A 144179-nucleotide genomic window follows, 5' to 3' on the forward strand; every position below is an offset into this window, starting at 1 on the left:
TTATCTAGCACTCACATCTCAGAGTACAGCCCTAGAATCAAATTATAGATGGCAATTTTCTAAGTTCTGCTTCTCTGAAGTTTTCCTGTGTATCCCTCTTGTTAACAAATTAGTTTTTATCTGGTAGATGATTGAAAACTAAAGTATCTTGATGCAGGCTGTGATGTATTAACATGACTTTGAAAAGCATGGCTCTGCTAGCAGGTATAAAATTACCAGGAAGGAAGACTAAGGGTGTAATGAGTTTTCCTGGGTTGGTGAAAATAGACAGAATAAGTGGACATGGGAATACAATCTCCACCCCAGAATGAGCTCTCAAAAGGTTGCTGGTCTAGGGGAGAATTCTAAAAAAATAGCATAGGTAATAAATAAGCAAAGTTTATTTCCATATATAACTATCTATCTATTAGAAGGGACAGACATTCCATTGAATGCATATGGACACCTGAAGAGTCCATTCTATCCTTCCACCCTGTGGATTCTGTGGATCAAACACTCAGCGCAGCCAGCAATTTTAACAGTTGAGTCATCTTGCTGGCTGATAATATTACTAATTATTAAACTTTAAATTAGTATCTACACAGTAATTTAAAATTTTTAATTGACAAAATTTGGGTAAACCACTAGTACTATTAGCTGTACAACTGCGAAGTCAAGTGTCAGTTTTCACTCCATTTTTGTGATAGCTTTCTGGATTTCAGTCTAAACCAGATCTTTTAGAGTAGCTTTCATTTTTCGTATTTTGCATGATTTGGGGAAACCAATTCCTAAAGATCGAGTGAGTGCAACTTTCTTAGCATTTTCTGTATGTTAAAACTTTTAATGAATGTATTAAGTGTACAAGAGGTATGTCAGATGAGACACTATTGAGAAGCCAATTAAAGCATAATTCTGATTGCTTCACATAGTCAGGGAGAAGCCAAGACTATGAGTTTCATTAAATCTTACAGGCTCATTTTAGCCATTAGTATCAACTTCCTCCCACTATCCACTCTTCGGCCAGGGCAGCTTAATTAACTAATTTGATACATCCCCCTTTTCTCTCTCCAGGTGATAATGAGCAGCCACAGGTCTTCTGGGTAGCCTGCAGGGGGTGAGTGATGGATGATCAACCCCATGAAGAGTAGGCATCTTTCATTGGCTTCTGCATCATAGACTGATAAACTGCAGCAAGAGCATCCGGTGGCAAAGCACTAGCAATTAATTTAGCAAATGCAGGAAGGCAATGCCACCCCAGAAGTTTTCATTCTGGAAAGTTTCTTTACCCACACTTTAGTCTGCAAAGTCCCCTCTGCGCCCAGAAAATATCCATCTATCTGTGCAATCTTATCCAACCCTTACCTTTGTTTCATCTAGACATCTTCCTGCTTATGCTCATGTCTTTGCAGGAGTTTATATTGCAAAAGTGTTATTTGTACTTGGTTTTGTTACTCTTTGGGAACCTGCCACCCAGCTCTCAAATAAATATATGGAGGCTTATTCTTACATGTGAATGCCTAGCCTTAGCCTGGCTTGTTTCTAATCAGCTTTCTAACTTAAATTATCCCAATTTTGTTTAACTACATTTTGTCTCTGGACTTTTACCATTCTTCGTTCTATATACCTTTCCTCCTTTCCCCATGGATGGTTGTGTGACTGAATGGCTGACCCCTGCCACCCTGCTCTCCTCCATTTCTCCTCCCTTCCTCTTCAGCCTTTTCATAAACCTAGATTTCTCCTACTACTTATTCTCTCAGCTTGGCTACCCCACTTAACCCTCCCCTGCCAAGCTATTGGGCACTCAGCTTTTATGAAACCAATCAGGTGTTTTAAACAGGCAAAGTAACACAGCTTTACAGAGCTAAATAAATGCAACATAAAACAACGCAACACATCTTTGCATCATTAAACAGATATTCAGCAGTATAAACGAATGTAACACATTTTAAACTAATATTCCATGGCAGTTATTGATCTTTATCCACCCAGAAGGGATCAGTATTTGTCACATTATGACTTTAACCAATTTTTAGTACCATTCTTTACCCAAGTGCTACAGATGAGAACAATGAAAATTCGTGACATTATAGATTGATGGATTATCAAAAGGTAAATAAACTAGCATAATCAGCTGCTGTCTTGAAAAAAAGAACTCACCAACTTCCTGGGAACATCCCCCAGGTGTCTTTCTCTGACACACAAACAATCTTAGCATTTTTTTGGAAAAATTGCAAGTGTCAAGCTGGGTGGTGGTGGTGCATGCCTATAATCCCAGCACTCGGGAAGCAGAAGCAAGTGAATCTCTGTGAGTCTGAGATCAGCCTGGTCTACAAGAACTAGTTCCAGGACAGGCTCCAAAGCTACAGAGAAACCCTGTTTCGAAAACCAAGATACATACATGCATGCATACATACATACATATATACATTATAATTATCTTCTATTTCTGAAGTTTGCTTTGCATGAATTTTATCACTCACATTGAATTTTTAATTGCAATACATTTTCTATTTTTCCATTTTAGGATTTCATATTAATCCTTATTGTGATTCACTAAAGAAACTGCCATTTTTGCACTCAAAGTTCTACAGTAAGCTTTCTTTGTGTTGTATTGTGTAGGATCGTGTTACTTAGGAAAAAACAGTTCTTTCTCCATTCTCTGTAGTGAAACCCTCCTTAAATCTAATGTCCATTTGTCTAAGTTACGGTTTTTTATTGCTGTGAAGGATATCATGACCACAGCAACTCATATAAAGGATAACATTTAGTTGGGGCTGGCTTATAGTTTCAGAGGTTTATTCCATTGTCTTCATGGCAGCATAAAGGCAGCCATGGTACTGGAGAAGGATCAGAAAGTTCTACATCTTTATCTTCAGGCAGCAAGAAATAATTCTGCTCCACACTGGACACTGCTTGAGCATATGAGACCTAAAAGCCCACCTCCACAGTAACACACTTCCTCCAACACGGCCACACCTTCCAATAGTGCAGCATCATAGGACCAAGTAATCAAACACATGAGGCTGTGAGAGCCGTACCTATTCAAACAACCACAGCCCATCCCCCCATAGGCTTATAGCCATAAAATAATTCAAAATTATTTTAGTCCAACTTCAAAAATCCTGATAGTCTACAACAGTCTCAACCCTATTCAAAGTCTCTCTTGAGACTTGAGGCAATCTCTTAATTATAATCCCCTGTAAAGACAAAAATCCAAAAGAAGATTACTTACTTCCAATATATAATAGCACAGAATATTTATCACTGTTCCAAAATGGAGGAAAGTGAGGGCAGTGGGGAAAAAATGGGTCAAAACAAGACCAAAAACCACTTGGACAAATTCCAAACCCTACATCTCCATGGCTGATGTCAAACGGTCTCCAGATCTCCAACTGCTTTCAGCTTTGTTGACTTCCACAGGCTTCTTTCTCTTGGACTCATTCCACTTCCTGTCAGCAGCTCTCCTCGGCAGGATCCCATGGCTGGCCCCCCTCCGGCACCAGCACTTCCCCAGCAATCCAAACTTCATCTTCACAACTTCACACAATGGCCTCTCTGGGCCTCCATACAGGTACATGACATCCTTGCCACATGCCTGTTGGTGTGCATGAAGGCATATCTAGGGTCTCTGAGAAAATCGAGATACTGGCCAGATTCTGAGAAGACCAGCTATAACCTTTGTTGATATATATCACCTGTCAAGATTCAGGAGGTCTCCCATGGTCATAATTGATCCATATCAATCTTGAATGAGTTCACAGCCTCTTGTTTCCTGTAGAAACTAAAGCAAAACCTTATCTCCAAAGCAATGCATCTTTGAGTTCCATTTCAAAGTTAAGGCGTTCCTAAATATCTAGGCTGGCTTATTTCAGCAGTCCTTCTTTCAATCCCATGCCTCTTAGCAGCTGCTGTTAGCTTATCAATAATCAAAAACTCCAAAATCAACACACCACCATCTTGGATCACGAATGTTTGAGCTGTAGCAGACAATTTTACTTAACGTGCTGGTTGCTCAAGGACTTGCTGTGTGGTAGAAACCCTTAAAAGAGCTGCGTCATTCTTTTCTGCTGTTGCTTTGTTTTGACTTTGTGTTTGTTTGTTTGTTTTCAACTTTCTCAGGCCCCATGGAAATTTGGCCCCACGTTTGGTGTACTCTGTTTATTGGGGGTCTGCTGCCCATCTCTCAAATAAATATACATTTTATGTATTTCCTGCTCTAGCTAGCTTTTTTTAAACTAATTATGCTGACTACTTTTTGCTTTTGAATTTTACCTTTCTCTATTCTATATGTCTTTCTTTTCTTCTTACTCTGTGGTTGACTGTGTGGCTGGGTTACTGGCCCCCAGTTCCTGGCATCCTCTTCTCCTTCTTTTCTCATTCCTCCCTATTCTCTTTTCTCCTTTTATGCTCTCTGTGTGCCAGCCCTGCCAATCCTTTCTCCTGCTTTATAGAGTGAAACAAATGCAGCATAAAAGAATTCAACACATCTTTGCATCATTAAACAAATATTCTATAGCATAAATGAATGTAGCACATCTTCAACTAATATTCCACAATGGACCAGGCTTATTCCAGCAATACTTTATCTTATGTAGCAACTTCCGTCATGGCTACAGTTTTTATTGCTGTGAAGAGATATCAAAACCTCAGCAACTCTTGTGGCTGGTTTATATTTTCAGAGGTTTGGTCCGTTATTTTCATGGTGGTGTGAAGTAGCCATGATGCTGAAAAGGGAGCTGAAAGTTCTATATTTCAGTCTGCAGCCAACAGAAGCAATTATGTCCCACACTGTCCATAGATTGAGCATGTGAGACCTCAATGCCTTCCTCCAGAATGATACACTTCTTCCACAGCCACAGCACCTAAGAGTGATACTCCATAATGTGAATTTTTTTTGACACGTGGGGGCCCCTCTTATTCAAACCACCATACGACATATCTGGGTCTGTTACATAATTCCTTGCTTCTCTATTAATGGTGCATATAATCTTGCAGCACAGCCAGGTGTTCTGTTAATCTATACAAAGTTGATATTATGATATTTTAAAGTACTGATTTGGCTCTTTGTGTGGCTTTGTTTGTGTCTTTTCAAGTTTTCACAGAAATTAAAGAATCATCTTGATAATTTGTGGTGAACAGTAAAGCTAAAATGATGATGTCCTGAGATGAGGAGAACTTATATTCCTTGTCACTGAGCAGGAGGATTGCAATTAATGTTTTGCAGATATCTATCAGGTTAAAGATTACCATTTTTATTAATAATGTTCTATTGTGTAAATGGGTATTTATTTTGTAAAATGCTTCTACAAAGTCAGATGAGAAAAATCTAGGCCATGTCCTTTGTATTTTTGTATGGGAAAATTAATTTTAAACTATGCACAAAATTTGTATTACTAGAATAGATTGAAATTTACTGTGATACGTTTTCATTTTTGGAACTTTCAAGATTTAATTTACTAACATTGAATTTAAAATATTTGCTTAACAGTTCAAATGACAGAAATTCTTTTAGTTTTACACTTCTAAAGTTGTCCAAATGGCCACATAGATGATCGAGACTATGTGTTCACTGTTACTTTTCTTTTGTCACCACCAAGTGTTCCAGTGTTTGGTTACAAGCAAGATTAATTGATGCTTTCTGTAACGTGATTATTTTTAAATGATTCCCATAGCTCCTGTTAGGCGGATTCACAGAAGTTCCATTGTTATTCTGACTGTTCCAGTGGGCTAGTTCCAGTCTTAATAAAGTTTAACACACTGTGCTCTATTGTAACTTCTGGAATGTAATCCTTCAGAGGTAGCAACTGCACACCTCTATTGCTATTCACAGACTCTAGTTTACCTCAATATTGAACATCTGCATTGTGTTCTTGCAGGTGTTTTACCAAGTTACTGCATCTCTTATAGAGATTCACTCATAAATGCACCTATGCACTGTGGAGAAGTGAGGCTCAATGCTGAAGGTCACTTTTCTGTTGCTTTTCTCTTTTGAACATCACAGTGTCATTTCCATTGTTTTGATGAAATACACTGAAAGATAACCGCTTCAGGGAGAATGGGTTCGTCTTATCTCACCGTTTCAGGTTCAAATCCGTTATTGTAGGAAAGTCAAGGCTGCTGGAACTTTAAGGAACTAGTTAAGTCATCCATAATCAAGAGCAGAGGGAAATGAGTGCAGAAAGCTTGCTTGTGAGTTGGTGGTGTCCACTTTTAGAGTGTATCTTCCCATATCATGAAGGTTATTCAAATAATCATATATACAAATATACATTCAAATAATCATAGGCCAACATGATCTTAACAATCCCTCATTGCCTCATTGTGACTCTCTTCCCAAGGAATTCTAGTTTGTGTTTAGTAAGTGTTACAACAAACCACAACTTCCAGCTGCCCATTTCCAAAGTCCTTAGTATCTGTGTCCTCTGTCATCTCCTCCCATTCTCTCCCCTCACCTTCCCTCTGACCCCCACATCCACTCCTCCTCTGCTTCTGTTCAGAAAAGAGCAGGTCTCCCATGGGTCTCAACAAAGCATGGTTTATCAAGTTATGGTAGGACTAACCTCCTTCCTTGTATTAAGGCTGGGAGAGGCAACTCAGTATGAAGAATAGGTTTACAAAATCCTGCACAAGCCTTAGGGACAGGCCCTGATCCCAGTGCTAGCAGTCCACAGAGACCAAGATATTCAACTATCACATTCAATGACAAAGCTTTGAGAATTGTTCTTAGTCTTTCAGCATGAGGTTTTTCTTGCTCTTTCATTCTCTCATCTTGAATGTAAAAATGACAAATTGACATTTTTACATTGGAACTGTCAAATATCTTGAATATAAAAATAGCACAGATGGCTCACTCTAATGATCGCCTTTATTCTCTGGAACATTGTCAAGTCCTGGCGATTGCAGTCATTCTTCAATGTTTTTAAACAGATTCAGTTTCTTAATTCAGCTGATCAAGGTATTTTTGATGAGAGGATTGCTCTTCTAAAACCCAACCCACTATAATCAAATCAAAGTTAGTAATTTATGTTTTAAGGTTACTTTTGTAACTTAGTGGTCTCTTCTTTACCTCTACACTAGTGTTTTTTATATTTATAAGACTATACTAAGCTTTAAAAAATCAGACATTTCTCTTAATCCTGAATTTAAGCATTCAATGACTGGAAAGTTCTGCTATACTCTTGAAATAACAATCTGAGCCAACTCTTCCTTTTAATATCTTCAGTATAGAAGTCAGTTTTTCTTAAGAAAAGTTGAACCCAACTCAACTTTCTTCAGACAGAAGCAAGCTCAGTACCTTACACAGCCATGCACACAAAATGACAGACATTGACAATATTTAAATGTAAGCTTTCAACCTCTAAGATATGAAATTATCTCTACAGGGGCTTAGATTAATATGTGCTCTTTAACCATATATCAGTTATTAACCTTGACGAATTTCCAGTCAAATGAATTTGCTCGGAAAAGCATCTGTTCCAAGGCCATAATGGCTTAGTCATTTTGAATCACCTTAAATTGTTAACCTGTTTCCAGGAAAGTTTGATTGATTCAATGTACCAAAAATCACAATCTAGTCGAGAAGCATTAGCTTGCCAGTAATTGGGCTTCAGGATAAAGCCTGTCAACAGGATTCTTTACTCATAGACTCTTAATTAAGCTGTACAGCCAAGGATAACTCCCTGTAGCTATATTGTTTTGACGTGAATTGACAAAGACAAACAATTACAAGGACAAAATTAAGTAATTGACTTAAGAAAGAGGAAATAGAGACTCCCATGGGTAATCTACCCTTGACAAGTGGAAAAAAATTCTTTTCTGGTAATGTTCTGCGGATACGGCCTTTATCCCTTTAGTGTAGAAGGTTTTGACTACAGGAAAACTCATATTTTTGTAAGTGAAGAAGAATTAAGAGAAAAGCAAAATGGCCGTGGGTTGTAATTTAGAATAATGTGAAGGACACATGTAAAAGGAGCAGCAGGCCGCTTCCCGCAGCCCAGCTCCCAGCCGCCAGCCTAGCTAGCTTATACCCCGAAATAACAACACACATATTATATTCTTAAACACTGCCTGGCCCATTATCTCTAGCCTCTTACTGGCTAACTCTCACGTCTTGACTAACCCATTTTTAATAATCTGTATGTCACCACGAGGCCGTGGCTTACCAGCATGAGTCTAGCCAGCATCCATCTTGGGAAGGGGAATCATGGTGTCTGCCTGACTCTGCCTATTTTCTCTCGGCATTCTGTTTTGTCTACTCCACCCACCTAATTTTCTGCCCTATTAAAAATCCAAGGCAGTCTCTTTATTTAACCAATGAAAGCAACATATAGAAAGAAGACCCTCTTACATCAGACACACTGTATTTTTAGCTATCTCCCCCTCCCACCGTGTGTGTGTGTGAGTATGTGTGTGTGAGTGTGTGTGTGCATGCAATACATGAGTGTTGGTGCCACTGGAGGCCTGAAGCATCTGATCTCTTTGGAGCTGGAGTTACAGGTAGTTGTGAGCCACTTGGCATGGTTGTTAGAAACAAAATTGCAGTCTTAGACTCTCAACCACTAAAGCTATTACTTTAATTCCTAGAATCATATTTAACATCTTTCTGCTTTATATTTCTCTGTTTCCTACACAGCTTCAGACTACAAATTATCATTAGCTTTGAAGATGTCATTTAACATAATGGGCTCTGGAAACAGTATTATAGAAGCATAACTTGGCTAATTTCATTTTTAATATTAATTAAAAATAGATTAATGTTCATACTTTCTTATTTGATTTGTTTTAATATGTTTAGCTACATCAAATTATACATGGTTATGTGACCTAAGTTGAAGGACACTTTGTTTGTTCGGCAGATTTCATTTGTCTTGGTAGGTGAGTTCTAACCTCATGGTAGAAAATATAAAGACCTATAAATTAATAATCAGTCTTTATTCCTAGCAAGTGAGATTTGCAATTCTCCATTTCCATTAAACTTCATATCTCCTATAATGTAAAGAGGTAAAATAAGACTTTATTTTATTTAATAATTACACATATTAATAATTAAAACTGTGTTACTGGTTAACGTAATTTTTTTAAATAATTCTTTGGCTCAAATGATTGGTGTGCTAACAATGCCCACAGTGATGGATTGTCCTTGAACTTTAAGCCAAAGTAAACCCTTCCTTCCTGAAGCTGCCTTTGTTAGTGTGTTTTATCACAGCGGTGAAAGAGAAGCCAAGACAATACATTTTTGGTGATACTTGCATGAATCACATCATTGCATTGCTAACTGTATAAGAACACAGCACAAATAATTATGTATGATACACAGTGCATGATGATAACAAATGATGATGTTTTGGGTTTATGTGTTTATTGTACTATACTTTTGTCATTGTTTTGAAGGATCATTAAGTGCTGTCTATCAAACATAGGTTGTTATGGAACTATGCATCATGCTGTCAGTAGCTTCTTACATCTTGTCTTCTTCAAGTGTTCTGATTTCAACAGAAGATTCCTTCAAGTGAAGGATCTCAGCCATCTATCCAGTATTTTATTAGTACACTCATGATATTTATCCAACAATGAAATTGCTTACTCTACATTGCTCAAATCATGTTCTCTATGACTAAGTGGCAGATAACTATATAGTATTTTGCACCAGGCTGGCAAACAGTAAATTTTGTAACAGTTCATATAAGCAGCATAATTACAGTGATTATTGTGTCTTTCATTCTAACTGAAAGGTCAAAGACTAAAGTGCATTACAATTTTATTGAATGCAATCGACCACTTCGGGAGGAGAATTATCAAAGTGAAAATAATCATTTCAAATTATTTACATAAAATAATAAGAATAGAAAGAGCTTTGTATGTTACAGATGAAATACAAAGCTCTTTTCAGTCTTCAAATTTGCAAGTATGTACTGATAACTGACATTCATTTCTTTCATAGTGCACTCTTCTCACCTATATCACTATCAATCTGTCTGCTTGGCTGGTAGCAGTTAAAAAAAATCAATGAATTAATTCTTAGCAGTAGAACTACTAGACATAAAACTCTGAGTGTGTCTCAAATTAATCTTACAGAGCTCTGAAGTAAATTTACCTCTTATTTAACTAAACAAATGCATAAATTCATTTTATTGCATTCTTTGATTCTAAACTTTACATGTGTATGTGATGTGTATTTATGCATGTGCATGTATACATGTATGAGTGTGAACATAGTCAAGTGAATGCTAAAGAGTGCTTATGGCACCTTGGGTGTCAGTCCTTATCTCCCACCTTGTTTGAGACAATGACCTTTTGTTGAACACAATATAGCAAGTTATCCAGATATTCTTATCCCCATCTCCTATCTCACAGGTGGACGACCAGAATTACAGACTCACATTACAGGACTAGCTTTATGTGAACTCCAGAATTCCAACTCAGGTTCTTATCCTTGCATTGCAAGTGCTCTGCCGATTGAGTCATCTCCCCAAGTCAACCTTAAGTTCTCTTTAGACCTTCCCTCCTCCAACATATTGCAATTTACATGATTGGAAAGAATGATTTAGTGTTTTGAACATAAAATAGTACAAGACTAAAAAAATGTACTTATGTGTTATGTAGCCAACCCATAAAAAAGCCAACTGAAAAGATATTTTTAATGTGGTTAAAATTAACTGTCATCATTAAAGAAAGCTCCCTATAATTAAAAGGTACAGACATTGACTACTTAATTACAGGAAAGCAGATGATATTTCAGTAGACAGGAAGAAAAGAGAGGAACATAAGTGTCTTAACCATCACTGATACTTCATCGAAATTGTTTTCTACACACACACTTTTTTCACATGCCAACCTCAAAACTTTTTTTAGAACTAAGATGTCACTTGCATGTCTGATTATAGATATTTTCTTATTATTATTTCCTCAGAAGAACAACAAACTAATAAGATTTCCTCTTGTAAAAAAATATATTTGTGTAAATTTATAATAAAATGTATAAAAATGGAATATGGTAAATTTATAATATACTAAATTTAACACTAAAATTTTATATTACATAAAGTATAAATATATACCTGGAGGCTCAAAACTCTTAGAATTGAATAGCTATCAGTTTGGTGTTTATACTTAAGAGAATATTATCACTGAGCTTGACAATGTGTATTTTTTTTTAGAAAAACACTTTAAAAGCACTATTATGTTAGTGTCACTCAAAATTCTTACACAGCAACATTGTCTCTTTCTTCATTTGAGAGAATCTCAAGGAAAAATGTATAAAATCAAAATAGCCTACATGGAGTCATACATAAAATGTATGTTCATACTTAGAATATAGATATAGGATAATAGAATAAGCTTCTAGAGGTGTTGCTACATTCAATAATTTTTCATGTTAAATGTCACATAAAGTTACATATTGCATGGGGTTTTTAGATGTACCTTTTTTTAAACAACATGATAATGAGTGACTGTAAACAATAAATCAAGATTTGTCCAAAACTCATGTTTTGAGCACAATGGATTTTATGCTCTCTTTAATAAAATCATCATCACAAAGCTAACTCTGTTGGATCTAAACAGTCTCATTTTGAGTTACTGTCCAACTGTGATAACTTAGAAAGGCCATTTAACTTTAGTTAATTTTTCTCACCTTTTAAATGATAATTTTTCTATTTTGGGTTTGACATAAATGTGATAATTGGTTGAAGGAAGCATTTGGGGATGTATTTAGCATATAACAAGGTCTTCATAATTAAAGTTTATTAATGGTAGAGACAAGAATCTCATGTAGAATAAATTGTTCTTGACTAGGGTCAGCAGTGGATTCCAATAATGAGAATCTTGATTTTTCTGAGATCCTATAGCTACTTTATCATTCAATCCTGTAACAGATTTGAAAGGCAGTCTTCCCCTAAACAAATATCACCATTTCCATTCATATCAAAATGTGGGGGCTCCTCTACTCACAGTTTATCATCGATCAAGACAGAGATGTTAATTAGTAAGCACAGTCATTCTAGAGCATCTTAGGGTACACTCAGTTCACTCCTCTGGAAAATTGCAATGTGAAAAAGTATTTTCACTTTTTCCAGCGAAAAGGTCCCAGAAAAGACAATGCTTGCTCACAGGGCCACCTACAGCGGAAACAAAGCTTTCTGCTTCAGGATTCTCTTACATTCAACCACATGTCTCAAAAAGTCGAGGTGTTTTCTGATCCCATTCATCAGTCTTGCCATCTGTTCAGTTTCCTTAGCAATGTAGTCACATCTCTCTTTCATATGGCCACTTCATGCGTCTTAGGTGGTGAATATATTAAAGACAGTGAATCTTCCTGAAACTGAGATGTTTAGGTCCACAAAAAAAAAATGAGAAAGTAATGACTCCTTTTAGCTGCTTGAAACTTGAGCTGAAGATGAAGGAAAAGCTCCATTAGGCCAGCAAAGAGCATTCTAAATGTTTTCCTTAATTTTTAATATTATGTCATCAGTTTTTTATGATATTAACTTAAATTTTAAACATTTTAGAGTAGTTTTAATTTGGGTCATAGAGAAGAGAGTGTTGTGAAATATTATTTTAAGATGTGTTACATTAATTTATGTTGTGGAATGTTTGATTACAGATGTAAAGTTATGCTGCATTCTTTTATGTTGTACTTGTTTAACTCTGTAAAGCTGTGTTGGTTTGCCTGTCTAAAACACCCGGTTGTTCTAATAAAGAGCTGAGTGGTCAATAGCAAGGCAGGAGAAAAGATAGGCAGGGCTGGCAACAGAGAGAATAAGTAGGAGGAGAGATCTGGGAAGAGAAGATGAAGGAGTGAGGAAAGAAGGGGTCAGTCATCCAGCCACACAGTCAAACATGGAATAAGAAAAAAAGAAAAGACATGCAGAAATAAAGAAAGATAAGATAAAACTACAGAGGCAAAAAGTAGATGGGATAATTTAAGAAAAACTGGAAAGAAATAAACAAAGCTAAGACTGCGCGTTCATAAGCAAGAATGAGATTCTGTGTGTGATTTATTTGGGACCTGGGTGGCAGTCCCCCAAAGAGTAAAAAGCAGTCAACTACAAAAGATTTACCAGCACAAGGTTTTAATTTAACCAAGACCCTTATCAAGGCTTTCTTGTAAATTCTATGTGCTGACCCATTGACTTCATGGAAAAAAACTATGAAAGCTCCAGTCTAGGTTCTGTTGGAAATTCTCTTATTTTTCCTGAATCTGTGCTTTACTGGTTTTCCAGTGGTAGTTTCCCAGAGGGAAGGCATGCTCCTAGAGGATTAAAGATGGAAAATGTATACAAGGACATGCATGTGTGTGTGTTCAAATGGGTGTGGGCACAAATGTGCACATGTATGCTTATGTGCATAGAGATCCAAAGTTGTCTTGTCATCTTAGATTGTTCTTCACTTTATTTATTGGTACAGGGTCTCATACTGAACCCATACCTCACAGATTCAGGTCAGCCTCCTGGCCAACTTGCTAGGGCAATGCCTGTCTCTATATCTCTAGTGCTGGTGTTACAGGCAACTGCCAACTCAACGTAGCTATTTATTATATGGTTTTTAGAGACCCAAGCTCTGGTCCTCAACCTTGCATAGCCAATATTTTCTTCACTCAGCCACATATACAGCCTATTATCTAGTATTTTAAGATATCAAATTTTATTTTTCCAAGTCTCTTCAAATGTAAACAATGCTATAAAAATTGTCATGTGTCTCCTTTAAGTCATAAGCACACATGTATTCTATTACCCTTGCTCCACACCTTAGCCCTAACTCGCCAATTTGTACCTCCAGAGTGACACAAGCAGAGACTCCTATTGAGAAGGAAAACCACAAGACTTTGATGCTTGGTTTTATAAACAGAAGAACATTTCCCTGGTGATTACGTCCTCCACTTCATCAATGACTTTGAGTTGTAAAGGTCAGACCATAATCTCTTGATAAATTTGAGAGGACAATTTTCCCAGGGCATGAATAAAGACTGGAAATACAGTTTTTTTTCTTTCTTCTTTTCTTTCTTTCTTCCTTCCTTCTACTTCTTTCCTCCTCCTTCTCCTCCTTCTCCTCTTCCTCCCCCTGCTCCTCCTCCTTCTTTCTCTCTTTCTTTCTCTCTCGTTCTCTCTCTCTCTCTTTGAGACAGTTTCTCTGTATTGCCCTGGCTGTCCTGAAACTAGCTCTGTAGACTGAGTCAATCTTAAACTCACAGAGAACTATCTGCCTCTGCCTCCCAAATGCTAAGATTAATGGTATATGCCACCACCACTTAACACTCTATTTTCTAATGTGCTTATTGTCTTAGGCACAGTGATCGAGAATGGCCTGACCATCTTTTCATTTTTGTTTAAAGGTCTTAAACTCTTTCTTAGGAGACAAATGTTTTCCAGTCTGACACTAGCTAATGTATTCCAAAGTGACTGAAGCAGGTGACCATGTGTTACGTCAAATATTTCAGTTAAAAAAAATGAGAGGAATGTGTGTATACTGAAACTTTACCAATTAGTATCTATATGATTCTATTTATCTTATTTCTGCATGTATGTACATGTGATATGTATGTATCCATATGTTCACATATGTACATGCTCATGTGTGTGTACATGCCTGTGTATAAATGTGTACAGACCTCTAGAGACACAAAGTTAGTATTTAGCTTCTTTTCCCTTTACTTGTTGTGCAAGGTGTTTCTCTGAATTTGGAGTTCACTGAATGCTCCTACTCTAACTAGCTAGCTTGCCCAGGAGAATCCTGTCTTTACCTCTTAAGTGCTAAGACTATAGGCACCTTCATGTCTGCCTGGTTCCTTTCTGAAGGTTCTGGCAATCATTTCTCTGGCCCTCAAGTTTGAGCAGCAAGTCCTTCATCCACTCCTCCCATTCCAGTGTGTGATTTTAGACAAATATGCATTACATTCAAATTTCAATTTACCTTTTCATGAGTTTCATAAGGAAAAGATATATTCTCTTCAGAAGACGTGGTTAGGATGAAATGGTGCATTTGGAGTTTTCGAATAAGAATATCTTGCTATCATGTTGAATAAGGCAAAGAAGTATCTTACGCAAGGGACATTGCTGCAGTCACATAACTTTAGACAACAATATTTAAGAGAGTAAATACCTTTTGTAGAAAAAAACACACAAAAACTACTTGTAGCAGAGACTTTCACAAAGTTTGGAAGGTATGGGGAGGGCTCTGAGACCTGACTACTTCTTAGCACAATAAAATGGCGACTTCCTCTATTGTGCTCAATAAAGCTTATCTACTATTTGCATGTTTGTGTAAATTATCCTTATGTAAAGGCCTAGGGAAACTTGGAACCTTTTCCAGCCTCTCCTTAAATACTGGCAAGAGTCTAGAATGTGTTTTTATTGAACTGATTAATTAATAATTTAATTAATTAAAGCTTTCCTATGATTAACTCTGTGTCATTCTCTTCCCTCCCTCCCTTAGTGGCTTCCACTAGTGTTATCTGGGATACTCGTATCTCAGTTAGACCCTGGCACATCTACTTGTTCACTCTTCACCATTGGGAGGTGGAAGAGGAAGACTATCTCTTTCTCTAATAAATGAAAACGTCCTTCCTTGTCCATGAGTTGCTATAGCTAGCCCTTTGGTCATCTCAGCCATATCCGATGTTTCCAGGGAAACCACTGGTGTCAGGGTTCATTTGGTCTGTGATAGAGACTGAGGAAAAGGATATGGCTATAATAATCCTTGTGCCAGACAAGATTCCTATTCCTCAGGAAAGGAAAATAATTTTGATGTGATTTTAAATAGTATGATTTGAATCTTATTATTAGACTCTACTTAGATAGTATTATAGACAGGAAAATATAGTGTTAGTATTTTACTGTACCTAAGGAAATCTATGGTCAAAGCCATAACTTGTTAATAAAGGCTCTTAAACCATGAGGTGTGCCTTCTTTAAAAAATCATATTATTTCCCCATTCCTTTTCCTTCTACCACCAGCAATTTCTCCCTCTGATTTAAAGGTGTTTCCACTCCATAAAAGTCATAAAACAAACCCTTGTGGCATATTAACCTACTTTTGAGAGTTATTGCCCCATTCCGGAAGGTTCTGTATCAGTTCAAAGAAAGAGTGAAGCTTTTTTTTTTTCCCACTATGGTATGGCTTACTATTTCCCACTGTAAATATCACACCTCAACACAAGTCAATTGCAGGTGCAGAACACCGGAAACCCCAGTGACCTTAGCACCATCTTTTTTTTTTTTTTCCATTTGAGATCTATTCTGTTTCCCGTCTACGCAGTGACTAAATAACTGGAGTTGCTACTTCTTCTAAACACCTTGTGACTTTGAATGTCATAGAGAAAATGTCTATTTTCTCTAAAAGCACTAGAGAAAAGCATGCTGACTTCACTTTTAGTCATTTGAGTTTTATGATTTTGCACACAGTCCTTCTTTTGTGTCTCACTGAGAAAAAGCTGGTCTACTTGCAGAATTTATCAGATCCCTTTGTACATTAGTGAACTTGTCCTGGGAGACTGTGCTCTCATTTTATTCAGTCATTTGTTGATTGATTATTTCCTGTGTGTTTCTTTATCTCTTCTTACTTCTATCTCATGCACCCATGCTAAACTGCATTCCCAAGGACGACTGCATTTACCTTCTCTCTACACAATTCAGCAGATGGTGTGTTAACATTGTGTGAGCTTCCTACTGAGTGCTGTCCTTTTCTGATGCACTGTGTTCAGTCACATTTTGTCTCATCTTAGAGACAAGAAAATGCAATGCAAATAGTTAGAGGTCAAAGAGCCCTACGATCAGAATCTACTTAGTTAACTTTCCAGATGAAAGAAGCTCACAGCACTTGTTCAAAAATATTATACTGAGAACTAAGATTTTCTTCTTTTGTTTCCACCGCTTGATTCTCTCCTGTGTTAGTCAGAAATCATTAGATTAGATCATTGACTCCACATTATCTAAAACACACACACACACACACACACACACACACACACAGAGAGAGAGAGAGAGAGAGAGAGAGAGAGAGAGAGAGAGAGAGAGAGAGAATTTGTATGTTAATTGTGTCCCAAACTCTCCATGAGTTTAAGCGTGGACCTCTAGAGTCATGCTTTCAGAAGTCGGTTCAATAATCTGCACATCTCAGTTCCTCAGCTGTCCATGATTGACAAAGGTGATAGATTATAATCTCTTTTGGAGGAATATCACAGATCAACAAAAATTAATAATATCCCAAAGATTAATAACCCTTTAAATTCCCTAGCATGTTTCCCTAATCATAAATGCTGTGATTACCAGGTCCATCCATAGGGTGCATCCTCTGTCTCAGTGGCCTCTATCCCTCTCTTTGCTAACTAGTTTCAGGGTTGGAGGGAAGAACATGACACCTCTCTTCTTATCAAGGCAACAGAAGAATGGATACAATTGATCTCCAAGAAGGCACCACAATCATTCAATAGGTGGAAGTCTATTCTCTAGAGCTAGGACTAATAAATACTGATAAATAATACACTAGTGTTACTGAGTGTATATCAAACCATGATGTTAGGAGGTCATCATAAATTCAGCTATCTGCTGACTTTAATAGCATTAGTAATTCTCTATTGTTAGTGTTCTATTATAAGAATTATGATAGTATACGTGGATCAAAGACCTCAACATAAATCCAGCCACACTGAACCTCACAGAAGAAAAATTGGGAAGTAGCCTTGAACACATGAGCACAGGAGACCACTTACTAAATATAACACCAGTAGGACAGACAATGAGAGCAACAATTAATAAATGGGACCTCCTGAAACTGAGAAGTTTCTGTAAGGCAAAAGACATGGGCAGTAATACAAAATGACAGCCTACAGAATGGGAAGAGTTCTTCACCAACCCCACATGTGACAGAGGGTTGCTTTCCAAAATACACAGAGAACTCCAGAAACTAAACATCAAAATATCAAATAATCCAATTTATAAAGGGGATACAGTTCTAAACAGAGAATTCTCAACAGAGGAATCTCAAATGGCAAAAAGACACTTAAGCAAATGTTCAACCTCCTTAGTCATCAGGGAAATGCAAATGAAAAAACCCTAAGATACTATCTTGCACTTATCAGAATAACTAAGATCTAAAATACTGATGACATCTTAGGCTGGAGGAGATGTGGAGTAAGGGAAACACTCCTCCATTGCTAGTGAGGGTGAAAACTTGTACAGCAGCTTTGGAAATCAGTATGGCAGTTTCTCAGAAAATTAATCATCAATCTACCTCAAGCTCTAGCAATAGCACTCTTGGGGATATACCCAAAGGAGGGACACTCACACCATAATGGGAGTTTTAAAACTCCAGCCTTTAGGACTCCCTCTCAGAGTGCAATTGAAGAAACCACAATAAGCTAAAGAGTTCAAAATCTGAGGGTTAAAATCTGAGGGGCAAAGAAGTCTACTCACAGCAGGTTCCATCTGCCCATGTTTCTTTATTCTTCTTCTTTCAATTCCTCTTCATCCTTGTACTCTCTTGTTCTCTTTTGTTCTACCTGTTACGAATGTTCCCCGTAACATATACCCTTAAAACCAGCAAATCCCCAGCCCTAGCAGGTTCCAGGGAAGGAATTCTTTTGCCCTAGAAAAAAATCAGATAAGGGTTTACTTACACACACACACACACGGAGGGAGAAAGCTATTGGAGTGACTGGTGCACATCTAGTGAACTCTTTAATGAAGAAAGAAAAGAAAGGGATTAAATCATCAGGGAATTCTAAAGGCGGGAGGTTAGCGCACATTTTTAAGTGGTTAGTAAAGAGCTTATTTTCAGTGCACTGGTTTTTTTTTTCCTTTCCCAGCATGCATAGAATCATGTAACCAAGCAACCTACATGAACAGTCAGGGAGAAGCTATGACTTGTGATCAGATAGCACATACACCAGACGCTGCAGTTTCTACAGGCCTAGGTCTTAAGTTAGACTTACTGATCTAAACAAAAAAGAGACCCAAAATTACCAGTTCTGGGGTAGGTTGTTATCAGCTATTTTGATCGTGCGTGTTGTCAGGTAAAACCAGAGCAGCAGTTTGGGCAGGAAGTAATTCTATGTCCTTAGGCTTCTGTGAATATCTTAAATGGAATACTCTTTCCTGGACTCTAAGCGCTGACCAAACGCCTGCTACTAAAGGTAATTGCAGGAAAGCAGATCTCTTCATTTACCTAGGAGAGAGCAACAGAGGCCTGACAGTGAGAAACAGTTTTCACATGTAGCTAGGGGAAAACAGTTCTGAAATCTGGGAATTAATTTCCAAATATGTACCAGGAAGGGAGTTAACTATAGAGAAAATCTACAGCAAAGGACAGCAACTTATTCACAAAGCAATAACACCAAAATTTCCTTGAATCTTGGTTTAAGCTTTATAAAAGCCTTTGGTTCTGATAAGTCTCTTGTGAAAAGATAGCTGAGTAATTATAATGTTGCAGCTTGTAGCAATACCACAAGGACATCTGCTCAACTATGTTCAGGTAATAACCACAACCTGAAAACAACATAGATGCCCCTCAACCAAAGAATGATGAAGAAAATGTGATACATTTACGCAATGGCAATTTACTCAGTGGTAAATAAAACAATAACATCTTGAAATTATCTTAAAAGGCAAATGAATGGACCCAGAATAAAACATCCTGAGTTAGGTAACCCAGACCCAGAAAGACAAAGATGGTATATGTACTTGCTCATAAGTAGATATTAGACATAAAGCAAAGGATAACCAGGCTGCAATCCACAACCCCAGAGAAGCTAGATAACAAGGAGAACCCTAAAGGAGACAGACATGGATCCCATCAGGAAGGGAAAATAGCCAAGAACTCCTGAGTAAGTTGGGAGCATGAAGGAACGGGAGGGGTAGAGGAGAGGGAGAAGAGTAAAGGAGAGAACGGGATGGCCTTCCCCAGGAGGGAAAGAGAGGAAGAACAAGGAAAGAGATCTCTTGATAAAGGGATCCATTATGGGGTTAGGGAGAAACCTGTAACTATGGAATTTCCCTGGAATCCACAGGATAACCCCAGCTAAGACTCCAAGAAATAGTGGAGAGGGTGTCTGAACTAGCCTTCCCCTACAATTATATTAGTGAGTACCCTAATTGTCATCATAGAACGTTCCTTCAGTAACTGATGGAAGCAAATGCAGAGATCCACAGCTAAGCACTGTATGAAGCTCCTGGAGACCAATAGAAGTGAGGGAAGAGCAGTAATATGAACAAAGGGGTCAAGATCATGATGGGAAAACCTACAGAGACAGCTGACCTGAGCTAATGGGAACTCACTGACTCCAAACTGATAGCTGGGAAACCTCCATAGGACTGAAGTATGCCCTCTGAATACAGATGATAGTTGTGTGCCTTGGGAAGTCTGTGGGAGCCACTAACTGTGGGATCAGGATTTATCCCGAAGGCATGAACTGGCTTTGTGGAGTCCATTCCGTCTGGAGGGATACCTTGCTCAGGCTTGAGGGGCTTGTTTCTGCCTCAAGGAGATATGTCTTACTTTGTTGACTCCCCATAGGAGGCCTTGCCTCATCTGGGTAGGGCGAGGGGATGGGGAAAGGTAGGGAAGGGAAGGGGAACTGAAATTGTATACAAAATAAAAAAGATTGTTTTTAAATTAAAAAGTAATTTAAAATAAATAATAAAATAAAAAATAAAAATAGTTTTGTTTCCAATATTCACTATGTTGTACTCTGAACTACACAAATTTTGTTAGAAGATCCTATGCTATTTCCCACATATTAGTCTACTTATTTGCTTTCAATTTGTACTGTGTTTTCAAACAGATAAAAACAAAACATATGCATTTTTATCAGTTTATATTTCTAAGGTTATTTCTTGTATTTGAAGCAGTGTTTCTTTTTCAAATATATTTACATATATTATATATTACATTTATATTACATATTAGCCATGTAGCATGCTACTCTTAATAAAAAAAACTCTGAGAAATTCTGTTTATTAAATCTCTAAATTTGGCGGGGGGAGGCCTTTATAATTGTTTTCAGTTAGGACCCTGAAAACACAATTAATCAGAGGGATCTCCAGCTGGTCCATGGAACTGTCTTGGGGGAAGGGTTTCTTAATTATTCTATTCACTACTGTGTATTTGAGCAATATAAAGAAATCATAGAAGATTTGGGATGTAGCTCAGCTGGTAAACCACTTGCACTGAGGTTGTTGTTCCAGAACTCACACATTGGAATGGGATTTCATATTACCAACAGCATTACTTTCTGCTTAGGAAAATCCTATTCTTCTCATGTTGACATCCATGCTCATGGGATCTTTAAGTGGCAGGGCCATGAGATGTACATTTCCTGTTTCATTTGATCAGGGAGAAGTTGTATGGTGTGTGCCCATTAGAGAATGTGAGTACACACACTCTAACTAGTCTTTCTTCATCCTTAACTCTGTATCTGGTCCTCACAGAAATTTTAGGAACATCTGGTAAAGAACCAAGGATACGTTCTTCAGTACTGATTTGGAAAACAGATACAGATTTTCCATGGAAGCTATTCAGACATCTCCAATAGCTTTAGACATAAGCAGACTAGACTACAGGTGTATTATTAAAGCTGATGTTAACAAGTTCTAACAACTTTCTTCTTCACTATGTTCTTGTACACAGAACTGAAATGTTATGGTTTGGGACAGGTAGAACCGCTCTTCAGTGAGAAACACAGGATTAACAATCACGGTGTTTATTTGCATAGTTTCCTTATCCAAGGAGATCTAAATCTCTCCCAGGGCCATTAATTCTTATAAAAAGCATTCCATGGAGGCAGTGAGCAGGTTCGGCTTACCAAGGGTGGAAGAGGGAACTCAAGCATGGGTTGGGCTAATGTCCATTCATGTATGGAGATTTCTTGATGCAAGTTGATAACTGGGATCACTGGCTCTTAATATCTGTTTGAATATTAGCCAAGCAAACCAAAACCATTTCACGTGTTTATTCAACAATAGCACTGTGGGAAGTGTTAAAAATGGGGAGGTTTCTTTTTAAAATTTGTGTCTTTTGTTAACGACGGATAGTTTCCATATTGAAGGAGTGTACTCTCACACAACTATAGCCAAACTCAGGTTAACTTGAATTTAGAGACCCCAGCACTGTTCCTTTCTCTACTCTGTCTGGTTCTAGCAGGCATTTGTGTTTGGGACACTTTGTGAATATATAACCAACAGAGAATATATAACCAACAGAGTGTGTATTGAGTTATGTCCTTAGCAATGATTCTTCCCCTGAGATTTCTGAAGAGCCCTGGAGGCAGGCACTGTGTCTTCTTCATGACTCGGAACAGTGCCTATCTTGTGGTCATGAGGCAACCAAGTTTTGATAAGTTGATAAAAGAATAAACAGGAAAATGTCTTAAAATAGTATTTAATACACATTGTCCCTTACCAGGATTATTTATGATAATTAGCTCTCTAGTCAGAAAGTGAATTTGAGAGGTTTTGTTGTAGATTTTCCAGAAATGAACTCCTTGGTTGAATTTACATTTCCTTTACTGCCCAGTTTTTGGCCAAAACAAACAAACAACAAAAAACAGCAACAACAACAAGAAAATCACTGTAACTGTGATTTCAGCCCTAGAATTAAGAATGGTGACTTAGGGCTTCTGAAGATGTGATAAAACTCTATTACCAAAATCATCTTGAGGAGGAAAAGGCTGATTTCTCTCTATGATTCGCAGGTCACACTCTACCACTGAAGAAGTTCAGAGCAGGAACTGAAGGCAGATAGATACTTGGGGAAAGGAAATAAGGCAGAGACCATGGAAATACTGCTTACCGGCTTACTGTTCACCACTTACTCGCCCCACTTTCCTTCTTTATACAAAAGCCATTTAAGTAAACTTTCTTTGTATTTCTAATTATACAAGTGATTGTTCAATACAGTGGAGATTTGAAATAATTTGATTGACAGGTAAAGGAAACAGAGATATAAATAGTACCTATACAAATTTCTGTGTGTTTTCAAATAAAACCACCATTTCAAATTTAACCCCCCCCCTTTTTTTTTTTGCCTGTTCAGTGGAAGTGAAATAAGCCTTAGATAATAGCTGGCTGATGTACCTGTCACTCATCATTGGAGCAGAAATTTCCTGTTCTTTCTGAGTTCAGAGAAAATCACAACAAGGCAAATTGAGAAAGACAGGCTGATGTAGCCGAGACTCATATATCAGTAGTTTAATGTTCCTAAATGAAACTCCATTTCTGGCAACATCATAAAATAATAATAATTCCAGTTGAAAAGCAGTAAAAACTGACTGTCCAAGACATCAAGTGACTACCTCAGAGTGGTAGGGAGCAAACCTTCCTTCAATTAGACAATGTACAAAATACACATGCAAATTATTTCCAAAACTTGAAAATACAGAGCATAAAAACATTCTATTTAATAACTGATTATTCTGAAAATTATTTTCATTCTGATTAATTTAAAACAATCAATTAAACAAAATTAAAACAACTAATCAAAAGTTTGGCATTATATCAAAATTATTTGTTATTCAAACAATATATTGCCCAGACTCCACATTTACCAAATATTAATATAAAACATAGGAGTGAGTTTTATAATAGCAACACTAAGAAAAGTGGAGTTGGGTAGACAGAGAAGAGAAAGAGAAGTTAAATAAATGAGCAAAGAGAAACTGACATATAGAACATTCTTAGAAAATGTGAAGAATTTTGTGATATAATTCATGGATCACTAGGACATCATTGGTGCCTCTTTCAGAGGGAATCGCTAAGTGTGTAAAGATGTCGCTGAGAGCACCATAGCTCAGCATCATTGTGTGTTTCTATGCAATCACCAACAACAAGAGGGCTAGGAAATGGCATAATTTGCGTTTGAAGTAGATTCAAAAACTTCTGCATGCTAAGATTAGACTAGGCAATAACTTTGTAGTTGAGATAGTAGAAAATAAGGCAAGGTCGTCTGCACGGGGGAAACAACCCAACAATAAGGATAATGACAGGTCAGCAACAAGTAACCTGCAGTCCTTTCCTCAGCTACATTGTGCTAGTTAGCAAGAGGCTGTCCAGAATGGAGGCACATATAGCCCAGCACTGCCTTCACACTATTTAAAAAAAGAGAGGGGCTTCTACCTACCAAGCTCCATGAAAATACTTTGATTCAAGTCCCAACAGCACACACATGTCTCTTATTGCCTCCTAGAAATTTTGGGCCCCAAATCTCGAGAATGAAATAGGCACTAGAAGATTCCCTCAGGCCCATTTTGTGTCTCATATTTCACACAGATGTTATGTGAAAAGAAGCAATGCATACGCATTATCTGTTCCAAGCTTTTGACGTGGAGGCAGCCCCAGGGAAGCAGGACTAACCGGTCTGGTAACACAAGAATGAAATAAAATACGTTCGTCATTGTGAGAGAGCAGTAGCCCAGCTGAAAATGCAAGACATTTCCCAAAGCCAGACAGATAACTGCATACACGTTCACAAAGCAGGAACCCTTAGGAAGGATCAAGGATCACGCAAGGGAAAAGATAAGGGGCAGAAATACTTGTTTGGATGAACCAGAAAGTTGAATGTGTACCAGAAACAGCTTTTCTGCTGCCTGTGCTGTATGCAGGCTACAAGAGTGCTTTTTCTGGGGCATTCCCACTAAGTAGAAGTTAGAAACTCCTTGATGCAATTTTTTTATTTTGTTTTCCTTTTAATCTTTTATTGTATTTTAATGATCTATGGGTTGGTTGCTCTCACTTGTCTGTACGTGTAATAGTGTATTTTTATAGGTAAAGAAGTTATGTTAGCTCACAGATGCAAATATACATCTATCTTTGTTTTCCATACCAATCCCAGTTTCCACTCCCTTCCCTACTCTCATTCCCTCCACCTTTCCTCCACCCCACCCCCTGTAGATACATATTTTTAACCTGAACAAAAATAAAATTTACTGTTGAGATGAGCAACAAATTCATGTCCTAAATTTTTGCATGGCACAATAAACCAGTGTTTTCTGTTAGTGCTAGGATACACTGGGAAGGTATCCTAGGTCAAAGGCACCTTTTATCCCTGTAGACCAGAGCCAGAGGACCCTGATAACTCTTGGAAGGTAGAGAAACATGTCAAGAACTTCATCAGACAATCATTAGCAAAAGTTCTTCTAGTTTCCTGGAAACCTTTCTGGGGGACATATGCACAGCAGGCTGGAAGAGTGACAGACTCATCTCTTTTGCACGTGTATGGTCATGGGCTGATAGGATCCCTATTACTTTTAGTGCCTTGCTTGACTAGGATGGGGTTAGTTAGCCTTGATGCTTGCCCTGCTGTTGTACAGTGTGTTCTCAGTATGGGTTAAATTATAAAGGTCAGAGGGATTTCTGCTCCACAGATAATTTTTCAGTATTGAAAACAGAGCATACTTGTTGAATGATTAGAAGCAATTAGAAGATATTTTATGCGGTATTTTCTTGAAATTCTTTATAAGGGTAAAATGCCTGTAAATATTTGAAATAAGAGGTTGAACAACAACTTCTCATTTTCTCACATTCTTCTTGAAAATACATTAGTCCAACATGTTATAAGGTTTCCTATCTTTTTTTTTTAATAACTGAAAACCAAGAAAGCCATGCATGGCTTATTCCAATAATAATCTTACCCAGTGTGGTCTGAGTTTGATTTTAAGTAAGACACTTAATGTCTAACCCTATTAAAATTTGCAAACACTGGTTGCCTAAGGCAGACAGAATCTTAATTTGAATTTTAAGTGGAAAGTTAATTGTTTTGTAAATTAATCAGTAACTTGGCTTAGCTCTGTTTGCCCCGTTAATTACTTTTTGCTGTCCTGCTAACTCCAATGTTACAAGAGAAAGTCATTTCTTGGTTTCCCATATCCATTGTTGACCACTGGGATGTATGTGCAGGTGTGCACGAGTGTGTGCTTTCCAAAAACAGCCCTTTGTCTCGTAACGGTTTGCCCGGTGATTTTTCATATTGAACAACAAACATCCTTTGGTCCTGTAAAGGAGACAGCTGATTTCTGATCATCCTACTCAAAGTACTATAGAAACGGACAGCGGAGAGAGCATCACTCTCTCTAGTCTTTCTGCTCTACCAAAGCTGTATCTGCTGCACGAGGTGCATCGCTGCATTGTTACAAGGAACTGGTTTGCTTTAGTCCTGGGTATACAGTCAGGGAAGAGTTTGACAGATGTTGAGTTCTGCCAAGCCTGTTGGTTGTGAGGTTATAAGTCAGGCATTAAATACCCCAACCTTTGCTTTCTTTAGCTCTAGAACATAACACTGGTTGTATTTAATAATGTTTCTGGAATGTCAAAATCATATAAATAATGAATCTTAATATCATTCAATCACTCTCATTGTAAATACCAATGAACAGTATGAAGTAGTTTTGTATTACCATACTATTAGCTAATGTTTCTCTAAAATATAATATTTTATGCCCATGTAAGTATGCCGAAAATATTCTTACAAAATTTGCATAGTATTTTTTATTCTTTCTTTGCCTTACTAATAAGATTTAAAGTTCCTGTGAGTCACTCTAGATTGAGAATAGCATTTTAAGATATGTTTACTTGTTGGGATATTGTTCATTGCCTTATGCTTCTCCTTCTGACACTAATTAGTTTCTCTGCCTGGCCAGAAATCCTGCCACCAACAACTTTTTCTCTTCTTCTGAAGCTGTGCAGACTCCATTGCACTTCTGCAATAAAAGAGACGTGACAATTATTTGGCATTTTTTTCCAATCAAATTCAAAGTGGTATAGGATGCAGTTTTAAATGACATAATAATGGTTTTGCTTTTTTTCTTTGGTCAATGACAGAAAGAAAATTTCTAAATGAGTCACTAGAAACAAATCTTATTGGATATTAAAGTCCCAAGTGTTGTCACACTTGTGTTATGAAATTCCTGTAAAACATAAAGAATAACCTAGCGCTCTGGAAAGAGAGACAAGAGGATTATGAATTCCATGCCATATTGGATAATGTAACAAGAATTTTTCGAACAATCTAAAATACAATACAAACAAAAAGGGGAGCTTTTTCTTTCAAGTAGAGGGAATTGATACATAAAGCCATTCACTTCACTGTTAGGAATTTTTTTAAATGTATTTTAGTCAAATATACATTAAGTGGTGATCAGTTCACTGGGTATCATAACGTGGAGTATAGCAGAGGGCCTTTCCACCCTCTGGGAAGAAGAAAAGGAAAAGGCACTTGTGACACCAGTGTGCGGTCTATTGTGCTCTGTGATATTTCCCCAAGTTGAACATTTTCAATAGAAGATTTAAAGATTTAAAACTTTTATAAACTAGATCTTTTTTAAAAAAATGAGAAGTCTGTTTCTTCGTTAAATTTGACCATGTACACAAGTACTTTTTAAAACTTGATTATGTGAGACTATTTTGTTTACTCAGAAAATGATAAAAACCCATTAGTATACGAATCAAATCACTTTTTGTGAGTAAATGCACCTCAATACAAATGTAAACACAAAGACTGATTCAGAGTCATAATTAAGTATGGACACTGATATTTATAATCTTCTATATAGTTTTACTTTAACTTTACTAAAGTTAAAATTTATTTTAATGCTTTTTTTTAAAGTTTTAAAGTTTAAAGTCAGTCTTAAATTTACTAAAGAATATGTTCTACTTTTAGGTGAACAATTGTTGAATTATATTACTATTTAAATAATTTGGGTGGTACATCTTAGGAGAATAGGAACTAAGAAGAATTTAAAAATGGGTTTTAGAGGAGTAGAAATGTTGAAAATAGAGTACATATACAAAGATCCTCAAAATAGTATTTAAATAAAAAACAAAATACTTCAGACTTGAGGGAAATATGCAAATAGTTTCCCAACGGCTTGCTGTTCCTGTGAATTTTCAAACTGCCATCTTTCCAGTGGACCTTGACATGGGAGGTTCACACGTTTAAAGCTTGGTTAACCTACAATACAGAAATAGAACAAAATCCTATGCCAGCACTTTAAAAATTTCCCTTTTCTAATTTCTTTTGAGGGTCTAGTAGGCAATCAAGTGAGAAAGGACATAGATTTCCCATTCCATTCTTGTATATAACTGTGTGCTTAATGATGAATGCAGACTCTCTCATGTCTAAACCTACCCTGCTCGAAAAAGAATCAAATACTCCTTGCATTTTGCGGAAGCTTAAATGTGAGCAAAAGGATGTTAGAAACAATGACAGAGAATAGTCCATATTATGAACAGTAAATTTTACTTACTTTCCTCCACCCAGAAAAAAAAAGTACAGATCTGTAGGATTGGAATGTTCCATGGTTTATTACAGATTATTAATATTATCATTATTCCATGGACTATTACAGAGCAATCCATTCAGTACAAAGATAGCAAGTTTTTAATCACCATCCCTGTTTGTGATTTGTAATCTCGTCCACTTGATAAGATTTAGAATCACATGGAAGCAAATCTCTGGGTATGTCTAGCGGATATTATCAAGTACTGGGTTGACTGTGGTAGAAAGATCCATGTGAAAATGGGCAGTCTCATTTGATGAGCTAGCGCCCAAGACTTAAACTTTCAGGACACACACAGCTAAGGGTAAATGTCCTTCCCACTCTGTTTCCTGCCTGTGGTTGCATGTGACTATTGCTTCCATCCTCCGCTGCTCTACCTTGACTATCCTGGTAGACCGTGTCTCTGGGAACTGTAAACTGAAGTAAATCCCTTTCCTTGAGTTGATCTTTTCATGTATTCTATTACATAAGCGTGAAAAAAATAACAATTACAAAACAATTACTACCCGGAAGGGGGGAACTGTTGCCATGTAAAAATTGACCATAGGATTCTAAAGCCTTTGGAGGTAGTTTGTGGGAGAAATGCAGAAGTAGAACTTTGAACTACCACAGTCCTTGTATTGCAGGCAGAGTTTAAAGGGAATCCGTGGGGGATCTTGGAAGACAATGATACTCAGGTGGAAGTCTCCCTTATAGGGTTTTGGAGGGGAATAGTCACTTTGTAAGAACTGGTTCAGGGTGTTTCAAGTTCTAACAGAGAACTTGGTTATAATCTGACCTTGTCTTGAGAACGTGATGTTGTTGAGATTACAGATAGTAGAGTGATCTGTTAGGTTGAGAGAAGAGATAGAGAAGAGAAGAGATGAGATAGTGTTCCGGTGGTTTCATGGTCACTGCTCACGGTCATGGTCATCTAGCTCTAACGTGAGCGGAGACCTGAGAGCAGGAAGTAAAAAACTGTGGCTTGGAAAGGAACGGTGTGAAAGTTTAAAGTTTCAGGCAAGGGGAGCATAGACCACGAAGTATGTAACTGATGAAGGACTTGGTACTAATGAAGAGAATCCTGGTGCTCTTCACTGGGGCAAGAGGAAGGTGCTTGGAAGGCAAAACTCCGTGTACAGGAGGCTCTTTGAAGGACATGGAGAAAAGGAGCTGAACAGGAATAATGATTTCTTCTACTGTAGATAAAAGATTTACAGGATGAGGCATGCTCCTGTTTCCATGACTTTCTCACCAAACCTTAGCCACTTTGGCTTTCTAGCTCCCAGAAGAATGTTGAATATCACTTTTCCACTGGAATCAACAGGTCTGTCTATGTGATTTTTGTCAAAGTATTGTAAATGGCTAAGGTATTAGATACTCTAATGATCTATCCTGTCCCTTTAAGAGACAAACCCCACCCACTCCTTCCTTCTGCTTCCAGTTTGAGCTCTCTCTTTCCATCTCTCTCTCTTATTCTGGCTTCTCTCCCCACCTCCTCCTTCTCCTCTCTCTCTCTCTCTCTCTCTCTCTCTCTCTCTCTCTCTCTCTCTCTCTGCCTGTCTGCTGTTCTCCCTTCTCCCCTTCCCCCCTTATATAGGAAAGAGCTCATTTTTAAGCATAACAACTAAAATAGGTCATTAAGAGGTGGTAAATATGGAAGGCAGCTATTGGGGAATAAAACACAGAAGTGTCCATCAAAAGGACAAGTGGGGTGTTGGTTCAAGAGACCATGAAGCAAAAACACAGTTCAATACTGAGAACAAAGAACAAAGAGACTAAATTATGTGTTCACTTACCCTCTCAGGACGGAATGGTGAACCAAGTACAGTTAATTAACAGTGACCAACAGTTAACAATAAACACAGGCTGAAAACTATCCACACAAATAAATTTAGGAAACAATTGGGATTGGCAACTTTGTGGAAGCTAAATCAATAATCATTTTTAAACAGAAAAACTATTAGAAAGCTAAGACTGAAGAGTTAGAGTACAGAAATAAAGACAACACAGAAAAGAGATTTCTGAGGACAGTGTGTTTTCATTTATGAAGAGAAAGCATTTGTGGGCATTAGGTACTTGTCAGGGTTGAATTCATTTAAAAAATTTAAAACTACAGCCATAAGATCCAGTCATGATAAGTTCAATAGAGGCCTGAGTCTCAGTAGTTTACCCTGAGGCAATACCTGGTTCTGATAAAGACCAAAAACTAAGACTGCCCAGTCACCACCCAGGAATAGAGCATCCAAAGGAAATAAACTAATGTTCCAACCATTGTAGATAGGACCACCTGCCAGCACACACCCATTGTTTTTCACTAAGGCACCGCTAGACAAATGCCAGCCAATCAGGGGTCCTAAACCTTAGAAACCCGTCACCCCACACCCTGCTAATGTAACTTTTCTGGTTTTAAATAGTGCCATCTAGAAGGGGGGGCACCTCTTCCTCTTGCTATTGCTGTGCTCGTTGCTTTGACGAGATCCCTGCCAGCTTGTATTGTGCACACAATAAGCCTTGTTTTTGCATTTCGATGAGTTAGTCTTCCTGGTTGTGTTTTGGGGTCACCATGGACTGGGCACAACAACAACACTTAAATAAAGCCTCTGATTTTGTCTCTGGTAGTAAGTGCTTTTGTCTGGGAGTAAGGGTTCATGCCTGTCCCACGTGTATCCAATCTTTTGACATTGCAACACCTTGTTTTCTGTTACAACGTTCATCTTTAAGAACCCTGCAACTGAGATACAAACAAACAAATAAACAACAATAATAACAAAAATAAAAAGTCACAAATAACCTCAGCCGTAGAACTGACATAGTTGCAAATCATCTCAGCATTCAGAAGGCTAAGACAGAAGGGCAGACAAGAATTTCAGGACAGTCAGTGGGTGTTGAAAGTTATGTTACAGGTCAGCCTAGAGCACACTCTGAGATCTCATCCTTAAAAAATAATAATGATTAAAAATATATACAGTTTGAACACTTATTTTTATCTTATGTTCTTTACAGCGACTTAGTTCCAGGCAAAACCTTTAATCTGCTCAGGTGGTCTATACTACCAAAAAACATGAAAATATTATTAATCTACTCAATCTCTAATCACTACTACCACCTGAATTTTTCAGAGAAGTTAATCATCTCAGTAGCACAGAAAAATAGGTAAGCCATAAAAGACTTTTAGTCTCTGAACTTAGGCTTATGTCCCTAGAAAACAAGGCATCCCCATTTTCCCCTGCCTTTCTCATTTCTCTGATGTTTAGTACATGGTTATTTCAAAATATCATGGAGCGAATTACATCACTGCCTGACTTAATCTGGGTGCCCTGGGCTAGGTGTTACCAGAGCAGTTAGCTGTGTAATTATTCTAATGTCAGCCCAGGGTTAATCTCTCATATGGGTCTTAATCTTTGAGCTAAGACAATTTCAACTGGAAAGCACTTAATCCTTTTCAAATGAGGAGAATATTTATATCCTTGACATTCCTAACACGGCCCAATGCTTAAAGGGAGGGATCCAGTTCCACATAAAGTCAACTGTGTCTCTACATACATGGGCAGTTCTCTGCCACGTTTGCCCATTCTGATGCAAAACAGTGTTTATCCAGAGCTCTCAGAAATTATAGCATATGGGCATTTGGAAATTCAATCTGGATGGATAACATATGTCCTCACATCCCCTAAATAAATTCTGGTCATTATCCAACCAATGCCATCATCCCTTTTTCATTTTAAAATTATATCTGTTATTCAATGTACCTAGATTGAAAATTAAAGATCAATACTCTCTCCAGATCCAATTTCAAGTCTTCATTTGTATACTGAAGATTATTTCCAAAGATAATATTTTTCTATTGCCCTGTCTATCACAAATCTGTTAAGACTGATAAAATCTAATGAAGAAAACACTGATATTTATTTCTGCATCAGGATAATGAAGGAACAGTGAGTGACTTCTTAACAGTTAAGCAGATTAAGAAATCATTGGAAATAAAACATTTTAAGTTATTGCATAGTTCAAATATCCACTATAATTAAATAATTTGGATTGATATCCTCTCTTAGTGCTTAGAAGATAGTTTACTTTATGTCATACATAAATTTTGCTTCAAAATTCTCTACAAATTACTCAGTTTTTAGACCATTAGAATTTCAAAGTGTGATGAGTGAGCCTGAGATAGTATTCCTAATCTTTGGATTTAATGTACAAAGAATCAGACAGAAGCAAAATTTTAAGGGGATAATTATTAATGTAACGGGAGCAGTGTTATATACCTCAATCAAGGTACTCCAGAGGTAGAGGCAGGGAGGTCAGGAGTTCAAGGCCTTTCTTGGCTGCATAGCAAATTTTAGGACATTATATACTCACAAGATTGTCTTGGAAGTAAAAAGAAAGATAGAGAGAGGAGTGGGGGGGGATGTTATTTTATGTCGATATCTTTTATCCAGAGCTCTCAGAAATTATAGCATATGGGCATTTGGAAATTCAATCTGGATGGATAACATATGTCCTCACATCCCCTAAATAAATTCTGGTCATTATCCAACCAATGCCATCATCCCTTTTTCATTTTAAAATTATATCTGTTATTCAATGTACCTAGATTACATTGTAACAGGAAATAAAACAGGAAACAGGAACAGGAAATAAAAATGCCATTTGAGTATTTGGGCAAGTAGTTCACTTAATAAAGGGTTTGCCTGGTGTAATAAAGGCCCTAGCATTGCATAAACCAAGTGAGATAGTACAGACCTGCAATCCTAGTGTTTGAAAGATAGAAGTCAGAGGATTAGGAATTCAAAGTTATCCCCTTGGCTACATTGCAAGTTCAAGGAGTGCCCGGGCTAACTGAAGGGGGAAACTATCTTGATATTTGGAAAGGCAAGGCAGAGAGAAAAGAAGGGCTCCAAAGGAAAATTTCTCATGGAACTGTGACCCATCCATGTGGATGCTGATTTCACTAATATTAGTATTGTTAGGTTGCAAAGAGTTCAAATTGCCAAGCATTTAGAGGCTGCTAAGTGCATTTGAATAACACATGTTCTCATATGTAGGAAAGATAATTTTCATTAATGTCTCATACAATTCCTTTTAGTGAAGATGTTACTTTAAATATCAACAATTTGCAAGAACCTGGGAAATTCCATTCAGGATTCCATTTTCTTCAGACCAGAAGACAGAGGAGGAAGTAGCAGGCTAGAAAATAAGGTTTCAGCTTTAGTAGCTACAGACAGTCTCACTTCAGCACTGTAGTGATTCCCCTCACAAAGCCATCGGCCTTCCCTTTTGGTGTGTTTGCACACTTCACTATACATAAATATTATGGAAGCAAATGCTGACAAGTAGTTTTCCTGGTTTAAAAGAAAACCATATACACTTAGTGCCAACAAGGAAGGCAACCGGCATTGTTCAATTATTCCAACTGAGCTTTTGGCTTTTGGCATGCCCTTCTGGCTGAACTCACTGTGGGAGAGCTAGCTTTGAAGTTCTAGACAAATTAAATCAACCCTTCAGATCACATGTGTCCCAAAGAATGTGGTTTCTCAGGTATGAACAATCTGGTCAATTCTTCATTCTCCTTTAATTTGGTCTTGGTGTGTCTCCCCCCCACCCCCCGTAGAATCCATAGGAAGAGAGTTTATTGGATCCTCAGTCAAGGCAGCTTAGGGTCAAGATTACCTGTGCAAGCAGGAGCAGTGCCTCTTTTGCTGGGAGAGACTGGCTCTGTCCTTGCTGATTGTGCAAACACTCATAATTGTGCCTCTAAGTAAACATACTGCTGTCTTCTTGGAACAAATGAGAAGTACAAAGAATGTTTATTTGCAAGTCCAGCCTTCCCAAGTATCCAGAGTTGATTTAGACACACCTGAGCTCCCATCCCCCTCTTATTGGCAAAGAAAGCTGCCCCACTTGATTTACAAGTTTACTGTTGGAGTCAGTGGAGAGGGGGAGAGACGGTGGAGGGGGGAGTGTCTCACCGGCCAGCACTGGATTTGGTCTAGCTAGAAAGAGCAAAGTCGTCATTATTGAAAAACCAGGGCGCTCTGAGCTTATTTCTTCATGAGGACGGTTCTCTCTGAAGGCACACGTTTTTCTGCTTGAGAGCAGCCCTACCTCCCTGTTCAGCATTCCAGCTGGGTAAAACTCGGCAAGACCATGGCAAGCTACGCTCTTCAAATGGCTGGACTGGTGCTGGGTGGTGTCGGCATGGTGGGCACAGTGGCAGTGACCATCATGCCTCAGTGGAGAGTGTCTGCCTTCATCGAAAGCAACATTGTGATTTTTGAGACCCTCTGGGAAGGCCTGTGGATGAACTGCATGAGGCATGCCAACATCAGAATGCAGTGCAAGGTCTACGACTCACTGCTGGCTCTTACTCCTGACCTTCAGGCATCCAGAGGCCTGATGTGTGCTGCATCTGTCCTGTCCTTCCTGGCTTTCATGACAGCCATCCTCGGAATGAAGTGCACCAGGTGCACGGGAGACGATGAGAGCGTCAAGAGCCGCATCCTGCTGACAGCCGGGATCATCTTCATCATCACTGGATTGGTGGTGCTCGTCCCTGTAAGCTGGGTTGCCAATTCCATCATCAGAGACTTCTACAACCCGCTAGTGGAAGTCGCCCAAAAGCGTGAGCTTGGAGAAGCCCTCTACATTGGTTGGACCACAGCACTGGTGCTAATCGCCGGAGGAGTGCTTTTCTCTTGTGTGTTTTGTTGCACAGAGAAGAGGAGCAGTTACAGATACTCCATACCTTCTCATCGCACCACCCAGAGGAGTTTCCATGCGGAAAAGAGATCCCCGAGCATATACTCCAAAAGTCAGTATGTGTAGTTGTGTGTGTGTGTGTGTGTGTGTGTGTGTGTGTGTGTGTTAACTGTACCTATAAAGTCAAACAAATCACTGCATCAGGAACTATTTTCAAGAAATGGAGTCCACCGTGTATCCATTTACCTTTGTTAACTGCCTAACACTCAATACAGGAAATATGCACCGTCGTTGATTCTATAAATGATTTAGCAGAATGAGGTATTACGCACACAGCTTCGATTGTTCTAGAAAGCATAGTCATTTGTTTTCTGAAATGGTTCACACAGCTTTTCCTTTTATCGGCTACTCTAAAACGACACATCTACAGGCCGTTGGTTTAAGCTGTGTCTTCTCTGTGTCATGGCATTATACGAGTAGATGAGGGTGGCTGTTAAATCTCACACAAATAGAGACAGGCTTATGCGGCTCTATTTAAAGTGAAATGCCAATCCATCAGGCTGAATAAATACAATTTTTTCAAAGGGAGCTGACAATAAAAGGGAAGAAGGCTGATATTAATTGCCTAAAAACAGCTTAAGGATTAGTGTACTCTATTTATAGTGAAGGTTAAAATGAAGGCTTTAATCATTAGTGTAAAGGAAGCTAAATGGCTTTCTGAGACCCTGCTTTGCAGCTACTGGAATTAGAAAGCCCATCACCGTCATCCTTTAACTCCAGAGGCTGTTTTTCTTTTTCTGGTTGGTTATTAAGTTCGTATCTTTTAAAATTTAAGATGGATATTTTGTCAAAATATTTTCATCCAAACTACTTTGCCAAGGCTGTGCTAGGAAAAGAGATAAAGCAGTGGTGTTCAAAAAATTAAAAAATTCAGAAAAAATAATTTATTTTAACCTGCAAGTTTAGAGAAGGATGTATTGTCTTTCAAATAAAGTCACATATGTAAGAAACGGTTCAAGCACTGTTTGTGTGTCATCTTTGGGACTTTATCAGTATAAATGAAGGAGAAAGATGATATGTTTTGGTCGTTGTCTTCTTACACTGAAGAGGTACAACCACTCTAACTCCAAAAGTTTGTCCTTTCTCACTCTGTAACTACATCAGAATCATCATTTCAGTTCTGTTAAGCATCATTTTCTCCACTTGCTATGTCTTTGCTGAGGTTTATTGAAGTGTGATATTACTTTGTGTTTCCTCCCAATCTGAGAGGATTCTTAATCCAATTTCAAATTTCATACATATGAATCTGTATTAATAATACAACTATATATGCTATTTGCTTTGTGCATTTTATATAATAAACTGTGCCGTTTATAACAATATAGCATTCTTATATTTACATTCTTTATTTCTTTGAGAAAATTTTCAAAACTTGACTCTTTTTTAGTTTTGAACACAGATCCTATGTTAATTAAGTGAATGACTTAAAATCAATTTGCCTTATAATGATTACACACATGTACTAATATTTGAATATAATATATTGGTAATATGTTAAGATGTAGTTAAGCTAAATAATTGTATTTGTTGTAAATATTGTGTATGTAATGTTTTAAAATGTTATCCACATGTATTTCAACTTCTGAGAATTAATATGAATTAAAATAATGCTGAATGATTTTGGAGTAACAACCGTATTTATGTAAAGTATACTATTAAACCTTTGTAATACTAAGACTGTAGTCATTTCAATTCACAAATGAGAAAAAAAAACCTCAAAATTGTTCATTGATTGCCAAAAACACTAATAGAAAACAAGAGCTGGCAACATTTTGAAAATCTTCAACCAAAGTTCTTTTTGTTTCAGTACATTTAGTTCATGACCCAATCTTTGTATGTGAATTTAAATGTTCAAGGGCTGTTAGTTGGAAAAGCTTTAGTTATTGTTACCGTCTAGGTGATGTCACTATGCTAAGTGCTTGTCCACCCTGAGCAATTTTGTCCTTTTGGTAAAGACAATTGCTAGGAGCAGAAATAAGCCAGAACTAACAAAATGACTTAGAGAAGAAATCCAGAGAGCCCATTTTTTTATAGCCAGTTTCTAAACAATAATTGTTTAATTGTCCTAAGTGTCACAGACTCCATTCATTTTTTTCTTATCTCTTCCACACAAAACAACAACAACAACAACAAAAACAAAATCTATAAGATTGGGATCACTTCTTTGGTATTTCTGAAATCTCTCTTCATTGTCTACTTTGGTTATAACCCCATCTCTTTTCTTCAAAACTTTTTGTATTTTTATGTCACTGTATCAATAATATTTTTCATTCAACTAGCTGCCAAATTCTTCTTGTTGTTGTTTATAAAATATATCAAGAACAGAAAGAAGGTTCAGCAGGGAAGGCTCTCGCTATGCAAGTCTGGAGCCTCAAGTCCCATCCCTAAAATCTTTAACATATGTGCTGTGGCATATGAATTCCCCCCAAGACAGAAATCTATGCTTATATTAGCAATAAACATTCTTAAAATGTATAAAATTTAAGAATTAAATATAAAATATTTCCACCATGCTCTGTCCCTATGTTTGGAGGAGATGCCCAATTTCCTGAACTGCCAAGTCCAAATGCCATGCACAGTGAGTAGCAAGAAGAAATGCAGCCATTTTAAATTCTGAAAAGTGAATTCCATCAGATAGTGAAACAGTTGTGTGACCAGCAAGGCAACTAGTTGACTGATGCCCAAACAGTAGAAAACTCACAAAGCCCTCCTTTATTGTTTTGAAATAGATATACTGAACTTGGAAAATAATCCCGTTGGTGGCAAAGCAAATGCCAATACAAGTTTTTCAATATTGTTTTAAAGAAAAAATGATGTTGATACAAAACAAAGAATATGAGGAGTAAAGGTATTATCTATTTATTTTCTTGTTTATTTATTATTTATTTGAGGTAGAATCTCATGTATACCATGCTGGTCTCAAACTTGTTATGCAGCTGAAGATAACCCTTGAATTCTGATCCTCCTGCCTTCACCCCACAAAGTGCTGAGGTTACTGTTATGTCCCACAACATTTGCTATATGTGGTACTGAGAACTAAACTCAAGGATTTGTGTATGGCAGACGAGTGCTCTAATCTATAACAGTTATAGCCTAAAATGAGGATTATAGCATGATTACTAAAAACCCACAGACAGATAACTGTGTTCACCCTGAAGACCATAAAAGCAAAGCAGTCCGTCATTGGCTCTTACCTCTGCTGCAGTCCAAAAATGGCCATCCTGCCTCTAGAAATCTCTGAATGAAACTGTGTGAGAGAGCTGTCTGCTCCTGTTTTATAATTCTTTAGTGCTGGGATTAAAAGCGTGCATCACTGCTGTCTTTATTTTTTAATGACAAACTAGTGTGGTTACTGGTTTTAAAGGTGTGTGCTACCACTTCCTGATCTGTATGACTGATTGGTATGAAAGTTTTACTCTCTGATCTTCAGGCAAACCTTATTTATTATAATACAAATGAGACAATCACTATAGAGGATATGATTTTAGTTCTTCACTTTATAGCTAGTTGGTGTTATGACTTCTAACAAATCTATTTTTTATAATGATTAAGTAGGGTTAGCAGTATACAAGGCTTAAAATTTTTGTAGGCTAAGGGAATTAGAAATAGGAAGTATGTTATGCAAAAAGTGAAAACATATACAGCACACAGAAAATGAGCCTTCTTGTTACCTGACAGCTGCTTCCAAACCAGCACTGCATGGAGGCAAACACGTTAACCCATCAGCACCATCTTCCATCCATGAACTTAAGACAATAGGATTGTTACAGAAAACAAATTCTCAAACACAACAACTAGCTTAATGCTAGAGTTAGCAAGCATCAAATTGCTTCTCTGCTTACAACATGCTTTCATAAAATTCATTGGATTTTTATGCAAAATGTACACATAGAATAATGAAGCCAAAATGTTGAATGAAGGCTGGGTGTGTGGTGGCACACATCTTTCAGAGGCTGGTATCTGTGATTTTTGAGGCTAGCCTTATCTACATAGTGAGTTCCAGAACAGTCAGGGCTATAGAGAGAGATCTTGTCCAAAAGTAACAAGAAAAACAAAAACAGGACCAACTATGAAGTAAAATATGAAAACCATAATCTTTTCATCAAATTTTCATTATGAATATTTTTAGTGAGTTATTCATGACCATACAATCCCAAGAAATACATCTTACATTGAATTAAATAAAAGATAAATGTACTTTTAGAATTAAGACTAGGACAAAGACATTGGTAATTATGTATTTTTGTTTAAAATATTTAGGTGACTGCTTTAGCATATAAACAAAATGTGTTAGATTAACATTTTTTTTACCCAAACTAATTATTCACAGCACAAGAAATTTCTAGGTATTTCTGGAACATTTTAACAATGTCTTCTTTCAGAGTCCTTTGTCCTTCAATGAATTTCTAAGAACTTATTTCAATAGGGAAGCTTTTGAGTATTACTCAATACTTACCTCAGTTGTTGCTCAAAATAGCAGCAAATATAATTATATTGAAGGTTCCATAAGGAAATGCCATGATACTCAAGCTATTGCTCTGGCTAGTCATTTCTTTTCACTTGGGGATATCCGTGTTGAGTTACCTAAGCCCTAGGATTGCTTAAAGATTAACCAAATTAATGTACATAGAGCCTTTATTACAATAGTAAAAACAGAATAAACTGTGTGTTAGTCTTGCTTATAATTTTGCATCTAAATTTTCAGCCCAAGTATTTGTCTTTTTTTTCTTACCATAGTGAACCACCTCTATCTCCAAAAGAAACCCCCTTCTGCTGATTCCACACCAGAAGCAATTTCTGAAGTGCTGTAAAACGTTAATAGGGGAGCTAATGAGATAGTTCAGATGGTGAAGTGCACATAAGAGTGATGACCTGAATTCAATCTCCAGCACCCATATAAAAACCTTTCCTAGGATCATGGGCTAATAATCTCAAGAGGCCAATCTCTGGGTCTTACTGACCAGTCAGCCTAGTCTAATCAATAAGGTCCAGCATTTATTTAACAGTGGTCTCAAACAACGTTTGAAAAAGGTTCCTGAGAAAATAATACCTGGGAACATTCTAAAAGGTCTCAACCTCTAGTTTTCCAGCCCTGTGTCTGCCTAAACCTGAGGATGGCCATACAGCTCTGACTGAAGCTATAGGCAGACACACAAATACTGGTCCTTGCTGGGAAGTGGTGGCACAGGCCTTTAACCTCAGCCCTCAGGGAGTCAGAGGCAGGTAGATCTCTGTGAGTTCAAGGTCAGCCTGGTCTACAAGAGCAAGTACCAGGACAGACTACAAAGTAACAGAGAAACCCTGTCTCAAAAAACCTGATAGATAGATAGATAGATAGATAGATAGATAGATAGATAGATAGATAGATAGACAGACAGACAGACAGACAGACAGACAGACAGACAGACAGACAGATAGAAAGCAGCCCTGGAGGGTAAGCACACTGCTTTCTTGAGGGGAAAACATTGGAACTGCAAAATAGGCATGGTCAGGCTGGGCCTTTTATTCTCATGGTCTTAAGAGAGGACTGGGCCTAGAAGTGTGAACACTCAAAAGAGTTTCAAGCACCAAAGACACTTTCCAGAATTCCTGTGGAGAGAATCCAGCAGCTGCAAATCACATACCATTGAATCACTACCAATAGGAACATCAGCCACCAAAGTTTGGTTTTTGTTAAATACAACAACATGGTTAATACAAAGAAAAACAACCTGGGTTCTTGATGGGGAAAACAATGAAAAGGACTCAAAATCCAGAAAGAGGAAATGTTGTGGAATATTAGTTGAAGATGTGTTACTTTCATTTATGCTGTGGAATGTTTGTTTAATGATGCAAAGACTTGCTGCATTTTTTTAAGGTTGCATTTGTTTAACTTTGTAAAGATGTGTTACTTTGACTATCTAAAACACCTGATTGGTTTAATAAAGAGCTGAATGGTCAATAGCCATGCAGAAGAGAGAAAAAGGTGGAACTCGCATGTAGAAGGAATAAAGAGGAGGAGAAATCTATGCTCCAGAGAAGAGAAAAGAGAGAGGACGGAGAGGAGAACGAAAGAAGGATGCTAGGGACCGGTCACCATACAGAATCAGTCATAGAGTAAGAAGAAAGAAAGATATATAGAATAAAGAAAGGTAAAAAGTTCAGAGGCAAAATGTAGTTAAAGAGAAATAAGAGAATTTAAGTTAGAAAAGCTGGCTAGAAATAAGCCAGGTTAAGACTGGGCATTTGCAAGAAAGAATAAGTCTCCAAGTCTTCATTTGAAATCTGGGTGGCAGGCCCCCAAAGAGGAGACAAACAAACAAAATAACAAGGACAACAAAAGCCCAAACAACAGTGAAGAGCCCACTAGCTCCAACCTGCAAGTCATTGAGAGAACAACATAAAGAGATGAAGGCAAAAAAGGCACAAAGACAGCAGATAGAAATAAAGTGTAAAGACTGGGTTCTTACTAAAATAGCATGAAATTTACACTTCAAAAGTCTTCATGGAGCAGAGAATTGACAGAGGTCACCTATGAAGTAAAATAATAAGTATTTGCAAGATGATGTAGAAAAAACAGGCTCAGAACAGGAAGAAAAACTTAATTCATAAGGGGAAAATGTATGAAACAAATTTGGTTTAAATAAATCCAATATTCTGCAAGTTAAACTCAGAGTGACAAGGAACAGAAGCAGCATAGGAAATTACGATGATGAAGATGAAGATGAAGTAGTGCATGGAAATTTCTAGTCATTTAAGTTATAGGTACAAATGACTCATTGTATCATCCCCCATGATTAAAACTAAATTTTAAGTCAAATTGGTATTCCAACAAGAAAGTGTGACAACCACACATTAACTACAAAGTCATACTTTGATCAAATACTTATCTCAACCACAAACCTAAAGCTAAACAAACCACTCCTTTCCCAGTTCCATAGATATGGTGCACATTTGAGAAAGATGAAAACACAAATAACAAAAAAAAAAACATAAAAATAACCAGGGAGATGTAGCTTGAGCCAAGAAGTTCCAGACAGGCTAGACAGTGCCTGCTGTCAGTAAAAATGAAGAAAATTCAGCACCAAATGGTCTAGCTCCTGACCTAAACCTTCTCCTCTTCTGCAAATGAGCACTGAGTGCCAATAGCTTTGACCACCACTGTGTACTTTTGTGTACTTTTTGTTTTCCCATCTAGAATTCTATCCTCTGAGCCATGTTAATGTCCACTGTCACGTGCTAACAATGCAGGCCACACCCTATTGTGAGAACGATGGAGTTGGTCACCGGCCTTTCCATTCTGGGAAGAAGTTTGGTCCATTAATGTCTCTCTAGGTTTCTACTTGCTCTTTAGTGTAAAATGCCTCATCTATGCCGGGGTTTAGGTAGACTTTTTTTTTTATATAGCTATGTGAAAATTCTCTTTGAAGAATTTACTAGCTACTAATTGCATGTACTAAACTTACAGTCTGCCCATTCCCTGGTCCTTTCTCAGCCAATGAAAATTGCAGTAAAATATTAGAGACAGAAAGAACTTTTTATAAAGAGAACTGAAGATTTTCCTGGTAGAATAGAGCAGCATTTATAACATCTCTCTTACCAATGAGTTAAAAATAATTGGCACTTCACCATCTTTTTCAGAGTAAACAGAACAAATCATATTAAAAGTGCCTTCAAACAACCCCATGACTCTCATATCCAGTTCCTTTCTTGCTTCCCTTTTCTCATAACAGCCCATCTTCTTTCCCACACAACAACTTTCATAAGCCTCACTTCCATCAGATAGCGTTCCTTCTACCATTATCCACCTCAGCTCCTTGCAATTTGCCTAGTAGAGATCCTTAAGGAGAGGATATGTTGGACCACTTTTACTGCAGTGTTTCTTCAGTGTGTATTATAAATATAGATATATGTTGACATTTTCCATAGGTCTTTGAGCTATATGAAGAAGGAAATGTACTTTATTAGATGATAGAATCAAGATGAGCTTATGCTTAAGAAACCAAACTCTTCTGTGACTTTAAAGTTCAGAAAACCATCACCTGAGTGCAAACACAGACTCTCAACTTGGTAGTCTTCATAGAAAAAGAAGAGAAAGAAAAAACAGCAATCGAACTTGTTCTTATGACTTACTGCACAACAGACTATCCCGAGACATGATGAGACGGCCCAGCAAGCACAGCCCCTTGTGCTCAAGCCTGATAACCTGAGTTGAGTTCAATCCCCAAACCCATGTGGTGGAGAGAGAGAACTGACTCCTGCCAAGTTGTCTTTGGATTTCCACATGTGCACCAGGACATATACTCACCTCTCCCCCACGCTCTGCCTCTCAGAAAGAGAGAAAACAAAATTGTAAATGATTATGCTATTTTTACTTATGAAACATAAACTAATTTTATATGTCTTGATTTTACAAGGTAGGAATATAAGCAGCTTCTCTGTCAATTCCCCTTCAGTCTCACAGTTCAGATTAGTTAATAATGATATTCCCTTTCCTAACTGGCACCCTGCTGACAATGTCTGAAGTCTGGACATTCTGGGCTGATGCCCCTTTTCATGTCTTCAGAGCCTTCCTAGCTTACCATTTCCGAGAGGAAGACATCCAACATAAAGGCCGAGGGCTCCCAAGATCCAAGTGAAAACTCATCAATCATTTTATGAGACTTGGCCTCTTTCATTAGGAGTTTTTTTAAAAACAACCCGAGGACAAAGAGTGGAAAAATAAACACCGCTTCTCAATGGGAAGACAGCCAAAGATTTAAAGCCTTTAGTTCACTCCAGAACCATAAGGATTTTATTTATTTATTTATTTTGAGGTTGGAATTTAATTATGTCCCTTGCCTTCCTTTCCTGCTTCCAATTCCTCTTATATACCTCCTCCAGTTTTCTTCAAATTCAGGGCCTCTTTTTTCCTTTTTGCCTGCATAGATGTTTTTGTGTATAACCTCTTCAGTCCCTAAGCATTATTATACATATGCTTTCAGGACTGCCCATTTTGTACTGGACAATCAATTGCTGCACTTTTCCCTAGGAAGAGCCACCGCTTCTGCTCTTACGGTTCTTTAGTTGTCTAAAGTTCCTTGTGTAGGGTTGAGATTTGGTGGACTTTTCTCATTCACATTCACATGCCCAGTGGGGTCATCAGTTCATCTCAGGGCATTTATGTTGGTGAGACTTTAATAATGTAGCTTCTGATGTTACTGGGAAACACAATCTCACAGCAGTCTCTGATGCTCTAGTTCTTAGAATCTGTTCAACCCTCTCTTCTGCCATGTTCCCTGAGACTTAGATGAGGGAATGTTTTGTAGATGCAGCCATTGGAACCAGGCTCCACAACTCTGAATTTTGATCTGGTAAGGTCTTAACAAAGAGAAATGTGTTATGATGTGGAAATCCCCTCTGTGTGCTGTCATTACCATTAATGAATAAAGAAACTGCCTTGGCCTGTTGATAGGGCAGAACTTATGTAGGCAAGGAAGACAGAACTGAACGCTGAGAGAAAGAAGGGCAGAGCCAGAGAGACACCATGGAGCCGCCAGAGTCAGACATGCTGAGTCTTTGCTGGTAAGCCACTGCCACACGGCGATACACAGATTACTAAAAGTGGGTTAAATTAAGATGTAATAAGTAGCCAATAAGAAGTTAGAGCTAATGGGCTAAGCAGTGATTTAATTAATACACTTTCTGTGTGGTTATTTTGGTTCTAGGCTGCCGGGACAAACAAGCAGGTCTGTCCTGCTACGGTGTTAGTGAAGAGCAGGGTACAGAGTGTAAGACAACCTTCCAGCTGTCCATCAGACTAAGTTAATATGCAGAACATACAAAGAACTCAAAAAAGTTAGCAACAGAGGCATGAACAGTCCATGAATGAGCAAATGATCTGAATAGATAATTTTTTAAATGAAGAAATAAAGGTGGCTATAAAGTACATGAAAAAAATGTTCAATATATTTAGCCATTAAGAAATGTAGATTGAAACCTAAAACTCAGATTCCATTGAATTCTAGTGAGAATGGCTTTAACAAGAAAAAATAAAAAGGAATACAAACCATGGGGAGAGGCGAGGCTGTACAACCTTGTGATTGTTGGCCTCACTACTATAGAATTTTCTCATAAAGCTATAAACCATGCTAGCAATCTACTATGTGTCTTTAATATGGACCAAAGTGGTCAAGGACAGCACACAGCAGAGATACCGCTACATTCATGCTTGCTGCAGTACTATTTGCAGTAGTAAAGATCATAATCAGACAAGGAATCATCCATGAACAAATGCATAAAGAATAGTGTCAGGCTACACAGACAAGCATATACTCATGAATACAAGCATTCACACTCACACATCCACGCACACACACACACACAAACACACACTCACACACTCGCACATGCACATGTACATGTACATATGCATATACTCACACAAACAAAAACACACACCAAAAAAAAAATATTTCTTTTAGTGAGGGCTGGCTTGTTGGGGTATCTGTTCCCGCCCGGTACCCCACAACCAGCAAGTCTCAGAGAAAATCAATCACACAGAGATCTCTATAAGTTATAAAGTTGATTGGCCCATTAGCTCAGGCTTCTTGTTAACTCTTATAGCTTATATTAACCCATTATTCTGATCTATGTTAGCCACGTGGCTTGGTACCTTTTTCAGCTGTCAGCTCATATGTTGTCTCTTCGGTGGTCTAGGCAGATGGAGGAATGTGCTTCCTCCTTCCTAGCCTTCTCCTGTTTTTATCACCCCGCCTCTATTTCCTGTCTGGTTGACCCACCTATACTTCCTACCTGGCCAATCAGCGTTTTATTAGGATACATGATTGACAGAATACAGACAATTCTTCCACACCAATTTCTCTGCTTTCTTTGAAGCAAGGATGGAAGATTGAGAATTATGGCCCACAACACAGGGCAAGATAATTAAAATAACCAAAGAGGAAAATGTCCACAATAGGGAAATGTATGCTTGAAGAAAAGTTGGATGCTAATAATGTTTGATAAAAACATGTTCTTCTGAAGACAATTAGCAAGATGAAAAGTTTCAAGTAATCTGTGTTAATAAATGATAGTATAGCTACCCATTCTTTGTGTCTCTTCCTGCTAGTGAAATGTCCTAATTGGCATAATCAAGAAAATGGAGTTGTGAAAAAAAACAGCTTAAATTGAAAAATCATCTCTCTCACACACATGTATGAGACCATGTAGAAGAAAATGAATACAAACTATAAAGTGTTATTTTTTTATTTTTTCTGTTCTAATATTTTACTAAACAAAATTTTATAATGAGAAAAATCAACACATGTATAAATGTGTACATATCGGCGAATCAATCCCACACCAGTTATGTTTTAAGGGGTTATTTATTTTGGGGGGTAAAACTTACATACACCATAAACCGTCAGAAAGGGAGCCTAGTCGCTGGAGCAGGAGCCGGGAGCAGGAGCCGGGACCAAGCGCCAGAACCAAGAGAGCCTGATCCGGGATCTGTGTCTCTTTTTAAAAGAGAAATATACCACACCCCAGTGGGCTGGTATTTCAGCGGCTATTGGCTGACGGAGCGGAAAGCGCTCCCCGCCGCACTGTGGGCTCGTGCTTCAGTGACTGTTGGCTGAGGCAGCAGAAGATACTCCCGCAGCACCTCCCCCTTTTGTTTAAGTAAGAGAGTTTTAAGCCTACTACGAAATTATATACAGTAAGTACAAACCTACACAATTATATACAATAAGTACAAATATCCTATTCTAACTAGCTAAAGTCTTGTATAATAAATAACTTGGCCAAGTCATGAAAGGAAAGTAACTACGTTTATATAATCTTTAATCCCATCAAAGATCTGAGAAGGGAAATAGTGTTACCTGAGTAATTAGGAAGTGCAATCAAACTTCCAGAACGTGTAACAAATCATAGAGACAACTAGCTATCTGGGCAAACATCCCAAGTCACGTTTGTAGTGTTGAAGGAACCAACTTTGGCTAAGGCCTAACGTAACTGACATACCATTTTTAAAGGCAAGGAACTTTTTAAAACTATCTTATCCTGTCTTGGCAGGATATGACAGTCCTGTTTTATCCATTTATGGATACTCTGTAATTCTGTCAGTAGTTGAGGTATGGGCATTTTTTTACCCAAAGGCCAGTTTTGCCAAGAAGAAAGGCTCCAGGTGGAGTGTCTTTGGTGCTCAACATTGTCTCGGGAATAGATCAGTGTTGCCAGGAGCGATTGTGTCTCCCTACCATAGAACTCTGAATTAGATTAAAGACCATTCTCTACAGCTCTTTGAAGAGGTTGAAGATTATCTATCTATACTGAATATAATCTCTATGTATCTAAAGAATCTGATTAGTCTAATTATAAATGACAAACTTAGATGACTATTGATCTATATAATTCTCAATATTTATCTAACTTAAAGAGGAAGGAATGATGCGGGAAAATTGTCTGTATTCTGTCAATCATATTTTAATAAAATGCTGATTGGCCAGGCAGGCAGTATAGGCAAAAAACCAGACAAAAAGTAGAGGTAATGCAATGAGAACAGGAGAATTCTGGAAAGCAGGGAGGTTCCTCTGCCACTCCTATGCAGATCACCAAAGAGGCAACATGTAACTTGCCCAGCTGAGAAAGGTACAGAGCCATATGTTAATAAAGATAAGGATAATGGGGTAACATAAGTTATAAGAGCTAATAAATAGCCTGACCTAATGGGCCAATCAGTTTATAACTTTATGGAGTCTTGTGTGTGATTTTCTTTGGGCTTGTCGGTTGTGGGATACTGGATGGGACAGAAACCCCAACAAGCCAGCCCTCATGCTACATGTACATTTTAAAGACAGGAGTACATACAAGTACAAATAGCTGACTTTCTGGAAATTCCAAGCAGGACTAGGACTAAGGGGAAAACAAGTCTGAGGAAAATAACATACCTATGGAGGGTGTGATGAATATTAACGAACAATAACTTTAAAGCAGATGAAATAAGATAACAAACAGAAGCATCAAGAAATACTGTTCAGATAAGGACATAAAAATATGTGACTGGAAGACAGCTAATTTGCTATATTTTGGGCAAAACTAATGAAGATAGGCTAAGCCAGTGTGACAGAAATCTTGAGCTGGCATTTGAATAATGGATCTTGACTGTACCTTACTCTTTTTATTTTTCTTACAGTGACAGAATATCCTAGAAAACAGCAGTTTAAAGGAGAAAGGGTTTATTATATTTCAAGTTCCAGGTTACCATCCCCCATTGTAAAGAAGTAAAGGCAGGAACTCTTAACTTCACCTCCACAGTCAAGAGCAGAGAGAAAATAATGTATGATCATTATATCAAAACTCACACATCCACACACAGTCTCACACACTCACATACACACACATACACACACATACTCACACATGTTCATGTACGTGTACATACACACGTACTCACACAAACACACACAGTTCTTCTTTGTTCTCAGCTGAATTTCTTCACAGTTCTATATATTTAAGGGCACAGCCTATGAAAAACTGCAGTTCACACTCAAAATGAATTTTTCTTTATAAATTAACAATCTAGTTGCTTTCTCAAAAGTACACACAGAGATGAGTATGATTTGGAAAAGTCCCCATTAGGACTCTCTTCCCAAGAGATTCTAAGTTGTATTAAGTTGACAGTTAAACTAATAAGCACTAAGTGAACATGTTGAGGTAGATGGGGAGAAGACTATTAGGTCTCGACCCTATACAAAGAACTATTGGCAACTGAAAAAAATCTGGGAATGGAGAGGAGGTCTTCCTAAAGAAAGAACATAACACGTGCTTGTCCAATGCCAAGTGGTCATCCCTGAAAACATACATGCAGGTAACATTATATGGATCAAGCAAGTTGTTTATTTAGAACAAATATATTCTAACAACAATTAATTGATAAAGAGGTGATGAGTTTGAAGGTGAGCAGGGAGAGCTATATGTTGGTAATTATAATGAAGTAGTCCCACATTAGCTCAGAATGGAGCATAATAAAGGGTTCTTTATTTAGGGGTAAACTCACAGATCAACAGTCCTCTGCACAAGTGGGGAACAGGAACTGAATCCAGCAGTCAAGAGGTTGCACAAGTATAACATGAAGGGCCGGCTTGATAGGGTATCTGTTCCCGCCCGGTACCCCACAGCTGGTAAGTCCCAGAGAAAATCAATCACACAGAGATCTCTATAAGTTATAAAGCTTATTGGTCTATTAAGTCAGGCTACTTATTAGTTCTTATGACTTATCTTAACCCATTATTCTGATCTATGTTGGCCATATGGCTTGGTACATTTTTCAGCTGTCAGCTCACATGTTGCTCCTTCGGTGATCTGGGCAGGAATGGCAGAGGGAGCTTCCTGCTTCCCAGAATATTCCTGTTCTCATCACCCTGCCTCTACTTCCTGTCTGGTTGACACACCAATACTTCCTGCCTGGCCAATGAGCGTTTATTTAAAATACATGATTGACAGAATACAGATAATTCTCCCACACCATTTCCCTCTTTTTTTTTAAACAAAGGAAAATACACATAGTCCATTTGTTGGGAATGTGGGCATAGTATTTCAGGCTACTTCCTGCTGGTTGGGGGCACTGATAATCTTATGGGGAACTAGGGAAAATTATCATCAAGTCCTGACTGGAGTATCCTGTGAGTCTTGATCACCTCAGGTAGCATCTTGAATCTGTTCTGGATGTAGAACTCAGACATTTGGGCCATCTGTTTCTACCAGAGATTTCTCAGGTGGCCTCCCTTGATCAAAGCTGATTTATCTTAACTCTTAATGAATCCATAGCCTCTCATTTTCTGTGAAACCAAAAGCAAAATCTCTTCTCCAAAGTAACATACCTTTTGACTTCAGTTTTGAAGCCAAGGTATTTTCAAAATACCTATTTTGGGTTAGTTCTGGAGCATTCATAAACGAAAGTCTTTTAGCAGCTGTTGCTCCTTCCACAGCATTCAAACAATCCAAAGAGAGCATAATAGCATACAGTATCAAGATTCTCTGTATATTTTCCATCTTTGTGTGGTTTTACTTTAACCTTTATTTCTTTTATTTTTACTTTTACTTTTAGATACAGGTTCTCTGTATATCTTTGTCCTGGAATAGCTCTGTAGACCAGGCTGTCCTTGAACTCACAGAGGTCCACCTGTCTCTGTTTCCCCAGTGCTGGGATTAGAGGTGTGTGCCATAACACCTTGAAATCACAGAGATCTGCCTGTCTCTGCCTCCCAGGCATTGGGATTAAAGGTGTGTACCACCACACCCTAGTTCTCTCTTTCTTTCTTTTTTATTTTTAATGACTTTAACCTTTAGCCTGCATATATTTTTAACAAATTGTAAACCATTTAGAAGTTTTCTTCCTCTTTGAATCTATCTTTACTGTATATCTCTCTTTTTCTGAGCACATGAGTCTTTAAGGAGAGGATTAAAGCCTTGGCTTTGATGGCTAGATCCAGCCCATTCCTTAGCTTTCCAGCCTCATGGCAGAGGTACCGCTGGAGCCACTTTTATTGCCACAACTTGTAACATGAGGGCTGACTTGTTGGGGTTTCTATCCCGCCCGGTACCCCACAACCAGCAAGTTCCAAAGAAAATCACACAGAGTCTACATTAGGTGGGCCTTCTGTTATGTGTTATTTTCATTGGTTAATAAAGAGACTGCCTTGGCCCTTAGATAGGACAGAAAATTAGGTAGGCGGAGTAAACAGAACAAAATGCTGGGAAGAGGGCAATGAGGCAGATGCCATGGAGCCAGCCACCAGGTCAGACATACTGAATCTTTTCCGGTAAGCCACCACCTCGTAGTGCTCCACAGATTATTAGAAATGGGTTAATCAAGATGTGAGAGTCAGTCAATAACTAACTCTCTAGAGATAATGGGCCAGGCAATGTTTAAATGAATACAATTTGTGTGTTGTTATTTCCGGAGCTAAGCTAGCCATGCAGGAGCTGGGCAGGATGAAAAGCAGGCCTGCCCGCAGCTCCTCACTACACACAAGTTTTCTACATCTGTTTATATAGTACATGTGGCCACCTCCAGTGTGCCAGTATCTTAAAGGATATTTGGCCAAAGGACTTTCCATAGCACCTCCCCCTTTTGATTAAATAAGAGAGTTTCAAGCCTAATACAAAGCTATGTAAAATAAGAACAAATATCAAGTATAAAAATTAGAATTACAGCCAACACAAACAATATTAAGTAACAGATATATAATAAATATTTCAATAATTTCCTATTCTAAGGAGTCTAAGTCTTGTATTAGAAATGGCTTGGCTAATTCATGAGAGGAAAGTAACTTTAACTATCTAGTCTTCAACCCCTTCTAAGACCTGAGACGGGAAACAATATTACTTGAGTAGGCAGGAAGTGCAATCAAGCAACTTTCAAAATGTGTAATAAATGACAGAGACAACTAGCTACCTGTGCAATCACCCAAAGTCTCATTTGCAATGATGAAGCAACCAACGTTGGCTAAGGCAAAAGTAACTGACAGACCATCTTAAGAGGCAGGAAAAATTTCAAAACTATCTTACCCAGTCTTGGCAAGGTTTGGCAGTCTTTTTTCTTGTATCCTTCTTGCCCAGGCAAGACACTGTGCATTCTGTCAGTGGCCAAGGCATGAGCAGTTCCTTGCCCAAAGACTAGTTTTGCCAAGAAGAAAACAAGCTTCAAGTGGAGTGTCTTCGATGACCAAAATTCTCTCGGAAATAGATTGGTGTTACCAGGAGCAACAGTGTCTCACATCAACAGAACCCTAAGTTATTTAAATTCCATATTCTGTAGCTCTTTGAAGTGGTTGAATATTACCTATCTATGCAGAATGCAATCACTATGTATCTAAAGAAACTGGTTGGTCAAACTATAAGTATGACAAACATGGATGACTATTGACTGTAGTAAGGAGACTGCTTGTTTGTTTCCTGACTGTTCAGCCCTGAAATACTAACACAGAAATTGTATTGATTAAATCACTGATTGGCCCATTAGCTCTAGCTTCTTATTTGCTAACTCTTAAATAACAATCCAACCTATCTCCATTAATCTGTGTATCACCACGTGACAGTGGCTTACCCACAAAGTTTCAGCATGTCTGTCTCTGGTGGAGGCTTCATGGCTTCATGGCTTCTCTCTAATCCCTCCTTCTCTCTCCTAGCATTGAATTTAGTTTTCCCTGCCTATCTCTACTCCCTGTGCTGGCCTAAGACAGTTTCTTTATTAACCAATGGTATTCACAGAATACAGAGGGGAATCCCACACCAATTGACCTATAATTCTTAATATCTATCTAGGTTAAAGACTAAGGCTTCACAGTAGAATTTTAGACAATCTTTAAATAATTGTGCAGCAAATGAGGACAATGACCTCAAAATGTAAACAATTTATAAGTTTCTTGATCAGAGGTAGAAATATATAGTGAAATATGATAAATGTTTCCTAATATCGTATCAATATATAAAATGTCTTAAGTAGAGGTAGAGACATGCATGCATACAATTGACAAAATAACTTTGTATATATGTACAAATATTGTAAACAGAAATAGGAGTATATTCAATATAATTTGAATTTGTTACAATATGCAAGAATCTATACTAAATTGTCTATAAATAATAGCTCACAAGTATTCACTCTACTACTCACTATTATTAGTAGTGTGAGTAAGCTCACATTAATCTACCTGTTATTCTATCCAATTTCCATTTTTTTCAAAAGAGATTTCTGAGCTTACAAAATTTCCACCCCAACCCCAACCATACACCAGTTATAATCAACCTCTAATTGATGTCCCTAACCCTGAGGACAAACTTTGTTGAGAGAGGGGATGTTGTCTTCTAGAATTACTTCCAGATGTCATGAGGTGATGCTATTTCTATGGGCTTCTGTGAAAGTAAAATGATGGTTACTTAAGTTTTAAGATTACTCTTTGGTATAATTGCAAATAGTCTCTGAGTAGTCCGTAGGGTGTTTTTTTTTTTTTAATAAAGTCCTTATTTGAAGTTCTGGCCAGAAATTTGTAAGAAGATGCACAATTTCAGCTAATCAAATTGGAATCATCTTGAGCAGCTGGTACCCAAAACAGGTCTTAAGGTAGCACTATCAGCGTCATGACATCATATCAATCAGGTGAAATCATTGTTGTGGGGCCCCATTTTCTTCCTGGAAACTTCAAGGATTACTGCAGGAAAATTTATAGCTTATTGTAGAGATCTTAAAAATTATTTATACAGACATATATTCAATGAACATTATTTATATAGAAATATATTCAATGAAAGGTATGATAGAGACAAAAATATTTAAGAAGAAAAATAAAATCTTTCCTAAATTCTTTCTTCTTTCTGTCCCATACCATATGGCTCCTGATATGAAACAGAACCTCTGAATGTTTTTTTAACAACTTGCTTGGATTTAGAGAAGGGTAGATATTGTTCAACTCCAAAGCCGGAGGGATGCAAAGGAATGGAGAAAGACTGTAGTTAGAAAATCAATAAATAAGAGAATTTTATATATATGGAGAAAAAATGAACAAACTAACAAACACAATATCCCAGTTGGGAGAGAAAGGTTTTAAAACTAATGAGCACAAACTGTACTTTGATTCTATCTTCAAACAATAACTAAAGGAGAGAGCAGGTTATTTCATTTCATTCTTTCGTATGGATTTTTGAATTTAACTTGAGTCATCTTATCTCTCAAAGCCAATGCACTTTTAACATGATGAGACATGAATATAAACTTGTGGTTTACCAACAAAGCAAATTTTAACTCCATTTATTAGATAACCCATTTCTTGCTGTTTGCTCATACATTATTTATCAAAGAATAAATGCATACGTCTCTCACTGTCTGTTGCTGGGCTATTTATTATTTGCTGGTATCTGGGTATTTTTTTATCAGTAATTGGTGAAAAGGTAGATGTTATCATCAAGTTCTTGCACACTTATCTTGTAGCTAATTCAATTTATATTCTTACTCTGTGCTGGTTACATGTTTACTCTGTGTTAGACCCAACTCCATACAGATAAGCCCTGAAGAAAAATGACTGTATTAATAAAAAGTACATTGAATGTTTTCTTTTCTTATTTTTAATAACAAATGGGACATGCATACACATTCTAGTTATATCTTTAAAGAATGCCTTCTGTAAAACAGGAGTTAATATAAAATCTTTTCCTATTCAACATTTCAAGTCCATATTTGATGAAAGAAGATGGAAACTCCATCCGGCAATCCAAGTTCCTAATTATTTCCCCCAAATGACCTTTAAACTCAAAGCAGGTCAGTTTCCTACTGATAAGGTGACTAGGGAGGTAGACAAGATGGCCCATTGGAATCCAATCTATCTCTGAAATTCACAAGAAGAGATATAAAATACAACATAATGAACTCATTAGTTTTATTTCAGATATTTGAAGAGAACATCATTAAAATTATTTTAGATATCTAAATGATTTTTCTGTGTTGATGGCTCTTATTCATCATTCCCACAATGATAATATGGATGCTTAACCCAGGACCAAGTACAGACAAGTAAACATTTGATGCTATAGCTCTACAATATACTTGAGGTAAGTCACTATTTTTTAAAGATTTATTTATTTATTATTTATATAGGGTTCTGCCTGCATGTATCCCCGCAGGACAGAAGAGAGTACCTGATCTCATTACAGATGGTTTTGAGTCACCATGTGGCTGCTGGGAATTGAACTCGGGACCTCTGAAAGATCAGGCTGTAATCTTAACCACTGAGCCATCTCTCCAGCCCCGAGTTACTAGTTTTTATGAATTTTTTTCCTTCAGGACCTAGACTGTTTATTATGTGTCAAGTCCATAAATTATAGAGAAAATTGTGGATTTTATTCAAATTGGTCAAGCAGTTAGGTACTGATCAACAGGTATTTACTGTTAAGATGTTATACAAGAAATATCTCTTAACAGAAAACTTTTGAAGGTTCTAATTGAGATGAGAACCTGTCAAGAAGGATTATCTTAGGTCCATTGTGTCCACAACTCACTTCATGAGACTTTAAGTCACAGAGTGAAAGGGTTTTGTCAAATATCCAATATGAAATGATCTTTATTTCTGTAGGATAAGGCCCAGTATTCCAAGGAGTTCAAAGCTTCATAAGTTCCTTCAGAGCCTGTATATAGGTGAAATTAAGGAAGCAAGCAAACAAACAAAAATCTACCTAAATTCTGGATAACTTAGATTGGGTTTCTTAATCCAGTTCATCTAAAATTACGATGGCGTCACTTACTAACTAGACTTTTTGCATGTTAGCTTCTGATACTTATGTTGGACATTTTCGCATGTGAGAATAACAAGATGATTTTTTTTTTCAGAAATGAGACTTTCAGAATCTTTCCCCTGACTTTAAAATGAATAAATATCTTTTTTATTACTGCTGTGGAAAGTTGTCAGCAAAGCATGGCCAATGCTAGCTAAAAGGGTAGCTGTGACAGCCCACAAGAGATCTCCAACAAGATGAGGAATACAAGGAGCCTAGGGGAAAGTTATGACAATCTCACCTGAGACCCCTGGTCTCTTCTACTCCCACTTCCATTCTACCATTGTGATGTTCACATGAAGCTTTTTGGTATTGCGTCTTTTTCTTAGATTGGCCAGACTCCTCTTAGTAATCCCTCTTGCACAATTATTGAATTAAGCCTAAGAAATTTATTAGTTTGCCAGACAGAATCATTCTTTGAATTATCCTCAGTACCCTATCTACTTCCATTAGATGCCTGTTCATGTTTCCCCCAGGAAAAGCTAAGACAATAATACCTTATATATTTGTGCTAGCCTTGATTTTTGTAATGTTGGCAATGTCTTGGATTAAATATAAAGCTTCACACATATCATGTAGATGCTTTACCACTGACCACCTGTAGAGGGCCGCAACCACACTCTCCACCATAGATGGCGCTGCACCACCAGGTGAGCTAGAAAGCTCACACGTGTTGGTATTTTTTCCACTACTCCCAAGGTTTCACCTGGGACTGGGAGCAGTTTGACCAATCCGAGAATGACACGTCCGAAGCGGGGTCTGTTTCCTTTATAAGGGATGGGTTCCATCTTATCTGGGTCTCCGCCATGTGGCTTATGCTCTAGCTCCCAAGAGGATTAAAGCCATTTCTGCAGAAGGATCCTATGTGTACCACGTGGTTCTTGCTGGCGAGACGGTAGCGCGGGACAACTGGTGCCGAAGCCCTCGGGACGCCGAGGAATCCTGACCACCGCACCAACGGGGATCTCTTGGATTCACCTTGGATTCAGGAAGGATTCAGAACTGCAGGGTCTGCATATCAGAGAGGTAATGTCTGTTCCTGGATTTTTCGGTTTTGAGCTTGACTTGTCTCCGCATTGGGAAGGTTTCATACAGGCCTTGATGCTTATCTTAGCAATTCTCTTATTTTCCGTCAGAAATTGCTTAAAAGATGAATCTTGCCAAGCGGTTGTTGCAAAGGCGGAGGAAATTCAGGACAGAATATCAGAAACTGAATGCAGTGGGAGGTTATACGCACGCGTGAGGAAAAAAATTAAGGAAAAAGGACCCTCCAGGAATTCTAAGGAAGTAAAAATGGGGGAGAACATTGGCCCACAAGGCCAAAAGCTTTCTAGTATCAATAATAAGAAAAAGAATGCAGGTTTGGCTGCAGCCATCATGCAGTCACAAAAACACCTTTTTAAAGGGCCAGACAGCTTAAGTTTTTAAGAACTGCTTAGCATTTTAAGAACTCAAGTCCTCCTGAAAGATTGCTGTGTATACGCTTGGCTTGTCTGGTGTTTCGGGTTCTGCAGGGAGATGGATGCGAAGGGCCCTTGGATTTTGGGGTGATTGGGTCGTTGGCTGAATCTGTGAGAGTTTACAGCCGCTTTTGGCACAGGTGTTGAGAGTTTGCTAGTAGGGAAGCGGCCCTGGTTGCCGCCTCTCCCATTGGCCCCTTGAGCCGCAGCGGCTCTGGCACGGACCTTGAGATGCTGCCGCCTGTGTCGCCTAGGTCTGAGTGTCGGCTCCCGCCACACTCCGCCACCAACACAGCCTCAGAGAACTAGGCTAGCCCCGCAAGGAAGGCAGGGGCGCCTGGGGGTGGAGCCGCCACTTCCTGGCCTGGGACACGCGGAGCCGTGCAGCCGCACACAGCCCTTGGATGGCGGGCCGGCTCTGGAGCCCGAGGCCACCATACCAACAAGAAATACGGGAGCCAATAAATCTTAAACCTAATATCAACAAACAGGGCCTGGGTTTTTCCTAGGCGCCACTGGGACAGCACGGCCTATATCATAAAAAACAAAGACCCTCAATCAGTTATCTACCACAGTGGCTACAGCCCTGGATCAACAGGCTACCATAGATACATCTATTAGAGGTAAAATAAAGAACAGGTGGATAGCTTATGGCAGCTTGCCCAATTGGACTATGAATGGAAAACTCCAGCCTTATGTGTGACCAGTGTACCATATGAGAACTTTATAAAAGTGGCTAACTTGTCCCGAGAATTGTCTTTGTATCTTGCAGGAGAATTTTGATGATTTGCTGTCCTCCTTGAGATGGTCCATCATGACAATCAACTCCACGCGAGTGGACATAAGCCTGGCCGAAGAATTCCAGTCCTGGATTGTGTCCTTCATTCCCCTACTTCAAAGAATGGGTGGGGGTGGAAATGTTTTGGAACAGTCCTATGCTATGGATTAGTGTTTCTTCTCTGGATGGTCTGACTCAAATCCCAAAGCCATAGGGATAAAGTGGTTTTTGCACAGCGCTGGCTGCCCTGGAACAGGGGGCCTCTACTGATGTGTGGTTATCTATGTTAAAGCAGTAAGGTTTAAGCCAACCAGCTCCTGCACCCCTAGGACTGTGGTCCATTGCACAGGGTGGAGTGCTTGGCTTAGCTAGCCCTGAAGGTTGTCGAGCTGAAGAGCATCGCACAGAGAATGGCCCTCTCTGAGAGATAAGTCGCTCTGCTTAAGGGTTTCCTGCTGTATATTCCCTTTCCCAGAAAATTGGCAGAGGGCAGGCCGGATAGGTTCCAGGTGTCATGAGCCTAGGGACAGATTCCGTGTAAGCCCATTTTAATGTTTTCATTTTGGGAAGTGCGACCTCTATCTTTACCTTCCTAGGGAGTTGCCTTTCTGCAAAGAAGTAAAATTAGGGGGAGATGTAGAGGGCCGCAACCACACTCTCCACCATAGATGGCGCTGCACCACCAGGTGAGCTAGAAAGCTCACACGTGTTGGTATTTTTTCCACTACTCCCAAGGTTTCACCTGGGACTGGGAGCAGTTTGACCAATCCGAGAATGACACGTCCGAAGCGGGGTCTGTTTCCTTTATAAGGGATGGGTTCCATCTTATCTGGGTCTCCGCTATGTGGCTTATGCTCTAGCTCCCAAGAGGATTAAAGCCATTTCTGCAGAAGGATCCTATGTGTACCGCGTGGTTCTTGCTGGCGAGACGGTAGCGCGGGACAACCACCCAATAACCCAGACTTTGTTCTGCTTTCTACAAGAAGAGAAATGATCAAAATATTTTTGTTATAACTCTAGGAGAAATGTCCTCTATTGGTGATTCAAAGGAGAATAAAAGTATGGCAAGGATAAGAAGATAGAAATATGAGGTACACAATCCAAAACATTATTCAGGGTTTCTTTTCATGTGTACATAAATACATACACACATATAAATGTGTATATATATATATATGTATGTGTGTATGTATATACGTATATATGTATATACATATATGATTTAAATTTGCCTGATCTTTCTAGTCTTTTATCATCTTTCAATTACTGACCTCATTTGGCCACTGTGATGATATCATCTATAGACTAAAATTTCTTTTCTGATATCAGGTTTGGCAATTCAGAAAATCTAGTCTAAAATCCAGTGGTCATTCTTAGTGTTTACATGTGTTTGCAGTAAGTGTGGTGCCTGGGAGCCCTCCGTAATCCTCAACCAAGATGAACAGTTCAGCATCAACTGAGACACCTCAGTCATCCTGAACCAGACTGGATAGTCTGGCATCACTGGATCCTTCAGTCATTCTGGACCATGTTGACCAGTCCAGTATCACTGCAGATGGCTCTTAGACAACAACTTCAGTGGTTTATCCACAAAGAAATTCCATAACCCTAAACATTAAATGCTAACATACTTGAAGGACTTAAACTAGTGAATAATAAAATCTCAGTTCTGGATAAATTGAATGAGGGAACCCAAATTCACCAAGCATGTATTCTGGCAAATATAAGAATGAATAACAGTTCCCAGCTGTTACAGAATCGAATTAAATGGCATCTTAAATACACAGACACTTCTTGACATTTATTTAACGGCACTACCTCTTTGTGTACCCATTCTAACTTGTAAATATTTTAAGTCTTGCTTCTGAACCCGAGGAGGAGTCACTGCCCAGCATCATGAGACAGTATCCTGCAATAAATTGGGAAAAGATTAAAATATGAAACTTCAAGTAAACCTTCTGCTGAGAACGTGTCACTTTTGGACCACAACAATGCAGAACAATAATGTGAATGGAAGGAATTTAAGCAGGGGAATGTTTCATCCATACACTCACACGATCTCTGGGATCTTAAAGTACTTTAAATGGATTGTATTTATGCATGATTCAATTATTCAGCAAATAATTAATGAGCAGTTGATATCTTCATCATTCTTGAACTCAATTTCTAAGAAGACACATGTTATCTGAGGACAGTTACAATAAAAAAATTGTACTGGGGCTGGAGAGATGGCTCAGAGGTTAAGAGCATTGCCTGCTCTTCCAACGGTCCTGAGTTCAATTCCCAGCAACCACATAGTGGCTCACGACCATCTATAATGGGGTCTGGTGCCCTCTTCTGGCCCGCAGGCATACAAACAGACAGAATATTGTATACACAATAAATAAATAAATATTTTTTAAAAAAATTGTACTGGATTAATTTTATGGTGGATTGTTGCTGAATTCTACAAGGAGTGAAAGCACACTAGGTCTGAAGCATGTGAGGAAAGCTAAGGGTGACAGTAGTTGACAGAGAGTGATTAGGCTGAACTGAAGGAACTTTCCTTTTTGATTTTATCATTCCTGGGGTAGTTTCTGCTCACGCTCTGAGTGTTGGAGCATGTCACACAGTCAGCTTGTGGAGATTGGTGACAGCATCATGGAGTCAGTTCTCTCATTCTGCATTAAAAAAACAAGTTATTGGCCGGGCAATGATGGCAAAAGCCTTTAATCCCAGCAGTCAGGAGACAAAGGCAGGCAGATCTCTGTGAGTTTGAGGCCAGGCTGGTCTACAGAGTGAGTTCCAGGACAAAGATACACAGGGAAACCCTGTCTCAAAAACAAAAACAAACAAACAAAATAAATAAAACAAATATCTCTATTTTAAATTATATTTCTATTGTAAATATGATTATTTCACTTGCATATATGTGCCTGGTACCCAAGGATGTCAGGACAAGGGCATTGGATCCCCTAAAGTTTGAGTTACTGAAAGTTTTGAGCTGCCACATAGGTACTGGAAACTGAACCCTGGTCATCTGAAGAGCAGCGAGTGGTTTAATCAGTGATCCATCTTTCTAGTCCCTCTTTCTGCTTTTTCATCTATTAGCATTTATTAGTCGAATAACCCATGTATTTCACAACGGCATTCCTTGAACGTGCATCATATATTTTAGGCTCCAGGAATTGAGCTTAGGTCTTCAGGCTTTCGTGTTGAGCACCTTGTCCTGTTGAGGTATTTTGCTGGTGCCATACTCTTTTTAATGATGCCTAAGATTAAATGGAGTTGTTTAGCGTTAGAGTAAATTGTCTTTGCATATGCTTCAGTGGATGGAAGGGGCTATTTTATTTGTGAAGAAGATGGGCATCTAGAGAAATTAAAACATGTAAGAATGAGTCCCCACAGTAGCCTAGGCAAAGTATCCAGATTGTTAAGTTATATACGCCTGGCAGCCAATTTTACCTTTGAGACTCAATAGCTATGAAAACTTAGGCAAGTTATTAATCTTCCTAGAGTATCAGTTTCACAGTTAGGGAAATTGAAAGAATAATAGAACCTTCTAGGTTCATTGTAAAAACTTGCTCATAACAGGAACACTGAATTGCAAAAAGCCTCTGCAAAGGTATGGGAATGACCAAACGCCACTTGACACACGTTAGCATTACAGTTGAAATGGAAACTTAGATTTGGAGAATAAAAACCATCGGAAATTCTGAGTTTTAGATGGAAGTAGCTCGATTTATTGGGTCTGAAAATAAGAATGACCACGAAGCAGCTGAAGGGTTCAGCACTCAATGGTAACTGTCCATGAACATAGTGGCAAAGTTTCTCTCACTTACAATGAGCAAAGTGCTCAGATGTACACTCATGGCAACCAGGAAGAGAGCAAGCACTTGGCATTCATCTTTCTGGATCTGGAATGCTCATTTCTGGTTCTGCCCGTTTGCCTTCAAATGTCATAATTTCATCTTTCTTACAGCTGAATAATATTCCACAGTATGTCTGTATCACATCTTCATTACTTATTCATCAGTTTCAGGACATTTAGGTTGATGCCATCCCTAGCTGCTGAGAACAGAGCGTGTCTGAGGAAGTATTTGTGAAATAGGGTGTCAAGTCCTTGGGACATACGCTGAAGAGTAGGTGCGGGTCACAGTGGTAAACTGTCATATGATCAATTCTTTTTTGGTTTTTGGGAATTCTACATGCTTATTTCCAGAGTGGCTTGACAGTTCTGCCATCCCACAGTCTATAACCATTCTCTCTGCCCCATAGTCTCTCTAGCATTTGTTCTTTGTTGTTTTGTTAAAATCTTAACCATTTTGACTTGGGTAAAACTAAACCTCCAAGTAATCTCAATCTGAATTTTTCTTATTTCTAGGGACAATAAATATTTTCTGGGTATTTATTAACCATTTTTATTTATTCTTTTCAGAACTCCGTTTAGATACAAAACATGTTCTTTGAATCAGTCCTTTGTTCTCTTGACCTCCCTTGCCAAGTAATTAACTCCAAATGTACTAGCAAATTAAAAACACTAGGGGGCGCTCTGGTTTACTCTACGCAGCAGGGACAAGCATGAATCATTTCTGTAGGTGCAGAATGGGAAAAGATTAAGCAGAATCTAGTGAATGATAGCGCAGAGACATTTGAAACTGTGTACCATTGTGGTTTGTATGTACAGTTCATAGTAACACTTTACCCTATTGCTTTGACATTCATAAGTTTTAAAAAAGAAACAAGTGTTCTAGCCAAAATTCCACAGCATGATTGTATCACTGGAATTTTTAACCATCTTGATAGAGTCAAATGCTTTAAGGGTCATTTGTAAGTTGTCTGTATGAAAGATACGTTTTATCCACCAAAACAAAGCAGAAGTAAGATAGTTCCTGACTTAGCTTATCATATCACTATAACTATTCCAGTCTCCTTAATATAACTTATTTTTCATTTAACCACTCGTGGTAATCAGTGAAATCATACATGCCCCACTTTTCACACTATATATTAGGCATGGAATGCATGCAAGGCACCACAAATAAGGAAATTAATATGCTGAGCCTAGTCCCTAGTATGATAAATCATCCAGCCTTGTCCTTGACCACGAGCTTGCATGCCAGGAAGGAGACATAGATAATGATATCTAAAGAAGTAGACAAATGAGGCAATGAATGCATAAACAAAGAGTGGACAAATCATATCTAGCATTAGAACTCTTACATACAGCCAATAGGACCCTAGTCCTGTATCTAGACCAATCCACTGAGAGTCCAGCCAAGAATATCAAACTTGCAAGAGGTCATACTGTTACCACTAGACTCAGTCTAATGAGCTTAAAAAAATAACTTGTAAAACTGACAAAAGTTTGTCAATGCCTTATTAATAACTCAAAGCATCCTAAGTAATTTTTTTTATTTCGTGGTAGAACCAATAAAATCTAATCAGTTATGTGCTAGTAATTTGCCCCACGGGACACTTAACTTGCAGTTATCACAGCTCCAGACTTCCCAGACCACCAACCTCTAGTTAGATGACGTCTTTCCTCCATCACACAGCTTTCCCACTCCTTTCCTTCTCCTCTCTGTGCATAAACGCTGAGATTCAAGAGACACACCCTGAACTTCTTGCTACGATGAGTCCTGAATTTGCAGCCTTTGCTTTTCTATGCACTGCATCTGTGTTTATTTCTACACGTGTGACAGGCTGGGAGAAGAACCAGTGAGAATAATACATCAGAATGGAGGCATGGGAAGGAGACACTTCATTTTATGTAAAATGAGATGCCCAATACTTTCAAAGACATAAAGACTCAAAGGGATTGGGTCTATGAGACATAGGGAAGTGTATCCTCACACAGAGATAATACAGTTACAATTCCAAAGACTTCTTATGTGGTTTAAATATCTACCAGAATTTCAGCTTTGCATGAACAGTGTAGACAGAGAAAGAATGAATGAGTTCAGAACGGTATCAATTTTAAGGACTTTGACTCTTATTCTAAATAGGAAAAGATTTGTTGAAGACGTAATCAGAGAAGTTATGTTTTGTACTGATTTACCAAGGATCATCCTGGTTGCTATGTTGAGACTCACTTTTATATAAGCAAGGCCAGAAGTTATAGCAGACCATCTTTCATCTCCCTGGTAATGTCAAACAGATCATAAAGGTTAATAAGGTAACTTGAATAACGTTAAGAGTGATAGAAGGATTAAGAAACCACTCAGATCTGCATATAACTGAAGGCAAAACAAACAGAAACATTATTGTTCAATAAAAAGTGAAATGTTAAATAGAAAACATGAAACATAGCAAACATGGCTGAACTGAAATCTGAAGAAGCTACTTGCTGCCCTGAACGGGTGTTCAGCATGGTGGATGCAATTGATAAATTTAGTCTTCACTATTGTGAGATTTTGGAGGTAGATTACAGATCTGACAGACAAACACATCCTTGTATTTTAGGAGAAAGTTTAAAATTAAGGATAAAAGTTGGGGAACTATCAGCATGTAATTACCATGGAGTTGCAGTGTTTGCCAGCTGAGCGAGACAATAAGAAGCAGCTCACATAAGGCTGGGATAAGTGGCTAGAGAAGAAAGAGAAAGAAAATCAAGAGCAGCAATCTTAGCACTCAACACAGAAAGAACAATGGAGTTACCAACAGGCTGTATTGTCTCCAAAGAATGAAAAGTAAGAATGGAGGACATGATTTAACAAAGTGCAGAGATCACCGATCACCGTTGACTTTGAAAAGTGTTTTGGAGAAAGTTGTAAAGAATAAAGTCTTTGAATATATTTGAGAAGAAAAGTGAGAGAATCACAAATGGATAGCAAGACTAGCAAGAAAAGGACAACGACTTTTGTCTTTTAAAAAAACTTTAAAAAAGAAGTGAGGAGTAGAAGAAGTAGGAGGTGGAGAGGCCAAGAGAAAGTGTTTCAGAGAAAGTCTACTGAGAACAAAATGGAACTAAAAAGATGTTTTGTTTACTTGCTTCCTGCGAATGATTGACTTCATCCCAAAGGGACTGAACGATCAGGATGTCAGAGCACTAGTCCCCAAAATATATTCTTCCTGTAATCCCTAGACATTGTGACTATATTATACCTTATGTCATATAGTGTTTCACAAATGCATTAAGTTACTTTGAAATAGAGGGATTATCTGAGATTAACCATATAGCTCCAATTATATAATTAGAGATTTTGAGGAAGAGGAGGCAAGGAGAGAGCAGAACTTAGTAGAAATAAGAGTTGAGTAGAAGTATATAATGAGAGAGAGAGAGAGACAGAGACAGACACACAGAGAAACAGAGGACAGAGAGAAACAGAAAGACAGATGACAGATACAAAGTCAGAGAGACAGAGACATGGAAGAGCATTAATAGAACATGGACAGAAAAAAAAATGTAGCTTCACTGCTAGATCCACCAGGCTGAAAAGAACCTGCTAATTCACTTTGGTACTATCTGTGTTTGAGCAACCTCAACGAGTCTTGGAATATAACCCACTGGTCTTATAGAGGACAGCTGTAGAAATATATAACACAATCTGTTTGAAAGAGCTTCATATGGGAAAATTTAAGGGAAATGAGGATGATGTTTAAGTTGGCAATGACAGTGAATAAGAGAAAAATATTCACCTTAAATCGAAGGTGAAATAAAGTAGAGTAGAAATGTTTAAGCTGGGAAAGCAGATGTGGGTGAAGGAATCTGCTGTGGGAGAATACAGTGGCTGTGTCCCCTTAAGCAGGAAGGTGAAGGCATCATTAAGAGAGGAAAGTTGAAAGAAATCATTGAAGTTATTAGCATAGCAGGCTGTAAATAAAACAAAAATGAACATGAACAATAATCCCCAAATAGTCTCTTTCAAAGAAAACAAGTGAGAAATTATCAACTGTTTTTCAGTGTAGCTCATGGAAATATATATCATCTTTCTAAATTAGTATTTTGTCCTTCTTTATAGAAAGACACTGAATTTCATTATTTTCCTTAGGAGTATTGACCAATGTGCCACATGGCTGTTGTTAAAGAAATGTGAAGGAAATGGATGTGATTCTCCCGGTATATGTCTGTCATCACAAGTGAGAAAAGCTTATAGAATTCTGATTCTAATTATTTGGCAAATATTTTAATATTTAAAAAATTGAATGCATTTTACATAAAAAGAAAGTTACAGCTAGTCCCCCAAAATCAAACTCAGAAATTGCTATACACTTTACCTTATCTAAAATAAACTTCTTCTGCATATGAAATCATAGGTGTGCTTCTATGTGATAGACTGACACTTAAATGTTCAATGTCTTTTTTCAATTCTTATTTTCCAATAGAATCTCAGGATCATTCAGAGTAGAAATATACTTGCTTTCATTCTTCAAAGTTTGGCCCTCTCAACTCATCTTTGACCTGGAACTGTCAAGTGATCTCACCTGGCTTGTAAGTACTCTGTAGGGATTTCCTAGATCAGAATTAACAGAATTTTGCTCTTTTTTCTGATACAGTCAGAACAAGGCATTATCTTTGCTTTCTGGCACATCTTCTGTATGTTTGGACAGTAGCACCTTAGCCATTCTGGGACTCTGAGAACAAACAGCAAAAGATAGGAATGAAGCGAGACAAAGTCTCACCTCTAAGATGTCACAGGATGGTCCTAGCATCCTTGAACTGCCAACAGTACAGAGGAAAACAATGATTGCTAGAGGTGTATGTTCCAGCAAATCAAAGATAATTGCTGACAAATGCAATTTGGTCTAGAGAAAAAATTTTAAAATGCCTTCCTTTGTCTTCTAAGTAAAATACTAAATGAGTCATAATAAATCATGGGTATGTACATTCATAAAATAGAATAGCATCGTATCAAGATGAAGTGGACAATGTATAACAACATAAAAATGCTTCTGACAAACTATCAGAGAAAGAGGAAACAATAGAAATGACATAATGTGTACATATCATTCTTTATTCAGATTTCTTTCATCTAGGCTGTAGGAGGAGGGCTTGCTTGTTTGTCCTGGCCGCCCAGCTAACTTAACCCCAAAGTAACCACACAGAAAATGTATTAATTAAAACATTGCTTGGCCCATTAGCTCAAGCTTCTTATTGGATAACTCTTATAGCAATTTAACCCATTTTCTATTAATTTGTGTATTGCCATGTGGCAGTGGCTTACCAGCAAAGTTTCTAACCAGCGTCTGTCTCAGGCAGAGAATCTATGGCTTCTCTTTCTGACTCTGCCTCCTTGTTCCAGCATGTCATTTAGTTTTCCCCGCATACCTAAGTTCTGCCCTATCAACAGGCCAAGGCAGTTTTTTTACTCATTAACCAATGAAAGCAAAACATAGACAGAAGGACCTCCCACACCACTAAGTCATCTTTCTCTGTAACTGGTTGTGACACACCAAAGTCAAAATTAAAGAAGAGCTAGGGATATATGTCCTGAGAGCCAGTCTAAGGGGACAGCTGAGAGCTGTCTTTGTCTTTGTAGAGTTTTAGGTAGGGATTGTGTGGTAATTTAGAAAAGACACAGTTGTTTAATTCCCCATATTTTACTATGGATTATTAAAATTTCTCAAGAAATTCAAAAAATTATTTCAAATTGTATAAAAGTTATACAACTAATATATTTTTGCTTTTTCATTAGTTGTTGACTTGGCATTAGTTTGTTGACTTTTCATCATTGTTTTAAAATAAAAGCAGACAGCTAATATTTCAAGATATTATCTACTGGGGCAAGAGGTATTGCTCACTGGTTAGGAGCACTTGCTGTTCTTTCAGAGGACCTATGTTCAATTCCCAGCACCCATATGTTGGTTCACCACCATTTGTAACTTCAGTCCCAGTAGATGTGACACCCTTTTCTGACTAATGCTGGCACCAGTCAGTCACATGAGCACAGACACACCTTCATGCAAATCACCCATTCACATAAAATAAAATTAAAAAAATCTACTACTGAGTGGCATAGTTAATACTTAAGTTTATTAAGTAATTCATAGTGACTTTATGGAATAAATGTTTACAAATTAGAAGACCCTGAGTCTCCAATTAATGTTTAACTCATTTGTTTACAGCCCAAACCCATCATATTCTGACTTCTAAGTTTATAGATGACATGCTCTATGAACCCTGTTTTCATGATTTCTACCCAATGCTTTTGAATTACTCTACATTCAATTATAGAAAGAATTGAAGTACAAAGCTCTTCTGAATCCATGTACTATTTATGCAAGCAATGGCATAAAAAATTAGCACTTGTATTTACAAATAAACTTAATATCATTCCAGTGCACAGTGTAAAGTTTAGTCTTGGTTCAGCAAGCCTTTAATACAGAGCCTACTCAAAGGGGCTACCTTATTTTGTCTTCCTTCATATAATTTGGAAACGTGATGATAAATATTAAAATTATTTACAATGTGTACACATTTCCTCCCTTAAATTATTGGAAACTAATTTTAAGATAAACTAGGATCTATACATGCTGTCATTTATGTTGCTGTCTTTCACTTTATGGCTGGTAGCCCTGGGATATTCTTTAGGCAATGGTATATCCTAGAGTAGTACAGAGGACACCACTCCATCACAGTGTGATGACCTTTTTACTCAGGTCAATGAAGGCTTGGCATTTTGTTTTCTCAGGCAAGGATCACACCCAACACACAGAACTTCATGAACAGAACAGTTTCTACTTACAGAGGCTACACTTAAACATTAAAATAAAACCTTTTGTGAGTAGTGATTCTTTTAAACTTCAGGATTTTTTCTTTCTTACACAATGTCTTACATTTCTCTAATAATTACACAGAAAAGCACAGAAATTCATGTGGCTACCTGCTATGTTTCAGGTACTACAACACAGAATAACCTGGGGAAAAAGACTCTCTCCCTGTGGTTTAAAAAGAACAAAACCTGAAATACCTTAAAGATAGAATCAGCTTTTTCTTATATCTCTTACAAATAACAAAACTACCTTGAACTATGGATATAATTGCACATGGCTGGGACTCCAGGCACAATTCCTTAGAATGTTATTTAATCTAGATTAAATATCACCACAGAGGAATTATTAAATTGCACATTTGGGTTTCTTTTAAATCAGTTATTGTATTTTATATTGGAATTATTTTTAAAATAAAATAAATTCAAGGCATTGTTACTGATCTTAAACTTATTGAACTGAATGGACTAACGTGGAAGAAATAAGCCTAAATGAATGGTTACAGTATCATATCAATGTGTTTACATTCAGATGTTTAACATGGAGGTCTAGGCAAGAGGGTTGGTACTCACCAAGCTAAGTATGCTGGTCCAAGTGTCAAGCTGTCCAAAAGAACGGTAAAAAAATTATATTGCAGGTTTGCAAGGAAGGAGAACAATAGTTCATAACCTGACCTTGGGGAAAATTCATGAATGTTTTAATGAATCAGATGCCTCAGATGGAAATTATGAGGGCTTTTAGCCAGAGTTGGAAGTTTAGATGGGCAGGCAGGAATGGGAAACTTCCAGGTGAGAGTGGACGATAGATCTGATAGAAGTACGGAGATTGAATAGCAGTAAGCCCCTATCATGTGGCTAAGCAACAGGAGGGGAAACACCGGTGAATGGCATCTGAAAGCTGTTTTCCCTAACTTGGGTGCATGAACGTTCACCATAAGACATTGCCTCATTCAGTGTCAGTCATGGCATGAAATTAGATGTTTGATGCTGACTGTCGGGTTCCAGCATATTCCACCAGCCAAGAAAAGCCACCTTCTCCATCCGAATCCCCCTTGGGTTGCATCTTATATTCCAATAAAACTGAGCCGCACTTGATCCTGAGATGTTTCTAGGTGTGCACATCTTGACCTTTCCTAACAGTGGCTTTCCTGGAATTCACTGATTTCTTCAGTACATGATGTCGCATGTCACGGTACTGTGCACTCCTTTGCTAAGCTCCAGAACACTCAGAGTTCCCCCATTGTAAAAAGCAACCGAAAGTACAGGAGAGACAGTTTCAGTCAATTTTTGATGCCATGTCAAAGTACCTCAGTGAGTATCACAAAAGAAGAGAGGAGTATTTAAGATCAAAATTTCAGAGGTTGGTGATGTGAGTTGACTCCAAAGCTTTGTGACCTGGGGTGAGGAGATATTGCACTGTAGGAAGGCATGCAGAGTGAGGATGGCTATCTCAAGGGAGTTAGCAAGAGCTGGAGAGAAACAGAGGTAGGAGGGGGCAGAAAAGAGAGTAAAAGAGTGAGGAAGGGAGAGGTAACGTAAGATATATGCTTCAATGACTTGCAATGGTCTAGTTTCTCCAATTAGCCTGACCTCCTAATAGTCCAGTCAGCTATTATTTTATAATGGGATTTGTCCAGTGAGGAGGTTAGCACTCCAGAATCCCACCACTGCTCAATACCACTAGTAAGTGAAGAGCAGGCCTTAAAGACAGGAGCCTTTGAGACATTTACTGTCACATCCAGGGAGATGCTGACTGTGAAGATGCCCTTTGTGGTTTCAAGGCATCTCCATGAACAGCTACTGTGCTAGCTAATTTTCTGTTTCTCTTTCTCTAGAGTAATGACCTGTTTATTTTCCACTTCCAAACTTAACAACATTGCATCATTTTTAGAGGTGAAAAGGAAATACCAACTCTCTTCTAATTTTTAGAAACACCATGCCAAGTTTCAAGTTTAAAAAAAAAAGATAGCTGTGATTCCATTGGTCAACCCCTTTCTGAGGAAGATATCCCTTTCTTCCTCTAACCATATTAAGTATTTATTGTCATTGGTATTCTGCAGCTTATAATAATGTGTCTAGCAAAGGATATCATTTTATTTGCTTATAATTTAATATACATCAGGACTTGGGAGATGACACTGTGGGTAAAGTGCTTGCCACACAAACATGGGAACTTAAATTCTGAGGCCAAACACTCCCTTAAATCCAGATAATGTAGAATCGGTGAGCTCTAGGTTTAGTCAATGACCTTATCTCCAAAGAAATTGGAGAGCAATTAAAGAAAACACCAGAAATTCATCCCTGATATCCACAGTCCTAAGAGTACAATGTACACACACACACACACACACACACACACACACACACACACACAGACACACTTGCATACATAGGAACACACATTCATAAATATATACTCATGCACTGATCTACATACAGTTTAATATACTTTGAAATCCTGAGAATTGGGGGATTCTGTTTTAAGAATCCAAGTGTCTTGAAATTTCTCATCCTTGTCTTGTATTTACTTTCCAGTAACATTTATCGTTACCAGTTTAGTATAATCCAAGCTAGATTTGATGGGGCTTTATTCTTCCCTCATACCCTCAGAATTTTCTCTGTTTTTCCTTTCAATAGTACCCAAAAAGACTTTCATGTACATCCTTTATAAACTTTATTCTTCTCTATCAGATTTTCTGTTTATAATTCTTATTTCATTTTCCTTGGATTTGTTTTACTTTGTATCTCTTAATCTTACTGATTTCTATTTTGGTTAAATTCTATTTGACTGTATGGATTTTCATTCTTTTTCCTATTCTCAATGTTTTTACTTTATTTTTTTAGAAGTCTAGATTCTTTTGGTTTTCATTTGTATTTCTCACATATCTTCAAGCTTATTTTTTCTATGGTTTTGACTCAAAGTTTGGTTGATCAGCAATCTATCTTCCAGATTTCATATTCAAAGAAGGCTTCATTCCATTTGTTACAAATATCTTAGAGATTACAGTTCATGTTTACTTTAGGCTGGAATGCTTCATTCTACATTACCAAACACTTGGGATTGAGTAAAACATGGAGTATATTTCTATATTCATGATCATGAACAGATTTTTCATTAGTCATCCAAAAATTTATCAGAAAATCCTAAAAGACTGAAGACAAAACTGTGCATGCAACTGTCCTCTTAGTACAGAAACTAGCAGGTGTCTATTTCTTAAATGTCAGGGACATCGTCTAATACATTTTTTAATAGTTGTGGAAACCAAATTTCATTCTGTGAGCACACACACCATAGACACACAAACACACTTTCCAAATATTCCCAAGATGTTGTTTCCATAATTCAAGGCGATTGCAGTTACTTTTACTCATTTATAAAGGGCTACCTTGAGCCTCTCATTCTTACAAGTACAGTGGTGTTTGCTGCTATTACTCTCTCATTTTTAAACTGTGTAAACAGCCTGGAGATTTGGAATCTGCTTTGTCGTTTCCTGTTTAGATTTCTTCCCCAGTGCCTTCTATGCCACACGGAAATTTATCTATAGTTGCTCTCCATTTTTTCAGTCTGTAAAAGCAGGGTGAGGTTGGTGCCTATCTCACGGACTTGCTGTGATGAACACTCTCCACCACCTTTTCAGTTCTTAAGTTCAAGATGCCTTTGGGAAGACACAGTCCTGACCTCCCTTCTAACTCTTCCCACCACTGTGAATGCTGGGAACACCAGCAGCTTCACTTTCTCTTCGAAATGTTGCAAGCTCAGATGATTAACATGAAGGCTTTGTTCCTTAGGCCACAATATAATTATCTCTCCCCTTATTAGCATTTATCTGCCCTGTGATGACAACCACTCATTGGGGTCTCAATGAATCATCTCCTGTGTGCATTCTTTTAAACTAGCAAAAGGCATGTCAGTCTCTTTTTTCCTTAAGTTCAGTACAAAATATACATAGCTTTCTGTGTAAATGGACAGCTTCAACTGGCCTCATGATTAGCTTTTAGGGTATGATTAAGAAGCTTAGGAGACAGGAGATGCTGAATGTGTTTACACATGCTGATAAAATTTGCTTAAAGAGGTTGAGGCAAAAAGATCACAAGTTCAAAGCTGGCCTTGGCAAAACTTGTTGAGGTTGGAGATTTAGCTCAGTGGTAGAATACTTGCTTAGCAAGCATACCTCCCTGGATTTGAGTCTCAGATTTGGTATCTGGGGTGGGGGTAGGAGTGGGAGAAATCACAGTACACAAATGAAATAGTTTATAGTCTTTATTTATATTTCACAGTGAAACAATATCTTTCAAATTAATTAGATAATAAACTGGTCCAGGAAATAGAAAAATTTCCATCATTATCAGATTAAATTAATGATTATTGCACATTATTATTCATTTTTATTTGTTCTAGAATTACAGTTCGTTTGAGATTGAAGGAGGGCTTCACCTAAATTTCATTAGATGAAACAAACTTGAAGTAGCACACGGTATTATATCTGAGACCATGCTGAGGGTGAGTCATAGTCTACATCTTAGCTTTATGGCACTACATCTTAAGGAGGCATGCTCAGTATTCTCTTCTGATGCAAATACCAGTCATGTGGGACTTCTTGAATACTTTCTGAAAGCAGAGAATGCAAAGTTTGCCTGCAAAATTATCATTAGAATGTGCCCTCATGCAGCATATTTAAGTTCTAAGTTCAGAGCCATGGGTACTGTGTTGTGTTGTGTAGGGAGTTCTACAGATCTATAAGTGACAGAAAATGCTTCAAGTAGAACTTCACCATTGTAAGATGAAAAATGTCTGCAGAGACTGCTGAAAGCTCTGTAAAGAACATGTCCTCCCATACAAAGACCATTGTTTCATACTGTAGGATATTATGTACAGGAAATAAAGACATCTTGAAATTTCCTGAATCCCGAGTTCTATAACTATACAGTCTAGTGAAGAGAACAGAATTTGAACTGTGAGCTTAGTTCAGATACCAAACAACTGTCATAGCCACCTCATTTAAAAAATCTAAACAATATTGGAGCTGAGCATATAACTCAAACTCATAGCTATTGGCAAATTGAAATTACTAATATTTAACTCTATATTTTAAATTTACAGTAAATACAAGGCCCAATTAAAAATGGCAGTAAAATTGTTAAATGCTTAAGAACAAAATGAATTGCTCAATAACTTAAACCATATACAAAAATAACAAGAGATATAAGTAGGGAAGTAGATATGAGTTTTTAAAATTATAATCTGTTTGTAACCTCTATGGTCTTCTTCACCACCCTTACTTCTGCTAACTATGAGCACTCAGTTAATTTCCTTAGGATTTAATTAGCTTGCAGACATCACAGACCACAAGGACAGCACACCCCACTTTACCTCTCGATTTCCTCCCAGAGGAACTGTGGACCAGTCACACCTTGATTGATCCCACCCACTCCTATGACCTCGTGGGGGACTGCAGGCTATTTTAAAATGACATTGGATAATACTGCTCTCTGATCCCTTCATCTGGTGCCTGCAACACAGGGAGGAATAACTCCTTCTAGATAGTTCATGCTCTCTAAACTCTGATGCCAAACGGAAATTGATGATTTGCTTGAATTAATAACTGCTGATTACTAATCATGAGCCTTTCCTCATCTGAAATCAAATCGTTCTTATATCTTTTGATTCTAGCTTGCTCTGACTGAGAACATACATCTCGCCCTGCTTTATCCTCTCATTTGATTTAATCTTGCCAGTCGTTCACTTCATGCCAACATGGTACTGGTAAAAAGACTGCTGGCCATGCCTCTCTCTTCCTGTGAAAGCATAAGTGGCTATGTTGGCCCCTCTGTCTGATGTGGGATCCCCCTCTGTATGCTGTGAATACCATTGATTAATAAAGAAACTGTCCTGGGCCTGCACAGGGAGAACAGTTAGGCTGGGAAAACTAAACTGAATTCTTGGAGAAAGGAGGCAGAGTAAAAGAGAAGCCATGGAGCTGCCACCGGAGACAGGTGCTCTGAAACTTTGCTGGTAGGCCATGACCTTGTGGTGATGCACATACTAATGGGCATGGGAAAATTAAGACGTAAGAGTTAGCCAATAAGAAGCTAGAGCTAATGAACTAAGTAGTGATTTAATTAATACAGTTTCTGTGTGATTATTTCATTTCTGGGCAGCTGGGACAAATAAGCAGTCTCCCCACAACAAATTGGCCTGCCAACATGGCCACTAAATCCACTTAAAAACCTGAGAGGACTGGAAAAGGAATTCTAGACACTAAAAAGCAAAGTTTAGCCACATTTTTTCCCAAATGGGTTTTGCTTACTGTGACTCTCTTAAGAGAGGTGTTCCTGATTCAGCAGTAACAAAAGAAAAAAAAAACCTAGGCCATATTAAAATGCTGGCTTTCTGGGCCATGCTGCCAGCATGACCTCAGGCTCTTTCAGGAGACTGAGCATTTAAATGGGATTTGTGAGCAATGCGCTACAGCCTGCTTGGTGGCAACATGGACCAGCTGTGTGCCTAGAGATGGGTCATTGTGCATGACTCTTTATGGCAAGCAGCTCTGCCATGCTGGGCTGGGTGGGGCAAGCAGGTAGTGCTGTATTTCACAGCTTAAGTTTTTAAGAAGCACTTAGCATTGTAAGTAGCACTCCTGGATACACAATGAAACAGATTCAGATATAAAGACTTCTAAAGGAGACACTGTGCTTTTAAAAAATGTATGTAGGTTTGGGACAGAGAAGAAAAAGAGTATAGAGCGTTATAAAAGAATGTAAATGGTTTAAAAAAAATGAAATGAAAGAAAGTTTTTAACAAACAGTCATAGATTAAAAGAATAATAAAAAAGTCATGTAAAAATGGAAAATTCACAGAGAATCTCAATTATGTATAGTATTGTGTTTCTATTATTTTTTTTGCCCGTGAAGGAGCTAAGTAACCAACATTTAAACTTTAAAGGTATTTTGTCTTCAAAATATGGATCTAAGGATATGTTGCTTTGGAAAAGAGGTTCTTCTATTGTTTCCAGAAGATGAGAACCTCTGGATTCATTCCGAGCTAATGTGGTTGAATGCACCAAGAGTCCCTGAAAGGTTGTTGTGAAAACTTACTTTGTCCAACTGCTGACTGAGATGAACCAAGCACATAGGATACACCATGAAAGACCTGATTAACAATGCTCCCAATCAGTAGGAAGTAGTCTAGAGAACTATGCCCAGATTCTCAAATATTGTTTATAAATGTTTGTCCACATTTAAAGGAGGATATGCTATGGAGGTTTGCATTGGTATGTATCTTGGTTTATTGATATAAATTTAAGGTCAATTTTGTTATATGCCTATTTCTGCTCTTGACTAAGATATTGTGATTGTGCAGTTCATTTAAAAATGTAATACATAATTAAGAAGTATAGGTTAATAGAGAGTCATCTATAATATTCAAGCTTGTAGTCATGTTGTTTAGATTTAGAAACAAATTGACAGAAATTCATTAAAGATATTTTCTTGTAGAATATCTATATGAAGCATTGTATCAGGCTTCTTATATATTTTTCTTTTAACCCTTAGATAATTCAAGTCATAGATTGATGTTCAGATGTGAAACTGTTCTCATAAAATTTTAATTAAGTGGGACTACGTCTCCAGAAAATAATGTTGTTAGACATGTATTCTTTAGTCAATAATCATTTTGTACTAATATATGCATTTTAAGCTCTTACCAGCAAGACAATAAAAATGAAATAAATGGTATCTATAATCACTTAGCTTGTACAATCAAAAGATAATTGCAAGAGTTTGAAGGCAATGTGTTTATATATATGTGTGTATGTACACTTTAGTAGACATAGATATATTTCTTTACTTCATGAACTGAGAAGGTTAAAAAATTAAGACCACAGTAACAAGAAACAACACTTGAACCCAGATCTTGCTTTCTAATTTCATTATCTAACTAAAGTATCCAGGGGTACTTGAAGATACTGCCAATTTTAGGACTGAGACAAATTGTATACAAGATGAAGATAGAACATTTCATCATCCCAGAAAGTAAGAAAGTGCTATGTTAAAGGGGTATTGGAGACAACTTGAACAATTTTAACATGAAAAAAGTTTTAGAATATAGCTCAAATAATAAAATAAATCCAGTGACTCTGCTCTTAGATAAATAATCCATTAAATTAATAAGTAGAAGACAAGAATCTTATGCATTATAACTTTAAATAATTTATATAAGAGCTAGTCTCTTGAAATGTGTTCTGTGTGTGATTTTCTTTTACACAGTACAATAAATAAAACCAAAAGAAATGGTTCTCCAGCAGAGAAATCTTACAAATATCCCTGCAGCTGGACAAACACCTTCAGCGGTTATAAATGCTAATAGTTTATTTTCTGCGTATGGAATGATGAAAATGATACTTTGTCTTGCTCATCTTTTATCCTCAATTCTGTGATTATCAATCCTTGGTCTAATCATGGGAAAATGTCATGGGGGTAGAAATGTAAACATATCCACAAATAATCAGAAGTTCTCCTCATCTGGTCTGGTCATTCTCATGAAGGGAAATATGAGAAATTGCCAAAGGCAATAAAACACCAAGAAGACAGGGTAGAGGCAAAGTTAGATGGGACCATGAAAGAGGAAAAACATACTCACTAAATACCAATGTAGTAGGAAGATTCCTCAAATCTCAGGAATACATCAGTATTGACTTACCGTAACAGATGCCCCATTACAATAGCAATAATAGGGGAACCTGGGTGAGGAGTATATTAAAACATCCTGCACCATTGACTTAATTTATCTAAAACCCAAAATATCCTAAAAGCTATAGTTTAGTTGAAACATAGTAAGACTTACCATCCAATTAGTCTCAAAGTTTGCCATCCTAGTATTATTTTGCTTGAGGCACTGTAGTAGGCTGACTTTGGACTTGCTGTGTAGCTCAGGAGGACCTGGAAATCCTGATTCCCCTCCCTCTACCTCCTAAGTGTGGAATTATAGGCATAAATCATCATGCCTAAACCAAATGAGTTGTATCAGGAAACAGGCTTTTAAGCCATTTTTAGGAGCAAACCTAGGAGTCAAAGTATTTGGTAAAGATAATCTTCTTAATGAGCCTTTCTGATATTTTGAATTTTCTGGGTGACAACAACTCTTGCCTAATTGTACATGATTTAATATCCTGGTTTAGGACTGATGAAAGATATCACAGAAAAGGGGCATTGCCTAAAATGAAAAATTTGAACATTTAACCTACCTGCTACGCCTTTGACTTCCTTCAGGTAGGCTTCTTGATATAACATAAAAAAAAAGGATTAATGTGCTTACTGATTGAATTATTTATTTGGTTGGTTGGTTGACATTTAATTTATTGTTTGTTTGTTTCTTTGTTTGTTTTTTCATTTTATATACTAACCCCAGTTCCCTTCCCACCCTTCTCCTGCCCCCTCACTTCCCATCATCTCACCCCCATCCACTCCTCAATGGGCACGAGGAAGGACTCCATTGGGAGTCAACAAAGTCTGGAATATCAAGCTGAGGCAGAACCAAGCTCTTTCCTCCTGTATCAATGCTGAACAAGCTATCCCACCACAGGGAATGGGCTCCAAAAAGCCAGTTTATGTACCTGGGATAAGTACTGGTTCCACTGCCAGCCAACACCCCCCCACCCCCCCCACACACATAAGATCAAATCGAATAACTGTCAACAACATTCAGAGGGCCTAGTTCAAGCCTATGCAGAATCCCCAGCTGTCAGCCCAGAGTTCATGAGTTCCTACTAGCTCAGGTCAGCTGTCTCTGTGGTTTTCCCCATCATGATTTTGACCCACCTTGCTCGAATGATACTTCCTCCCTCTCTTTAAGTGAATTCCAGTAGCTCAGTCTAGTGTTTGGCTGTGAATCACTGCATTAACTTCCATCAGGTTAGAAGGTTCTGTGATGACAATTAGGGTAGTCACCAATCTGATTACAGGGGAAGGCCAGTTTAGGCATCCTCTTCACTATTGCTAGGAGTCTTAGCTGGGTCATACTTTTGTAATTCTGGGAGTTTCCCTAGTTCCAGGTTTATCCCTAACCCCATAATTGCTCCCTCTATCAAGATATCTCTCATTGTTCTCTTTTTCCATTTTTTCCCCAACTCGGTCATCTCAACCCCTCATGTTCCCATCCCATTCCCTCTCTTCTACTTCCTCCCAGTTTCCTCTGGATATTTTAACTATTTTTCCTTTCTGGGGCCCTCCATGTGTGTCACTCTTAGGGTCCTTTTTTTAACCTAGTTTCTCTGTAGTTGGGGACTGTAGCCTAATTATTCTTTGTTTTATATCTTGTATCTACTTATGAGTGTGAGTCCATACTGTGTTTGTCTTTCTGCATCTGGGTTACCTCACTCAGGATGGTTTTATCCTAGGACCATTTGTGCGCAAATTTCAAAATGTCATTTTTTTTTGTTTTGGTTTTGTTTTGTGTTTTGTTTTTTTATATATACCACAGAGTAATACTCCACTGTGGAAATGTACCATATTTTCTTTATTCAATCTTTGATTGAGGGGCATCAAAGTTGTTTCAAGGTTCTGTCATAAATCCACACACCTATGAATATCGGATTTTGACAAAGAAGCAAAAAATATATACAATGGAAAAAAGACCCTAGTAGGCAGATGCTCCTCGTTCATTTTCTAACTGCTCAGACCCGAATAATCACACACAAACTATGTTAATTACAACACCACTTGGCCTATTTACTCAGGCTTCTGTGGCTTACTGGTAAGTTCCCAGTCTGACACTTTTCTCCTTTGGCAGCACATGGCATCTCCCTGCCTCCACGTGCTCTCTCTTTATATCTCTGTTCAGATTTTTTCCCCCGTCTTTACTCTGTTAAGCCATTGGCCAAAAGCAGTTTCTTTATTAAGCAATGGCAATAAAACATTTTCACATCATATTGAGAGGATCCCCACATCAGAGCCTGACATAAATCCACATACCTATAAACACCTGAATTTTGACAAAAGTGCCAATAATATACAATGGATAAAAGAAAGTATCTTCAACAAATGGTGCTGTCATAACTGGATGTCAACATATAGAAGAATACAAAAAGATCCATATCTATCCCCATGCACAAAACTCAAGTTTAAGTGGATCAAAGACTTCAACATAAACTATAAACTTCAGTTACACTGAAGTTGATAGTAGAGAAAGTGGGAAGTATCCTTGAATGCCTTGACACAGGAGACTATTATCTGAATACAAAACCAGTAGTGTGTACACTGAGAACAATTAATAAATTTGACCTCTTTAAACTGAAAAGCTTCTGTAAGGCAAAGGACACTGTCAATATGCAAAACAGCAGCCTACAGTTTGGGAAAAGAGCTTCACCAACCCCACATCTGAAAAAGAGCTGATCTGCAAAATATATAAAGAACTCAAGAAACTAGACATCAAAATACAAAATAATCGAACTAAAACACAGGGTGCAGAGTTAAACAGAGAATTTCAGGTCCTCAGAACATGGTCGGCTTGAGAAGAATCTCTCTGCTAATGAGAGTAAAGGTGAGAGTGACCAATCACTGCTCTCTATGATACTTGTTCTCAATGCCTGAAATACAATAAATAAGAAGGATGAATTACAAAGTACATATTTCTTTCAGTAAAAAGCACACCCAGAGTTTTGTATTCAATATTTGAAGACTAACAACCTCAGCTGATGCCTTAGATCTTAACCATTGCACAGTTTTGTATGTGCTTCACTTCTTAATAATATTCATTTTATAATTTTGGAAGAACCATAAATGTAAATGTTTATATCATGTTTTATTTCTGAACATAATTGAAGCAATATTGCACTGTAAATATTTATTAAACACTTGCTTTTCAAAGATGCCTGAACATAATTCCCAGTTGAGAAGTTCCATGCTGAAGCCTCAGCAGAGCCTTTTTAATTATAATTGACAAGTGCTGTGCCCTCCTTCTGCTTTGCAGAAATATCGCTGCCTAATTACAGTGAGATAAGAGCAATAACGCTATCATCTTTATTTCAAAGCTTTACCACCTACCCATGTAAGACATAGTTTAAGCAGAAATGTAAAATATTTAGACATCAGGTGTTTGTCATGGACTATAACCACATGTTCACTCTCAAGACTTGAAAGCACTATTATTGGGAGAATAATATTTGTTAATGAAAAATTGCCTTAAGAATATACAATCCAGCTATTCATAGCAGTCAGTGGCTCTCAACCTCAGCTGCACACTAAAATCAACTAAGATTTTTACAATAAGATATTGCCTGATTCCACCATAAACTACTTTGCTTTAATTTATCTGCTATGTAAAGTTATATGTACAGTAAATCTGTATGCATGATTTTAAATACAACGCAAAAGAAGGACTCTGGTGTTTTCTATGTGTTCTTATTACAGAGATGCAGCTGAGCTACCAAAGTATTTATAACAACAAAACTAAAGTAGACACAGGAGGGCATGGGAATGAGAAGAAAGGAGAGAAATTATATGATATTTTAATTTTTAAAAATATTTTTGGGGATATAGTATACACCCAGATTTTGGTTTAATAGAGTGGGAGGGGAAAGAAATTAATATGAGTGATTTTTCAAAATGAATTCTAATGTGAAGTCACTGATAAGAGGCACCAAGTAAAATCTGAAGACCTGAGCACAGGTACCTAGAAAGGTCGGCTCCTATAAGCAAGGAACACCCAGACACACTGTGCCTGGGAATTCACAGTGTGGATGTTGCAAACTCTCTTCCGCAGTGCAAGGGCTTTCTTTCTGCTGCTAGCAGGAAGGAGCTTATGAGACTCATTACGAAAAGCACACTTGTTTGCTCATTTGATTTTTGTTTTGTTTAGCAGCTAAAAGCCTTAGAGGCAATGATGTTTGCAAACTGGGGCCTTCCTGACTGACAACTCCTAAGGAAGTGTCCTACAGCTGCCACTGCGGTTTTTGTTTCATAACCAATGGATTTTAGTAGCAGCACTATCTAAGCCATGCAGGATATCTCCCCTCTAACTCATTTTAAATTTATATATTTTAATAACTTTACAAAGTAGTAGATTTCCATTTTCAAAGATTATTGATTGAGTCCACCCTCCTTCTGTGTCCCCTTACCTCCTCAGTTCCCAGACACCATCCCTTCTTCAATCTTTCTACTCCCTATATTCCACATCTCTACATTCATGTCATCTATGTTCGGCTATTCCCCATTTCCTTATGACATGCTGCACTCCAACAATTTCTACTTCCTTGGCTGCTTCACAAATTTCAAGTTGAACACACAAATCTAAAAATTCAAATCTAAGATTCACATATAGGAGAAGGCATCCAGCATTTGTCTTCCTGAGCTTGGGCTACTTCACTCATCATATATTCTTTAGCAGTTTCCATTTGACTGCAAATTTTATAATTTCATTTTTTTTACACATGAATACACGTTCATTGTGTATGGGCATAGTTTTATTATCCATACAATAGTTAATGGAAATCTAGGCCAATTCAATTTCCTAGGTATTATACAGAGTATTAATGAACATGGGTAAGCAAGTGATTCAATAGTAAAATATGGAGTTTTTTGAGTGTATGCCCAGGCATGGGAGAGCTGGGTCCTTTTCAGTAAACTTAATCATGAAGGTGGAAGACCTTTACAATGAGAAGTAAAGCTAGGAAAGAAGTAGAGGAAGTCACTAGAGGATGGAAGGATCCCCCGTGTTTATGGATGGAAATGTTAACGACCGTGAAAATGACCATCTGACAGGAACAAAGGTACACATTGTGTGCAACCCCAATTAACATCTCCATGTTGTTCACCAAAGATTTCAAACAAAAATGTATATGCAGGCACAAAAGACTTAATAATGTAGTCTTGGCTGCCCCTGTGAGATCTAAAACTGCTAATTCCCTGCATCCCATACCAGGATGGCTGACAGACAACTCAGATTTTAAATATGAAAATTGAACTCTTGATTTTTTTTTACTAAAATGGTATTTGTACTTCTGTGGCTCACCCCTAAATAGGTGCACCCTTGAAGGTGAATAGGCCCATGCGGGTGATATAGAGTCATCTTTGACACCTTTCTCCAGTTTAAATCTTTTGTCTTAAGCAGTTAAATCTCCTACACATAAGATAGATCCATCCTCCTTCACGGGCTATTACTTAACACAGATTTCATTTTCTCTCATCTGGATTATTCAAGTAGCCTACATGGTTTCTTCATGCTCATTTTGATGTGTCTCCATCTGTCAAAATATCTATATTGTTTTGGCGACTGGTGATTTTATTTTGTTATTTTAATGTGGGCTTAAGCTTGTCACTTGCTTACTTAAAATCATTAACTGAGTTTTCACTAACCTTAGGTTATTAGAGTGGTCAAATGGCCTTCCATGCCTCTTTCCTGCCTACATTTCCAGCTTCGATTCTCACTTGCCCCTTAGTGAAGGTCTTTCTTTTTGCCTTCTGTCCATCTGCTATTGGCTTCAATACTTCCCCCATACTTGTTCTCCTGCCTTTATCTCTGTTTGTCTAATTATCTGGCTATCTCCTATCCAAATTATTTCTATCTATTGAAAGGTGAGACCCATTCTATTGATTCATTATTTTTACATAAGGAATAATATCCAGTAGAATATAATAAAACACATATATTACGAAATATAATAACATGTAATATAATGTACTTTATACATATGCATCAGTGATATTCATTAGCACAGTTACTTGTTTAATAATAATGTGCCCACCAAAATGAAAAATCTGTAAGAACATGTGGTTGGGTAATGTATGATTATAAACTGGGTTTTAGATTTGTGCAGGTACCAAATTCAAAGATTATTGTCATGTCAATGAATTTGAATTTATCCCGTGGAGCTGTCAGTGGAAATTTTGAAGTAAGATAGAAACATATTCCAGTTTCAGTTTAGCATGGAGTTTGTGGGTTTTTTGGATGAAATATAAATAAAAATGTTAGACCATGGGCAAAAATACTTAAGTAAACCATATTGAAATGATTCAGAATGAAATGTTGAAGGACTAAACTAGGCCAGAGAAATGTTGGAATAGGAATCACAATTAGTAAACTAGATTGGGTTGCTTTGGATGCTGGCTACATAGCAGTGATTAATATACTGTATTTCCTGTAGATCAATGCCTGAGCAAAGACAGGAAGGAAGAGACTTGAACAGAAGAGACGTCCAGTGTGGTATGCATGTCATCAGGACTTCATCTGACTCCACAGGGAACTCGGGAGCTGGTATACCCACTCTAAGTCTCTGGCTGGGGCTGACAGGCTGGCCCTTTACGTTCCATGATAGATTAGTCACTGGATATGGGCTTCTTGCATGAATGAAGAGTGACTTGGGTGTATGTTTGTCTGCAGGCAACATCTGGAGGAGACTGACAATAGAGTGTTTGCTGCAACCCTCTCAGCAGTTCCCCTATGTTCCCTTGTAGTCAACAGTGAGAAGGAAAAATGATAATAAAAAGACTTCAGAAATTACATCCCGTCTGAAAATAGTAGAAACTCTAGCCACATATGATAATCCCAACAAAGATTATATGAATGCCAGGTGTATTGAGGTGTACCTAAAACCCTGAAAGAAAGCAGACATGGTTATCCCTGCCTTTCAAAAGTAGAGTCCAGAATGAGCTAAAGATAAATAATTAGTAAGCCTGATAACGTAACAAGAGCAAATAAATATAAATAAGTGAATATCAAAAACAAACATTTCTGTGTGTTTGCTAGAGGCCAGATACTTTACACACATTACATTAATATAGTCTTTAAAGTATCCCCATGAAGTCAGTGGTATTGGGATTATGCTATTTCATAGAACAGAAGATAAGGAGATACAAAAGACCACTCCAAATGGATAGCTAAAATAGCAAGACTAAAATTAGCCCCCAAATATTTGTTCTTTACTCTTTCCTAAAAAGATGATGGATAATGATTACCTTACAGGAAGCATAGCTATAGAAGAATTCATTGACAACAGTGCCTAGGATGCTTGGATTGTCTGTCACATTTCCGGAACACAGGGCAATCAGTGATGTTAGGCAGTCTCCAATGTGTGGAAAACAAAACAGGTATTAATTTAGCCCTTGGTTGCTCCTCAAAGGTTGAAGGGAAGTCCCTATTATTGAAATCACTGCATCCTTTGGTGACTTGACTGATTGGAGCTGAATCTACCATGAAAGCCTCCTTCCCTTGGTTTAGCTTCCATGGCACCAGAAAACACTTTATATCCTGCCAAAGGAAAGAAACAGTTAATGGCCCTACTCAGGTGCAAAACTTATAAACCACAACAATGATGTGTGACAAAAAAACAAAAAAAGGCACAATAGCGATATTCGTTAGTAATAACCAATAGTTATCTGAAGGACTTAAGGCACATTTAACAGGAGGGAAATTGTGTCTGCTACTACAAACTTAGCCAACTCTGAGGACTGGTGACGTCATGGACCTTAGAAAAATATCTATCACCACCATTTTGCTAGACCATCCTAATTCCCAACTAAATTCTAAATCATACCTTTACGCCCACAGATAATTAGAGCTATCAACCTTCATCTAAGAAGGGTCATTTTTATAATAAATAGAGACCACCACAGAAAACCACAAATAGGTCAATAGGCCATGAGAAGCCCAGCCCCAATGAACATAAACATCACAGCCTCTACATCTATAGCTCAGAGAATCTCATAAAAGAGGGGTCAGAAAGGTTTTAAGGGACAGGATACCAGAGAGTACACCATGAAACAGTGTCTCCTAGAAATGGATGCAAAAACAAGGCTGGAACAATGACAATATAAGTAGACAAGTAACATGGAGGAGGGGATTTGACAAGGAATTACTGGAAACTGATGATTTTTGAGAAAGGTAGAATCAGCCTCAAACAGAGATAAGCCCCCTTCATTCCCATATCCCCATTACTGGTTTTTCAATACAAAGTGTTCAGGCTTGAAATCAAATAGAAATGAACAACAAAAGATCACAGCAGGTTATATTTATATATTTATAAAAACATATACATGTGTATGTAATAAAAGTTGTCAAAGAATAAGTGGGCCAAGAAAGAAATCAGAGAAACATCACTCTTCACAATAGCCATAAATAGCATAAAATATCTCGGAGTAACTCTAACCAAAAAAAAAAAAAATAGAGGAGCTGTATGACAAGAACTTTAAACCTTTGAAAAAAGAAATTGAAGAAGACAGAAGAAAATGGAAAGCTTTCCCATGCTCTTGGGTAGGTAGAACAAACAGTAAAAATGGCAATCTTACCAAAAGCAATATACAGATTAAATACAATGCCCATCAAAATCCCAGCATAATTCTTCAGAGACCTTGAAAGAACAGTACTCAACTTCATATGGAAAAAGCAAAAGACTTAGGATAAGCAAAACAATCCTATACAACAAAGGAAATTCTGGAAGCATCACAATCCCTGACTTCAAACTCAACTATAGAGCTACAGTAATGAAAACACTGTGGTATTGACATAAAAAGATGGGAGGAACAATGGAACCAATTCAAAATCCCAGATATTAATCCACACACCTACAAACACCTGATTTTTGAACAAAGAAGCAAAATATATGAAATGAAAAAAAGAAAACCTATTTAACAAATGGTGCTAGCATAACTGTATATCAACATGTTGAAGAATAAAAATAGATCCATATCTACCACCATGCACAAAACTTAAGTCCAAATGAATCAAAGACCTCAACATAAATCCATAAAGTGGAAGTACACTTGAACACATTGGTACAGGAGAACACTTCCTAAATGTAACCCCAGTAGCTCAGACACTGTGAGAAACAAGTAATAAATAGGACCTCTTGAAACTGAAAAGCAACTATAAAGCAAAGAACACAGTCAACAAGATAAAATGGCAGCCTACAGAATTGGAAAAGATCTTCACTAATCCCACATCAGACAGAGGTCTGATCTCCAAAATAAACAAAGAACTCAGGAAAATGGTCATCAAAAGAACAAATAATCCAATTAAAAAAAATGGGAGTACAGACCTAAACAGAGAACTCTTAACAGAGGAATCTAAAATGGCTGAAAGACACTTAAGGAAATGTTCAGCATCTTTAGCCATCAGGGAAACGCAAATCAAAACAACTCTGAGATTCCATCTTACACCTGTAAGAATGGCCAAGATCACAAACACTGATGACAACTTCTGCTGGGAGGATGTGGGGTAAAGAAAAACTCCTGCATTGCTGGTGAGAGTGCAAATTGTTACAGCCTTTGGGTATCAGTATGGCAATTTCTCAGAAAATTAGGAAGCAACCTGCCTCAAGACCCAGCAAAACCACTTATGGGCATATACCCAAAGGATGCTCAATTGTACCACAAAGTCATGTGTTCAACTATGTTCATAGCAGCATTGTTTGTCATAGCCAGAACCTGGGAATAACCAAAATATCCCTCCACTGAAGAATGGATAAAGAAAATGTGGTATATTTACACAATGGAGTACCACACAGGAAAAAAAAGACATCTTGAAATTTTCATGCAAATGATTTATGAAACATTATATTGAGGGAGGTAACCCAGACCCGGAAAAACAAATACCATGTGTACTCACTCATAAATGGCTTTTGGACATAAAGTAGAGAAAACCAGCCTATAATTCACAATCCCAGAGAACCTAGACAACAATGAGGAACCTAAGAGGCCCTAATGAGGACCCTAAAATATGTTGATCTAATCTACATGGAAAGTAGAAAAAGACAAGATCTCCTGAGTAAATTGGGAGCATGGGAACCATGGGAGAGGGTTGAATGGGTCAGGGGAAAAAGGGGGATGGGAGTAGAGAAAAAAATGTATAACTCAATAAAATCAAGGAAAAGAAAGTAATCAAAGGAAAAGAAACTATCAATTTAGTCATGATAGGGGACATGGGCCAACTTGGAGGGAGGCAAAAAAAAGGATAACAGTTCTATGGTAAAGCCATATAAATGTTTTTAAAAGGAAAAAATAAAGTGACAGATCTTTGGAAAGAGAGAATGGATGAGAGAACAAGATCCCCAGAGCAGGTGGCAGACAATGAGGGTCTTAGCCATTCTGAGAGGAAAGAAATTTCTTCTCATGAACAAAGCAGAAGAAAAGGCAATGTGACAGCTTGGCTTGACTTTTACAGACAAAATCTAAATGCTCTTACCCTATTTGTGATTCTCAGATTAGTATTATATGCAAGACACAACCCTGTGTTCTAAGTCAACACACTCTCACATGTAGTTACTACTAAGACGGGCCAAAGAGTCTCACTGGGGAAAAACAAAACAGCTGGAAAAGAACAGCAATCTGGACACTTCCACAACAAGGTGAAGAAAAAGCTGAAATGTTTTGGAACGAGGAAAAGCAAGTGGAATGAGGAAGAACAGCTCGAGGTTGCAAAATCAGAATTCTGTTGGCTAATCCCGGCTGGGTGGGAATGGTTAAACCTGTGTGTCAGAACCCAGAACAAAGGGTCCCAAAGCCCTTCTTCCTGACTGCCAACAGGAAGCTGTCAACTACCTGGATTTTTTGCTTTCTCAATGACTCACACACTGTAGGGTTGGCTTTCACAGACCACCCATCCTAAACACCCATAATTTCTACAAGTTTGATAGTTCTGGCTCGTTCACTAGTTCTTTGGTCTGTATTTGACTGGAATAGAAGATCATTACTACACTACAATATCTCCCAGGGAAAGACTGGCTGACATGTTCTCATTTGATTGAAATGATTTCTTTGGGATGCAATAAAGAATTAGAAAGGTCCATGATCCCTGCCATAACGACAAGGGAAAACATAGTCCGGAATGCTAAAGTCACAAATAACTTTTAAAATAATCTCAATTGAATTTTGCTTGAAAACAACTTAAAATAAATGGACGGGGGGGGGGAGTGTTAAATATCAGATTTATATGAACATGTTTCACAAACAAATCTATCCATCCTTCTCTTGGATCATATTAAATGTAGGGAAGAGATGTAAGAAATGAGCCCAAAGCTTCCCCTTGGCAGATATCCCACAGCTAGCCTCACCACCCCCAAACCCCGTGGACCTCACATTCTGTGACTAGTAAATGAAGCTTGTAAACTGCAAAGATAGCGTCTGGCTCTGAAAAGCTGTCAATGAGAATTTTGACTGATATTGCATATCAAAGGGCAAGTTTATATTTTTCCAGAAAAAAATGTCAACTTTCAGCTTCTATAAATATGATGTATTTCAAGCTGTCATTGAAGAAACATCTAATGAAAGCTTACATGCTAACCATGTTTCAGCAGGGGGAGAGGCACCACTTAGCAGCTAATAGAATAATTGCTAGTATGTTCAATTATAGCAGTAATCCTCTCGGTCCCTCCTTTCAGGATCGAAAGAGTAACTGTGAGATTTGAATTTCAGGCTGAGGGCGCTTCTGAAGAATCTCGAGTCTTAGAATTCCTGATGTTATATAACGAAACCTTTCTCTCTCTCCAGTCACAGTTATTGATCGATACTTGGAAAAGAGACTTTGCACAAGAAGAAGCTAGTGTCCAAAGTCCGAAATGATTTATATTTTCTCTCTGAAAAATTGGCAGAGTTTTGGTATCTTCCAGTTCTGACTTAACCACGTGTAGTTATACTTTCATATAAGACTGCTTTTTACATGAATGTTTTTTAGCTCTGTAATTAGCAATACACAATGGAAGCTTTGGTACTTAATTACAGCATTGCTAAGACAATAATAACATGAGAAATGTTAAAGTTGAGGGCAGCATTTCTCGACACACCTCTGGCTATGTTCTTATTGGCTGGGAAAGAATTATATATGCTTAGTGAATAAACCAAACAGAAATGAAGGTGTGTGTGGGGGAACAGCACACATGAATTACAACAAGTACTTCAGGTTAAGCCAACTCCCAGTCACTGCCGCTGACTAGGACTAACACATCATGGGAAGCAGGAGTAGGGAAGACCAGGCACTCCTTTAGACTAGAACAGTCCTTCACCTTCAGCATCTTGAGCATCTTCTATCCTTCTAGGCTGGACCAGTCTGCAAAGAAGAAACAATGGCTTTCTATCCCCTTCAGATTGCTGGACTGGTTCTTGGGTTCTTCGGCATGGTTGGCACCGTTGGCACAACACTTTTGCCTCAATGGAGAGTATCAGCTTTCATTGGCAGCAACATCATTATCTTTGAGAGGATCTGGGAAGGTCTTTGGATGAACTGCATCCAGCAAGCTAGAGTCACACTGCAGTGCAAATTCTATAACTCCATTTTGGCTCTTCCACCAGTACTGGAAGCAGCACGTGCACTCATGTGTGTGGCTATAGCTCTTTCCTTGGTTGCTCTCATTATCGGCATCTGCGGCATGAAACAGATCCAGTGTACCGGCTCCAGTGAGAGGGTCAAAGCATACTTACTGGGAACCTCAGGAGTCCTCTTCATTCTTACTGGTATCTTCGTTCTCATTCCAGTGTCCTGGACCGCCAATATCATCATCAGGGATTTCTACGACCCAACTATCCACGCAGGTCAGAAACGAGAGCTTGGAGGTGCACTCTTCCTTGGCTGGGCGACCACTGCTGTCCTCTTCATCGGAGGGGGGCTGCTCTGTGGATATTGCTGCTGCAACAGAAAGAAACAGTGGCGCAGATATCCAGCCCCACCATATCGTGTGCCACAAAAAGATAACCAAAGGAAGGTGCCAGTGCCTAGGAAGACCTCTACCAGCTATGTCTAGGGTTTGCTTTGCACGTCAGCTCCTGTGTTTTATACTCTTCCTAGAAACTGTGAGTACATCGGGCAGGAGAACTACCTTTATAGCAGGTTTAAACTGAGATGAAACTTTTGATGATTCACCTGAGGCAGGAATATAAATGACTTATTTGGACATTTTGTGTATACTGTGTATTACTGTGCCCACTCTCGCCGGACTCAATATTTATTCCAGTTTATATAGTCTAATATCCAGTGTATTTTCAATTATAGACATGTGATGATGGTGTATAGTCAATGGAGAGTATCAGTTTTCATTAGCAGCAACAAAGAGGATCTGGGAAGAGATTTAGACGAACTGCATCCGGCAAGCTAAGGTCACGTTGCAGTTCAAATTCTATAACTCTATTTTGTCTTTCCCACCAGTCCTGGGAGCAGCACATGCACTCATTTTCGCTTGTCATGAAAACTAAAATCGTAGCTGACATTCTATATCAATGAAATACATGAAAATATTTTCAAAGATAATCTGTTGTTGTCACTTCAAATGTTTTATTACATATGCAGTAATAGCTAAATGGCTATAATTGTAAAACAATAGTTCTAAAAATTTTATAGATTAAATAATAATAATAATGGTTGAACTCATCACAGGCTATAGATGACTACTTAATACTTATTTTTAATTCTAGGAAACTCATACTAAAAATTCAACTTTTTTAAGGATAAAGAAGCTCTGATTTCTCTATGCAATATGATTTTCAAATTCTCCAATGTAGGTTAACCTTTCTTGGACCTATCATTAGGAGAAAACAATACATAGATGAAAACAGGGTACTCTCATGGTTTATGCTTTGTACGTTCAAGCAAATAGAATCATCCATCTGGATTAGGCACAGAAATAAGTTAAGATAAACAAAATCCTTGCTCAAAGGGTTCACGTCATGATTACAAAGGTTAAGTTCAGGCCCTAAAGGAACAGCTTCAGTTCCTTGTCCTGTTTTGTCAGTGTACAGGCCTAAACGTGCAAAGAGAAACAAAGAGTCAAGGTACTTATTCAGACAATAAGTCAGGCTGAAGTGAATCCTATCTTTCTATTCTCTAATAAGCAAATAGTGATGCCAATGCATTTTGTTTGCCTGATACATATAAGTTATTTTCTTAGTCTTTTGTTTCCCATGTGTAACTAACAATATCAAGATTTAAAATAGTATGGTGGCTTCAGAGGTGAATATGGGTATAAAATGCTGGTGAGGAAATATTTACTCTTGAAGGTGGCTTTTCTAATAGTTTTGCTAGGCTATGAATAAATGTTTATATATTCAATATTAAACCTTAAACAGTATATTTATTTTATGATAAAATATTTAATATTCAGTGTGTCATTTCACAAAAAGTTTTAATTTTCTCACCAAATATTTCTTGTATGCTTATATTTATCATAATATAATAAGCTAATAAAATAGCTATGTATTCCAATGATGTTGATTTATTTAGCTACAAGATTAGTTGGAGAATGCATATTAATCTTCAAGAGTCAACCCTTTACTGAAACATTAGTTTAACAATGATCTAAAACTAGATACTGTATGAAATCCTTACTCTAATCTACAAACAAACCTAGTTTTCAATAATTCAAGCACCATAACCTAGCAAAATCACATTTAAAACATTAGGAATGTTAAATGTGATATGGAACATAATTTAAACAATTTTAAAAAGTAATAAAAATTTAAAACTTAGTCAGCACTTCAGTGATATGTTCTGATTATTTTCTTTTAGCTGTAGAAACCTAATACAAGGTTGGATTGAGAAGGAGTCATTTATCTTATGCAGTTGAATAGGTAAGCCATCAAGACAGCAAAGACACATGCTTAAAGGTTGTCAGGCAACCATTTGTCTTACCTTTTGATTCACCTAGAAATAATTATCTTTACAAGAATGGACCCTTGATTCTAAATAAAGTATGTCTTTTGTCTGACTAGTGGATGAAACAGAACAAGATATAATTCTGGATGGAGTCACAGGATAACATCTGGTACCAAATATAATGCAGACCTCACCAACAGTATGTTGTCTGCGTTCCCATTAATAAAGGTGTACTTGGTAGGTTTTATATCCTATAAGGAGCTACAATATTTTCTCTAATACAACAAAATGAATTTGCTAATTTCCAACAAATTCCAGGACACATTATGAATGCAAATCTCCTATCACAAATCCAATTGATACAAGAACTATAGAAACTATGTTTCTATTTTCTAAGATTTGACTGAAATTCAACTCTGTGGGAACTTTCTCATACATTACCCAGTTCATGAAACTGTTGAAGGGATTTGTGATATTGTTAATATGCAAAACTCAATAACTCTATACTATTACTAGGTCTGGCCTTGATAAGTAGTTGAGGATACTTGATAAGTAGTTGATAAGCAGTTGATTCAGAAAACTGCACGGACTGTACGGCAGTCATGGGTTTTAACCAATGTGGGTCCTTTCCTCCTCCAGGGATGAGATAAAGCAAAATAACTCATGAAATGTAAAAACAGTTATTATTTTCAGCCTGAATATATGAATTCTGAAGTGTCTCTAAGTAGAGAGTAGCATGGTTCAGTGAAGCCAATATTTTCTCAAACTTAAATTATGGTGTAATTCCCTGAGATGAAGGTAAAACAAACGGACAGAGTTAAGAGACACTAAATACCATTGTCTCTAGAGCATGCGTGTGTAGGAAGTATCTCAATACTTGAGGACAAGAATCAGAAAAATTACAAGCTCTTACATAGGTTTAAGAACCCAAGGACAGAGAGAGTTATGTCCTGATTTACATGTTAGGGGGTTGTGGATGGATTTTTCAACAATCCTTGTATGATATTGGGAGACAAGAAGAGATAAAAGACATCTATGTGATGTGTTTAGTCTGACAAGTAGATAAAGAAAATCTTGCCGAGTTTTCTACAACTAAAACATCAAGAGAGACTATCACCCTACACACACACACACACACACACACACACACACACACACACACACACACACATACACACACACACACACAGACAGACAAACACACACACTCACAAGAGCCACAGTCTTTGCGGACTCAGAGCTTTACCTGTCAGAATTGAGGGAGTCAGTAGTGATACACAGCATAGGCACACAGTCATGTTCTCAAAGCAGTTCCTTGTCTCTTTGTCTTTCCAACCAGATCAGTCTCTTGATCTTTGTCAAATGGAGTTTTTTGTCAAACAGGTGGTGGCACCGTCATTCTTGGTTCAGGGACATCACGTGCAACAAATTTCCAAGCATGGGATGGGTTGGAGGGAGGAAAAGACAAGGGAAAATGACATAAGTTTATTAAAAATTTTAAAAAATAAAGATTACAGTTTTAAAAATGAAAATATGAAAACAAGCTAAATGTTTGCTTTTCTGTATATTATTTTCCATTGGTGAATTTCTAAATAATATCAGCAGTAAAAATTGTTCCTTAAATGGAAAAAAAATGTTGCTCAATTTTCTCCTTGACTCAATTGCTAATATTCATATAGGTAAGTAGTATGCAATGTGTGGCTGAACTATGTCTTTTCTATCAATTTCCATGCTGAAGTGCTAATGTCCAGCCCTTCAGGATGACTGCATTTGAAGCCAGAGTCATCACAGGGTAATTGAACTCATTAGGAAAAATGTTTATCTAATGTGACCAGTGTTAATATAAGAAGAGGAAATGTGGGTTCAGTTTGGTACAGAAGACAGAAAATAGCTTTGGGCAAGATAAATGAGAGATTGGGACCCAATTCCTCCTTCAATTACCAAAACTGTATAAAATTAGATTTCTGGTTTTTAAGTCATCCAGTCTGTGATATGCCAATATTTTCAAATTTAGATAGAAAGGTAAATAAGTAATAGCAAAGTAGTTGAATAAATGGACAGGTAGATAATGTAACGACAAGTAAGTGCTCAGATAAGTAAATGACTGATGGACATATACTGAAAAAATAGGCGATTGGTAGATGGTGTAGTAATGGATGATAGATGATTAGATGGGCAAAAAGGCAAATAGGAAAATGACAGATGAGCAGACTACATTGTAGATTGGTAGGTAGGTAGACAGATTATAGATGATTGAAATGATAGGTGAATGATAAACAAATAATTAAGAAGGAAAATGATAGAAGATAGATGATAGATAGATAGATAGATAGATAGATGGATAGATAGATAGATAGACTAATAGATGATGGAAGATGTAGTAGATGAATGAATAGATAAAATAGAAGATAATTAAGTAAATGATAGATAAATGATAGTGGTATATAGATGATAGTTATATACATAGTAGATAGAGACATAGGCTATATAAGATAGATAGATGATAGAGAGATAAATAATGAACAGATATGTGTTACTTAGTTGTATATCCCTAACATGTGTAGACTTTTTCTTTGTTTTATTGAAAATTCATACAATATATTCTGATCATGGTTTCCTCTCCCCTCAACATTTCCTCTCAGCTATTCCCTACCTTCCACCCATCCAACTCCACCAGTTCCTTTCGCCCTTTTAGATAGCAAGCAGGCAAATTAGAACAAACAAAAGAACATATTTTTAAAAAGAAAATCACAAGAAATATGCATACACAGAGATACAGGCAAACACATGCTGTGGGAATTCCTTCAGTCAATCGCCTTTAAGATACCAGCCCACCTGGGCTTGTCTCTTATTCTATAAATGCAATCATAAAGCTCTCTCTCACTCTCTCTCTTTCTCTCTCTCTCGGCTGCTGGATTCACTTCTTGTTCCCTGTTTGTGCAGATAACTGTAATCTGTAAGTCTACCCCTAAGTAAAGAACCTTTATTATATTCAATTCTGAGCTAGTGTGGGACTACTTTATAGCATTTATTTACAAACACACAAACACACACACACAACATAAAAACACAAAATCTGAAATTATAAAAGCAGAAGACAAGTATGATTTTTTTTTAATGCCCAAAGCAGTATGAGAAAAAAAATCCAAAAAAGTACCTTGTTTTGCATTGGCCGTCTACTGGTGGTCATGGGGTCTATTGATTTTTCATTGGCAAGTGCTTGGAGATAGATTCTTGGTTAGAGATGAGAATCATGTTTATTTAATCCTATCAGCACTGGGAGCTCTTCTGGCTTGACTTTGCGCAGGTCATTTGCATGTTGCCTCAGTCTCTGTGATTCCATATGTGCATCAGTCCTACTGTGTCAGGTGGTGTCATCATCCCTCTGGCTCTTACAATCTCTCAGCCTCCTCTTCCATATCCTTATCTGATCCTGAAGGGTACGGTCTTGTTGGATAAATGCCATTTAGGATTGAGTATTCCAATTTTTTTTGTTTTGTATTAGTTCCCATATCTCAAGAGAAAGCTTCTATGATGATGGCTGAGCGAGGCACTGGTCTATGGGTGTAGCAGAACAATACTAGGAGTTATTTTACTGCTCTTCCTTTAGCAGAACTTAGTATTTGGTTCTCCCCTAGGCCTGTGCCCTATCTAGTCTAATGTTCTTGACCACTTAAGCAATGTCACCCATGGATTGTCTCTTGAGGAACAGTCTTAAATCCAATAAGATAGCAGTCGGGTACTCCCACAATTTTTGTACTTACTGTTACTGCAGTAGTGTTCCATGCAGGCAGGTGACCATTGTAGACTGCAAGGTTTTTACCTTGCTCCCCTGTAGCATGTGGGTCATCTTCTGGCACCATAAATGCTAGGCAGTATGGGCGAAGGCTCTAGTTAGGCACCAGCTGGACTTTTTGTGAGGAAGTGCTGCGTCTATGTCCAAAAGCCTGACATTTCCGAAGCCCAAAGAACTGGAAGGAATCCTCACTGAATAGCTTACTTCAACATGAGAGCTTGAAACAAAAAACATTAAAGACAACTCTTTAAAATAGTTATACGTATATGCCAAAACACCTGGCACATGGGATCTGGCAACCGTTTGCTAAGATAATGAATATTTCATGAATTAATGAAGGAAAAATTTAATCAGGATATAATAAGCTATAGCACCTATGGGAAATCAAAGATCTTATTAGTCTTGCACTTTTAATATTTCTTTAACAGGAGATTTTCTAGAAAGTATTTATTTAATGGATAGATACTGTTCACCAAGGAACTATTCCAGGAAAGTGACATGCAAAAATAACAGATTTCAAGATGGAGCAGAGCTGGAGTCTCAACCAAGATTGTGATTTAGGAAAGCCGGGAAGTTTCTGGGAGAAATGAATACTTAACTCATCACTCAGGAGCTAAAAAGGAGAGTGGACTACAGCATGATCACATCTACTATGATAAAGATGAGTCTGACATTTTCAGGTTTGTCTGACCTTTCGACATTGTGACAAGATTTATCTGAGAATTGTGCAATCAAGTCACAAAAAAAATTGTATAATCTTTGAAGTGAGTTTCCAGTGTTATGTTGGGATAACGTATATCCTGGGGTACCTTGTGACTGTGAGTGCGGACTGAACATACCTGATAGGGGAAAAAATACTTTCAAAGAGGCAAAACTGTCAACACATATACACCATCATGAACAACAAAGCTGACTGTGGAAATATGTGGTAGAAATGCATCTATTAGGTTACAATAAGCAGCCATATCTGCAAGGAAAGATCAACACATAGGTTAGAGCTGATAGACATGGTGATGGATGGATGCACTGGGAACCCCAGGGTTGCTTTATGCTTTCCTCTTCTTCCTTTATTTCTACCTAGACCTGCCGACTTGGTAAACCTCTGACTTGTGAAGCTGTAAATTGAAAGGTAAGAGTATCTCTAGATACCTCCTCCTCCCCAATACCTGATTCATGCCACACTCCATTCCATCAGTGATTCTTGATATCTAACCTGCTAAAAAAAAACTTGCCCTTCAACTGTTTCCTCACACTCTCTGGTATCCCATAATACTCCCTGTCAATCAGTCCAACATCCGTAACTGAAACTCTGTCTTACCACCTTCTGCCTTTGATCTTCCATCTACTTTGCACTCTCTACCCTTTCAATGACTCTCAATTTCATAATCCCTATAAAATCTTAATTCATTAAGATAGCTGATATCTGTTTCAATGATCTTGTTGCATTTCCTTAAGTCTTTCATTATTTAATTGTTTTTCTTTTTAATTACTATTGAGACTTGTCTATACACTTTGGAAAGACACACTGTCTTGCCATACTCTCATATATACTTCTTTTGAGAGCCCAATTAGTCAGTCCCACTATTTTATGTGCCAGGAGAGGGAAAAAATCTAGGTAGACAAAACACTGGCTTAGGATATTCATTGTGTGACTCCTCTAGCCAAATCCAGCTTCAGTCTTGTTAAAGACATAAATGCACATATATATGAATGAACTATATTCAAATTGAAATCTATCTAAGTAAACTTTACATATGAAAGAGAAGGGGTAGACTATTTCATTCGATTGTTTTCTGTAATTTATAGGTTACAGAAAGAAACTCAGTACTCAAGAAGGTTGTCTCACATTTCTAAGGACTCATTGTGAGGCCTTTGCTACCCCCTTTCTCAAAGCTTATTGCCTATAGCTCCCTTCCTCCCCAAATAAGGAGGATGATAATAATCACTCCCTCTACTTGAAGGGCCACTGTGAGGAGGGAGTGAAGCAGTGCCTGTGAAAGCATTTTAATCACAATGCATTATGCAAATGTAATGTATAATTATTATTATTATCCCCTAGCAGTGCAAGCCTTAAGCTCTTTATGTGTCTCTTGCTTCTCCATCCATAAAACATTTCACTTGAATGTCCTGTTGGACATAAAAGGAGGCAAAATAATATTCATTATGCTTTTCTAAGATTTCTGTTTCAACAATTCTCTCTTTAAGAGTCACAATTTGTACAACTTTAAAGAATTGGAATGACTTTTAATCCTGGTTTAACCCTTGTTTTTCTGGAGTATTTTTTCCCAAAATAATTTTAGATGATATGGATACTTCATGTCTCTTTTAGTGTCTCCTCCACATGAGGAAGTATGTGAGGTGAGGGGGAACTCAGGATTCTAAGCCACTCCAGTCATTCCTGTAAGTCGAGGTCTCTGACATATAAATGAGCTCTAAGCTCTATCAAACTCAAATGACCTTTGCTCTAGCACACTTAGAAGCAAACCACTGTTCCACAGAGCCATAGCTGAAGAAGTAATGCTTGTTTGACTTGGTTTTGTATAACTTAGTACAACTATATACCAATGACAATCAAGTTTATTTTTCTTTCTATTCTCCCCACATCTTTTCATGTGCAAGACGATCTTTGAGAGTCCTGATACAACCCACAAAGTTGTGAAAATTTTCTCACTACCACCACCTTGGTAAAGAAACTCACCACTAGGGTGTTGAGTAGATTCAATATGTAGCTTCAATATGCTTCTTTTGTTACTGCTGTCACTTAGGCAACACACACATATTGCTGCATAAAATAAAAACTCCTGTTCTTTGGGAAAAATTTAAAGCAACAAAACATATAAACAAAGATGAATCAAAGAAGCAGTGTGATGTGATACAATCTGCGATAATTTCCATAGGAGATCAAAGTGCTCTGAGAATGCAGGGAATGGGGCCTGAGTAAAGATGGTGGGGCATGGTTCCTGAGAGAGATCAGCCATCAAGCCAGCCTGTCTAAGAGGAGGTGTGAGAAGAAGTCACACAACAATTGGTTATCTAGTACCAAATTATCAGCTCCAAAAACCAAACACACAAGTAATATACAGACAGAGCAGGCTGTAGCTAAGTATTTTAATGTGTGTGTATTTATGTATAACAAGAATTAATGGGGAAAAGAGTGCATGAATTTGAAAGAGAGTGAAGGCATGGACACGTATGGATATGGAATGGTTTGGAGTAAGGAAAGAGAAGGGAGAAATGATAAAATATATTGTAACCTCAGAAACTAAAAAAGAAGGCAGAGTCCAGTTACAAATGCTCAAGTACCTTGAGTAAATCCAGGCAAGCAGAACAGAATGCAGAAATCTAGAGCAGGGATCAGTTTGAGATGTGTTAAGTTTTCAAAACATGGAGCTAGTTGAAACAGGATACAAACGCTTTGCTTTGTTGCTGATGCAGGAATTTGCACAGCAGGAAGAAGTGTGTCCTCACAGGAACATTGAAACTTTCTCAAGTGTTATAATTGACTTTATAGTTCTACACCCATATTACATGTTCTTATGTCTTATCTTAGATATGCAAATATTTGGAAGATATCGTCCAACACTCATTGAACCCTAAGGTCCTCAAAACCACTAACATATTAATGCCTTCCATGAACATATTAGTGCACCCTTATTATTTGGAGCTGAGCTAGAAGCAAGGAATATAGAAACACAACTTCAGGAATTTAGAGTATAGAAATGGCTAGGGTTCAGCACACTAAGCAGACAATAAAACAACAAAGTAACCTACAGGAAGTAGTAAGTGTGGGGGGCAGAAAGAGGATTTTAGACTTTTTGGAGGAAGGAACTGAAGAGGTAAGAAGTCTCTGGTGGCTGCTCACCTCCTTTTCTGATCTTTCGGGTTCTTACCCCAATATCCAATTCCAGATTTGTATTGATAAAAATCAATTAGTTAAGGCTTCACATAAATGCAAGTAATTAGTGTAGGAGGTCCTTCTGTTTATGTATTGCTTTCATTGGTTAATCAATAAAGAAACTACTTGGCCTGATAGGGCAGAACTTAAGTAGGCAGAGAAGACAGAACTGAATTCTGGGAGAAAGAAAGCAGACACAGAGAACCACCATGGAGTCACCAGAGACAGATGTGCTGACTCTTTTTGGTAGGCCACTGCCACATAGTGATACAGACTAATAGAAATGGGTTAAATCAAGATGTGAGAGCCAATAAGAGGCTAGAGCTAATGGGTCAGGCAGTGATTTAATTAATACAATTTCTGTGTGGTTATTTCAGGTGCAACCTAGCCAGGCAGTTGGAATAAGGGGCCCGACTCCATTCAACAAGTCATATGTAGAAAAAAGGGTTAACACCAATCACCTATGCAATTAAAATTGTTCTTGGAGGTCTTATCAAAGATATTTATCTAATTTTCATTCTATCAATCTAATGCTATAGTCTCAATTTTAAGAATTTTCTTTGAGGTAACCTTATTATCACTTACTGTGCTTTTGGTGAGCTTGTTTTTCTTTTATTTTAAAAACAATCTCATGTGAAAAAAATTACAGCTATGGATAATGTCCTCTGAACCTACTTATAGCACCCAACAGGATGTCTTTAAATGAGTGCTTGCAGGTGTGCCCATAAAGCCTATCATTGTCTCATTTCAAATGGAATTATTATGGTTTTCCATTGAAGTCTAATTTACAAGAGTAGTTTAAACATACAGGGGCTTTGGGAATGAACTACAGCGATCACTCCTGATTTACACCTGAACAGGAGCGCATCCTTGCCTGGCTTGATGGAGCCTCTCTCAACTTGCCACAGATTTGGAATTATACCCACATTAAACTACAGCGATCACTCCTGATTTACACCTGAACAGGAGCGCATCCTTGCTTGGCTTGATGGAGCCTCTCTCAACTTGCCACAGATTTGGAATTAAACCCACATTTAAACCTCATTAAAAAGTGAGACTGTTTTATGGGGTAAGATCCCTCTCACATTTCCCCAAACTCATCTTTCCAGTATCTTTTCAAACAAGTGTATTTACTTACCCAGAGAAATACCAGAGATGTATATCTTAAATATCAGCTGAAATTAACTAACTTACCTGGTAAGGATTAAATATATTAAACATCATAATTCATGGGTTTGTTTGTTTTTGGAAAACTCATTCTCCACAAAATGTTTGTCACTGTTATTTTAATTGGTTACCTGTCATTTTGGGTCTTCCATCTCACCTTGTGGGTGATTATCATCTGTTTTCTCTTAATTAGTTTCATGTTATATCTCATTTTGCTAAATCCCCTCATTTCCATATTGATCTCTCAGAGTGAAATCTCCCTGTAGCAGATTCTAACAGAGGTTTGGTATAGAAGGCTAGGATAAAATTCGTACAAATTAATTTCTTTTAAATGTAATGTTAGGGCTGCTGAGATGGCTCTGTGGGTAAGGCACACTGCTAAACCTGACAGCCTGAGTTCATCCCTATGACCCAGAGAGTAGGCATGACCTTCTGCACGTCTCTGTCTCTCTGTCTCTCTGTCTCTCCCCCCACACACACACAAAACTTAATAAAAATAGTTAAAGACATTAATATTATTCAATTCATTAGAGAAGCTGTTCTGGCACAGCAGAAATCTCTGACATTCACCCCGACATTCTTAGAAATGCTCTCTGTGTCTTCCAAGGCTCTCTTTACTTTTTCTGGGTTTGGTAAGACCAAGAAAATGGCTTTGTATCCGTGATAATTTCCTTCATTCTTTCTCCCCGGTGACTATAGGTTTGCAACTGAAGAAAGTGTGATGTTCTCATTTTTTGTGTTGTTTTCTGGAGTTGGGATGAAGGTAGGAAACAGTGAAGTCTAGGCAAGTACTCTGCCACTAACCTACACATTCACTCTCAGCTCAACTTTGAAAAGACAATATCTTCATTTTCTTTCACCTAGGAGGATAAATAATGTTAGAATTTTCTTTCAATTCTTTTTTCTTCATAGTAGCGATTTCTTGCAAGTTAGCACGGTGTAGTAGGCACAAGAACTCTCTAAGACTGAAATCTAACCAGGCACTTATTTTTAACTATTCTCTGGTGGTTTCTGTTTAATCCTTTTCAGAGGACAACTTGACTACCAGACCTCAGCTTCAGGGTTTTTTATGAGACTACCCCACCTGCTTTTGAAATGTCATCTCGTAGTGTTCAGAAGCACACCCTGAACTTTAAGTCAAGCTGACTTACAGGCAGGTCCTGAAACAGCTCTCAGGAGCTCATGCTTCCAGATCTTTATGGGCTTTGTGCCTGCTTCTCCCTCTGCTGTCCCTGCCTCTCCTAGGCAAGCTTCATCACTCAGTGTTCAAGGCCAAGATCTCTGGCATTTCCTGCATTTCCCAGATGAGTCAAGCATCTTCCTGCACTGCCTTCCTGAATGACACAAATGGCATTATCAAAGCTTTCTTTCTTCTTGCCTCTCCTAGAAATAGCATAGATGGATAAGGCATTTCTGTGTACAAAGTTATTATCATTATCACCACCATCATCATTGTTATTATTATTATCGTTATTATTATCATTGTTATATTAACATCCTGATTTATGAACTTTACTACCTTGCTTTCCTAATCATATTTCAGTAACTGATCTCTTACGCTCTTTACATAAAGCTCCACTGGGTTTTCTGCTGTTTGCAGATAGCATACTACCTCCCATGTTTGCTAGGTTTTTCCCTCTGCTTAGTGTGCTTTCTCCAAGCTGAACTGAAGGCAGGGACATGGGGATCCTTTAGGTTTCATTCTTCTGTTACCCAACCACGAATACTTTCCAGTATTACTCTTTCCAGTTGACCAGATAGGTTCACTCTATTGTTTATCATGTTGTTAGTAGCCTTGCTCAACTTTACACTGTGACTGAATCTTAGTTATTTAAGGCCAGTATTGGCTGTAGAGTTCAAACCTACTGAGAAAAAAAAATTCTGCATGCCTTTGCTAATCTTCTAACTCTAAAGTCAAGCATGATGAATGGCAAACAGCAAGACCTTCCAAAATAATGACAGACATAACAAATACCTTTGACTACACACTTCTCATTGATTGATGTGGGATTCACCTCTGTATGTTGTGAATACCATTGGTCAATAAAGAAACTGGCTTTGCCTAATAGGGTAAAACAGAGCTAGGTGGTGAAACTAAACTGAATGCTGGCAGAAGGAAGGCAGAGTCAGGGGTGAAGCCATAGAGAGTTGCCAGAGACAGCCATGCTGAAACCTTGCTGGTAGGCCATAAGCCTTATGATAAAATACAAAATAATAGATACGCGTTAATTCTAGATGTAAGAGCTAGCTAGCAATCCACTTAAGTAATTGGACAAGCAGTGATTTAATTAATACAGTTTCTATGTGATTATTTCAGGAAACAAATAAGCGGCACTCCTATAACAATTGATTCTTTTTCTTCTGTAACTATGTAGATCTAATATGCATATGATTATATCATTATTTTTGTACCAAGAAGTGTCATACTGTAAGAATTTAATTCGTATGTTTGATAGTGTTGATTGCCAACATGACAAGATCTAGACTCACTAGAGAGTTAGGATTCTGGACATGCCATTGAAGGAGGAGCTTAATTGCACTAACTGAAGTAGGAAGACCCACAAATTGTAAGTAGCATCATTTACTGGATTTGGGATCCTGGGCTACATAACTGGCTAGAGAGAGTTGAACAGCCACTTAAATTCATTGTTCGCAGTTCCTATGGATAGGATGCTCTTCAAACTACTTCAAGATCGCGCTGGCTTGACTTCAATGGCAGGATGAACTGTACCCCTGAATTGTGAGGCAGAACAAACCCTTTTCCTTTTCAGTTGCCTTTGCTGAATATTTTATCAGAGCAACAGGAAAAAAAAAAAACTAAGATAATGTGTTATTGAATATAAAATCAACCAATAAAATAACACATGTAATCTCAATAGAAAATTGTTTTAACATAACTAAAAGAAAGATAATATGATTTGGGTTCTAATACCTAAGTATGATAAAGCCTGCTGTCAATCAGAGAATCAGAAGAGTGGAATTATGTCTCGACAATGACTTAGGCTCAGGGAATCTTAGTCCTCTCACTATTGTGGCGATGCATAGCAGTGAAAACTGCTTCCTTGTTGATGCTGACATTGTAGCTTCTGTTGTGTGTAGTAGAGATTAAAGGATGTGAGATCCTACTGTGAGAGTCCCAGAAGAACAAACACCTAGAACAACACACAATGAATTTCTACTCCTAACTGGAGAACAGCAACAAAATATGTATTAATTTCTAACAGAGCCTAAGGAATCTGGAGATTCAACTCTGGAGATTCAACTTTTGCATTATTGGCTTCCAACTAATTCAAATTAAAGATATGAAACACTGTTATGCTTTGATTTCTTCAATATTCAGATTCCAAGGTCAACCCAGAGACTACTGACTCCTACTTCTTAGTCTTCTGCGTTCTGGTGGTCTTTTTCAGATGCTCAGCTTGTTTTTGTGATTAGTAGTGACAGATTGATAGCCTGGTATTTCTTTTATTACTATAAAAAGGTTTGATTTTCATCACTTTTGGAGATATGAGTATCAGTTTGTGAGCATCTATAGAAAAGACCACATGCTAATAAAGCAAAATCACCTCCTACCAGCAGTAGCAGAGGACTTGAATATAAAAACAACACATGGAATATATGCTCAAAAATTTATTCAACTATTGCTCAGATTTTATGTGTCCTCATCCCTTGAGAGTTCAGCTTTCTGAGCAACCTGAACGAGTATCTTGCAGCCCCTGGAAGCTTGACTCATCCTATGTTCCTAATCCACAGGAGCAGTGTCATTGTATCTGTTGCTGTAAGCTGGTTGGGTTTCCAGTAGTGTGCTACAGATAATTAACACAGTATCAAATAGACTTATTTTGTGCATTGCATACCTGCATCACAGCATCTCCACAAAAATCCAGTATCTGGTAAACAGTGGTACATTTATATGTGTCAAAAGAAGAAGGAAAGATGGCAAGTGGATAACAAGAAGTAAGGGATGGTAGAAAGACACCCTTGTAGATGTTTTGGTCATATATCTGTTGCCATGATGCATTTCAAGGATGAAAAAGTTCTGCCCTGAACTAGAACTTGGCATTAGGATAGACATCTGGACCGTAACTACTGATTTCCCCCGTTGATAGACACATGGTTTATTTACTGAACATTGCCTTTTAAAAATGGTTTCTGGATACTTCCTTGGCTTTCAATGCTTTCTGTGATGAGTCTTTAACTCATCCAAGAAGTTTATTCTTTAATTCCCTTCGTTTATTATACTGTTCGATCAAGATTTTTCATGTTCAAACATCCAAGTTTCTCAACATTTCTGGGAAAAAGAGCTAGGCATGAGCAATTATTTAATTACTCACAAGCAATTCAGTTTTCTATGGCACATTTTCTACTGAAGAGGGCCCCAAGACTTATTCTAGGGTCTATGAATTTAAGAAATGTTTGGAACAATTTGGGGATATTTCTCTTGGATAAAAGTTAAGTTCAGGACAATATCTGAACTACTTGAAAGTATTTCAAACATCTGTGTGTCAGAAAAATAGACTACCTTCTGGAATGCTAGCCAGTAAGAAATTTCAAAGCAATACATTCTAGATCAATTTAAATCAGAAATTCATAGCATATTTGAACAAAATGTGCCCTGACTGGAGAAAACATGAGTTCTGTGTCACCAAACATGGGTAGACAGGAATCCACTTACTTCTTACTGGAGAGTATCTAGGAGATTTTGCAATAATGTGACCAAGGAACAGCGAGGTCTAATTCTTTGATTCTGTAGCTGTACTGAATTAGTGATCAATTTTTTACTACAGCAGATGGACTAGAAAGTTACATATAAAGTCTTCAGTCTTTGATAATGATCTTACATGATTCCATTAATGGGATTACACATGCCTATGAAAACATCTAAGAATTACCCACATTCCCAATTTTTGCACCTGCCCCTCATATGGTCTTCTGTAGCGGATAAATTATTGAATGAAGCAAGCAGAAGTCCAACAAGACTTGTAAGCCTCAAGGTCTTGTAAGCCTCAAGGACCGAGTTGACTACAGGCTTTGGGAATTTTCACTGCTCTCATTATAACATCTCTGCTTATTTAATTGCTCACAAATGTTTGCAACGTGTTGTAGCTTCTCATTTTGCTAATCCATAGCTTCAATGGAGAAGACTTCTAACACCTGGAGCTCTGTGCATCAGAATGCATTAGTGTTACTTATTCAGTTACCGACTCCAGAACCAGTAACTGTGACCTAGGAAACAATTAGAAAATTATAACCCTCCTTGACATGTATTCTTCTATCACAAAAAATAGAATATTTGAAGTTGTGAAAAATATCTAATAATCAGAAGTAATCTACCATTCGCTTTAATCTTTCAATCTTTTCTCTCTTTCATGATATTTAGTTATCAAAATTTATGTAGCTATGGAAGCTAGACCCAGATGTGTTGAGATTACCAATATATTTATTTTTCCATTAATACATCTCACATTGCAAAGTTTCTTTTGTTTCAGAGGGACGTAATTCTATGCTAAGACGCCCAGTCTAGTAGTTGTAAACAAGCACTTAAGTATCAGTCTGACTGCAAGGTTTTGTATTTAAGAAGCACTGCCCTGAATTGCACCATCATCTCAGTGACAGAGAAGGCTGATCACATCTTTGTTACAAAAAAATCCATGAAGCATCTCCAGCAAAGACTCCCATGAGTTTGGCTAGGTGACATTTCCGTGTCTCCACCTTCTATGACCGGCTCCTGAACTCTTGTAGAGGAGAGCATTGCATTAAAGTACCCTTCACTGACACCATCTGTGGAAAAGTTTTACTGTGGTTTTACTAATTCTGACATGATTTATTGTGATGAAAAATCAGAGATTTTCCGCACTGAGACAGTTAAGCTATTGGAGAAACTGTATAAAACAAGACTTTAGTTGTAACTTTAGTATAAAGGGAATCAAAAAATGTGGAAAAATTGTAGTATTCACACAGAGACAATTAATTCCCCGAGTATTCATACTTTATGAAAACGATGGTTGTAAAACATTTATTTGTCTTTAGCCTGTCTTTTTAAATCACAACCCTCAGAGAAATGGATTGTTCAAACATAAACTATTTTAAAGAAATCCAGAAGTTAAAACATGAACTATGAAACTGTTAATTCTGTAGTGAAAACCTGAATCCTGCTATATTCTGCCTGCAGAATGTTTGTGCCAGTGGAACTAGCGTGAGCAAAGAATACTAACCACACTGGAACATCTTAATTGTGTAGCTGGCTCCAGTTGAGACTTCCTGGTGTGTGTGATGTAAGCCATTCCCTCTGGCAATTTTGGCTTCCTTGATAACTTGGGAAATAAGTGAATATGACTCAATAGTTAATTGACTTCTTGTGCACTGCCAAAGCCAGAGAGAGGAAGATCCCTCATCTAGTTGCTGTGGAACATTCTGGGAGAATTGATTTATTGCACCAGAATGTCTAGATGATGCCAGCCCTGTTTGGCCAAAGTTTTCACCATAAATGCATAACTGTACATATTTTAATAGAAATGCATAATTGGTTTTTTAAATTTAGATTTTTTGGAATATATATATATATATATTTAATTTCCCAAGACACCTGAAAGCAATAGTTTTTAAAATATAATAAAAATTATCCACTAGATTTAACTACTTTCTGTAAATATTTAATGTGACTAAAGTTTTACCAAAGTATTTTAGATTGGCAACATTATCTGAATTTATATAGGGAAAATTAGGTAAAGCATCACACATAATAATAGCAATAGAAATATAACCTCTATTCCTTTACATAAACTTTCCATATTTTTGAATTTTGAAAAACTATAAAATATAAACTTTACATTAAACACAAAACCTACTTTTACTAATTGTTGACATAAACTATCTGAATAGAACCAACTAGTGTAAATCATAAGAAAAAACTCGCAGTTTCTTTTTAAAGATGGCGACAAATAGTTGGATGTGAACACAAAGCTAAAAGAGAGGTGTTTTCCAATCATGGGACCTACCCTGTAGATATCGTCAAAAAGATTTCAAGCATAACATTTCACAATTTTGAATATTCCTCAACTTATTGCATTCTGGCTACAAAACCATGAATCCTTCAAACAATGGTAAGATGGGAATTTGAGAGACTATGGGCTGCTGTTGGGACCTAACCCAGAGTCTTCTTTGGGATCAAACCATTCTCATGGTTTACTCTGCATATGGAATCCTTCTAGAACAGACAGAAGCTATGCTGCTCCCCAGGAATATTCAGAATTCCCAGGCCTGCTAACCAATTCATAACACTCCCCCTGCCAACCTTAGCCACATCCTACAAGCCAAACCTCCAGTCATCAGTTCTCTTGTAGAATAATGTTTCTGTATGTTGGGAAGATGTGTCACTCACATTGGTTTAATAAAAAACTGAACAGCCAATAGCTAGGCAGGATTTTCAATTCAGAGAGGATGTTGGGAAGAAGACAGGGAGTTGCCAAGGACTCAGAAAAAAAAAAAAACAGGATGTATATACGGAGATGAGGTAATAAAGCCACAAGGCAGAAAGTGAATTAATAGAAATTGATTAATTTAAGTTATAAGAGCTAGTTAGAAACAAGTCTAAGCTACTGGCTAAGATTTCATAATTAATAATAAATCTCTGTGAGGTTATTTGGGAGCAGGAATCCAACTACATTCCATTCTCTTTTTCTTATATTCCTATTTTCATAAACTCTGTAATGCCTCTCTGTGGATCTTCATTTCAAAAAATCTCATTATGTTGTTAATATTGGAATGCTATTAGCAGAACTGACTCTATTTAATCTTAATAAGAGTCTTACCTGGTCTTGGAGAGCATACCAACATTCCACTGTGCTTCTTCTGCCTTGCTTTATTGGTGACCAGACACTCTTGGGCTTGCAAGAGCATCCTAAGTGTAGACTACATATAGCTACAAGAGTTAGTGCCCCTGATATTTCCTTTATTATTGCATTCCCTAACATGCTGTATGGTATCACCATCCATTAGACAGACACAACTACGTCCTTCATTCCTGCTTTTCATTATCTTCAGTTTCACTGCCCCAGGCCTTGCCTGTCATGCCTTTGTCCTAAAACAACTAGATCTGTTTCTGCCTCTGGTTTCACGTTGACGCTCAGGCGTGTCTTAACAATATGTCACATGTAGGATTACACTGTCATGTCAGCTGGTTTCATTGCTTCTAGCCTTTTTATTCTCTTAAGTTTCTCATCCATAACACGCAAATTAATATTTTATTGTAATTTGAATTAGGAATGTTTAAAATGAATACTGTATTTACATTACCGGTCTGTCTTTCCCTCCAATTTCCCTCTTTTCTTCCCAACTCCTTCTTAAGTGTGTCACATCCTTTTCTTCAGTTATTTCCCTCTCTCTCTCTCTCTCTCTCTCTCTCTCTCTCTCTCTCTCTCACACACACACACACACACACACACACACACACACACACACACAAACAAACCTACTGAGTCCTCCACCCTGTCCTCCCAAAACTTACCCTCCTTACTTTTCCACTAGCTTGCTCACCCCAACCCAGCTTTATAATTGCTTTATGCCACACACCTTAAAGTGACTTTTTTGTTCCCTGTCTTCATTGTAACAACTGGGAAAATCAAATCCAATTACCCACAACTCACTGTATTGTCTTCACCTGAATACTGGGACCAGAATGGCGTGAATAAGACATGCAATGATTTTGACTAGGAAGCTTCTCAGATTTCATCCTTTAGCATTTTAATTGTATGAGTGTCTGTGGGCTTGTGTACACGAGTGCAGGACCTGCAGAAGACAGAATAAACTGTCAGATTCCCCTGCAATTGCAGTCAAAGCTAGCTGTGAGCCATCCTCGGTGCTGCTTGGTCTCAAATTTAGGTCTTCTGAAAGAAGAGGATGTGCCTTTAATCACTGAGCCACCTCTCCAGCTAAATTGTTTGTGATTCTTATTACTAGTGGAAACATTCCTATAGTCCTCAAATCCAGTTTTGATTTTACTCTCCTGAATAACGATTCACATCCTTTTGATGCACCTTAATTGTTTTAGTCTTTATTGTACCCACAGTCTCCCTGAGGAACCATGAACTAAGCATCAGAGAAGAAAACCGTCCCTACCAGGCTTCATTTAACAATGATCATTTGTGTGTGCATAGATTAACAGAGATCATCTGCAAGTACATAGGTTAATAGTGATAATCTATATATGCACAGATTAATAGTGATCACCTGCATTACATAGATTAACAGTGATCTTCTGCATGTGCATAGATTAATGGTTATCGTCTGCGTTTCCCTAGATCTGCACATTCCATGTTCCGTGAACTCAGGAGTCTGTGTTCCAATCCTAGTTTCATGTACTTGCTTTAGTGAAACAAATCCCTGAAGAAGTATCTTTCCCTGCCCCTCACATCTTCATCTTTACTGCCTAATTATTCCCATTACTATATAAATGTTAGAAATTCTCCTGTTTTCCAGTGTGATTTTCTTCACCTCTCAGCTTCCCACCTACTTTTCTCTTTATTTCTGATATTTTACTTATTTGTAGTTTTCTGTGTGACAAGAGCTTTTCTTTCCAGGTTTGATTTCCATTGGCCTTCTGGCATCTGTTATTCTACCTAGACATCCAGGAATGAGGTTACTGGTAATACTGAATCTTGGAAATAAAGGAGAGCCCCTTGAAAGACACTATCATATGTGAGATCATAAGTAGGACTTAAAGCAGTATCAGTTCAGCTGCTTTCAAACCACCAATGAAACAGGGCTGGAGAGACGGCTCAGAGATAAAGAGCACATGCTGTTCTTGCAGGGGACCTGGGTTCATTTCCCACCACCCACAAGGCATAATCACCTTTAACCTCATTTCCAGGGTTTCTGACACTCTCTTCTGGTAAACATGCAAACATGTGGTACACATTCTTGCATGCAAGCACTCACACATACACAAAATAAAATTATTAAAACTTAAACATTAAGCATTTAAAGCTTATGAATTATTAGCATTTCCAAAAGATATAGCATCAATTCTTATATTAATGAGTATTTATTTGAATCTCAATGGTGCCACATAAGCATATGTGAAAGATCATGAATGGAAACATCTAGTTAGATCTCAATACAATTCTAAATTAAATAAAAAGTATACCCATGGAGAGACAATTGACATTAAAAATATTACTTTATTCAACAGTTCATCTAGAACACTATGTGAACCTCGCTATCCAGAAATTTTTTTCTGGTCCTGAAGCCATGAACTTTCCTTAAACGTCTGCTGGGCTTCTTAACTCTTAGCAAAGCAGAAAGAGTATGCTAGCAATCCCAATAACAAGACTTCCCTCTGTATCTGCATTCAGTGAGCATGGACAATAAACCTCATATTTTTGCTTTGAGATTGGAATGGGTTTATGTCTAAGTCTATTTATGTAAGATAGTTCATAAAATGGGGCCAATAGCCATGACAAGCATGTAAATACCTTAAATAGTGAATTGATAATGAATCAGAGAGTGTGTCTGGTTTATCTCACATCCAATTACAAGGCTTCAAGCTCCTGAATACAGGTGGAAAGAATGCAGACTAAGTGGTAACAACTGAGTTTCTGCCATAAAAACAAACCTGCTACACTTGAGCTACAACTTCCTTCTTAAACAGATTACGGATATATACATTGAAAGGCTTTTGGCTGCTGTGCATATGGATTATTTTAAGAATATGGTCTACTAGCTTCCTTACACCTTTTGTTCTAACTATAAGGAAATCTTGAACAGAATTCTTCAATCAATTCTTTGGCTCTATAAACTAATATGATCACAGTTTTCTATAGCAGAACCATGAGCCTTGTAATAAATTCATTTGCACCTGAACTGGTGGGAGTAGGGACTTGTTGAAAATGAAAATTTAACAGTAGATATAAATGTGTTAGAGCAAACTCGCTTCAATGTGTGGGAATAATGAAAATGTCAACAACTTGATAAACATGAAGAGCGTTCTCACATAGAAATAGAGTCAACCTAAACACGTTATTCTGTTTACTTTTTCAGCCCGATAAAAGGGGAAATTAACTAACAAATGCTATGTCAATAGAATGTCAAAACATCCCATCAATCAGCCGGCTGTTTTGCTTGATCGATGAAATAGAGTCCCTTTAAGACAACCCATCTTAACAGTGAAATCAATAAATATTTGACTGGATGTTTAACTTTTAAAATGGCATACAGGACATCTTTAAAAAAATTGTCAAAACAGAAAAATGTCATATGTAGGAAGAAAATTAACACAATATATAAAAAAGCACCACCAACATTAAACCATTAACAAAGCCCACTGCCTTACAGAAGTGGAAAAGGATGGATTTAGGGATCGGTGTTTATTAAGAAACACTGAATAGTAACATCCTGTTTCCCACACTGACTATAGATAATATCAAATGATGCATCAGCAAAAATGAATTAACAAATATTGGGTCTTTTTTAGGAGGCTGTGTTATTGCAGTATACTCTGCTTTTCTGTTGGACTATTGAAAAAAACAGTTTTCACTGCTAGCAGGACTCAGGTTTTAAAGGGCTATCATGTCCCTGTGCCGTTTAATGTCATCAAGAGTAAATACCCACTAACAAATATCTAGATGCAAAAAGTAGAAGGCTAAAGGACTGAAATGCCCCTCTGTAAGGACAACAGGAAAAATAATTAAAAATATTACCATTGCTTTTTGGTTTTTTTGTTTGTTTGTTAGTTTGGGGTTTTTGTGTGTGTGTTTTGAGACAGAGTTTCTCTGTAGCTTTAGTGCCTGTCCTGGAACTAGCTCTTGTAGAACAGGCTGGCCTCGAACTCACAGAGAATCACCTGCCTCTACCACTCAAATGCTGGGATTAAAGGTGTGTGCCACCACCACTTGGCGTACCATTGCATACTCATAATAATCTACTCCTCCTAATGAATATTTTTTAGAGGAGGAACAAGGGACAATTTGTACTCTTGGCTAAATTCTTGCTTTAAAGATAGCAATGTCTCATAATTTGTTTACTATGTACAAGTTAACTTATAAACACTGGAAAAATGCAATTTTACTTCAGTAAATACTCAAGACCTAGGTTAAAGTCTAAAGTGAGATTTTGTGCTGCCATCAAGCTTCAGGTGCACCACCACTTTGGGTCATAGAAACACTTTCAAAGTTCTAGTTGCAAGCTGAGAGGAAAATATATATTCAAAAGTCATATTTACTGACATCTAGTAAAGCTGTATCTTATAGAAGACATAAGAGCTCAGAGCAGTGTGGTGATGTGAAGCTCATAATCCTCATTATTGATTTGTCATCTGCTTTTACCCCTAGACAATGTAAAGGAAACACTTAGAATTAATCATGAGGTTAGCCCCCACTCAAGTTGTAGCCATCTAAAGTTTGGAGTCACCTTGTACTAGTGTAAACGTCTTTGTAAATATGGAGGTGAACTGCCTTGAAAATATATCTGCACAAGTAAGTTGAGGCCTGGAAACCACAAAGAGTAGCATTCAATCTTCCATCGCAGCCCTCATTTGCCAAGTCATTACTGAGTAATTTATTACCCAATCATTCCCAAGAAGCATAAAGAACAACATCTCTCATACAGTACAAAGATGTTAATCCAGTTAAAGGAAAAAGACAGGGGCGTGTTAAGTAATTACGTCTGGTGTGCGTGTACAGACTATGTTTACCATATACAGAACGGTGGAAACATTAGCAAAAATGAACTAAAATTTAAACTGTACCTTGCAATAAAATATAGACAATTGTAATTGAAAAGTACATGAAAACAGAATTCTTTAGAGGCAAGCTGAAATTCAGAGCTCGGGAGCCAATGTGGAAGGCTTTGCATGCTTATTCTGTGTATTTTCCACAGTTTGACCTGTTAAATGTAAACAATGCATTAATATGTCTGCAGCTTGAAGTATCCACAAGACTGCAAGATCAGTTGATACGCATCACAGTGCTTTAGGATCTAGTGTGGGATGTAGTTGGTGTATGTCTACACATGATCTGAAGAAGACTGTTCAAGACCTGCTCAGCATGTTGTGGCAGAAGCAAAAACTTAAAAATTAAAACATACAAAGTTTGCTTATGTTATTGTCCAAATTTTCTGTATCTATTTTAATTTTTAATGCATTATTACATAAATTATTGAGAAGAGGGTGCTAGGATGTCAGAGTGTTTTGTGAATCCATTTCTACCCATTTTCTTTTTTATAATTTATTTTTTAATGAATTATAAATTTCCCACTCCCCTTCCTTCCTCCCCTCCCCCCTCTCCCCTTCTACCCTTCTTCCTATTCCCCATGCTCCCAATTTACTCAGGAGATCTTGTCTTTTCTCCTTCTTAGGAGGATCCATGCATTTCTCTTTTAGGGTCTTCCTTGTTGTCTAGATCTCTGTAGTTGTGGATTGTAGGCTGATTATTCTTTGCTTTATGTCTTACCCATTTTCATCACATTAATTCTAATACTTTGCCAATAAGTGTCCACATATCTATAACATATGCTTTTTGGTAAATTGACCATTTTTAAAATTATGCAATGATTCTATTTATTAGTGACACTTTGTGTTTCTTTTAGTCTATTTTGCTGGGTGATAATTCAAGCTCTTGGTATTTTTTTCATGAGGATATTCACAGTTGATTGATTTCTAAGTTTTAAGAATTCTAAGTGATGTATTTCTTAACAGCTAAGTGACATTATTCGTTTTACTCAGTGAAAATAGAGAATAGACCATATGTATTTATTCGTTAGTGTGAGCAAACAAAATAATTCTTCAGAAGAAATTTTCAGAGAATTTTCTTTGATATTTAAGCTAGCATTTGTAAAAATATATTTTATTAGTTAATTTAGGATCATTGATAAATTTTCTTTCCTGCTCCAGAACAATCCTGTGAGTACCTGCAGACTTATCAAGTTTCTCTTTCTCTTGATATTAAGCAGTATGAGGTAAGATCTTTCACTTTAGTTTTGTTTATTTAGTTTTCTCATGTGGCTCAGTCCCTGATAGAATGAAAATGTTAATGTACACGTATATTTATGTATATACACTTATATACAGACATAAAAGTGCAGTAAATTGATTTTTGTGTACATTTCAGTGATATAGAGGATCCTTTTGATTAAATTTTTCACTTTTATAAACGTAAGTGACCTCCATAGCTCCAGAAAATATTCTAAAACCATATTAAATAATATCTGAATTCAATTTATAATTTCTCTTGATTTTATGCCTTTATTCTTTAATTCTTTTTGTCCCTGCAACACCAAACTGAATCATTTTCCTTCCTATTTAATTAGCCTCTCCCAACCTGTGTTTACTCAGTGAGTCACACAGGACTTAAATCTCTCAACAAAATGCCAAACCCTCTCTTAATTCCTTCTCCCTCATTTCTGTCCTAAGCTTCCTCTGCCTTTGTTCATTCTCTGAACATGAGTTATTAATCAATTAGATTTGAGTTGGCCAAACATGGCCTGTTCCTCAGCCCCAATGGGCAGTCTGAATCTTGAGCAAACTTGCAACCAACCTGGATTTAGCAATTTCGTTTTCCTTTGTTTAAGAGCATGTAGAAACAATCCTATAATTTGTGTAAGTTGTCATTAAAACACTGATCTACTAAAATAATAGGACAGATAACAGTGGTTCACATGACTGGAAGGTTGACCTAAGTGTGTATTCTGAAACTTCATTTTAAATTAAAGTTGATCTAAAACAAGGATTATTCAAACCTGAGTCCAAACATAGTGGAATAATACTGGGCAGAAAGTTTAGCATATTGTTATCCAGTTCCATTCTCAAAGTGGGTATTCCACACTTATTTTACAAAGATGTTGCTAAACTTAAAGGGAAAATAAGGTAAATTAAGTACCTGTCAACACTGCAATGATAGTGAGAGCAGCAGAAGCAGCACATTAATGACATATGATTCCATTCAATATTTCAGTGTTGAATCCTATCATCTGTGAAGTGATGTTCAGTGTTGAATCCCATCATCTGTGATGGAATGTTTCAATGAGGACCACACCCTAACTCTTCCAAAGGGTGCTTCCTTCTGGTGTGCCAAAGAACAGTCAGCAAGGAGTGCCTCCAAAGGTGATTTTGCATCAAAGAAGTAATATGAATCTTGGTCCTTGCCCAAATGGAAGGGCTCTGTGGAAAACAGAATATGTAATTCACATATATGGGCCTCATCCTTATCAGTCATATTATGTTCATGCTGAGAGAAAGAAAAGTGGAGAGAGAGAGAGAGAGAGAGAGAGAGAGAGAGAGAGAGAGAGCGTTTTACTAGAAGAAACGTGGAAAACCGGTGTCTATTTCAATAGATCCATTTCCGTAGATGTAGACAGCGGAGAAAACCATATGCAAAAATGCAGTTGAAGGCAGAACTTGCTCACAGAGAAATTGGAAGACTGTGGCAGCCCTGGGCACAGGAGAAAGGGCATTGTTGATCTGTTTCATAAAGGAGGTAGAAGGAAATGAGTGTTGATTACTGATCTTTAGGGTCTGGTAAGCAAAATTACCCTTGCAAGAGTGTAGCAGAAGCTCATAAATCATTCTATGGACAGCCATTACAGCCTACACTGTGTTCTTCCATTCATGTCATACACGATATTTTAAAAAAATAGATTAAAGTCTGTATCTGAAACCATAATTATTACCATTTTGATGTTGCTTCTTGGGTGTATTTTAAGCTGTAGGCAGGAAGAAAATGATATAATGTTTGATATAAAAGGATTCCTGGGATCAATACAAGTGGGGAATTCACACACCAGCTAAGGGGATCTAAGATGTTCTTATTCACAAAAACAAGGAACTGGACTGAAATACAAAGCGGGGAGGTCTTATGACCTTATATACTGAGACTCTAACTACAACAAAGAATGATTTAAGGAAGCAAGTTACACAATATCTGGTCATTGTCCTCTGAACACTATTTATAAAATAAACAAATGGTAACACAGAATTTAAATCAAATCAAATTAAAAAGATTTTTTAATGCGCAAAGAAATCCTATGAATTTTGAACGTCTGTGTGATATTGTAATCAGAAGAGTAGAGATGAATATTTTTTATTCTATATTAAGTTTAGAAAACAGTGAACATTAGACATTTTAAATATAAGGAAAATAAATCAGAAATCAGTCCAGTCGTGAAAACTATTACCACATAGCATGTGTTATTCAAATGTGCTTTATAATAATCTACTGAAATCATTAATTTAAGCATTTCTCAAAACTTGTTCCAATCAAAAATTCTATGAAGAATTGACATTTGAAATAATTCTTTGCTTAACTTGTTTTTACAAATTGTGTTGTATCTACCTGTTCTTTTGTTACAACTCAAAAGTAATGATTAGCTTTTCAGGATCTCAAAGAATTATTGTAGTAAGAAACTTAGTAGGTTTAAATCAAAGTTTCCTAAACCTAACCAACCATGGAATCCCATGTTTGAAATGATAGCTCTTAAAATCTGACCTTCACACTGGTACCACAGTGTGGTGACTCACCCCTCAACATCCTTTAAAAATTAAAAAATTCATCCATCTGGTTGGTGTTCATAAATGCATAATATTTAAGGTAATTTGCTTTATTTAGTGATTGACACATCCAGCAGGCATGTTTTAAATGCTATACTAACAATTCAAATGTCTTATTAGAAATGAGTATTTTGATTACTACAGTGCTTGGTAGAAAAATATAATTCCTATTTTAATAAAAAAACAGAATCTTTTGACAATCAGAAATCCTCCCATATATTTCTTCATGAATAATTGCATTATGATTCCTGAACATATTTCAGATCTCAGTTCTTAATTTCTGTCCTTTTGTGGCTGGACACCAAACTACAAAATTTCACGTCAAAGCTGATGATTGATGATTAAATTAGCAACTTTGTCTATTCAAAGATTATTTGATTGACACGTTGATAAGCAATGTTTATTCATTAGAAAGATTATACTGAATTTGCAGATAGTGAATAAGAAAAAGTAAAACAATAAGATGCTAAATAGGCACTTTCTTTCTGTGAATATCTGCATACGTTTTCTGAAAAAGAAGGGAGCAACAATACACAAATCAAATGTGAGAAGCCTCTGAATAAATAAACGTGGGTTTAAAAGTCTCCAGGTTGGGATAGCTACATTGATCCATAATATCTACTTATTTATGCTGTCCTGTGGGTCAGAGTATTCAATCTTTCAGTGTTGCCCAGCAGTTGTAATGATTGTCTTATGTAATGTGAGAACAAAACAAGTGAGAACACTGTGGAAGTAAACTAGATAAAGCACTCACTATACATATAAACAAGCATCACAAGCATCATGTCTCCCAGACTTTTAAAGGGTCTTTGCTAAGAACTGCTGTGGTCTCATCATTAACTGCAGGTTCATGGATACTCCTCTGAAAAGCATAGTCTAGATTCTCTGCCTAACAAGTCTGTTGAGAATGCTTCCAAGCATATAGCTGTCACGGGCTCTGATTGTGAAGTGACATTTTAGAAACGTCTTGAGAGAAGGTTCCCGTGAATGTGGCTATGTTCCATGTTCTCAGGGCTATTATATTTGTCAGTTCTTGTGCTGCAAATTCTAGATGCAACAGAGACTTTTCTATTGTGTATTCGCAGATAAGCACACGAGCTGCCCTTTTATCTTAATATCGAAAAGAATACACAAGGAACAGGGAAAAACAATAGTTAGGTTTGAAACAAATAATTCAAATGGTCACTAGCTCCAATTGCAGTCCATTGGCTTTCTTCTCAAATAGGTTACTAGTGTATTTACAGAACACCCTCAGATTGAATACCATTGGCTTTGGTAAACAGTTCCAGTGTTTCATAATATTTCTACAACCGCCCACTGCATTAATCTGTATGAAAAAGTCACAGGGATTACAGGTGCATTATCCGCGCAAATAAGTGGTGTGCTATCTGTTGGAGCAGAAATGCAGGATGTCTTCAATTCAGAAACAACAGATTTCCTTATTCCATTGTATTTTCATTTTTCATATTTTGTGACAAATGTGCATTTAATTTAGGCTCTGTGATATGTGGCGTGGAACTGATCCAAATTTGAATTAAATATTTTCACATGGATCTCAATAGTAGTTATGGAAGTTTGTACTTCTTAGTGTCTAGTGAGTTAAAAACTTCAGCTCATAATTTAAAAAAAAAACCGTCATGCCCCTGTGATTATAATATGCTTAGTTATGAGATAGTAGACAAAGCCATTAAAATGGATCATTCAAGTAAATATGTGCTACATTAAAATAGGAAAATCCAAATAAGCTGTGAAGGAAAGTCTCTTCCATCAACGTGGTTCAAGAGACAAAAGATCATGAGGGAAAGAAGGAATTTACAGATTAATAGCTAGGAAGGATGTAATTGTAGAGCTTTTACAGTAAACAAAAGGTTAAGGTGACTAAAGAAAGCTAATAGTTGAAAGACTAATAAAATAAAAGCTAAGAAAGATAAAATACAATTACTGGGAAAACTAATTTCCAAGTTTGTTCTTAAACAGTAGCATTGATATCATTGATATCAAAGTCATTGATATCAAAATTCTTCAAATCTTGGTGCCACTTATAAAATTATGGTGAATTAGCATTTTAGTTTTTAATAAATTGTTTCATCTAGAAAATTTTATATATCAAGCCAAGGGTAATAGGTAACCCAATATAGAGTTATATAGAAGCAAATATCAGAAATTATTTAAAAGGTCATTGTGTCATGAATACCACCACTAACATAAAAGAAAGGCAGAAATCTGAAATCAAGACAGATGAACTGAAACACTGAAGAAAGCAAAGTCAGGTACACAGAAAAAATACTTTCCAGATACTTTTTTTATTCTTGTCCCTTAGAACCATACTGTGTACATAATAAGGATTATTAAACACTTGGAGGCTGACTGATCCTTATGCAGCTAAGGACAGTAGGTGGATTAACTGGTTACCACAGGGAATCAGGCTCATGTGTTAGTTGAGTTTTCTACATTGATTTCTGTGAAAAAGAAAAATCTCTCCAGTAGTAATGTCTTTAAGGTTTCTCTTGAAGACATTTCAATTTAGAAAAATCTAATTGTTATATACATTATATTGATTATAATTTTGCTGGTGAAGGATCAATTACTTCTGAGTATATTATCTAATGAGTTCTGATTTTGCTTTGAAAAGTGTGGAGGATAGATTCATATTATTAGAATCATGAAACCAACTAATAAATTCTTTTTTAAATTTTTATTGATTTTTTGAGCTATATACTTTTCTCTGTTCCCCTCCTTTCCTCTCCCCCACCCCTCAACTCTCTCCCGTGATCTCCATGTTCCCAATTTACTCAGAAGATGTTGTCTTTTTCTACTTCCCATGTAAATTAGATCCATGTATGTCTCTCTTAGGGTCCTCATTGTCATCTAGGTTATCTGGGATTGTGAATTGTAGGCTGGTTTTCTTTGTTTTATGTCTAAAGGTTACTTATGAGTGACATATGACATTTGTCTTTATGGGCCTGGGTTACATCACTCAATATGATGTTTTCTAGATCTATCCATTTGTCTGCAAATTTCAGGATGTATAATGTTCTGCATGATCTCCAGTATTTCTTCACACAATTTACTGTTTCTTTAGTCATCCATCATTCCAAACTTCTAATGCATACTGATCACCTAATTAATTCAGCAAAAACAGTATTGCTTAGTCCAAATTGTAAACTTGATTTTACATGTGCTGACATCATAACCATCTTCATTTGTAATGTAGAACCTATTCACAAACACTCAGCCTCTGCCTTAATACGCACATGCATGCATATACAAAGGCACACTTACACACACACACACAACACACACACACACACAGAGACATTGTTCATATTTAACACACTGTCAAAAATGAGCTTCTGTTATCTGCATTCTAAACTTTATCTTTGCAGCACAGACTACAAAAGAAGAATAGTGTAGAGCTGGAAAGATGGCTTAGTGTGTCAGAGTGCTTACTGCACACACATGAGTTCCTATGTTCAAATGATAGAACCCAAGTGTATTTGTTCCTGTAACCAGAACACTGTGAGTGGTTAATGTGGCAAAGTGGTAAAGACAGGAGGACATCTTATAACATGGCGGGCCTGCTTGTTTGTGTTTTTCTGTCCTGCCCAGCCCCCCAGCTGTTTAGTCCCAGAGAAAAATCACACAAAGGACTCTGTAAGTTATTAAGCTGATTGGCCCGTTAGGTCAGGCTTCTTACTGGCTAACTCTCACATCTTGATTAACCCATTTTTCTGATCTATGTTAGCCATGTGGCTCAGTAACTTTTTCAGTGGGGCAGCTCACATTCTGCTGCTTTGGTGATCTGGGAAGGAGTGGGAAGAATCAACTTCCTCCTCCCTAGAATTCTCCTGCTCTCCTTGCATCATTTCCACTTCCTGTCTGGTTTTCCCACCTACACCTCCTGCCTGGCCAATCAGCGTTTATTTAAAACATGATTGACAGAATACAGACAATTCTCCCACACCACTTCCCCCTCTTTTTTTTTAAACAAAGAAAAACAAAGGAAAACATCCATAGTCCATTTTTGGGAATGTGGGAAGAGAAGTCCAGACTACTTCCAGCTGGTTGGGGGCGTTGATAATCTTATAGGGACCTAAAGAAAAATTTAGAGTTATGATCAAGTCCTGACTGAAGTATCCTGTGAGTCTTGATCATGTCAGACAGCAGTCTTGAACCTGTTCTGGATGAAGAACTCAGACATCTGGGCCATTTGTTCCTACTGGAGATTTCTCAGGTGGTCTCCCTTGGTCAAAGATGATTTTTCTTAACTCAGAATAAATCCAGAGCCTTTCATTTTCTGTGGAAAAAAAAGAAAAATCTCTTCTCCAAAGTAATATGCCTTTTGACTTCAATTTTGAAGCCAAGGTATTTTCAAAATACCTATCTTGGATTGATTCTGCAGCATTTATAAGCAAGTATCTTTTAGCAGCTGTTGCTCCTTCCTCAACATTCAGAAAAAAAGCATCACCTCGCCATATAATAATCAAAACACAAAGCATTCAGATTAAAGAAAGGATATTAAGAGCTGCAAAGGAAAAAGGTCAAGGAACTTATAAAGGTAAACCTATCAGACTTTCACCAGACTTCTCTATGGAAACCATGAAAGCCAGAAGGTCCTGGATAGAGGTACTGCAGAAACTAAGAGACCATGGATGCAAGCCCAGACTACTATACCCAGCCAAGCTATTGTTCATTATCAACGGAGAAAACAAAATATTCCAGGATAAAAACAAATTTAAACAATGCGTAGCTACAAATCCAGCCTTACAGAGAATATTAGAAGGAAAATCACAACCCAAGGAATCCAACATTGCCAACACTGCCTACAGTAACTCAGACATCTAGCGACCCTTCACAAGCACAACTCAAAGAAGGAAAACACATACACTCTACTACCCCCAAAAAAAATGACCGGAGTCAATAACCACTGGTCATTAATATCACTTAATATCAATGGACTCAATTCACCTATAAAAAGGCACAGACTTAGGAACTGGATACGAAAACAGGATCCAACATTCTGCTGTTTACAAGAAATACACCTCAACCACAAAGACAGACACCTACTCAGAGTAAAAGGTTGGGAAAAGGTTTTCCAAGCAAATGGGCCTAAGAAACAAGCAGGTGTGGTCATTCTAATAGCTAACAAAATCGACTTCAAACTAAAATCAATCAGAAGAGATGGAGATGGACATTTCATACACATAACAGGAACAATTCATCAGGAAGAAGTCTCAATCCTGAATATCTATGCCCCTAATATAAAGGCACCCACATATGTAAAAGAAACTCTTCTAGAACTCAAGGCAGTCATCAAACCACACACACTAATAGTAGGAGACTTCAACACACCTCTCTCACCAATGGACAGGTCAATCAGACAGAAACCTAACAGAGAAATAAGAGAATTATTGGAGGTATTGAATCAAATGGACTTAACAGACATCTATAGAACACTCCACCCAAATAGGAAAGAATATACCTTCTTCTCTGCAGCTCATGGAATCTTCTCGAAAATTGACCACATACTCGGTAACAAAGCAAACTTCTACAGATACAAAAAAATATTAGTAATCACCTGTGCCTTGTCAGATCACCATGGATTAAAGTTAGAATTCAACAACAATGCTACCCCCAGGAAGCCAACAAACTCATGGAAGTTGAACAGTCAACTACTAAATCATCCCTGGGTCAACGAAGAAATAAAGAAAGAAATTAAAGTGTTCCTTGAATTTAATGAAAATAAAGACACAACATACTCAAACCTATGGGACACTATGAAAGCAGTGCTAAGAAGAAAGTTCATAGCACTAAGTGCCCAATTAGAGAAAATAGGGAAAGCACACATTGGAGACTTAACAGCACACTTGAAAGCTCTAGAAAAAAAAGAAGCTGATTCACCCAAGAGGAGTAGAAGACTGGAAATAATCAAACTGAGGGCTGAAATCAACAAAATAGAAACACAGAAAACAATCCAAAGAATCAATGAAACAAAAAGCTGGTTCTTGGAGAAAATCAACAAGATCGACAAACCCCTATCCAATCTAATCAAACGGCAGAGAGAACATGCAAATTAATAAGATCAGAAATGAAAAGAGGGACATAACCACAGACACAGAGGAAATTCAGAGAATCGTTAGATCTTATTACGAAAGTTTATATGCCACAAAGTTGGAAAATGTAAAAGAAATGGACATTTTTTTAGATAAGCATTCAAACAATTTAAAGAGAGCATAATAGCAAACAGTACCAAGATTCTCTGTATATTTTCCATCTTTATGCAGCTTTATTTTAACCTCCATTTCTTTTATTTTTACTTTTAACTTTTGGCTTTTTGAGACAGGTTCTCTGCATATCTTTGTCCTGGAATTCCCTCTGTAAACCAGGCTATCCTTGAACTCCCAGAGATCCATCTGTCTCTGCCTCCCCAATTCTGGGATTAAAGGTGTGTATCACCATACCCAGCTACTTTCTTTCATTTTTTATCTTAAGGCTTTAAATCTTTTTTTTTTCAAGCATGCATATATTTTTAACACACTGTAAACCATTTAGAGGTCTTCTTACTCTTTGAATCTCTCTTTACTGTATATCTCTCTTTTTCTGACCACCTGAGTCTTTCATTTGCTAAGGAATAAACACTCAAAAGCTCTTAAGGCGTTTCAAGGTCTTAGCCAGAAAGCAAGCTGAAACATTGTGACCATAGCTCCATAGTCCAAACTGACTGCTTGAAAGAGTCAGAGTTTTCCCTGGCAGGACGGCCCAGAAAGCCAGCATTTTAAAACAGCGCAGCTTTTTTCCTGCTAAGTCTGAAAACTGATATGCTTTACTCTAATCTTTCCCAAGCGTTCCCAGGCTTTCTGTTGATTCAGTTATCCACGTTGGGCGCCATTCTGTAACAATGATGGGGCCTGTCTTGCTTGTTTGTGTTTCTGTCCTGCCTGGCCCCCCAGCTGTTTAGTCCCAGAGAAAAATCACACACAGATCTCTGTAAGTTATAAAGCTGATTGGCCTGTTACCTCTAGCCTCTTACTGGCTAACTCTCACATCTTGATTAACCCATTTTTCTGATCTATGTTAGCCATGTGGCTCAGTACCTTTTTCAGTGGGGCAGCTCACATCCTGCTGCTTTGGAGATCTGGGCAGGAGTGGGAGGCATCAACTTCCTCCTCCCCAGAATTCTCCTGCTCTCCTTGCATCATTTCCACTTCCTGTCTGGTTTTCCCACCTACACCTCCTGCCTGGCCAATCAGCGTTTATTTAAAACATGATTGACAGAATACAGACAATTCTCCTTCACCAAAATCTGTGGCTTGTTGGCATCAGCCTAAGTCCAGGTTCATTTAGAAACCCTAATGATGGGGAACCTTGTTAGCCACTCATCTTTAAGAAGTGGGTCTTAGTTAAGGCGTGGCTTCGCTGAGATCCAGGATAAAACGTGTGCACCTCCGTGTGTGCACTCTCTCTACTCCTTTTTCCACAGGACATTGCTGTGCTTGGACTTTCTAGTTTCCTGTTTCATGAGTTTTCCCCTTATAATAAATAAAATATAATTGTTGTAGCCTTAGATAACCTGGTTATTTCAACACCCTGACTCATGAGAATCAGGTCAAAAGTGATAAAGCAGGACACCTGGTGTCTTCTCCGTCCTCCAAGCACACATGACCCTAACACAACTGGGTGCAGAAGCATGCACATGCACATAACTGCACATGCACCTTTAGAAGTCATTTGGTCCTTGGCATCTAGTTTTAATATGAACTGCAAGAAGAGCAGGTCTGGAGGCATCTGTTCCTGGTGACCTTAGCCACAAATATACTGAGTTTTCAGATTCTTTGGAATCAAGTAACTACTTTGAAGGTCAAGGTAATTACTGAAAATTGGCACACAGTGACAATTCAAGTCACTGAAGCAATTGACTGGATTGTAGAATAAATGAGAGGGCAGAGTGTGTTAGCAAGGAAGAGACGAGAAAGAGGAAGCCAAGCATGGTGCTATAATGGTTAAGAGAAAGGTGTTCTAAGAAGTAAATCAGTATCAACAGCTGGATTGTCTGACAAAGGGGGCATTGGTGATTTTGATAAAACTGTTGATGGTACAAAGTATGCTCCTAAAAATATAAAGGAACTGTAATATAATCAAGAAAGGAATACTCTGGTTTTGTTGAAAACGACTTTCTGTTCCTGACAGATATAAAGTAAGTAAAAGAAGCGTCACCTGTATGGCACAGACAAGAGTACATATGTTTGCATATCTTGCAGGGAGCCCCTGGAGCAGCTGCATGAGACTGTGTGATGGAAAGGCTGATATGCAGTATTTTGGTTGCAAAAATATAAAAAGCCCCGGAATGCTGGTTAACCTAGACATAGGAAGGGATAAATATTTTCCTTCCATGCCTGCTTTAAATCTGTCACACTTCTCTAAGATCCTACCATGTGTTTTATTCCCTTTAAAATATGTGCAGAAATTTTCTTTCGTAAATTCAGGAGATCTCTCTATGTATAGTCACATCTTTCATGGATATCTTGAAATATGAAGTTTATTCACTACTTATATAATTTTATCTTGACTTTTCTCTATTGTTATTATTATGCCCAATAAAATGTATGCATTAAAAATCAAGTATTCTCTCATGGTCTCTGTCTCTTTCTCTCTCTTTCTCATTTTTCACTTTTTGATATAGAAACCTTCACGTATTTGAATGTCATCCTTGCGTAGGAACCATACTAATATTGGATCATTCCAGCATAGTTAGATGTGCTCCTTAAAGAAACACTGTAGCTCTTGAGCAAGTTCTCTTTTTCTTATTTCTTTTGTATTTAAAGGGTTACTATGTTTAACTGAATACATTTTTATGTCTTTTGTTTTCCCTAGGTTCTTGAGATAGGGTTGCCCTTGTTTCACTGACTATTCTAGAATTTGCTCTATAGAAACAGGCTGACCTCAAACTCAAATACCACTTGCCTGTTCTTCCTGACTGCTTGGATTAAAGACATGCACCACCATCATCATATTAAACATTATATAGTACTGCCTCCCGCTCTGGCATTATTAGAGAACATCATCTGCCTCTTAATGTTTTTGGTGGTGAAGTTAGTCTTTAACTCCATCTTATCTTTGTGAATGTGCCTTTCATGTCTTCTCTGCCACAGTTATCTGTAAACTATATAATAATAGTGCTCATTCCAAATCATGTTAAGAACTGAACAAGTAACAGGCCTATCTCAAAATTATAGGTTCTGTCTTAGAAGCATGATAAGTAAAGATATATTCATTAAGTGTAAGACCTTATTTTTATTGTTTTTGTACAAAGATATGGGTACATATACTTAACTAGTTATTTTTCACCTTAAAAACTATAGGACAAATGAAATGCTCATTAATCAAGTACTAGTCTGGTGTGGGAGAACGGTTTGTTTTCTGTCAATTATATTTTAAATAAATGCTAATTGGCCAGTAGCTAGGCAGGAAGTATAGACAGGATAACCAGACAGGAAGTAGAGGTGGGTCAATGAGAACAGAAGAATTCTGGGAAGAAGGAAGCCCATTACTCTGCAGTCCTGGCCCAGACACAGAAGAAGCAAGATGTGACCCCACTGAATAAGGAACTGAGCCACATGGCTAACACAGACAAAAATAATGGGTTATATAAGTTATAAGAGTTAATAAAGAAGCCTGAGCTAATGGATCAATCAGTTTGTAACTAAAGTAGACTTCTGTGTGATTTCTTTGGTACTTAATGATTATGGGAACCGGGCAGGACAGAAAACTCAGTCAACATTAGTCAGACTTCTTTTGTTTAGACCACTGGAACACCAAACTTGTTTGCAAATTTACAAACATAAATGTATCAGGAGATGGTTCTTATTAGTTTGCTAGAGTTTCTGTACCAAAGCATATCAGACTGTAGCTTAAATGACAAACATTTATTCCTTTTAATTTTGGAAGTTAGGCCTAAAGAAAGTAAAGGTGTAAGGAAGTTTACTACCTACTGAGGTTTTTCTTTTGCTGTGAGATGGATGTTTTCTCCCTGTGTCTTCATCAGGTCTTCTTTCTTTATGTTTTTTGACTTAAATTCTATCTCCAAACTCAATCATTTTCCAAAGCATTCAGAGGTTACAACTTCAACATGCGAGTAGTTTAGGGTAGAGAGAACGTCCTAATGGTCTCTCTGGTCATGAGATTTCTGAGATGATATGTTTGCAATGAAACAAAATTAACTGAAAATATACAGTCAGTGTATGTCTCAGGGAGTCAAGTGGGGATATCAGATTGAAGGAAGGGGAGTTTCCAAGAAAGACTAAGTAGAATGCAGGGGACAGAGCTGATAACTGTAACTCAGAGGTGCCTTCTCAAGAATGACTGTGCCAAAGTGGTTGTAAAAGGCCTGCATCCTGACTCCTGGGTGACTACAGGTGTTAAATCATTACAAGGATGCAGATGAAAGCTTCTCAATGCTTAGGCCTGGGCTTTTTTAAAGTCTGTAAAGTTTTTAAATCACCTTCTGAATCACCTTATGCTTAAGTAAAGCTTTCCCTAGTTATTTTTGGGTCTTATTTACTTTTATAGTATGGGAAACTATAATGCACCATGAACACAATTTTCTTTATTGTAAAATCATACGGCTGTGTTTCACAAGGAATAAAAGTGGTATGTGGAAAGTAAGAACAAAACACCGACTTTCCTCCAGAAAAGAACTGTGTCTTGTATGCATTACCTGGATCTGTCTTGAGCTGTTATTTCAACTGGAAAAGTACCAGAGGAACTGACTCCTTCAAGTCCTCATCCCATTGTCCCTTCTCTGTATATATTTCTTGCAAGAACAATCATGCTCATTCTATCACTTTCAGTTTTCTGGCTTGCAAAGAAAATCTCTCACTGTAAAGTCTTCTGACCATGTGCTTATGGTTTTATTCTCTCTCTCTCTCTCTCTCTCTCTCTCTCTCTCTCTCTCTCTCTCTGCGTGTGTGTCTGTCTGTGTGTGTGTGTGTGTGTGTGTGTGTGTGTGTGTGTGTGTGTGCAGGCCATCTATGTCCCCAAGGGTCATGTTGAAGCATTTGTCTTTTGCTGTGTCTTAATTTATTTTCAACACATAAATGTGGGCCTGTATAGTCTGCTTGTAGGAGACTGCTCATTCATTTCCCAGCTGCTCAAACTCAAATAATAATACAGAAACTGTATTAATTACAACATTGCTTGGCCAATAGCTTAGGTTTCTAATTAACTAACTGTTACATCTTAAATTAACCCAGTTTTATCAATCTGCGTATTTTCACGAGGCTGTGACCTATCAGTAAGATTCCCTCTGGTGTTCAGCATGTATCTTTAGGTAGCTACATGGCATCTTTCTGACTCCATCTACTCTCTCTAAATATCTATGTTCCAGTTTCCCAACTGGCTTTATTCTTCTAAGCCATTGGCCAAACAGCTTTATTCATCAACCAGTAAAGCAGCACATATACAGAAAGACATCACTCATTATCAGCCAAGTACCACAGTTCAGCTCTTGTGACACTGTGCTAATAAATTATTTCATGTTACGAGATTCTTAACAAGTATTCCATACTAACTATATGCAATCCTTCATAAATATATAGTTCAGCTACTCTTTGTTTTATGAAAAGTTTCAGTAAGAGTGGAAAAGTATTGAGGATTTGTGGAGTGGGAGAGTTACCAGAGAGTCATACTGTATAGCAAAGTCTCATTCGAAAAAATTATTAAGCCAAGTCACAAAATGGCTGCCTCTGAGCTGGAACCGGAGACAGTGGTGAGTCAAGCTGGTATGATAGTTTATATAAGGTAAGCAAGATCATGCTCATATAGAGGTGGAAAAGTACAGCAGTAATGACTGAGTCATTGATGGCAGCGGGGTCAGGGATTAAGCTAAATTCAAGGTCTTAGCAACTTTCCATTTGTCCAACAAAGAGAATTTCATGAGTTATTACTTTTGCATACTTTAGTTTTTAAAGTAATAGTATACTACATTAAAAAGTAATACAGCTGTAGAGTAAGCACACAACAAAAGAGGAAATCTAACAAAATACTAATATCTAAATTAGAGAGAAATAACGAATGTTCATCTTTTTGAGCTTTCTAAGTATCTTCCAAAGATGCAAGACCTGAGGTGGTGGAATCACTATATTGAGAGAGAAATACTGTTTTGAAGGCTCAGAATGAGAGTGGCTAGGATTCATATGTCTTGTGGGGACAAGCGAGTTTGAAGTGAGCTCAAAAGTAGAAGAATGATAGAGAACAGCTTAAAAAGTAAGACAGAAAGGAACTGAATTCTGGATCTAGGTGTATCATCATGGCATTGGATGCAGGCTTTATCAGGTAGGTAATGAGGTCCCAATCATAGAGGCTTTTTGACAAGCATGACATCCTGAAAATGAAGTACCACATGATGGCGATGATTTGGCTTAGGGACGTCAAGTTTAAGAAGACTTCAAACTTTCCATTTGTGAATTTATTATAGTGGGAACTCGAATAACAGAAGAAACGGGTGCATAATGAGCCAAACTGTGCAGATAGAATTAGGGCAATGGATTTGATAGTGGCTTTGATAACAGAAATAAAACCAGTGGTATCCATCCTGGTTTCCACATTCACTGCCTGCATGATGCTTTTCCCGGTAACAGAGCTGGAGCAACTAGGGAAGAGATGGCTGAGAGAAAAATCAATCCAAGCCAAGCTAACAGAGATGCTGCTAGAGGACTGAGAAGAATGAAAATGATGACAGATCCAATTGCACATCAGAATGAATACTCTCTACAAATCTACTCCAGTATAGTTAAAGTATAAAATGACATAAAAAACAACCATATCCCAATCAAAAAAAAATCACAAATGTCATTAGCCACTTATGTCAAGAACTATTTTCCCCATATCTTAAAAAAATGTTTGAAAGTGTTAGTTTCATGAAATTTTACCCAAAAATAAAACTCTCAAGAGTCTCAGAATCAAAGTCTCTCCCTGTCCTTCTTCCTCATTTCTCAGTTGTTTCTGTCCCTTGAGTAAAGCCAGAAAAACAGTTTCTCGTTAGCGAATGAGCACTTAGAATCAAAAATCTCCTTTCTTGAGAGCAAGACAAAAGAGTGTAGTCAGTGTTGTGATTTCTCTCTATTTCCAAGTAACTTCTAGCCAGCAGGTCTCCCATTCTTCCCTGTCCTATACCCAGAAAAAAATGCTACAAAAAATCCAAAAATTAAATAAATCACTCAATCTTATTGAAAATCTTTAGTATATTCTCCCATTCTGTCTAGTACTGTTAAAGGATACTTTCCTTGTCCAGTCAGATTTTCCAATGATTGCCCTCATTTCTTTAAATATAAGCATCAAAATGCTTTATATTTAATTCATCATTAGTTATTAGCAAAATTTTCTTATGATTCTCTTGCCATCCTCCCTTTTCATAGTAGGGGTGCTGGTTGTGACATTTTATTATTGGTGGAGGAGACATTTCCTCTTTGGAGGGGGTGTTTTGAGACAATGTTTCTCTATAGCTTTGGAATCTGTCCTGGAACTATCTCTTGTAGACTAGGTTGGCCTCAAATTTAGAGATCTGCCTGCCTCTGCCTCCCAAGCGCTGGGATTAAAGGCTGGCGCCACCACCACCTGGGTAACATCATTGCATTTTCTTAACTTTCATAAGACAATAACCTAGGGTTTTAGAGTTCATCTGCATCTCCCTCAGGACAACATTCCCCGGCATTTGAGTTCTTTCAGAACCTGTGACGTCTGACCTTAAGCGCTCTGCTGCCTCCAATGTACCTTCCTGAATTTCATGCAGCCTTTCTCTTAAGAGTTTTCACATCATGAGTATACAGCTGGAAATCATTTTGACATAGTTTTTTTAATAGTTTATTTAATTTGTTTTTAAATTTTGTCTTACATTACAACCACAGTTCCCCTCCCACCCCAACCCAGTCCTCCCAGTGGGTAAAGGCTCTGATAGGGCATCACCAAGGTCTAGCATATTAAGTTGTGGCAGGACCAAATCCCTCCCCCTTGCATTAAGGCTGAACACGGCATCTCACTATAGCGCAAGGGCTCCAACAAGCTAGTTCATGCGCCAGGGATAGATCCTACTGTCAGGGGCCCCTCAGCTAGAGCAAACTTCACCACTGTCTCCCACATACGGAAGGCCTAGTTTGGTCCCATGGAGGCTCCACAGCTGTCAGTCTAGAGGTCATGATTCTCCATGAACTAGGTTCAGCTGTCTCTGTAGATTTCCCCTTCAGAATCTTGACCTCCCTTGCTTATATATCCCCCTCCATTTCTTCAACTGGATTCTTGGAGCTTGGCCTGGGGCTTGGTTGTCAATCTCAGCCTCTGGTTCCAACAGTTATTGGATGAAGGCTTTATGATGGTAGTTAAGAGTATTCACCGATCTGATTACAGGGAAAGGCCATTTTGGGCACCCTCTCCACTACTACTAGGAGTCTTTGTTGGGGTCACACTTGTGAATTTCCCTAGCATCTGGTTTTGCCCTAACCCCACAATGGCTCTCTCTATCAAGGTATCTCTTTCGTTGTTCTCCCACTCCATCCCTCCTCCTCAACCATCCACTTCCCTTAAGTTCTCATTCCCTACCCCTCCCCTCTCCCACTCTCTTCCCTCCTGTTTACCCAGGAGATCTCATCTAATTTCCCTTCCCAGGGAGACCCATGCGTCCCTCTTATGGTTCTCCTTGTTACCTAGCTTCTCTGGGGCTATTGACTGCTAGTGGGATGCAAACTTGTCCAGCCACTTTGGAAATAAGTATAGCAGTTTCTCAGCAAGTTCGGAATCCATCTACCTCAAGACCCAGAGATACCACTCTTGGTCACATATTCAATACTCAATCATACCACAAGGACACATCCTCAACAATGTTCATAGTAGCATTATTTGTAATAGCCAGAACCTGGAAGCAACTTAGATGCCTCTCAACTGAAGAATAGATAAAGACAATGGAGTACTACTGAGCTGTAAAATACAATGACATCATGAAATTTGCAGGCAAATGGATGAAATAATAAAAAAAAAACATCCTGAGTGAGGCAACCCAGACTCAGAAAGACAAACATGGTATGTACTTGAAATAATTCTTTTAAAAAATATCAAAAGTGAGTGATATTCAATCATATGGAATAAAGTGCCAACATGTTCTACTTAGCAACTTTGTGGTTAGAGTTCTACTGAATAATCACACAACTTCAAAACATAGCTAATGTTATCTTTTTTTCTTGGTGTCGTGTGTGCATGTGTGTTTGTGTGCATGTGGTGTGTGTGTGTGTGTGTGTGTGTGTGTGTGTGTGTAAGAGTTAATGGGAGGGAAAAAGAGAGAAAAGAAGGGAGAGAAAGGGAGGGAGAGAGCGTTTGATATTTATAGAGCACTTGAAGCAACCACTTTCTATCTTAAAATGACAATGTCAAATTTTATGCACACACATACAAAATCTTCTGGATCTTTAAAGTATTAAACCATCTCATTTTTATATTGAATCATTTAAGACTTTATAGATGTTAGCATTATTAAAAAGTAGTGTTTAGCATATTTGACTAGCTTCCCATATAAATTATTGTTTAACTCTAGACTTTCTTTTTTAAGAATTTACTTGAAGTATTTTATTTGAATTATTTGATATAGGATGTCCTTCTGTATATGTGCTACGTTTATTGGTTCATGAATAAAGCTGTTTTGGCCTATGGTAGGGAGAGAATAGGTGGAATCGCTGCTGAAGGAGAAAAATGCCAGAACATTACCATTGGTAAACCAAATGGGTTAATTTAAAATGTAAGAGTTAGTTAATAAGAAGCCTAAGTTAATAGAACAGTGTTGTAACTAATATAATTTCTCAGGACTGGGGGACTAGGAAATGAATGAGAAGGCTCCTTCTACAAGTATTAAAAAATAAAGGTACTATATAATAAAACATGCTTATTTGATTACCTCTGTAATCCCACATAAAAGCTCCTACATACCTAATATTATGATCAAAGACTATGAATGGAATCCCAAACTAATTATGCTTTGATGAAAATCCAACTAATTCAAAAGTAGTTCATGTGAATATTGTGGTTTAAAAAAAATAAAAAATGATAAAGACATATGGACAGTCAAACCAAAAATTTTCTTAGTCTAATAATAATTATGAAAACCTTCTTTAACTTACATAGGATTAATTCTAGGATGCTAAACGGAAAATTAAATTTAAAAATTTAATAACTTTCACAATAGATTGAAAATACTTTCTAGAATAAAACATAAGAAAACCAGTGAGAGAAGTTTAGGTTTATGAAGTCTATTCACAAATGCTATGAGGAATCAGATCTGGTATGAGACACATTGAATGGTTAAGGTGAATTTCAGTTAACTTTCAGAGAACCTGATTTGGGTTTGAAAGCATAAAGTGTTGTCAATTACACTAAGTCTTTCGGAAATTCTAATGGACAAAGTCTCTGGTTCTGTTTTGTTTTGTGTTAATGTGTACATCAATAAGAAGGGTAAGGTTATGTTTGACGAAGGCATTGTTCTTCAGGTTTATCAAACATGAGTGGTTTTGAATTTAAATATCTAAGAAACACAATTATTAGAGAGAATAACAGGCTGATTCTATATTTCCTTATGAAAAGAATCTTACTCTGTTCTCTAATATGAAGAGGGACTCTCGATAGAATGGAAATGCTTGCTTTTGTATTGTAAAGATTGGGTGCAGATGCTGCACAGTGGCCCAGTAAGTTCTGGTATGAGCTTAGAAGACGCAGTAGAGCACTGAGCCATCCTACCATCACTCATTGCAGATCTATGCCAGTTTGAAGTTGAGTTGCTGCTCCTCAGGAATGCTTGGCCCAGTGGCCATCTGAACACTGTTCCACCTGGATGAACAGTTACTCATGGAAGGTCTAGCATTGGATCTTTGATCAGTTATTTTCAGAAGCTTCCTTGTTGGCCTACATTTTAAAGATCAGGTAGCAGACTTCCTTAAATATCAATGAAGAAAACTCTGAGGAAAAAAATTAAATCCTATACAGCTCTTAGGGGAATCTCAAAGTAATTAAATCTACATATATTAATATTAATATAGCTTGTGTCCACAAAACATAAAGCACAAAGATATTTTCAGTTATACTTCCTTAATGATGCTATAATTTTATTAGGGTAACCTGAGTTAGACTCAGCTCCACTAACATGTAACACATGTAAACAGAGTCTAAAACCCTTACCTATCATCCTGACTCCATCAGGACATTCTCAGCACCCTGACTCACAACCACCCCATCTTTAATTATGGTTGTCATAACTTCTGTGAAGGATGCATGCTTTCACAAGTATGTCTCTTGGATGCAATGCTTGCTGCCTCTTGCAGTGTCTCAGAGTCAGCCTCTGATTTGCTTACTTACATCAAGGTCAGTGGTGCCTTTCTATGAACTCATAACACTTGCTTCTCTGACCTCCATTGTTCTTTCTCTTCTAAAACCTAGGGAGCATCCACAGTCATCCTTTATATCAAGAAACACACTCCCTGTGCCTCTCACCATCTGTATAAATTCTGGTGCCTGTGATCTCACACACTGAGCAACCAAACCCTTAGACAGTCATACCATACAATCCTGTGAAGTCATCACCCTGTAGATCCATAATCCTTAGTTCTCCACTTTCTGTTTTTCTGAAATTTGTCTCTCAGTATTGTAGGAGGAAAAAGAAAATCAAAACAAATGATACAAAATCATAGCTTTCCTGAGTCAAGTTAAAAAATGCTTTACTCAATATTATATTTATATAACAATAAATACTTTAAAATGGACCTGGAACAAGTAGTTATGGATATTATACACTGTTATCACTTGACAATAAGTATGAGATCGATAATATGAAGTTTACTTTGCAATTCAGTTACAATATCTGTGGTGTTCCCTCTCTTCATCATTTCCATGAAGATTTTTTTGTTCTTCATGAGGGGAAGTGAACCTTGCTAATAAGTGCAAACAAAGCACAATGAAAAATAAGAGTGTCAGACTCACAGCTGGATTCTAGGATTTATAAAAAAAAACACACACAGTGCTCTGAGATGAACAATGCCAGCAAGAAACTACAAGGTCTCAAGATTATTGAAAAAAAGGGCTGCTGGTAAAGAAGCTGTTATGTTAAAGATGAGTCATGAACATAAAATTGCACACATGGCAAATATTGCCTTCTATGATCCTGCCACAGAAAACTAACACAGCTTTATAGAGCAGCCTCCTGATAGAAGAGCAATATTATATGGGCTGAATAAAAGTGAACCCAGATGCATGACATTCCATCAACTCAATAATGAGAAGAAATGAAAATGAGATATTTTAAATTAGTCTTTATACATTTGTAAAAGATGAGAAGAAACCCAGCAATATCCTCTTAAACCTCCATCATGACCGAGTGTACAAAGGATGACTTATTTTACTAAATCTAGAAAGTATGGTACCTGACTGGTAGCTTCTTACAGGATCGAGTTACAATGGTTAAATGTCAGAGAACCAGGCTCCTTAAAGGAGTGTATATGGAATCAAAGACTGTATAATGAAACACTGCAATATAATTTCTCTGTTCTCAGAATTGTGCTGGTATATGCAATTTAAAAGCTACTTTTTAAATTTATTTTTTAATTCAATTTTACATTCCAACCACAGTTCTTCCTCCCACACCTCCACCTTACCCCTTTGCCTCCCCGCAGTCTACCTACCATCTACTCCTCTCAATGGGTAAGGGCTCCCATGGGGAGTCAATAAAGTCTGGCATAGTAAGTTGGGACAGGATCACACCTCTTGCCCCTGCATTAAGGCTGGACAAGGTATCTCACCAAAAAGAATGGAATCCAACAAGCTAGCTCATGCACTAGGAATAGATCCTGGTTCTACTGCCAGGAGCCTTTCAGGTAGTCCAAGCTTCACCACTGTCTCCCATATATGGAGAATCTAGTTAGATTCCATGGAGGCTCCACAGATACCTGTCTAGAGTTCATAATTTTCTACAAGCTTGGTTCAGCTATCTCTCTAGAATTCTCAAACTTTACCTTGACATCCCTTGCTCATATATTTCCTTCTTCCTCTCTTTGATTGGTTTCTGGAACTCAGCCTGGTGCTAAGTTGTGGATTGCTGCCTCTGGCTCCCTCTGTTATTGGATGAAGGCTCTATTATGATACTTGGGGTTTTCACCAATCTGATTACAAGGAAAGGCCAGTTTACACACCCTCTCACTATTGTTAGAAGTCTTGGCTGGGGTCATCCTTGTGTATTCTTGAGAATTTCCCTAACACCAGGTTTCTCTCTCAACTCCATAGTGACTCTCTGTATAGCGATCTCTTTCATTGCTCTCCCACTTTATTGAGCGGCTCCTCAATCATTTACTTCCTTCCTTCATGTTCTCATCCCCCTTACCTTCCCCTACATCACCTCCCCTCTCCTCCTGTTTACCTAAGATATCTCATCTAATTCCCCTTCCAAGGGTAATCCATGTGTCCCTATTAGGGTCTTCCTTATTACCTAACTTCTCTGGAGCTATGGATTGTAGTCTAGTTGTCATTTGCTTTACATCTAATATTCACTTATGAGTGAGTACATAACAACTTGGTATTGGCATAAAAACTGTCACATGGACCAATGGAATCAAATCAAAGACCCTGACATCCATCCACACACCTATGAACATCTGATTTTGACAAAGAATCCAAAATGGTTACATCGGAAAAAAAGGAAACCATTTTTAACAAATGGTGCTGGCATAGCAGGATGTCAACATGTAGAAGATTGCAAAGAGATAGACCCATATCTCTCACCATGCACAAAACTCAAGTCTAAGTAAATCAAGGACCTCAACAGAAATCCAGTTATATTGAACCTGATAGAAGAGAGAGTGGGAAGTAACCTTGACTGTTTGAGCACAGGAGACCACTTCCTAAGTATAACACCAGTAGCACAGACACTGAGAGCAACAATTAGTAAATGGAACCTCCTGAAATGAAAAGCTTCTGTAAAGCAAAAGACATGGTAAATAAGACAAAATGATAGCCTACTGAATGTGAAAATATCTTCACCAACCCCATATCTGAAAGAGGGCTGATCTACAAAATATATTAAAAACTCAAGAAACTAGACATGACATAAAAAATAATCCAAGTAAAAAATGGGGTACAAAAGCTAAACAGAGAATTCTCACCAGAAGAATCTCAAATGGCCCAAAAACATTTAAAGAATTGCTCAACATCCTGAATCATCAAGGAAATGCAAGTCAAAATGACTCTAAGATGTGACCTTACACCTGTCAGAGTGACTAAAATCAAAAATACTGAGGACATCTTATGTTTGAAAGGATGTGGAGTCAGAGGTGGTGTGGGAGAATTGTCTGTATTCTGTCAATCATGTATTTTAATAAAATGCTGATTAGCCAGGCAGGAAGTAGAGGCGGGTCAACCAGACAGGAAGTAGAGGTGGGGCAATGAGAACAGGAGAAGGCTTGGGAGGAGGAAGCTCCCTCTGCCATTCCTGCCCAGACCACCAAAGAGGCAACTTGTGAGCTGTCACACTGAGAAAGGTACTGAGCCGTGTGGCTAACATAGATAATGATAATGGATTAATATAAGTTACAAGGGCTAGTAAGAAGTCTGACCTAATGGGCCAATCAGTTTATAATATAGACTCTGTGTTATTTTCTTTGGGAATTGCCAGCTGTGGGGTACCGGGTGGGACAGAATCCCCAACAAGTCAGTCCCTCACGTTACACAGAGGAACACTCCTTTACTCTTGGTGGGAGTGCAAACATGTCCAGCCACTTTGGAAATCCTTATGGCAGTTTCTTAGAAAATTGGGAACTGATCTACCTCAAGACCCAGAGATACCACTCTTGGGCATATATCCAAACGACACTCAACCATACCACAAGGACACTTCCTCAATAATGCTTATAGCAGCATTATTCATAATACCCAGAACCTATAAAGAACCTAGATACCCCTCACTAAAGAATGACTAAAAATAATGTGGCATGTTTATACAATGGAGAATTACTCCACTGTGAAAAACAATGGCATCACAAAATTTGCAGGCAAATAAATGGAACTAGAAATACCCTCCTGCATGAGGTAACCCATTTCAATAACTCTTATTGCTGATAGACAAACTGATAGACAAACATAAACAAGTGAGAGTAAGCGATCATTATTGAAAAGAGACAGCAGATCACTCTCATTTCAAAAATGATATTACAGCTAAACTCTCCATACTTTTTGAGAAGAAGTGTGGATGACCCTGGCATAATTTTCTAAGACATAATGCAACAGAAAAGCAACATGGAGATCCATGTGCGTCATAAGTTCCTCCAAGAGTGAACATTTCATACTTGTAAACATTTGCAGAGCTTAATGTACGGCTTGCATATCAGGAAGCTTTATTGATTTGCTCTGCAATATCCCTGTATTTGCTAAATCTAAATAATTAATCACCCAATTGATCTCTATCACTTAGCAAGGTAATTAAAGGACATTTAGTTCTTAATATAACCATGACCAAAAACTCAGAGAACACTATTTTCAAAAAACTATTAATTCATTGTGTTTTCAAATAAAATTTAAATTTTTTGCTGTGTAAGTTTCATTTATCAGAGAAATACATATTAATTGCATCAACTTTTACATATCTCCCATTCCCTCCTTCTAAGCCCTCCAAAGTACCCTCCACCTTGTTGTCTTTCAAATGCAAGGCCTCTTTTTTTAATTATTGTTACAGATCTTTAGGTATTTGTGTGCATATATGTGTGTATTCCTAAACACATTGTTCAAATTGTTCAATGCATATAGTATTATCTTTCTACATATGTTCTCAGGAATAATCATTCAGTTTTGGGTAAAACTTTTCTGTATTCTAACCCTTGTCAGGATAATCACCTGTTGTTAGTAACTTTAGTCACCTGTTCTTACCCTAGGGTTGAGGCCTCCAGAGTAGTGGTCCCCTTTATATGTTAATACATGTAATGTTGGTCTTGTTTAGGATATGTTCAGGCAGTCATATTGGTCAGGCATTATGGGCATGGCTTCTGGCATTTCCAGAAGACACAACCTCACAGCAAATTGCCTATACCACTAGATCTTACAACATTTCTGTTCCTTTCCCCAACAATCCCTGAGACTTAAGAGCGGAAGTTGTGCTGCAGATCAATTGGCCTGTGCTCACAACTCTGAAGTTTGATAGGTTTGGGATTTTCTATAATGGTCTCCATGTGTTGGAAAGAGATGTTTCCTTAATGTGAGGTAAGAACATATATTCAGGTGGACTCTAGAGAATCCCACAGCAATTATCTTAAATATCTAGAAATTATATTTTAAAATTCCAGAAGGGTGCATAAGTCCTATATCAAGTGAAAACTTCTCTCAACTATTGAATTTTCTTTTTAAAAATGAAAGCAGTGTGTCTATCAAATATTTTCCTATCTCTGGGCACATTTTAGGACAAGATTTTAGATAACGTGCTGCAACAATATGAATAATTAAGTACTTTCATTTATTTTATCAAATTTTCTTACAAAACCTGTATCAGTTTCCCTTCAACAATAATTACATAAAGTCAGCTAAGAAATATTAATTCAGATATCCATTAGTTTTACTTATTAAACTATACCTAAATCATAGACATCTCATAGATTTTAAAGATTTATTTTTAACTTTTATTATTTTAATTATGTAAATATATGACTCTGGGAGATGGTGTGCTTATGAGGGCCAGTAACCAAAGAGGCCAGAACAGGCTTTGTGATCCTTTGGAACTAGTGTTGCAGGTAGTTGTGAGATGCCTGACTGACATGGGGGCTGGGAACAAAAACTGGTCTCTGACAAACAGTGTGTCCTCTTCTGAGGCTCTTCTCAGGCCAGAATATCATGGTGATACTAAAGTAGAAGAAGGCTTTTCTTTTTATTTGTATTTTTTAAATTTTCATTTACTTCCTTTTGCATTTCCCTAATGCATCTATGACCCACAGACTCTATGAAAATATATTTTGTTATTTGGGCTTATACTGTCTTAAAGGATCTTGTTTTGATGATACACAGATATGCATAGGTATAAGCACACTTTAAATTTAAATGGTCTTGTTTGATTTCTATATAAAGTTTCTATTGTAAAGCCAAACACAGTATTTTGAAAAAAATGAACTTCATGGACAAAATATGTCATTGTTCTGCAACTTAGTGAGTGAAAAGGAGATGGTTGCTATTGTTAGGCCAGAGGCTTTACTACAGTTCTAAAAAAAAAGAAAAAAAAGGGACATATTTTATTTTGATAAAATTCAAACCTGAACTTCAACAATAATTAGTTTATTTTAAATCATAGACTTTCATTAAGTCAAAAGAACATAGGAACTCTTTGAAACATTAAAGTAATTTTCATCTGGTTAGAGAACAAAATGTTCTTGGGCTTTTATATTTCTAATATTTTAGGTTATTATCCCACGGCTAAGACAAGAATTGAGAAAAAATGATCACAAGGGTAGATATAGTACCAAAACCACTGTCTGGCCAGAGCTGAGCCTTTCTGAAGCTTTCTCAATGCTATAGGTATTTATCTGTGCTTGACTATTTCTCTGGTCCAAAGCTACAATTCAATTCATATGAGACTCCTGCTCCCGAGACATCCACAGTCTAGTGAGGATGTCCCATGTAAACAGTGTAGAAAGGCAGTGTGTGGGGTGAAGGCTAATCTAATTGAGCAGCTAGTTTCTCCAGCCAGGAACAACTTGTGCAGCCGGAGAAACTGGAGAGTGCTTTCTGTGATACCTAGCGTTCTGTCTAAATCTTCATGGACCTTATTACAACAAAGCTAACTTAAACTTAAGTAAGGCTGAAAAAACTAATAATATGTGGAAGACATACAGGAGCGAGGTGTCCAGGTAGAGAAGAGTCTTAAGAATCGATTGTTTCGGTCTCAGTCCTCCAGAGGCAAGGTTAGTGGGCAGGTTATAAAACAAAATGGACACTGCTGAGACAAGAGGAACAGAAGGATATAGCAGAAGAAACTTAATGTTCAGTTGTAAACTATACAATGTTAGGGTGTTTATGTAGTTTCAGCCTTATGTACCCTGTAGTTCAGTGATGGAGTGCTTGCCTGGGGTGCATGAGACTCTAAATTCAGTTCCCAACCCTTCATGGGGGATCCTTACATTAATCATAGTGGCACTGCTCTTGGAGCTGATCAAGGAACCCAATTTTCTCTCTCTTTTGCCTTTCTCACTATGGCTATGAGAAGAGTGACTTTACTTTTCTAAGAACGTGTGCTATAATGTGCTGCCTGCTCGGAGTGATGAAACCAATCAATTATGGGAAGAAATCTTCCAAGCTGTGATGCATATTAAAGCTGCACTCCTTGTAAGCTGATTATCATGGCTATTTGGTTATGATGATGTGTGCAGGATGAACACACTTATTTTCTTAAGGTTACTCTCAGGGAATGTTCCAGGCATAAAAAGAAAGTGTCCAAGTTTGAAGGTTAGGTTCTTCCAGCTATACAGAAATAAGGACTAATGGTAAATAGTTCCCTTCACATGAAGGGAAGGCTTATCGGAGAATTAAGGAAAGTCCAGAAAAGGTATTCTTTAGAACCTCAAAGTCAATGCAGAGTTGCTCCATACTTCCCACCAACTATCATTTTCATTATAAACATCCGTTTAGACGAGGGGAACTCACTGTTGAGTCAGGAAGGCAAAATCAGTGAGCTCAATGTGCATCTTTTTAAAAATATTTCTACTCAATTACTTCTTTGAATAAATAGATCTCTTCATTACTAAAAAACAGCATATGAAGCAAAAATATCTGCATTTCAAACCAGAATCACAGCTTTATATCTAGTATTAGGAATAAAAAAAAAACATAGAAAGTTCCTCAACCCTAAAATACTTATCTGATACTGAAACCAAGACAATTGGTACCACAATTCATCTTTTTTCTACATGTAAATGAAATAATATACATTATAAAAAGGGAATTGGAAGAAAGCACCAGTCAAACAATCATAAAATAAAAACTCAATGGAACGATGGTGAATGACAGATTTGAAATGAACAAATCAGGGAACCATGAAAGAAGAGAAAATTCCAAAGCAGCATTCACAACACAGCATCTAGGAAGAGCTGCTGTTTGCAAACTGAAAGAGTCTATAAGTGTTATTCTCTAGCAAACAGGATTCTTCAAGATGCTCTGAGCACCTACTGCAAGCACCCTATTTCAAAGCTCTGGTGACAGCCAGGGCAGACTTCACACAATGTGGGGCACAGAGAAAGAAGAGGTTGTTAATAACAGACAATGAATACAAAGCCAACTACACAATTAAACAAAATGGCACGCAATACCCCAATCAACACAAATGATAAGGTACATGAGTATTACATGTTGATGTGGTCTCTGATGAGCTGGGAGACATCATGGTCTTAGCGAATGTTATTTCTGCACGGTGTGGACATTCATCTTGAGTTTCTTAATCCAACTCTGCAGAAGTTAAGATATCAATCTAGTGATTCTTTTTGTACCTCAGCAGGTCCAGGAAATGGCCATGAGCCATTATCATTTAAGACTATCTTTCTGTAGACTTTAGGGTGATGAGTGCCATACTTTCTGCCAACCACAGTTAGCTTTCTTTCTGCAGGAAATGAGATAGTAACAAGAGCTTTTCCACTCATCCAGTCCTTGATTTGTTTCTGATTAGTATGCTGGAGAAAGGGTTTCTCAATTCATTCTGAGAACGACTTGAAGATGACCTCATTTGTACCTTTTCTTTATGACCAAAGGAATGAACCGGATGGAATGAAGTTGCCCTCTCTAAAAGAGTGGGGAGACAATCAGAAAAATTGTGACAAATTGGAGCCAGAAGCGGTGTCACCTGATTAATCAGAGATGAGGGCTTGTTTAAGCATAATGTTTGACAGAGTGTTTTTGCCATCCTAGCTGTTTTGGTGTAAACTCATTTTATTTTCAAAGCTAACACTAGTCACTCTTGCAGGCAATGGCCTCTCACACACGTAACCTCAAATGTCTGCCCATCACCTGACTCCTCTTCCCATGTTTTGTCCTCTCTTATATTTTCTGATAATATAATTAATTACATATTTTCACTAACACATCTACACATAGGCTTATACTTCACTGAAGTCCCAATTTGGGAACTTTGTTTGTAATTACACCAAGGCCAGAAATACCAGGAATGCTCTGTAATGTTTGTCAGGATGTACGAATAAATTCACCTCCTTCTAAGATTACACCAGATTTCTAAAGCTTTATATGTGAACTAAAGGCAACACTGAAAATTATTGCAATTAGGACTCATTTCAATATTAGGCTCTTCAGGATAAGACCTTTCTTTCTCTTCCATAGGAAGGTAACTATTCATCAAAATGACCTGGAATGGTAATAAAGGACATCTATTGCGAAACTCTACCCCAGATCTATCAGTAGAATTAGAATTCACTGCTTTGGGACTCATAAATAGATGTGATAACACACTTTCCCACACAAATCACAGATATGCTATCATTAGAAACCTGTCAAAAAATAAAGCCTTAACAAAATGTTCTTAATATTCCACCTTTGTATGATCCTAACAGACAGCAAATGTTGGTTCAATATGTTTATGTGAATGTGTGCAGAATGAATCCCAGTCTTATTGAGAACTTTAGGCTCCAAAAGTAATGGATAAAACAAGATCAACTTTTTTTTTTCCATGTCAGGGTTCAACCCTGGGTCTTGTGCATGCTAGGTGAGCGTTATACCTCTGAACTACATCCCTCACCTGGAAAAAGTATTAGCATGTAACAACAGACAAAGTGAAAAGTAGTTCTTCAGATTTTATATGTAATTGATATTGAAACAAGTTTTTAAAAGGCATAAAGTTTGCAGAGAAGGAAAGGCAATATATCTTAAATGTTTAGTTTGACTATACAGAAATGTGATATGGTTAAAAAAAACTTTACAAGTTATTGACTCAAGAGGTTAGATAGATGGTTCAGTCGTTAAGAGCATTGAGTGCTTTTCTGGAA

At 37.6% G+C, this 144179-nt stretch overlaps 2 protein-coding genes, 1 long non-coding RNA gene and 1 other non-coding gene across 4 annotated transcripts; 2 read left to right on the top strand and 2 right to left on the bottom strand.

Moving 5' to 3' along the window:
• Positions 1–26428: 26428 nt before the first annotated feature.
• Positions 26429–51661, bottom strand: LOC146895711 (uncharacterized). The gene is made up of 2 exons (XR_015000647.2): positions 51508–51661; positions 26429–26658 (listed from the first exon to the last, which is right to left on the bottom strand). It is a non-coding gene; the product is annotated as an uncharacterized LOC146895711 (long non-coding RNA).
• Positions 34166–36652, top strand: Cldn8 (claudin 8). The gene has a single exon (XM_048422636.3). The coding sequence runs from the start codon at positions 34366–34368 to the stop codon at positions 35041–35043; it is 678 nt and encodes a 225-aa protein (XP_048278593.1). The 5' UTR covers positions 34166–34365; the 3' UTR covers positions 35044–36652.
• Positions 51662–89106: 37445 nt separating the features above from the next.
• Positions 89107–89914, top strand: Cldn17 (claudin 17). The gene has a single exon (XM_048422987.3). The coding sequence runs from the start codon at positions 89240–89242 to the stop codon at positions 89912–89914; it is 675 nt and encodes a 224-aa protein (XP_048278944.2). The 5' UTR covers positions 89107–89239.
• A 35909-nt stretch (positions 89915–125823) lies between these two features.
• LOC148122909 (U6 spliceosomal RNA) lies at positions 125824–125926 on the bottom strand. Its single transcript, XR_015737340.1, has one exon. It is a non-coding gene; the product is annotated as a U6 spliceosomal RNA (small nuclear RNA).
• Between the last annotated feature and the right edge of the window lie 18253 nt (positions 125927–144179).

This window comes from Myodes glareolus, chromosome 2 (assembly GCF_982192425.1).
Source record: "Myodes glareolus chromosome 2, mMyoGla1.1, whole genome shotgun sequence".
Classification (NCBI taxonomy): Eukaryota; Metazoa; Chordata; class Mammalia; order Rodentia; family Cricetidae; genus Myodes; species Myodes glareolus.

What these genes read in the sequence shown, in the direction of transcription:
- Cldn17 (XM_048422987.3), top strand. Translation starts at nt 89,240, where the DNA reads ATGGCTTTCTATCCCCTTCAGATTGCTGGACTGGTTCTTGGGTTCTTC.
- Cldn8 (XM_048422636.3), top strand. Translation starts at nt 34,366, where the DNA reads ATGGCAAGCTACGCTCTTCAAATGGCTGGACTGGTGCTGGGTGGTGTC.